General features: G+C 40.7%; 6 protein-coding genes across 15 annotated transcripts; 4 read left to right on the top strand and 2 right to left on the bottom strand.

Annotated features, from left to right (window-relative positions):
- The first annotated feature begins 18,412 nt into the window (after window positions 1-18,412).
- On the top strand, window positions 18,413-36,528 carry samsn1 (SAM domain, SH3 domain and nuclear localization signals 1). Of its 2 annotated transcripts, XM_011482940.3 has the most exons (15): window positions 18,413-18,555; window positions 20,735-20,902; window positions 21,227-21,273; window positions 21,820-21,860; window positions 22,069-22,152; window positions 22,892-22,986; window positions 26,254-26,377; window positions 28,754-29,184; window positions 31,479-31,559; window positions 31,704-31,832; window positions 32,266-32,383; window positions 32,472-32,623; window positions 32,702-32,914; window positions 33,064-33,211; window positions 35,754-36,528. In XM_011482940.3, exons 1-15 carry the CDS (start codon window positions 18,532-18,534, stop codon window positions 35,906-35,908), a joined length of 2,010 nt encoding a protein of 669 aa, XP_011481242.1. In that variant the 5' UTR covers window positions 18,413-18,531; the 3' UTR covers window positions 35,909-36,528. The 2 variants fall into 2 exon arrangements, with proteins under 2 accessions (XP_011481242.1, XP_020564134.1); XM_020708475.2 differs by lacking the exons at window positions 18,413-18,555; window positions 20,735-20,902; window positions 21,227-21,273; ... (3 more) ...; window positions 26,254-26,377; window positions 28,754-29,184 and adding an exon at window positions 30,381-30,922.
- Window positions 36,529-38,368: 1,840 nt separating this feature from the next.
- On the top strand, window positions 38,369-43,759 carry hspa13 (heat shock protein family A (Hsp70) member 13). Its single transcript, XM_004075871.4, has 5 exons — window positions 38,369-38,666; window positions 38,764-39,104; window positions 39,172-39,385; window positions 41,340-41,507; window positions 41,649-43,759. Exons 1-5 carry the CDS (start codon window positions 38,642-38,644, stop codon window positions 42,218-42,220), a joined length of 1,320 nt encoding a protein of 439 aa, XP_004075919.1. The 5' UTR covers window positions 38,369-38,641; the 3' UTR covers window positions 42,221-43,759.
- On the bottom strand, window positions 43,578-93,481 carry LOC101156185 (glycerophosphodiester phosphodiesterase domain-containing protein 5). Of its 5 annotated transcripts, XR_909905.3 has the most exons (18): window positions 92,759-93,481; window positions 75,369-75,545; window positions 64,106-64,209; window positions 61,176-61,269; window positions 61,000-61,059; window positions 60,693-60,791; window positions 60,100-60,193; window positions 58,443-58,588; window positions 57,246-57,328; window positions 53,181-53,331; window positions 50,219-50,440; window positions 49,948-50,105; window positions 48,403-48,550; window positions 47,244-47,326; window positions 46,470-46,484; window positions 45,051-45,163; window positions 44,602-44,890; window positions 43,578-44,497 (listed from the first exon to the last, which is right to left on the bottom strand). XR_909905.3 is itself a non-coding variant. In XM_004075928.4 (17 exons), the coding sequence occupies exons 2-17, from the start codon at window positions 75,483-75,485 to the stop codon at window positions 44,409-44,411; spliced, it is 1,776 nt and encodes a 591-aa protein (XP_004075976.2). In that variant the 5' UTR covers window positions 75,486-75,545; window positions 92,759-93,474; the 3' UTR covers window positions 43,578-44,408. The 5 variants fall into 5 exon arrangements, 2 of the variants coding, with proteins under 2 accessions (XP_004075976.2, XP_011481240.1); XR_002291580.2 differs by lacking the exon at window positions 47,244-47,326 and having other exon boundaries at window positions 92,759-93,478; XM_004075928.4 differs by lacking the exon at window positions 44,602-44,890 and having other exon boundaries at window positions 92,759-93,474.
- A 6,877-nt stretch (window positions 93,482-100,358) lies between these two features.
- Window positions 100,359-103,847, top strand: serpinh1 (serpin family H member 1). Of its 3 annotated transcripts, XM_011482941.3 has the most exons (8): window positions 100,359-100,695; window positions 101,086-101,117; window positions 101,578-101,724; window positions 101,825-102,017; window positions 102,115-102,385; window positions 102,464-102,562; window positions 102,698-102,930; window positions 103,030-103,847. In XM_011482941.3, the coding sequence occupies exons 1-8, from the start codon at window positions 100,636-100,638 to the stop codon at window positions 103,330-103,332; spliced, it is 1,338 nt and encodes a 445-aa protein (XP_011481243.1). In that variant the 5' UTR covers window positions 100,359-100,635; the 3' UTR covers window positions 103,333-103,847. The 3 variants fall into 3 exon arrangements, with proteins under 3 accessions (XP_011481243.1, XP_011481245.1, XP_011481244.1); XM_011482943.3 differs by lacking the exon at window positions 101,086-101,117 and having other exon boundaries at window positions 100,592-100,695; XM_011482942.3 differs by lacking the exon at window positions 100,359-100,695 and having other exon boundaries at window positions 100,710-101,508.
- Window positions 103,848-108,808: 4,961 nt separating this feature from the next.
- olgc-r1 (guanylate cyclase OlGC-R1) lies at window positions 108,809-123,002 on the bottom strand. 2 transcript variants are annotated; one of them, XM_023961207.1, is made up of 19 exons: window positions 122,097-122,656; window positions 121,195-121,998; window positions 120,558-120,859; window positions 119,893-120,247; window positions 119,704-119,788; window positions 119,302-119,398; window positions 119,086-119,211; window positions 118,125-118,205; window positions 117,839-118,015; window positions 117,077-117,233; window positions 116,688-116,837; window positions 112,844-112,992; window positions 112,604-112,767; window positions 112,324-112,516; window positions 111,665-111,839; window positions 110,896-110,994; window positions 110,695-110,789; window positions 110,514-110,599; window positions 109,102-109,928 (listed from the first exon to the last, which is right to left on the bottom strand). In XM_023961207.1, exons 2-19 carry the CDS (start codon window positions 121,922-121,924, stop codon window positions 109,847-109,849), a joined length of 3,303 nt encoding a protein of 1,100 aa, XP_023816975.1. In that variant the 5' UTR covers window positions 121,925-121,998; window positions 122,097-122,656; the 3' UTR covers window positions 109,102-109,846.
- A 3,077-nt stretch (window positions 123,003-126,079) lies between these two features.
- tsku (tsukushi, small leucine rich proteoglycan) lies at window positions 126,080-137,219 on the top strand. 2 transcript variants are annotated; one of them, XM_004075872.4, is made up of 3 exons: window positions 126,080-126,294; window positions 134,644-134,955; window positions 135,375-137,219. In XM_004075872.4, exons 1-3 carry the CDS (start codon window positions 126,289-126,291, stop codon window positions 136,113-136,115), a joined length of 1,059 nt encoding a protein of 352 aa, XP_004075920.1. In that variant the 5' UTR covers window positions 126,080-126,288; the 3' UTR covers window positions 136,116-137,219. The 2 variants fall into 2 exon arrangements, with proteins under 2 accessions (XP_004075920.1, XP_004075921.1); XM_004075873.4 differs by lacking the exon at window positions 126,080-126,294 and adding an exon at window positions 133,077-133,436.
- Window positions 137,220-143,472: the final 6,253 nt, after the last annotated feature.

Raw genomic sequence — 143,472 nt, forward strand, 5'->3', positions numbered from 1 at the left:
GCTCATTCTCCAAATAAATAAAAAATAAAAAGGAAAATGCACCGAACATGTGTGGCGTGTTCAAGAACAAGCTGTACGTGGGTGTTTGAACACAATTTTACTATATTGATAATGGACAGTCTCTAGCCAATACTGAATGCCAATACTAAATGTAAAGAAACGTCAAAGTGGAAACGTCACAGCTCTATTCTAAAATATCAAAGACTTGGTGTCATCATTCTGACCAGGTACAAACCAAAATTATTATTTCTACTTCATGATCAATTTTCAAATGGTTGGCATTTTTGTGTTTTGAACAATATGCTACCCACATGTCACAGCCAAATGCAAGTCACTGATTGGGTCAAAGTTCAACTGGATTAACCTTTGATGCACACACAACAGCCGTGCGTTTTGCACGTGGAGCTCGAAAACAGATTTAAAAACGTAAGTATCGATGTGTCAGTTTTGAATGCAAAAGCCCAACCAACGCATTGAAAGCGGTTGCTTGAACGCGTGTGAACGTAGAATGAGAGTTGTTTCACCTGACATTAGCACTGAATTCCAGGCAAATCTGAAAATTTTCTCAGAGATGTCTTATGCTTTAGTCACAACTTATGGATGGATACGGGCCGTCTGGGGACAAAAATTTGGCAAACCTGTACAGTTGGCTCGCACAAAATTTTAAGATCGTCGATCACTTAGTGAGCCCGTAGAGAGACAAGTTAAATAAATGCACATTTTTCTACAATCATGGTGCAGGTGATGGGTCTTGGCGAACACTTAAACATCACGTAAGTGTGAAATATGTAAGATTCAGGTGTGTTCTATGGAATTTTTCCTTTTTTAACCCCCTTAAATCCTGTGCACTATGTAAGATCAGATCAGATTAGATTAGATTAGATTACTTTATTTTTCCCACGATGGGGACATTCCTTTATCTGCAGCAGCAAAAACCACATTCAGAAATAACAGCAAAAAAGGACATCGAAAATTACATTTACATTAAATAAATACAGCTGCGAAAGTGACGTGTGATCCACTGCAAACGTGATCAAATGTAAAACATGCGATCCACTTTTTTTAAAAATATATATACAAAAATAAAAAAGTAATAAAGTACACATCGAACAAACAACCGTGTAGGAACAAAAACAATTGAAAACAACAACAGCTGCAGTATTATGAGTCATGAAAGACCACAGTGGTTGGACTGAGCACTTCGCTTAATGCGGGGGGCAATGTTGCTATCCAAGGTTTCTTAACACGCTATGGCAATACATGTTGCTTCATACAACTGCCGTGGCCTGCGCTTTGGTCAGAGCGCAGCGGAAAAAGCTCGCCGCAGAGTTGTAGACAAACTTATGGAAACTTGTGACATTTTGTGTCTTCAAGAGACATTTGTTTCTAAACAGGACCTGGAAAAATTGAACACCTTGAACTCTGACTCCTATGGCGCTGGGGAATCTACCACCGACCTCAGCACATCAATAGTTAGGCGGAGGAAACCAGGGGGTGTGGCTATTCTGTGGAGGAAACAGCACTTGACCCACTGATTAAAGTTATCAGACTTTGTGAAGATTGGTGGATTGCAATACACTTCACTCACAACAAAGAATTCATCCTAATGAACATATACATACACACCTTATGTGCTCAGAATGAGTTTGAGTTTTTAAGTAAGCTTGGTTTTATTGATTCATTTATACAAGACAGTCCCACTAGTATATATGTTGTTGGGAATATGAATGCTAATATTACAGACCGTGGGTCTATTTTTGCCAACTATTTGTGTGAGCTTTGTTTTAATAATAATCTTATTTTTTCAAGTAAGATGCTTTTACCTCCTGATAGTTTTACTTAACCATTGTGTTATCCTAGGCACTTTAACATTGGGGGTTGGGTCATCTAGACCCACTAGACAGTGCTCTGAACCTTTTTTCTTCAATGATTTGTGATCTTCACTGGTGTCCATGGATTACATGAAATCTTTCCACCTTTATCCACCTTTGTCATGGTAAGGAGAACACGTCAATGTGAGGGTGGGGTCATCTAAGATAGCACAAGGGTTACATAAGTGAAGCCTGGCACACCACTTCATGGTTGGATCACTGTGTTAGCACTGCCGATGCACATAACTCATTGAGTACGATGCGCATTTTATACGGGGAATGCATGTCTGATCATATTCCTTTTACAATGTCAAATAATTTTGAGCACTTACCTGCTCTGACAAGAAACAGTATTGTAAAAATGAATACATTAGATTTGGCCTCTGCTACAGGAAGGGAAATATTAAGCTATTATGCCCAAACAGATAAATCCTTGAGCAGCATACATCTTCCTAAAGTTGCTATTTAGGGTAATAAGGCAAATTGTAGTGATGTTACACACAGCAAGGAGCTCTGTGTCATGTACAACGACATAATTAACTCCTTGTTTGAGGCCAGTAAGCTTCTCTTCATTCCCAAACAGAGGGGAAGAAAAATAAAACCAGGATGGAATGATCATGTTGCTGAATATCATGCTGTAGCCAGAGATGCTTTTTATTCATGGGAAGAAGCGGGAAAACCTAGACAAGGGCCAGTTTTTGAAAACAAAAAAATGACAAATGCACGTTTATAAATATGCTCTACGCTTTATATGCAATAATGAGCAGAACATAAGGGTAGACTCAATGACTAAAAAACTCTTAAATAACAACTTAACTGACGTCTGTAAAGAGGTAAAAACTTTCAACACTTGTAAGACGTCTCTACCAGGGACGGTTGAAGGCGTCTCAGGTGCAGGTAATATAGCAGAGCTCTGGAGACAGCATTACTACACCTTATTCAATTGTGTTAAAGGTGAAGCATTTGAAATGGGAGAAGGAGGGAGTGATGTTAACATTGGAGTAACCTCCCACCAAATGTCTGCAGCCATAAAGGTGCTCAAGGACAACAAATCATGTGGCCGAGATCACGTCACCAGTGAGCATCTTAAATATGCCAGCCCTAGGATTTTCCCGCTTCTTTCCATTTTTTTTACTGGATTTCTAACTCATGGTGTATTACCTGACTCAATGATGTCTGTATTGTGGGTGCCTGTAATTAAAAACAAGACAGGCAAGCTTGACTGCATCGACAACAATAGACCAATAGCATTAGCCAGTGTCCTCTCAATGGTTTTAGAAAGAATTTTATCTCATACAATTAATGATTTTATATTATCTGCTGATAATCAGTTTGGTTTTAAACCACAACATGGGACAGACGTTTGCATTTTTGCGTTAAAAGAAATTATTACTAAGTACAGACAAGAGAATTCATCTGTACTTACGTGTTTTATTGACGCATCTAAGCCTTCCACAGGGTAAATCACACCAAACTTTTGATCAAAATGAAAAATCGGGGTGTTCCATGGTATATTTTAGGACTACTAGCCTTCTGGTATGCCCATCAGAAAATGGTGGTTAGGTGGGGATCAGGTGTCTCTTTCCGTTTGGTATGACTAACGGGCTAAGACAGGGGGTAACTTGTACATTGATGACCTGTCGAAGGACCTGAACGCATGTAATACCGGTTGCATGGTCGGTGGTTTTAAGGTAAATAATCTGATGTATGCAGATGATTTAGTTGTCTTCAGCCCCAGCAGCTCCGGATTACAACAACTTTTAAATGTCTGTTCTGAATTTGGTTTTAAGAATGATATTTTATATAATTCCAGTAAAAGTGCTGTCATGATTTGTCGTACAAAGTATGATGTTGCATTGAATGTTCCTGCTTTTAACCTGTCTGATTCTGAGTTTGCTGTCTGTCACAAAGTCAAATATCTTGGTCATATCATCAACGATAAGCTTACAGATGACGATGATATCCACAGACAACGGTGTATTTTATATGCTCAGGCAAACACGCTTGAATGCAGGTTTTATTCATGCTCGTACAATTTTAAAATTCTATTATTCAAAACTTACTGCACACCTTTGTATACTGACAAATTATAGGGCATCCAGCATGAGGAAGCTACAGATTGCCTATAATGATGCCCTAAGGATTTTATTTAAACAGCCTTGGTGGTGCAGTGGAAGCAGTTTGTTTGTTGGTGCTAGAGTAAATACTCTCCAAGCTTTATTAAGACAATTTATCTATGGTTTTATTTATCTTCTTAATGCTTCAAATAATTAAATCATTTTAACTCTCACCAATGTAAAGCACAGCACTTTTAGATACCAATCCCCTATTTGGAGGTTTTGGTACAGTTGCCTTTTTTAAACTTTTAAGTTTTCTTTTTTTGTTGTTTTTTGTTTTATGTCAGCAGTTTTAGTCTTTTTATTAAGTTCATAATAGGGTTGCGTCAGGAAGGGCATCCGGCGTAAAACATTGCCAAGGTATCCATGCGAATCGTCCGCACAAACTGGATGTTTCGCTGTGGCGACCCCTGATGGGAAAAGCCGAAAGAGAAAGAAGAAGAAGATTAAGTTCATAATACTTAATTTATAATACTGTTCTTATACTTTTTTGTCATTGTTTTTTATTATATACTTTTTATGTCATTGTTCTTATACTTGTTTGAGTGTTTTATTTTTATCCTTAAGTCTTTTATATGTTTTGTGGCAAATGGACCTTGAGTCTGTAATAAAGCTTTTTATTATTACATATTATTACAACAAAAGTAAATAAATAAATAAATGAAAGAAATAAAAACACTTGTGGCACCGTAGTGTGTCACTGAAACACAATGTTGTACAGTCTAATGGCTGTGGGGAGGAATAACCTGCAGTAGCTCCTTCTTGCACTCTGGGTGCTACAGTCTGGTGCTGAAGGAGCTGGTCAGCGCCTCTACAGTTTTGTGCAGGGGGTGGGAGGGGTTATCCATGATGGATGTTAGCTTAGCCAACATCCTCCTGTCCACCACCTCCTCGATGGACTCAAGTGTGCAGCCCAGGACAGAGCCGGCCTTCCTAACCAGTTTGTTAAGCCTCCTCATACCTGCACTGCCCCCCGCCCAGCACACAACCATTAAGGACCACTGAGGCCACCACAGTGTCGCAAAAAGTCCTGAGCAGCTGTCTGCACACGCCGAACGACCTCAGTCTCCTCAGCAGGTGGAGGTGACTCTGACCCCTCCTGTACAGAGCATCCGTGTTGTTGGACCAGTCCAGTCTGTTGTTCAGGTGAAAACCCAGATATTTAAATGTGTCCACGACCTCAATGTCTGAACCCTGGATGTTCACCGTTGAGTGTGGTGGCGAGGAACTCCCGAAATCCAGGACCAGCTCCTTTGTCTTGCCGGTGTTAAGCAGCAGGTGGTTAATTTTACACCAGCCAACAGAGTCAGAGATGACCCCCCTGTTCCTGCTCGCCCCCCTGATACTCAGCCCGCAATGGCACTGTCATCTGAGAACTTTTGCAGGTGACAGTGGTGGAGGTCATAGGTGTGGTCCGATGTGTACAGGGAACAGGAGTGGGGAGAGCACAGTCCCTTGAGGTGCCCCCGTACTGCAGACCACCACATCAAACACACAGTCACGCAGCCTCACAAACTGTGGCCTGTCTGTGAGGTAGCTGATGGTATTGTCCATGCGACCCAGACAGAAATAGTTGAATCCGGAGGTTAGTGTTCAGTGATGGGAAGTGATAGAAAGTCCTTGTGTCTCTGGGTTGTAAGACGAATGCAGGTGCATTGATTAAATGAGTCATTAGGCTACAGGAGCCTCCTACCAGCCTGGGCTGAACGACAGGGAGGAGGTAACTCCTTCACAGAGGGCTCCAGCGCTTGGTTTCTGGTTCAGGTTTAGCTCGCCATCAATCCCTATGGCCGATTGCAACTAAGTGCACCAAATATGCTGCTTATTCGCGGCGTGTTATACTGGCAGTTGGCTCCCGTAGCGTCTTAATCCGGCTCTCCTGTCATGGAATGCAATAGCTTCCGGAGTAGTGGCTTATAAAGCTTAGTGATTGGTTGGTCGCGGTCACATGACCCAAGGCACGCAAGGCACGTCGTACGCACGCAACAGGTGAGGAAGGAAAGGAAAAAAAAAGAAAAACAATGGCCTGAGTTGGCAACCGTGTTACACAAGCAGTGAGATGTTGGTCCACACCTGCAACCTCCAGCTTCCTCCTCAGCAGTTAAGGCTGGATGGTGTTGAAAGCAATGGAGAAATCAAAAAACATGACTCTCACAGTGCTCCCAGGGGCCTCCAGGTGAGACAGGGCCCGATGCTGCAGGTAGATGATGGCGTCATCCACTCCGATGCCTGGTTGATATGCAAACTGCAGCGGGACCAGTGCTGAGCTCACCTGGGTGCGGAGATGTCTGAGGATGATCCTCTCCATAGCCTTCATCAGGTGGGAGGTTAAGGCGACAGGTCTGAAGGGGTTCGGTTCCGTGGGACGAGGTACTGTTGGAACCGGAATCAGGCAGGAAGTCCTCCAGAGGACTGGTACCTTCTCCAGTGTGAGGCTCATATTAAATATGAACAGCATCACCTCACAGAGCTGGTCTGCACACTAGGGGTGTTAGAGAAAATCGATTCGGCAAAATATCGCAATAGCTCATTTGGCGATTCTTGTATCGATTCAAAATGCTGCCAGGATGATATTTATTAAACGATTTCTGAGCCTCCTTTAGTGTCTGACTCTTGGTTTCCAATTCACCCTCCGACCGCTGGTTGGCAGCAGAGAACACGGAGCCTGTTAGAGCAGCACCACTCCACACAGAACAAAAGGAAGACTGCAGCCATAGGCAGCTTGTTTTGTTGTTTTGAGACATGAACTACTTCGTTTTTACTTGGGATGGATACCAAACAGAAACTCTGTACAATGTTGCTGCCAGTAACATGTAAAATCGCTGATTGTGGTGCTTTTTAGCGGCTCACATAAAAACGAGTGAAGCACTGCAGCAGCACAGCGGCTAACGCACTTAGCATCTGCTAAAATGCTATCGGCAAAGCGAGCCAATATTCTGCAGAACCTCCCAGCAACAGATTCTAGTTTGGCGACCTGATGGATAAGAAGGATGTGTACAACGCTCTGAAAAAAGGCCGACATCGTGGTGATCAGCGTTACTGGTTTACTTCCACGTGTGAGAAAGCGTGGCTGCAATGGTGCAGAGCAGATTGATATGTAAACAAAGCCTCAACAAAGCCTTAACAGTCCCTTTGCTTCAGTTGGAGGAAGGGCAGAGTGGACTGCTTGGTCCTGAGGTGTTAACAGCTGCAGCTGGGAAGAGACGCCTGAGCTGGAAAGGTGTGAAGAGGGGGCCATGTGGATGGAGACTGGGGGCTGGGCAGGATCAACTCTGTTAAAGAACAGATTCAGTTAATTTACCCAGGCTTGGTCACCTGTGACCTGGCGAACATTTACAGCCTCAGCGTGGCCCGAGATGTGTTTCAGACCCCTCCACACATCACAGATGTTGCTCTGTTCCAGGCGCTGCTCCAGCTTCTTCCTGTAGCAGTCGTTGCACTTCCTGATGTTGTATTTCAGGTCCCTCTGTATTCTGCGCAGCTCCTCCTCCTTGTCCGCAGAGAGAAGCCCTTTTCTTCTCACTTAAGAGGGTCTTCAACTCAGGAGTGACCCAGGGCTTGTTGTTAGAAAAACACTGCACTGTTTTTGTTGGCACTGTGTTTTCCATGCCGAAATTAACATAGTCCGTGTTGCAGTTGGGAGACTCACCGGGGTTACATGGGCAAAATATCTTGATCGGATCAATGGTCGGATTAAAATCCAACTGTGTACATGTAATCAGAAAACCTTTTTCCGATTAGAACAAACGTTCACATGGTCACACTTTCGGTCAGAATAAATCATTTGGGAATGCGCAGTAGTGTTGAAAATACCGGAAACGGAAATGAGTCCCGATGTAAACAAGCCGAGCGGCTACATACATATAGTTAGCAGCTCCGTAATATACGAAATGATCTTCTAAACATGCTTTTATTATTGTTATAGTTATTATGAAGCACCTGTTCGCTCATGATTTTATTTTTAATCCGAGTGGTCAGTGCTTTTTTTGTGGCAGAACAAAGCCGGAAGAACTGTTAGGTGAAGGCTAACTTGCGCTAACAACAACATTTAGCCTGGATGAACATAAAATCGATGCGGGAAATGCTGCATTCTTCATTTTGGCTTCACGTAAATACGTGGGAATAACATTAGCCTTTATTTTGTCGTGACACAACTAGAAACACAAATCCACGTGATTGTTTGAACAGATTCTAAGGACTGAGCGTCATTTCTGCTTTGAAAAGCTCACACCGCCCCAAACAAAGCCGCTGTGTGAGATGGAGACATGGTTCTCCTGAATTCAGCTGAAGTCCGGCTGCTGAGCTCAGAGACATGGTTTTCTCCGTCCACCGGCAGTCGCGTCCAGACCGTGCAGGGTCCAGACATCAAGGGGCACGAAGCGCTCCTTCCTCCCTGGCGCCCCCCCTTGCGAGGGGTGTCGGAGAAGATAGGAAGGGAGATCAAGGAGCCCGCGGGGCAAGGGCGGAGTGCAGAGGTGTCCGCGATTTGCACCGGGCGTCCACGGAGCAGCGGGTCGGTCCTGTTTGAGCTCCAAAGCCTTTTCTGGAGCGAAACATCCATCTATGCATGACGTAAACCAGAGCCGTAGTGACACATGATCGGAATGAACCGTTAAATGCAACACGATTGGATGAAAAAATCGGCATAACCCACCTATCTCGATCGGAAAGAAATTTTGATCCGAACGAGTCTGATCGGGGCAGAGTATTCCGAACAGCGTGTTTACATGACGCATTTATCTTCCGATCAGGCGTTCTTTCCGATTACTTTTGCCCATGTTAACACAGCTAGTGTCAATGTCCTCCCCGTGTGGACTGCAGACAACGTCCTAGTCTGTGGTGCTAAAACAGTCCCTTAGTCGCTCTGTTATCTCCTCAGTCCAGATCTTCACCGTTTTAATCTGTGGTTTCTGCTGTTTCACCACTGGAGTGTAAGCAGAGGAGAGATGAACCAGGTTGTGATCAGAGCGTCCTAAAGGGGGGAGGAGGGCAGAAATATATGCATTTTTCACATTAACATATAAAAGGTCAAGGGTTTTACTGTCCCTTGTATGACATTTTACATACTGGGTGAAGTTGGACAGGGTGGCGTAGAGGGGGCTGCATATATGGTTAAAGTCCCCAGAGATCAGAATCAGGGCCTGCGGGTGTTGTGTCTGCAGCTGGGACACGGTGCTGTGCACGCGCTCACAAGCAACAGCAGCGTCGGCCGATGGGGGGATGTAAACAGTCACCACCAGCACATGGGAGAACTACCGTGGAAACAGTATGGCTGAACGCTGACTGCCACCAGTTCAATGTCCTTGCTGCAGTGCTGTTCTTTAACAGTGATATGGTTTGGATTACACCACCTGTCATTCACAAACACCGCCAGACCACCGCCTTTCTTCTTTGTGCTCTGCGACGCGCTCCGGTCCTCTCGGTGTGTGTAACTTTCATTTACTTTATGAATACTTCAGGATTCGCTTATCACACGCACATCAATTGTACGTCCCGTTTTCAAGATGTCGTTCATCAACCACATTTCACGTCTGTCAAAAGAAATGTATTTGAAATCTTGTTTCTTTCTTAATTCTTCAGTTCCTTGTCGCACAAGCCAAGCAAGGTACACTGATGCTCTCCCTAAGATGTGGCGGATACTTTCTACGACCCTCCATGGGCCCGGAAAACCCCAAACTCCACAGTACCCGTAATGGTCAATCCTCGTACGGGAGCATGTGACTGAGGCATTAAATGATGGCTTAACAAAGACTATGAAATGTCTTAGTTCACCACAGTCAGGGATGCTCGGCTCTACTGATTGGAATCAGCTGTGGACACTCACCTCATCTACCACCAGCCTTCATAAGGAGATTCAGTCCCAGCATTTATCGCCAGTTCGTTGCCCCTAATCGTGCTGATGTCTGTTTTTTTTCCAAGAGCTGTCAACGTCCTGAACAAAATGTGAACCTCAAAATAAAAAATCATGGTAACACCTGTATACCAATCATGTGCAATATCGAACAGTCTAGAAGTGCAATAAAAGTTACGTTCAATTCATGTATGTAAGCTGAAAAAATGTACATATCCATAGTTCCACATATTTTCTATTACAGTGGTGGACAAAATTGTTGGTACCCCTCAGTTAAAGAAAGAAATTCCACAATCCTCACTAAAATGACTTGAAACGTTCAAAAGTAACAATAAATTAAAATTTAGTGAAAATTAAATAATAAAAATCAGCCATTACTTTTGAGCTGTTGATTAACAGAATTATTTAAAAAAAACAACTAATGAAATAAGGCTGGACAAAAATGATGGTACCTCCATAAAAGACTGAGAACTAATTGGGGTCATGATGAACTCAGGTATGTCCTTTAAATCAGTGTTTTTCAACCAGGGTGCCGCGGCACACTAGTGTGCCGTAGGAGATGGTCAAGAGTGCTGTGGGAAATTGCCCTCATTAATCATTCACTGATCTAAAAATTTCCCATCTCCAGGATTGAGCTCTGTGTTCATCCAAACAGGCCCTGATAAAACACTGAGGAGTTAGGAATATAAAAGATCGTAAAATACTTTTTCTTTGCGTTTATTTTATTTTATTAAAGACATTTTAATAAGAATGACGCGATTCAGCGAGTAAGCCCTGGCTGCAGCCTGCAGAATGGGTCATCATAGTGGAATGCTTTGATTGCAGAGGAATGTGAACACGCTGTGGAATGTTAACCCCGCCCACGCTGAGCCCGTGCATTTGATTCACCTTTGTCACAGCAGTTGTGATTGCAGGAAAGGGGAAGAATCAGTGGAGCACATTTTGTGTCATTGTGAATTGTATGAGGAAGAAAGAGAACAGAAGGAGGAAAATTTGAATGGTGCAATTTTTTTTATGTATCACTCAAAAAAATGATTCAAGCCCCTCTTTCATGTAACACAATAAAATTCTGTATGTTTTATTAAAAAATATTTATTTTAAAAGATTGTATCTACATTTAATTGACCTAACACAAAATGTATAAATAGTTTCCCCTATAACTCCAGTAATCCAAAATAATTGAGTTCAAGTAAGGGGCATGCTGTTGAATGCTGTTTTCCTGTTTCTCTTTATTCTTTTTGCCGTCTCACGGCTACAATTTTTCACCTATTTTAACCATTGAACTTTTAAAATGTTCAACTCCTTCATCTAATGTAATGCCTGGTATGACTATTAGTCCTTCAAATCCTTCGACTTTTCAAAAGTGAAAACTTTAGTTCGCTTTTTCCACGTAAAAAACGAAACTGTGGCATGAAATCGCTTCAACTCGGCTTCTCCCAATAAGACGAAAGACGATCATGATCACGTGCGTGATCACCGGTGTGATAGCTCAGTGGCTTAGATAGCGGGTTAACAACTCAGAGGTTCTGAGTTCGAATCTAGCATTAGACCGTTGTTGCTTATTTTTTTTTCCTTTGCCTTTCTTGATAAAATTTAGTTCGACTAACTCGATTATATTTCATTACATGGAAGAATTTACTTTGAGGTGGGGTTACTCATATTTATTGGATGTAAATCCTGACAAAACAATTAAATTGAGTTCATCCAATGAGTTATTTTTTGAGTCTGTGAGGCCAGACAGAATTTATTAATTCCCTAATGCATGCACATGGAAACTTGTAAAAGGCATAAGAAGGCAGGAATCATGGTAGAAATTCCCTAATTCAATTAAATATTTTTATTTTATTTTAGCACATACAATGAAAAAGGGATCATGAATACAAAGAATGCATTAGGATAATACTAAACTTTAACAAAAAAGACTAAGCTAAACTGATATCCCTGCCCTTAGACCCCCCCCCTTCACAGTAAGGAAAAACTCCTTAAAAACCCGTAGGTGGCAATATTGCACATGGAAACTTGTAAAACCACCAAAGAAGAAGACGGGCTCAGCATGGGCGGGGCTAACATTCCACAGCGTGTTCACATTCCTCTGCAATCAAAGCATTCCACTATGATGACCCATTCTGCAGGCTGCAGCCAGGGGTAGTTGGATTCAGCTGCACCTTCGGCTGTACTTGGGAAAAGTCCCGTCCCTTTGACTGTCTCCACCAATCATTCTTGAGGGGCTTAATCACATGTCATCGGTCTGACCAATCAGAAGTGCTTAAAGTCTTCACTTCCTTGTCCCGATTTAGCTCGTAAAGTCGCTCAGTTCTAACAAAAATACCAGCTAAAGCTCGTCTTTAGCGATGTAGCTTTCCACAGAATCCGGTGTCAAACCGTGGAACAAGTGAACAAAACAATGAAGCTCCGAAAAGCGATCTTCGGCCGTTTCATGCACTACATCTCCCATGATGCATTGGGTTGTGAGAGTGACAGCGCATAAGGAGATCTGTTGTTAAACGTCTTGAAACCAACGAACACACATCAAACTGTTTTTAAATCTTCTAACTTAACTTTTATTGCATCTTTTAGAAAAAAACAGCTGCAGTTTCCAGCTTTTTCTGCAACAATTATCTCAAAAATGCATGTGAGATTGTGGAGGGGCTGTAGATCAATACAGACTCTGAGTTTCTCCTTTTTTTTAAATTTTTGGATGCTGGTGTGCCGCGGGATTTTTTTTAAGGTTAAAGTGTGCCGTGGCTCAGAAAAGGTTGAAAAACGCTGCTTTAAATGACATCACAGCTGTTTTCAAGCCCATAATCAGTCAGTCTGCATATTTAAAGGGAGACAAATAGTCACGTTGCTGTGTGGAGAAAAGGTGTGTACCACACTGAACATGGACAACAGAAAGGGAAGGAGAGAATTGTCCCAGGACATTAGAAACACAATTATAGACAAACATCGTAAAGGCTGTAAAACCATCTTTAAGCAGCTTGAAGTTCCTGTAACGACAGTGGCACATATTATTCAGAAGTTTAAGACCCACGGGACAGTAGCCAACCTCCCTGGATGTGGCCGGAAGAGGAAAATTGATGACAAATTGAGGAGACAGATAGTTGAACTGTATCCAAAGAGCCCAGATCAACCTCCAAAGACATTATAGGTGAACTCCTAGATGAAGGTACATCAGTGTCAGATCGCACCATTCATCGTTGTTTGAGCCAGAGTGGACTTCATGGGAGACGACCAAGGAGGACACCACCGTTGAAAGGAAATCATAAAAAAGCCAGACTGGAATTTGCAAAAATGCATGTTGACAAGCCACAAAGCTTCTGGGAAAATGTCCTGGACAGATGAGACAAAACTAGAGCTTTTTGGTAAGGCACATCAGCTCTATGTCCGTAGACTCAAAAATGAAGCATACAACCAAAAGAACACTGTCCCTACTGTGAAACATGGAGGAGGCTCAGTTCTGTTTTGGGGCTGCTTTGCTGCATCTGCCACAGGGTGTCTTGAAGTTGAACAAGGTAAAATGAAATCTCAAGATTACCAAGCCTTTTGGGATAGAAATATGCTGCCTAGTGTAAGATAGCGTGGTCTCAGTGGGCCAAAATACCTGTGGACAGGTGCAGAAGGCTCATTGACAAACACAGAAACCGTTTGATTGCAGTGATTGCCTCAAAAGGTTGTGCAACAAAATCTTAAGACATGGGTACCATCATTTTTGTCCGGCCCTATTTCATGAGTTTGTTTTTTAAATTAATTCTGTTAATCAACAACTCAAAAGTAATGGCTGATTTTGATGATTTTATTTTATTTTTCAATAAATTTTAATTTATTGTTACTTTTGAACGTTTCAAGTCATTTCAGTGAACATTGTGGACTTTCTTTCTTTAACTGAGGGGTACCAACAATTTTGTCCACCACTGTATCTCTTTTATTCTAATATGTTGGTAACTTATTTTATTTTTGCTTGAGCAGTTGGAGAGCACCAGTATTTCGTTATTTCAAGCCTCTTGCGTACAATGATATTAAAGGATTCTGATTCTGGCCGCCAAGTTAAGTCTTGTAGTCAAAGATACCTAGTTACTTTCCTCGTCTTGTCGCTCTTCTCTCAGGTTCTTCACCACGAGTGTCCACCTGGTATCCTCTTCTCCACGAGCTGCTCGATCCGTCTTGCTCCAGCTACGCTACTTAAGTCACGCCACGTTCCTGCCTCGCTCGCTCCTGCCACGACTCCAGCCAAGAATCATGTCAGCCACGAAATCCTCCCGCCACGCTTCGAATCCAGCTCCGACATCATTGAAGCATCGGCAAGACTGCCTACTTCTGAAATTCATTCTACGAACTCTTACTACGCCTTCACCTTTATGTCCTGGAAAAATAAATCTGTTAACCAACTACTTCGCCTGAGTTTTCCTCCGGGTTCCAGCATCTGGGTCTGCCACGTCATACACATCATGACAAACAAAACAGTAAACAAATCTCGTTTTGAAACCACAGCCATTAAAAATAACAACATGCATTTAGATTATTTATGATATTGATCATTTCACTCATCAAAAAATCGTATTATTTGAAGGCATTCCTCTCCTTCCTCAAAAACAGTTCCATCCCCCTGTCATGTAGATCATAGTCTTCAGTTCCATCATGAAGTCCTTTTCTATTCCATCAAGGCCAGTGCTGAGAGCCCAGTTTGTCCAGTTGTGTTTCTGGGTAGGTTTTAATTCGCTTTAGTGCCGAAAATGTCCGCTCTTCAGACACAGTGAACACGGGGACGGTCAGCGGCAAACACACAAATCTGTTCAGCTGCTCATTATTTCACTCAGATTTTTCTGATGAAGGCAGTCAAGGAGATCAGTGGGAGATTTCCCTGCTAAATCTTCCAAGGAGTACATTACAGTCAGCTCAGTTTTCATCTGAGACGGAAAAAAGTGCTCCGTGGCTCTGTGTCAAACTGGACAAGGCTGTATGTGACTTCCTGAAACTTCTGTCCAATCAGAAGGTCTGAATACTGTGACGTAAGCCTGCTAGAAGGCCCTGCTGACACCAACTCAAAACCTGATTGGTTGAGGAAATGAATGACCGACATTGATTTTGCATTACGGGACCTTCAGAACCGATAGTGAAGGACTCTTTAGCTCTGACCCAGCCTGGCAACAAGAAACAGCTGAAATGCGATTGGTTCAATGCTCCACTATGAAAACATGTCTGTCTGGAAGCAGCAAAACCATCATAAACACAATAAAATGAAATGGACAGATCATTTAGAATTATTGAAGGAATATGCATGGATAATAATAATATAAGTAACAAATGATTCAGAAATTCTTTAGGCCTTTAGAGAGGGCCTTGAAGGCCCTGACGGCCCACCACTGGGTTTGGTGACGTAAAGTGACTCAGATGTTGAGTAAAATCTGTCGGAAATATCAATGTAACATTTTTCAATCTGATCTGAAAGGCAGAATGGTAACTGGCTGCTGACAGGAGGAGGTTGTTTATTGGCTGATTGGTTGAAATGGAATATTTATGTCCAATGTCAACGATTGTAAATTGAGTTTGTGCCCATAGATGTGAATCGGTGTGTGTTTGGATTGGTAGAAAGAACACTTGAGCTTGAACTTTGGAAATGTGAAAAAAGCTATAATCTTTTTTTGTTTTCATATTTGCTCAAATACTTTCTTTGGAAAACAACACGGACAAACTGCTATTTTAAAAGCACAAAACAGTTCTGCTGTAGCAACTTCTTTTTTTCAGATGCGCACATTAAACTAAACTTATTTGCATCTGTGGACATCCTATTACAACTGTGAAATACATTTGAAAGAACCATGTCTCCGTAGAGCACATGTTTTCATATGGACATCTGAATGTGTAGTGATGTGTGGTTGTGCACAAAAATGCAACAGTAATTTTTTGGCATTGATCATGTTGAGCCTTCAGCATCTTTGATCATCCATTTCGATGTTAATCTCCTTACATCCTCTGTTCTCGTTTCTCTGTTTTCTGCACATCTACCCTTTCCCCTCTTTACCTTTGTTTTTCTCTCCCGCCCACATTTTTTCATTTCCACTCCACATATCTACCTCTCTTGTTTTCCCTTCTTCTGTGAAGATTTTCCAAAACAAAACCAATGATTGAATATTTCATAAAAAGTTGAAAATAACAAAGGAGCATTTACAAATCTGTCTATCTTTTTCATCTGGATATGACAAACAGGAGAAAAATTCAAATGTATTATATTCTACTCCACAAACGTATTCATATTCCAGGGGTGTGAGTAGTAGCAATGTCAGTATGCATTTTTCTTTGACTTTTTCCTTTTTAAACTAAAAGAGTTCATTCAAACAACCTATTGGACTCTAAAACTCAGATGATCAGACTACTTGGTACCATTTTCTCTGATGTCAAGTTGTTTAGATCAAACAACATTTGGAAGGGATAAAAGAATTTGTGAAAAAAAGTCCCAGAAACAAAAAGTCATCCTGTTGGAAACTCTTTTTCGTTGTTTGACTGAGTCAAACAAGTTTTTCTGCCTTTCTTTGGTCAAAAATGGCAAAGCTCTCCCACAAAAATTCCACTTTGTGGTGAGTAATATATTTTATGTGTTCATCTCACAGAAGAATATGGGCTATTTATACAGTATACCACAATGTACTAGAAAATTTCTAGCCAAAATCTTATCTAGGATGCATTTTGACAACAATTCACTTCATGTAATTATTTGTGGTTGCTGATATGATTCATTGTCAATATTTGTTTATTTTCAAGGATCTGATTCATTGACCTAAAATGGATCCAGAACATTCATTCATTTTCTATACCGTTTTATCCCTTTCGGGGTCATGGGGCTGCCGGAGCCTATCCCGGCCACTTGTGGGCGAAGGCAGGGGGGACACCCTGAACAAGTCGCCAGTTTGTTGAAGGGTAGAATGTCCTCACTCACACACCCATTCACTCCCGCACTCACACCTATGGTCAATTTAGAGTTGCCAATTAACCTATGAAGCATGTTTTTGGATGGTGGGAGGAAGCCGGAGACCCCAGAGAGAACCCACGCATGCACGGGGAGAACATGCAAACTCCACGCAGAAAGGTCCCCCATTGATGTTCTATTTTTCATGTCCCCCAGCCGGGACTTGAACCGGGGGCCTTCTTGCTGTGAGGCAAGAGCGCTAACCACTGCGCCACCGTGCAGCCCAGATCCAGAACATCTTTATCTAAAACTCACCAGTGTGACTCAGAGAGAAATTCCTGCTGCTGAACAGTGAAGTTTTCCAGATTTCTTGGATTTCTTCAAGATCATCAAGTGTAAATTAAATATGTGTACAAACAAACAAGTAAACAAGAAAGAATGTCAAATCCATTTACATTGTAGTTTCCTAAAGTTGAGCCCACTGTTGTTTTTCCAAATAATCCAAAGAGAACATTATTAAAACATTCTAGCACACTGTTTGGTCACATGACTTTGCTAAATTCAAGGTGTTTCAAAACATTGGACTGGAATGATGGACTCATCAGTTTTTGATGACATCATGTGTGTGTTGTCTGCTGTGATGCACTTAGTTGTTTTTACCGTATAGTAAAATAAATCTACTGTGTCTAAATCCAAATGGTATTATAATCAATTTATTTTGAAATGATTTCATAGCGATTTAGGTCGACTTATTTGATTAACAATTTGCCTCCATCAGATAGATCTGGTTGGATCGAAGGCATAGAAAACTATTCATCAATGAAGTCCAACAAAATAAATTGTATTTTTAAAACAGTGAAACGTAACTTTAGAAAAATAGAGAGACCATTTGTTGATATCAGCTTGTTGACGGCTAAAAGGTGTAATGCACAAGCTTGGGAAAATACGAATAGCCCTCGCATAAACCAGTGGCTAAAACAAATGTTGTATTGCTTTCCTTAAAAAACAATAAGGTATAGTCATAAAATATTAACAACACCTATTTGAGGAAATTAGGAGAGCCTTTATCTTTATCAATTATATTCATAATTTTGACCTAACAGATGATTCAATAGATTTTTGATTTCAACTGCATGGAATTTTGCAACCTCAGCTTAAAAACTTTATGACAATATCTGTGACAATATCAGATAAGAGAAGCAATGTTCAATAAGTTTTGTTTTATGTAATTATTATTTGTTTGTTTGTGTGTAGATACTTGTTTTGAGTAAAATGTCGTACAATCCAGCTCTTTTCTTTTCTTTTTTTCTCTTTTTCGTTATAAGGAAAATGTAACAAGTATTATCGAAGTTGCGGTTTTGTCATGACTCATTCTTTAATAAAACGTTGTGGGGAAAAAAATTGGTATTTTTAAAACTGTAACACAACATGTAGACCCATTGTGATATTTCTTTGTTTTTGCATGATCCCTGCACATGGGCATAGAGTCAACTAAAAATAAACAAGCTAAAAATGGAAACTAGAGAAAAGATATTGCGTTGAACCCCCATCCTTTCCCCATTGGTGGGCTTGTCGTTAACAAATGAGTCTTGCCGGGGCTGATAGAGTAATGGTGGTCCATCTATTGGATTAGTGCAGGGATTTCACTGTCGTATTAATCTGTGAAGACAGCAGGCGACCTGAGCTGCGCTCTCTCTGAGCTGTTGTGTCGCTCAGCCTCTGGCTGTCTGTCAGCGACTCTTTCTGCTCCATCTGACGTTCCACGACGCACAGGAGAGCCTCTCTGCCAGCATGAACCTCTTCTGCTTCTCACTGGTAAGACTTTCACTTAACTTTCTCGGTTTCTAGCTGTGAGAGTTGAGGGGAACAAACCCCATCTTGCGCCTCATTGTGAAGGCAAAGTGAGAGATGTTTTCTTGTGTGGTGTTTTTTCCAGAGGTGTGAGCGAATCCCTGCTTTTACCTTCCAACAAAATCAAATGACCAGAGGCTGGTTTGGCGCCCTGGACGGTGCCCCCCCACCCTCACCTCTCCTATTGCCATTATAGCAGCAAGTTGACACACTAATAGTGGGAGCGTCCCAGCGCAAATTTCATTAACTTTCCATGGAAGTGGGCGGTTTAAAACTTGCAGGGGGAAAAAAACTGTCAATTGTTGTTTTTGTTTTTTGGGCGCTTTTGCGTCCCGAACAAGATTACGCCCTGGGCCACCACCCACATTAACCATTGGAACAACCGCCACTGCAAATGACTCAAAGACAGGGAGTCACTTAAAATGAATAAAAAGCAGAAGATAGGAGCAAAAGTGGAAAATCAAATATAGAAAAAAATAATTATTAACAGTAAATATTACAAAAGAATATGTCAACTTTAAATTGTAACTGAAGAATTTAATCTAATTTATTTATTTTCAGTTTGTCCTAACTGTTTAATCCATCGCTGATTGATGAGGTCTGTTTAATAGAAGCAAAACATTTGAAGAAGAAGCACGTTTGCTGCTAAGTCATTCCAGAAGCAACACACTTTCCTGTCAAGCTGTCTCTCGCTGACACAAGATGCAGATTATAGAGGAGCACACTGACCTTCACACAAGAGACTGGTTCAGACAGTCCAAGTACAGAAACCAGGTTTTTTTTTTTTTGTGACTGTCGGGATGTTCCATCATCTAATAGGGAAAACTGACCCCAGACCACAGAATGCATTTCTGATATAATTTTAGTACACTGACGTCAGCATGGGTTCTTATGGGCCAAAACTGGGGTTTGGTATTATTTCCCATGTTCTTGTGGCATTTTTCTCATGATGGAGGACATGTATGAATAAAATGAAAGTACTTCCTACTTCAAATTGTTGCGAATCAGGACCAGACCAAAAAATACTTTTCAAAAAATCTTGCAGTTGTGAAGTAGAATCTACAATTGACATAATCTCCCTGTTTCACACCATTCTGATTCACACTCGTCTTTATTTTAGGTGAGATAAAATCTAAGTAAATGTCTTTGCGAAGCGTTATAAACAGAAATTTGATTTTTTTTTAAAACCTGTTTTTGTGAATATATAATTTTTGTGTAATAAATAAAACATCAGAAACTAAATTTAATATAACCTGAGATGACTCTAAAAGATACTTTTTAGCTTGGGGTGTGAGGCCGCAGGAGCAAGCGTAAACAGCTGGGTGACGGGAAATGGAGGTGGGGTTACTACGCAACAGTCCACAACTCAGAGGGGAACTTCTAATGAAATCCTGCTGTTGTGCAGAAACTATTTCCTAGAAAATGACACAGGTTTTTTTGATTTTTGCTAAAAAAAACAGCATAATGTAGCCACACTTTAAAAACAGATCAAAAGATGACTGGAGTGGGTCTTTAAAGAGTCTTATGCACATTGAACACATCTAAAAAGGGCCACAGTGGATGTATAACAACAACACATCACTGAGATGCTGACTGTTTGTTCCTCGAAGGAACTCAAACAAGCCAAACAAAATTAATCCACGAGGAAATCTTCTCTGAGGAATTCTTTGCTCAATCCATGGCTGAGAAGCAAATTTAAAGAGCTTTGAGGCGGCATGACAGTCGCGACCGTCAAATCCTCATGGCTCTGACTTTTTACTATGAGAGAAAGATTAATGTGCCATTTTATGGATTTTTGTGGATTAAATAAAATGAAAACTGGCATATGTGTGTGTATGTGTGTGTGTGTGTGTGTGTGTGTGTGTTGTCATCACATTCAGATTTAATCTGCCATCAGGGGCGTAACAACATCAATGGATTACTGTGGTCCATTTACTACTCATTGTGAAATTTGGAATTCATTTTTGAACTGCGTTACTTGTTTTAAGTTCACACTGGAATTTTTACGTCATTCCAGATGTTTTTTGTGTGTCTTCCCCAGTACAGTCGTGCTGCTTTTGTCGTGTTTAATCGCCAAATGGGTCCACACATCCTTCCCTCTGACAGGATCTCCCTTCCTTTGTCTCCTTCCATCTGCCATCAGGAGGGCTCTATGGACAGCCTGTATGAGGCGGTGCAGAGCTCCGGCGATGGACCACCTCCACCCATCCCCAGCCGCTCATCCAGCCGTTCCTGCAGCCGCTCTTGCAGCCCCGCCGTTCTGCTGGAAGACAACGCTAAGTGGAGAGGCTCGGGACGCAGCGTCTCCATAGTGAGTGTGTTTGCACAGACAGTAAATTGGTAAAGTCACGCCAACAGTTGTGGCAGGGTTGCATGGGGGTCACTGCTCGCATTTGTACTCTCATCATGCAGATTGTTCCTGGAAAACAAAGCTGATTATGAAATGATGAACAAATCTGCGTGACAGCTGCTCCTTTGGTCAAACTTGTTCACACGTGTCATTCTAGCTTGAAATATAAATTAAATGTCCTTCATGTCCCCAAAGTGAACTCTGTCAACAACATTTTATTTGACATCGCAGTTTCAACTGCACAAAGCTGATAGTTTCGTGCTAAGGAGCTTTGTCTTCCTCCAGGACCAGCCTCCAACACACGGAACCAACTCCAACAAGAAGAAGAGAAGGTAAACTTAATAAACTTACATTCATGCTGGTTTGGTGCAGATGCACTTTATGCTATTAAAGCTCCACAGGGCCGCAACATAAATCTGGACGATGATTAAGGTCATTCCAATTTATACTGACAATGAAATGATTTCAAAAACAACATTATCTTGTCAAGGATTTAGGATGTAAACATCTTTGGCTCTCTTGTTGCATGCAAAGTAGAAATGATTCCATTCTGGCTTTTCTTTTATGTTTTCAAACTCTGTAAATGTTTCCTGCAACATAATAGACCGAATTATGGCTCCTCACCATATTACATCCATTAACCTGAAAATAAATGAATGATTGAAAGAGTTTTTTTTTCCTTTGTTGAGAAGAATAGCCATGCAGACTGACGGGCCAGCAGGAGGCAGATTATGGGGCTTTGGGCCTGTTGAACTAAGCGGATTCAAGTTCCCAGTTGCTCTAACACCTTTACTTCCCTGGCTTTACTCCAGAAGATGCCCAATTCTGATTTTTATCTATAGACACGTGTCCTAATGATGACTTATTTTTGCTTTCAGAACACACATTTCCAAATCTGCATCAGATAATGAAACACTGGGTAAGAAATTCAATGTCATTCCAGTTTTAAGTCAAAATCTTTTTTCAGTCATTTTTACTAAATATTTGTGTTTTTGATTTAAATGTAGAATCCTACTAGTAGCCTTTGCTGCGTTGGCTCATAAAGAAATCAGGCTGGTTTGACAGTGGCCTCTGTTAACCCTGACTTATCACATAAAACCCCCCGTGTCTGTCTCCATCCACCGCAGATAACCCTGTCTGTAATACTGCAGCGTGGCAGCCGGCCAAAAGCCAAGAAGATTTAGCTCACGTCACCAACAAACACAATGAAGGTAAAAAGGAAATAAGTAGGTTAAGCTCATCAGGAGCGGATGCCACTCTTCATTTCTGCTCACTGCAGAGTCTGACAACGCAAGTTTGATTGTTTGAAGCTGAACAAAAACCGTCTAACCCAACTTTGACTTTATATCAGCTTTAATTAAAAGAGAGACCTTTAAGAAACAATTATGTAAAGTGGTTTGTTTTGGGAAGCCAGAAGAAAAGTCAGACAGGTATTAATGCATCTCTGTTCTGGAATGTTTTACCACTATGAATTATTTACAACATCAACTACACATCCATATTCTCTAAAACAGAATAGAATCAATTGTTTTGGAAAACAAAACAAAGAAAATGACACATATTCTAATCATTCAAATTTGTGAAACTGAAGGCTGTGAAATCCCTGACATGTGAGTGACATCTGAGCTCTGCTCTGCAAAAAATAACATGATACTAAAAAAGACTTTAAGAAGTAAAAAAAAACAAAATGAAAAAAGCAGATCTCAGTGCTGTCTGGCAGGATCATGAAAAAAATGCAGGTGAAAAACTTATTTTGCCTCTAAAGTTTTGTGTTATGTTGAATTTTGGAGGATTTTCTTCTCCTTAGAGATTATCTGTGAGGAATATTACATGTATAAACGAAGTTTTAAAAAAATGTTTTTAAAAAATTGTATTTTAATGGTTTTTATTTTTATTTTTTAATCATTCCAGGGAATAACTACAATTGTAAAAATACAAATGTCCTTTCAGAGGTGCGGAGGACAAAGCACAGAACGGAAACAAGAGGAGGAAAAGGAGCGACTCACTCAGGGACAAAGAAGAAGGAGAAGCCGCTTTTGAATCCGGTAACAAAAACAGGGATCCTGTCATTGACCTCAATGTTTCCCAATAAAAAAACATCTTCGATAGAAACCTCACAAACAGGTTCTGGTTACGCAAACACACACGTTGATGCCATGTGCCTGAGTGCAAAAATATCACAGATGACAACAGCCTTGATAGGTTTAATAAATTATGCAACTAGAAAGGACTGGAAGTATATTTAGATGACTTGCCGCATCGGCTTAACGGTCATCACTGATGCAGCACTCGATGATTTCAGTTTTCATCACAGGTCCATTTAATTAGTGAAAATGTTTCGTTTTCAGCGGCTTGCTTTGGTAGGTTCAGGCTTAGCTTTTTGTGTTGTAATGAGTTAACATTCTCCCATATGCAACATGATAAATGTTGTTTGTTAGTGGAGGGGAAAAGTCTAACACTTGTTACAAATGTGGTACAACATGCTGGAGTGCTGTATAGCAACTTTGTGGATGTCCTGAGATTGCACCCTTAGGTTAAAATGTTTAAAAATGCCAACATTTAACTGTGAATTTCTGGTTGCTGAAGCTTCAAGTCAAATCAGGGTGTTTTTTTTTAGAAAGTTCTTCAAAGAAGAATATCGAGATAGAAACATAGAATGAATTTGTGGCAATTTCTTCAAAGTTTTTGCAAAACTTAGGGGATGGTCTAAAAAAATTCAACACAATTTAGGGGTTGACTTGTTAACTTTTTCTTAATTAATAAATGTAAAAAATCTTTCTTGGAGGAAAATGACTGTAACAGTGGAATTATTTTTCCATTTGTAAGCTTGCTAATTTTGAATGAAATAATGTTCCTGCCAGCACTAAACAGCTTAATCTTAAATAATAATTTGTTCATTTAACTAAAAATAGTTTCAGATCCAGGAAGAACCAAACACATTCACAGCTGTCCGGCTCCTCCTCATGCTGGTCGCCGGTCTGGTCGCACTGCTGTGGGGTGGCATCTTATTCTACAGCCAGGATTTGTCACACCACGTATTGGTCATTCAGACAGAAAGAGTGTGCTCAGGATTTCTTCCCCCCATTTCTAGAGAATGTCTCCTGTAGACCTCGCTCTGAGTTCACAGACTGTAAAGACAGGATTTGGCATTTGTGGCCGGAGACTCAAAGCAAGCATGTACTGAGCACTGCAGGAGGTCCAATCCTCAAGTGCCAAAAAAGCCTCTCACGATACTTAGAGGCACCAAAAGCCCACAAGGGCAATGGCATTATTAGCTGTTTGAAAGGATTTGGCACATTGACTGTACAAGAGAAATGGAGCCACCATGTTGGAGCCTGACAACGTCAGCAAGCATTTATCGGTCCGAGGCTGTCTGAGTCGTCGTTTCCATGGCAACCACAATCAGAAGCGAGCTTGATAGATTTTCACACTCCTGTTACTTGAAAGAGGGCTCAGGAGGATCTGTCAATCAAACGTTTAACATGTTTGACGTGAGACCACCTACTTCTATTCAGGCATCTGATCGGTCAGTTTAAACTTGAATAACCTTTCTTGTCTTATAGAAAATAAAAAACATGAGAAAAATTAGGATTATCAAAAACATTTTTTTTTTTAAAAAAGGTTGCAGAGCAAGAATGGTTATTCTGACAAATCTGAATGAGTAACAGCTGTTTATTTCTCTATAGAGGTCTACGGGATTTTGGCTTCTTGGAGCCAGCAGGTTTGGGATGCGGGGGGGGGGGGGGGGGGGGGCACTCTGTCCAGTTCTCAAATACAGTCAATAATTTGGCTACACTCCCATACTCAGCTGTGCTGCTTAATGCATGTTCTTTACAGACATGGCACCAATATTAATGGATACAAAGAAGCTTTTCAAGGACATTCAACGTGTTGTAGAGAGTAATCCTACAAATACAGTTTGTTTATTCCTTGTGCTACTTTCACTGTTTTCTCTTGTAATGTTGCATATGTACACTTGTTTTGTTTTAATATTGTTTTCAGAGATTTTAGTTAAATACATTCATTGAAAGTCCCAAAATCCAAGTTCAATGATCGGAGTTTGGGCCCCCAAGGCACCTGCCTTCGACTGCCACCCAAACCACATTGCAGCGGTTCCTTTTAAGCTCCCCTAAAGGTGGTGGGCCCATGGTAGAGGGATCCCACATCATCCCTTTAGGCTGAGTCCTGGTCACCGGGTGCTCGTCTGCGAGCCCCAACCCCAGGCCTGGCTCCAGAGTGGGGCCCCGGTGAGGCCAGGCGACGAAACGGGATCATTGTTCCTTTTCTTTTCACAAAGGAGGTTCTGAAACGCTCTTATTCTGACTCGTCACCCAGGAACTGTCTTCCAGGGGACCCTACCAGGGGCAAAAGCCCCAGACAGCTTAGCTCCTGGGATCACTCGAACTCTCAAACCCCGTCTTGTTTAGAAAATTGGAGCATGAGATTGACAGGCTGATTGGCGCAGCCTCCACTGTTATGCGGTCGCTGTACGTTGTGGTGAAAAGAGAGCTGAGCCAGGAAGCAAAGCTCCGGTCGATCCTCATTCCAATACTTACTATGGTCATGAGTTCAGGATCATGACTAAAACAACGAGGTCCCAAATACAAGCGGCTGAAATGAGCTTCCCCCGTGGGATGGCTGGGGGCTCCCCTACAAATAGGAGGAGGAGCAAGGTCACCCGGAGAGAGCTTGGAGTAGAGCCGCTGCTCCTCCACATCGAGAGGAGCCAGTTGAGGTGGCTTGAGCATCTGGTCCGGATGTCTCCTGGACGCCTCCCTGGGGAGGAGATCCGGGTATATCCCCGAAGCCCCGGGGAAGACCCAGGACACGCTGGAGAGAGTAAACTTGGCTGGCCTGGGAATGTCTCTGGGTCCCCCCAGAAGAGCTGGGGAAGGTAGCCGGGGGGAGAGGAAAGCCTCGACTTTGCTTAGACTGCTGCCCCCGTGACCCGGCCCTGGATGAGTGGAAGAGGATGGATGGATGGAAAGAAATTTATTTAAAGTATTTTCTAGTATACATCTGGTAAAAGAAGCCGGCGCAGTGATACAAAACATTTAAGCCAGGTGACCGGTACCGCTAAAGTATTGAGCATGGTATGCCAGATGGTAATGTATATTTCAAATTATCAGTGCTTATTTTCTCCCAGTTGTCTTTCCACAGCATTCAGACAAAGACACACTATTATAATTTGTTTGGAGTTGTCGATCCACATTTCATATTCAGTCATTTATGGGTCAGTCAGGGAGGAGCTGGATGACTCACTATTCCCGCATGGTCACTAAGGGGGATACATGTTTTTCTTAATTTCTCAGAGCGTCCCGACAAACGGAGTAACAACAGAGTCCAAAGCTACCGTGAAAAGACACCATAAGACTGGGAAAAAGGCAGGTGGAAGGAGCGGCAAAGACGTCTCAAAGAAAAGTCATAACCCAAGAGGTAAAACCTTCTACAACTTACAACATATTAGGTCTTTTCAATTCATGACTCAGACTAAAGGAGTTCTCTAAAGAAGAGAAGCATTTCCTGTTCTCCTTTTTCCATTACAGCTTAGGGTGTAAAACTATCCTAAGCTCCTTTCACATTCTCTGTGCTACATTGTTCTGCATCAAAAGAGCCCTCCTGCGAGGCTTTCTGGGTTCTTTGCAGGTGGGTGTTTGCAAACTGAGGCAAATGTGTAACATTCTGAGCACGCTGGCTCAGGATTCCCACCGCCAAGCTTCCATACTTTTGGCCTTTTCGGGGTCACGGGGCTGCCTGGTTTAAGGACTTTAGAGTTTTCTTCTTGCAATGAGTTTTTGTTCTCAATTTTTTTTTTCAAACCATCTCCGTCAGTCCTGCATGTAACATCCCAGAATGGATCTAACACCAGAAGTACAACAGATGGACATTCATTGTGTGGATTTAAGCCTCCTCATTTGTGCAGAGATGATGATTTTGCTGATCCCAGGAACAAGTGCTGCAAGTTAAACACAAATGTGTGCGTTGCACCACTGACGTCAACAGGTGCACGCTGCAGCCAGCTTGAGATCATGCTATGATCGGTCACCTTTTTATCTACACCCCTCTTATGACTAAAGGATGCGACCGAGTTGTGTCAGAGAACACATTTAGTCAAACAGACATATGTGTCATGAATGTACAGGACACAGATGCATCACAAAAACTCAATGGAGCACTTAGTATCAGATGAAAACCGCAGATATGAAGAAGACCACACTGGTAAAAAAAAGTCTAAAATTGATGGAGAAGTAAATAACTGGCTTCTGGCTTACTGTCAGTTTCTCTTCCTGTTGTGCTCCCTACTGTCTTTAGTTTTTTGTGTACGTGTGATGCAAGCAAAACAACGTCCAATCACACACTTGCTTCTAGGAAATTCGGGTCAATTACAACTGACGGCTGGTTAACCATAGTAAGGAATATGTTTGTTGTGTGCACTAAACATACGATAACCCCTTTTTTCTCACAGCACTTCAAACAATACCTGAATAAATCAATAACACACATGTTTTTAAGTGCAAAGAACAAAACGGTCTAGAAGACCCAAAATGCAGGTTTTTATGTTTGAAGCTTTTATGTCAAAAACCCTTCCATCCATTTTCTTAACCTGCTATTTCCCTTTCGGGGTCATTGGGTTGCTGGAGCCTGTCCTGACAGGCGGACACACCCTGCAGGTCACCAGTCTGTCGCAGGGCACACAACCACTCCCACATGCACCTACAAAGCACGGTTTTGGACTGTGGAAGGAAGTCAGAGTGCCAGGACAAAATCCATGCATGCACAGGGAGGACACGGAAACTCCTGACAGAAAGAAGCCAGCCAGGATTTGAACCAGGTTGTTCCTGTCTCCATTGGTTGGATTACTGTAACAGCCTGCTCACTGGCCTGCCCACACGAGCTGTAAAACAGCTTCAGTACATCCAGAAGGCTCCTGCTCGACTAGAACCAGGAAGTACCATCACATCTGTCCTGTGCTCAGATCTCTGCACTGACTTCCTGTAGCTCAAAGAATAGACTTCAAAGCAGATCTGCTTGTTTACAAGTCTCTCCATGGCTTTGCACCAAAGTACATCTCTGACATGTTAGCGCCATATGGACCATTTTAGACTCTGAGGACCTCAGGGACCATGCCCAGAGTTAGGACTAAACAAGGGGATTCGGGGTTTCAGTCTTATGCATCTAAAAGCTGGAACAGTCTCCCTGAGGTTGTGAGACAGGCCTCCACTGTGTTAATGTTCAGTCTAGAATCAAAGCATTCCTGTTTAGCCGTGTGTGTACCTGAAGGATCATTATCGACACCTCTTTTCAATTTCTTCTCTCTCTCCTTTCTTTTAAAGTACATTTTAAAGTAAATAATAATGTATGTCTTTAATCTTTGCACTGTTATGTTTTGGAATTTTAATGCATTTTCCTGTTTTGTGAAGCACTTTGAATTACTTTGTGTACGACTTGAGTTTCTCTGTAGAAATGCATTTTTATTTAAAGTTTTGAATGCCAAATGAATAATAAATATCTAGATTGTATAAGTTTGACTGTGTCATGTTGCCATATAGTTAATTGAATCTTTAATGAATGGATTTTGGACCAAGTCTTGAGAATTGTTTCAGATCACGTGTGACAAAAAGGAGCACATCAAAAGTCCTGGGTCCTTGATGTTCTCCATCACAGATACCTGTGTAACAATGTCTTCATGGAGCTTTTTCTCAGGGAAAATGTTTGTTTTTCTGTCATAAATAAGTACTACTGCTTGAGAATAGGTCTTATTTGGTTTACCATCTGCAACATTTGTCTTTTCTGTCCTGATTCCTGCATCAGTTCACTCTCCATCGGGCACAATGAGCCCACCTTTGGGACCCCAGTTTCTGGATGTGCCATACGCTTCCAGGCCTGACAAGCGGCTCTACCTCGGCAAATGCTCCACCCTTCCCTCTCAAGAAAACACGACCCCAGGCCGCTACGCCGACAAGGTCAGTCTGCCTGGTGGAGCCACGCCCACCCATCACCAACGCTGGAGCAACCCAGGCGACAGCAGCCCTGCGTGGAGCACCATCCAGCACACCTGCCGCCGGCCGCTCACAGAGTACCGCGCCTACTCCCATGACTTCAGCACATTACAGGCCAGAGAGTGGAAAGGGAGCCAGCAGCCTGCGATGAGCCAGGACGGCAGCTTGAAGCGGGACCGGGAACCCCAGTTACCCCCTAAGGTGCAACGATCAGCCACCCAAGTGGATTTGTTGGAGCCAAACGTAAGTGTGTTTAGGTTTTACCACCTTAACTGTTATGTTCTTGTAGACACTGACATGTTTTTGAAGGTCTTTGTAGACACAGTCTAATCCAGACAGAGTTTACTTCAAGAATTTAGCCCGGACAGTAGATCCTCTGGGTCTTTATTTAATCTCACACCAAACAGATGATTTCAAGGTCAGGGGTCAGTGGGGACGACATGATCTGATAAAAGCCTCCGTCGTTGTGTTTCTGTCTGAAGTAGCACTCTGTGTGTGTTGGGAACATTTGAATCTTAAGACAGAGGCTGGGAATTGTCTTTGCGAGCCCCAGACACTTGACTGATGGCGAGCACAGCCGGCAGACGCCATGTGCCACACAGAGCAGTTGTCAAAGCTTAAAGCAGAAAAGAAGGTGAAAAGAAGGATCCAGCTGAAGATTACAAAGTCACCGAGTTCTAGGTCACTGGATCTTAAAGAAGGTGAACGTCTATTGTTGCTTCATGTACTGTTCCCTTCTTGATGACTAAAGCTGTTACGGGGCTAAGGTTGGGGTTAGCTGAACTTTTCTAACCCCAACAACCACAGGACCTGGATTTAACTCTTTTTTCTAAAAGATAACCAGTGGATTCTCTTCAATGTGAAAGTTTTGTAGATTAAAAGATAGAAAAACTAGTTTGTTTTACTGAAAATATATGTTCGTATCAACAAAGACTAAGTGACTCTGTTAAAGAGCAGAATTCTTATTGTTTCCATTTCCCCCTTGAGATGAACAACTGCCTCCACAGGGAGCCAAGAGTCTCTCATGTCGTAGATTAGAAACCTTAATCTGGATTGACACGAGTTTGTGGATGATTGGAGACAGTGGGATTAGGCAGAGATTTTTTTTTTCTCTTGAACTTCTTTTGTACAAGTGACCAAATGAAACCAGCTGTAATGTAAACACAGCAGCAAATCCCCACGTGACTGACTCCAGGAGATTAAAAAACAGCGGCGTGGGAATGAGTTGAGGAAATCTGCCTGTCAGATGGACCAGTGAGAATCTGAGACGGGCGGCTTGAGTTAGGACTTTGAATGGAGGCTGCCGGATGGTTTGCCAGTGAAATATTGAGAGTAGGGGGTCGAATGGAAAGTGTTTCGACACAACTAAGTTCTGTTCCTCTGTCGCACTTCAGCACTTCCTCAAAAGAAGCCTCCCCACATTAAGAAATAAATAATTACTCCAGCATCATTTACCAAAACCTAGTTCCTTTTTGTTCCATGACGGGAAGTTTTGTTTCATTTTATACTTCTTCATGTCATATGAGTCAAACAGCCACGTGCAGAGGAAGCGCTTTGGAACAGACACAAGTAGGACACAGGAGCCTCTGAGACCAGCAGATTCAAAATTAAAAAAAAAGAAGCTGCAGGTTCAGTTTTTCAACATCTGATTCCCTCCATGAAAGGAGAGCGTATCTAGAAACAGCAGCTGCTGCTTGTGGTTTTCATTGTGTTTCGATGAGGAGAGCAAAAAAATGCCTATTCAAGCATTTGTACTTTTCCCTTTTTGATGCGATACTGCAAGCAGACACACAAAGTCACTTGCCTCACATCCTGTGTTTTGTAAGGAAGTGGGCCAGCCAGCCCATCAGACAGACAGCCTTCAAGTTAGTTAACACCTCAGTGTCAGAAGAGAAGGGAGAGGACGGAGAGAATAGATCGGAAAATGTTACAAAGAACAGCATCCAACGTGTCAGACAAGACAAAGAGCAACAAACCGAAGGTAGGCATCAATGGCGAGTTCTCTGTCAGAGATGGTCACATTTCTGAATCGGATATTTTGTTTCAGAGTTTTTCCTTTAGTAAAAATGACCTTTAAGAATTTTTTTATTAAAAAGACATTGGGAAATGTTTCCTAAAATGAGATTAAAGAGTTGACGTAAAAAGTTTTAAAAACAGACTCCTCTGTGTTCTTCATTAGTGGCCTTAAAATGAGAATGTCACTGCTGCATCAGCTCAGTCTGTGTGGGGTTGCTTCAGAGTCTGCAGCTCATATTTAATCAGGTTTTCCAAGGATTAGTTATGTCTATAATTATTTCTGTGCTTTGTTGAGGGATCATTGGGGTTTGGGGGACTATGATGACTTTTAGTTTATGAGAACTTGGACAGCCTGCTCATACTTAAAAACACAAAAAATATCATTTACAAGGTTGTGTCTGAAGGTGTTATTTGTCTGAGTAGAGACTCAGACAGACAGCTTTTTACCTGCGAAGTCATTCGGGTCAGACTTTAGCTACAGATATGGTCTTCCCGTATAAACCCCATCCTTTGTGTTGCAGCGCTCGACGAGCTTCGGTCGCTTCGAGGGCCTCAGGCATCACTCCTCACACGCAAAACCAGAGGACAATGGAACAACAGTGGTTGGTTGATGTGTTTCTTTCAATAAGATCGATTCTAATAAATGAAATGATACGAAATCAACAGTTGATCTTCCTTTTTGAAAAATATGCAGGAAAGTGTCCAGGTTTGTGACGTTCCTGTTTTTTTGGCTGTTGTGTCCTCAGCTCAGAGAGGACTGCGAAAGTCCAGACCCTCACAGATCTACTGGACTTGGAAAGAAGATGAAGGAGATTTCGTTAACCATGCGAAGGAAAATGGGAAAAAAGCACGTCAAGTCCTTGTCGGAGGAGACAGTGAGTCCCTTTCATTGAGCCTTCCACCAGAGCTTAGAGGAAAAGTTTGCTTTTTTCTGCTCATGGTGTAAGTTTGAACATCAAAAACCCCTACAAACCTGTAGCACTTATCGGCCTGGCTTACCAAAAGCTGCCTTTTTCTTATCAATCTCATACCTTACAAAACCACATCCGCAATTATGACAGTCACAGGCATAATTTAGATTAATATCTTTGCTCTGAAATGGAAAAAAAATCTGTGGTGTTGCAGATGTTCTACTGAAACAGATCAGAAGATATGATGTTTTTTTTTTTTTTTATGATCTCTGTTTCTTCCTGGAGATCTTATTTTAAATCTGCTTTTTGATTCGGGTTTTCATGAGAACATAATCTGATCTGAGCTGTTTCCTCAGTTCTTCTAAAGGACGGTCGCCCATTTCTGTTTTTCCTTCAGGGGGATGACACTGACAAAGGCCCAGAGGCAGAGCAGGAAGCGGGCCGGGCAGCTGAGAAGAACTCTGCAAAGACCAGCATCTCCCTGGAGAGTCTTTACAGCGGCCAGAGCTCGTCCAGTGAGTGTCTGCACCCAATGTCCTCAGCATGGCGCAAATATTCAGAGAAAACTAGACCATAGCCTGTTTGATGCCGTTGTGGATTCAGGTGGTGTGACCAGTGAATCCAATGGTTCTGGTCAGAGGGACAGTCTGAAGCTGGAGGAGGACGGCTCCTACCACGGACAGTTCTGCGGCAGGGCTCGCGTCCACACAGATTTTGTTCCCAGTCCGTATGACACAGACTCTCTCAAGCTGAAGGTACGTTTCCACACTGTGAGCAGGTATTTGGTTTAGTTTTTTAGAGCATAATCATCATGCTCCTTAACCTTTTCTCAGGTGGGGGACATCATCAACATCATCAGCAAGCCTCCAATGGGAATCTGGACGGGCATGCTGAACAACAAAGTCGGGAACTTCAAGTTCATCTACGTGGATGTCTTGGAGGACGAGGAGGAGAAGGAGGAAGCGCCCAAAATCAGACCCCAGACGCTGTGCAGAAGACCTCGGCCCACAACGTTGCTGGAGCTGCTGGAGCGCTTAAACCTGGAGGTGGGAGGATGCATGTGTGGGATTTCACTTCCTGTGCGTTTGAAAATGACTCAAACCGAAAAGTGCTCATCGATATGTTTTCACCAGGTGTGGACTGTTAATCAAAGGGAACATGCAAGGAAAAAGAAAATCATGTTTTGTTGTTTCAGGAGTACGCCTCTGCCCTGCTGCTGAACGGCTACCAGACGGTGGAGGATCTGCTCCACCTGCAGGAGAAGCACCTGATCGAGCTGAACGTCAAAGACGCCGAGCACAGACACAAGCTTCTGACTGTCGCTGATTACCACTACACAGAAGGTTAGGAGAGTCCGGAGCTACAACTTTCTCTCTGATTACAAAGAACCAGCTGAACTTTTCAAAGCCTCCCAGTAAACGATCAATTATTCCCAGATTAGGTAGAAGCAGTCACTCTTTGCTCCTCTTTTATTTTTTTAAGGGAAGATAACAGTCACAGGGTCATGAGGTCAATTTATGTCCAATTTAGACTGAAATCCTCCTCCTGACCCATTACCTTTTGAAATACTTGACATAGTCCATAAAACCTTTCAGAAAACAAAAATATTTATTTTAGAGAATGGTGGATTGAAGCATTAGTCTCTGAACTCTGAATTGTGGTCATCCCACTCCGTTTGGGTAACTAAGGAAGAGTTTATTAATCCTTGTGCTATCCTAGGCACTTTAACATTGGGAGTTGGGTCATCTAGACCCACTAGACAGTGCACTGAACCTTTTTTCTTCAATGATTTGTGATCTTCACTGGTGTCCATGGATTACATGAAATCTTTCCACCTTTATCCACTTTTGTCATGGTAGGGAGAACACGTCAATGTAAGGGTGAGGTCATCTGGACCCCACAGGATAGCACAGGGGTTAAACAGAGAGCCCTCATTCAAAGTGGAAATGTCTTTTTGAAACAGTACATTTACACAACAAATCAGTATTTGTTCTTTGTTTCCTATGTGTCACGTTTTTTATCAGTTTCTTGCTCTTCGATTACGTCTTCTTGGTAGCAGGACATCCGCGTTGTGTCATTATTCATTCCACACGTACAACAACTTATGCTGCAATGTTGCAAAAGTACCAGTCTGATGCAATAGCAATGCTTTGGGAAAACCCTTAATATAGCAGTGTGAACTTGAAATTCAGTGGAGGTGGAAACTGTTTTTCTCTGGTATTGAGATTGATATTCCACACATACAGAAATTGCAAACATATTGGGGGGAAAGTTCAGAGCGAGGATTAATTCCTGTAGATGACTTGACAGTTTTTTTATTTATTTTTTTGGAGTTGGTCTCATCGGAGAATTCGAAAGTATGCGAGTTCACAACAATGACGTGCTTTCTCTTCTAGTGTAAAGAATTCTCACTGAGCTTCCAGGCAGCAGCTTCGCGTTTAGTCATCATCTGTGTGTAAACAGGACGGCTCCCGCTGCAAAAAACACTGAGACAGTCGTGGAAAGTCTGCCACCATGTGGAGCACTCGGGTTTGATCAGGAATAAGTGTGAAGCGCCTTCATCAGAAGAGTGGATTACATAAAAAACAACATCCAGAAGCAACAAAAACACACGTTTTTAATGTAACAACTGTTTTTACAGAAGAATAATCAACTGAGAGATTTCTATGAAATTCCATTTAGTTCTAAAAATGAACAGTGCGTATGAGGGTACTTTTCATTTATGGAAAGTTTAATGTTTGAAGCGTCACAGAGCAAGTAAAAGCTGACACCTTGTTGCAACACAACATCCTGTGAGAGGCTTACCGCTGGTTTCCTGTTAGTTAGATAGAAAGCAGATCAGGAGGTGTTCCTGTAATCTGATGTCTGAAATTGTGGGGCCAGATGACTGCGCCGCTCTGAAAAGGAAAATAAGCTCTGTATGGAAGGTAAAGGTTAAAGTTTTTTTCCCCCCTGAATGAATCTGGGAGATGTCGACGAGCCAAGCGTAGCTTTATTTATTTTATTTTTTGTCAGTTCAACAGATGGCCACAGCCTGACACGAGCGCGCTCGCTGACACACAAACACCAGTAATTTAATCAAGCTGCACCCAATTAGGTTAGTGGTTAGGAGGATTAGTGGCCTGTGAAAAACAAACCAACAGTGAGACCGTTTTTATGTCGGCAGCGGGGGGGGGGGGGGGGGGGGGGGAGCACCTTCAGAAGGTTTTGCAGATTCTGCAAGATGGCATGTGGCAAAAAGGTAATATTTAAATAATCGTGTCCCTCTGTGCACGTCTGCATCCACGTTATCCTGTCGAGGGACATGAGGGGGGCTGGATTCTGGCCCAGCTGTCACTCGGTGGGGGCAGGGCCAGTGTGGAGGGGCTATAAGTCAATGTCATTGAGAATACACAGATAAACAGCCATGTCCATTTGCTACTGGATACAGGCATGACCAAATGTGATGGGCCCCAAAAATTCACAATTATCAAAGGAGCTAAAGAAATAAAAATGACAAAAAACAACAACAACAAAAAAACGTGAGGCTGGACAGACACAGATGGACAACTGGAAAGACAAACAAGGACAGAAAAAAGAAAAAGAAAACGCCTCTTTTGCTGAGACCTTTCTGTTTACAGGCTCTCCTGCTAGCCAAAGGGGGAAAAAAAGCCTATGATATATTTTTTAAAAGCCTTAAAAGGGGTCGTGTCAGGAAGCGCTTGCTGCATAAAACCTATAAGACAGATCCATGGATGAAGTGATATGATTGTAGTTGGGTTCTCCATGTATTTGGGGGCTTCATCTCAGACGTACTCATGCTGAAGGAGTCCACCGAGAAAACAAACGAGCTGCTAATGCTTAACCATGTGACTCACAGAGTTTGTGTTGGTTTTGTGGCTGCAGGTGAAGATGTCAGGGACACAGAGGAAAACAGATCCTCCAACAGTCTACAGGAAGAAGACAGCGACTGTCCCAGAGACTCGGGCTGCTTCATCCCATCCGAGTGTTCAGAAACCAAGGACGATGCAGAGCAGGTCGCAGATGCAACAAGTTCCTAAAAGTGCTCCTTGCTTGTCCGGACATTTGGAATTCACAGCTACAAATTTTACCTGCAAATTTAGAGAAAATGGTATAAAAAGTCATTCTTTAATCGTTTAATGATGTCATGTTTCTTTATCTTATTCCAACTGCAAACTTTTCCAGTTTGGGGGTTTCCCAGATGTAAAAGATGACCAGAAAGCTACTTTTCTAAATGCCATCTTATCCTTTTGTTGTTTTATCAAAGTAAAACGTTTCATTCCTAGAGCCATTGCTGCGTATCAATTCACAGATATATCTGATTTATTTATTGTTTCAAATATATTCAATATTTTCTTAAAATCGTACAAGCCTTTATTTAAAACAGCTGCATTACTTGTATTTTTCCTATCATGTTCAGTCTTCTTCCTGCGTTTGGATTTTTCAGTCGTCTGAATTAGGCAAATCGAAAGATTGGATGTTTTTAAATGCAAGCGTCAGGATTTCTAACCTGTCTACTGAACAGAATGAGTGTATTATTTTATGATCAAGAATTTGAATAGATGTGTGTGTGTGTGTGTAAGAGTGAGTCTGTGCATTTTGTGAACATTTGTATTCATATGCTATAAACCATTTGTAAATAAAATTTAACTTTACAGTGGCCTATTTTCTCTCATTCCCCTTAGCAAAAAGTCTATTTAAGTGTACTAAAAGTAAAGCTAAGGTAGTAGACTTGACGTTTTTTTCCTTTATATTATCTGTATATTGTAAACTTAAAATATTCCAATTTAGTCAGATGAAATATTTAGTTAGTATGTTTCCTACACTACACATAGCCTATAGGACGGATCTGCAACCTTCAACACTGTAACCCTTGTGCTATCCTAGGCAATTTAACGTTGGGAGTTGGGTCATCTAGACCCACTAGACAGTGCTCTGAACCTTTTTTCTTCAATGATTTGTGATCTTCACTGGTGTCTATGGATTACATGAAATCTTTCCACCTTTATCCACCTTTGTCATGGTAGGGAGAACACGTCAAAGTAAGGGTGGGGTCATCTAAGATAGCACAAGGGTTCAGAGCCATTCAGGTCGATTTCTCACTGACCACAACCCAGTAGGAGCCACAGAGTCCCCCACCCGTTAGAAAAACGAGACACTGATTTCTATTTATGTCATTGTTGCTGTTATGATACATATAAATTAACTGTTTTTTGTGTGTGACAAAAATAAAACCTAAACCTAAGAAGAAAATAGCCTTTGTTCAAAATATGGAATATTTTTCAGGGCGGCAGTGGCTCAGGTGGTTGAGCGGGTCGTCCAATGAGCGAAGGGTCGGCGGTTCGACTGTCGCTGTGTCCTTGGGCAAGACACTTCACCCTCCTTGCCTCCAGTGTGGCTCCACTGGTGTGTGAATGTGTATGAATGATCCCGATGGTGGTCAGACGGGCCGTAGGCGCGAACTGGCAGCCACGCCTCTGTCAGTCTGCCCCAGGGCAGCTGTGGCAACAACCATAGCTTACCATCACCAAGTATGAATGAGGAGTGAATGAATTATGGACACAATGTAAGCGCTTTGAGTGACTCTAAAAGCATAGATAAATCCATTATTATTAATAACTTTTGACTGAGATGCACGTAACCTTTCAAAATAAAAGACACCCTATGTCGCATAGGATCATTTCAACGCAGCAAATGTAGTAGTAGTAAAATGTTAGCCGTTATAGGAACGGTAGTTGTAGGCCGAAAGGTTATTGTACCTATGCCGTGACTAAAAAAAGTTAATTTTACCATTTGTGGTCCATCTCAGGCAGACATTTGTACATCTAACAAAAACTTTTTTTAATCAGATCAAATTGACTGACTCTTACCGTATTTTACAATTCATACGTATTTTACAATTTATACGGCGCACTTAAAATCCTTAAATGTGTTCAATAGAAAAGTGTGTTCAAAATTGAAAAATACTTCACTACTCACTGACTTTTAAAATTGTATTTTTTTTAACTAGAGAGCCACAATAGACGGGCTAAAGGAGCCACATGTGGCTCTGCAGACTCCTAGTTTACAGAGTACACTTGCTATACTCAACGATACTTTAAAAAAATAACTTACTACTTTTGCCAATGGTGAATGTGACTTTATTTGTTTTTTCTAATTAAAGAAAGGTAAACTCCTGAACAGAAATATCAGTTTTATTGTTTTTTATCTTTATTTTAAACCGCGACAAACACCTTCAACTTTTAAGATTGCTATATTATCAATCCTATCGAGGAAAAACAACTAATAAGCAAAACAGCTTAAAATGCTAAGCAAAAAATGCTAGTATTTTAATTTAGCTGATAAAAGTTACACAATAGACATAGAAAAAATATCACTTTTTGAAAGTTGCTTTTATTTTTACATGAATGCCGAAACATGTAACATTACAAGTAGTCAATGTTCCGTAGTGTCATGAATGCAGCACAACAGTCCCATTGGCTGTCAACGAGACTTACGTCATCACGTTTTGGGACAACTGTTAACGTCGTGCCTTTCTGGGTCTTGCAGTGAAAGACTGAGATCCAACGTTGAAAGGCCAGCACGAGTGAGCTTTACACAAACTACATCACCCAGAATCCACAAAGCTCGACGCAAAGTTGACGTGTGTTTAGTTGACGGACCACAAAATTCTCACCATCGTCACAGTTACCGGGCATAGCTGTGTTTTTATGAAGAATATTTTTGGTTGATACTTTGATACGTTTAGTGAATTTTGTTGTTAGCGTGCAACGATGTCCGGAGAGCTGTCTATGATCGGTAAGTTAAATCTAATCGTGTTTAAAAGCTAACATAGAAATGTATATCCGGCTTCCCACCTCTGTATGTGATGATGCGTGTGTTTTCGGCTCCTCAGGCTCGGTCATCCTGGCTCTGTTTCTGGCTGGTTACCTCGGCCAGCAGTACTTGCCGCCTCCTAAGCCTAAAGTGATCGGCCTGGATTTGGGCACCACGTTCTGCTCCGTGGGGGTCTTCCACCCGGGAACCGGGGAGGTGGAAGTGATAGCGGACGAGCAGGGGAGAAAGAGCATCCCCAGCGCCGTGTCCTTCACCGCCACAGAGGTGCTGGCTGGACACGAAGCCCTGGAGCTGGCGGACAGCAACGCCCACAACACCTTCTACGATGCGAAGAGGTTCATCGGAAAGCTCTTCGAGCCGGGACTGCTGGAACAGGAGAGCGCCCGGTACCCGTTCAAGGTGAGCTCGGAAAAAACAAACCTCATGTCTGTCTCCCCATCTAAAATGATCTACCCCCCTCTTATAGGTCATCAACAACAATGGAAGCGCTGAGTTTGTGGTCTTCACCAATCGCTCCTTCACCGTGACCCCAGAGTTCATCGGCTCCAGGCTGCTGCTGAAGATGAAGAAGATGGCCGAGCTCCAGCTGGGGGTTCCCATCCAGAAAGCTGTCATCTCAGTCCCTGCAGAGTTTGACGAGAGGCAGAGGAACTACACCCAGAGGGCCGCTAACCTTGCAGGTCAGCATTGCCGCGCTTTCAATGGTTTTGATCATTTGTTTTCTTTATTTGTCCTGTTCATCAGCTGATCACACAGATGAGAGCTGAAGGCCTCCGATGTTGGACATATTTGGGGCTTATGAATCTTTTGACACACATGACAGGGGTTGACATAGCCCAGAAATTGTCCCTGGCCCACAGGGCCAGTAGTTTTTGAAAGTTACTGGCCCGACACAGCGCGACCTGCTGCCGCAGGCGGCACCCAAGCAACAGACGCCGCAGGCGGACGCAGCAAGCACCGCTTGCAACTTTAGGGGGGTCCGGGGGCATGCCCCCCTGGAAAATTTTAATTTGGTGCATTCTGGTGACATCTAGCACTTATTTATACACTTTTCAATGACTGAAAATAGAGCATATCAAACCTAAATCTGCTCTAGTCTGTTTCAGATGTTTTGAAGAGAGCACTGCAGTGTAGTAGGAAACACTAGTTAAGAAGTTTTCATGCTGCTTCTAATCACTGCTATTTCACATTTGTTCCTAATCAATAGTTAAGAAGTTTTATTGACTTTTTTGCTCTGACTGCCTTAAGGTTCTGCTTTTTGTTACTGTTGCAAAGTTACATTTACTTTTTAGATCCTTAATTACTGTTATGTTGTTCAAATTTGCAGAGTTACTTGTTTAAAGTTGCAAAGTTACATTTACTTTTTAGTTACTTTAGTTACTTAATTAAATGAAATAATTGAAAAATTAAATTCCTGAGATCATTCAGCTTTTGACTAGAAATACTTACTGCTTACAGTGTTGTAAAGAAAAACAAAATGAAGTTCTTTGACATTATATTGCATTTGAGTCTGACATTCAGGTATTTGGAGTTGCCGTTGATTCTTTGAAATTCAGCTTAAAGCTTAGACGTTTCCGCAAAATATACTTTATTGAAAAAGGTGAAAAATATATTAACGGTTATATTTTAGTGGCCCGAGCGGAGAAGTGAAAAATAAAGTCTTGTGGCCCGTGCTGCTCCAGCGAGCTGGACCGGGCCAGCGGACAAATGGCTATGTCGAGCCCTGCATGGGTTGTGTCTGAATTCCCACCCTAACTACTAAAAAACTGTATAGTGCAGCACTATGTAGTGCCCTCAGTTTTAAAAGTAATTCCGACACCGTGCTCACTACTTTTTTTTTTTTAAATGGTGGAAATGACATCATCGATGTCACAAAGTGAAAATCTAATTGCTATGAGCGTTTTGCGATGATTATTTATGAGTCCACTGTCTTCTGAAGATAAAAACGGCAGTTTGTTAAAAAACTACATTTAAAGACATTTTTTGGCAAAAATTGTTCTGACGCAATGCATTGTGGTCTATATTCTCTGATCTAGTGAGCATCGATGCACACTGGTTTTTCCACAGAGACTTCTGGGAAATTTCCAGGACACTGGATTTTGGAATTGTAGATTCAGACAGCCCTGCGAAATGGCACTGGCACTATATAGTGCACTATGTAGGGGTTAGGGGGGGAATTCTGACACAGTCATGGTGTATATTTGAATAAACCCCTTTTGTAGTTTAGAAAACTTTATTTATAGTAAATATATTTGTATCAGTTTTTTGTTGGACTGGACTGAAAAGAAGAAGAGAGAGGGATGTTAGAGTGGAGGGGGGTAAGGGCACAAAAGAAGGGGGAGAAGGGGCTGTTTAACCCTTGTGCTATCCTAAGCACTTTAACATTGGGAGTTGGGTCATCTAGACCCACTAGACAGAGCTCTGAACCTTTTTTCTTCAATGATTTGTGATCTTCACTGGTGTCCATGGATTACATGAAATCTTTCCACCTTAATCCACCTTTGTCATGGTAGGGAGAACACCTCAATGTAAGGGTGGGGTCGTCTAAGATAGAACAAGGGTTAAGGAAATAGAGGAAAACTGCCCGGCAGGTAATACTTTTTTTATTTTTAAACCCTTCATTCGACCTTCCAGGTTTGGAAATCCTGCGCGTCATCAATGAGCCCACAGCTGCAGCCATGGCCTACGGCCTGCACAAAGTGGATGTGTTCAATGTCCTGGTGGTCGACCTCGGGGGCGGGACCTTGGATGTGTCTCTGCTCAACAAACAGGGCGGCATGTTCCTCACCCGGGCGATGGCAGGTACGACTTTCCAACTTCATCTGAAAGTCATAGAAAACATTGGAATTCTATGGAGGCTATTGCTTTGAATGATGTAGGAATATTTTACACCGATAACCTGAAATTTAAGTCTATGAAGTTAAAAATGACATGTTTTTAAAGGAAATAACAAGCTGGGGGGTCAAGACTTCAGCCAGAAGCTGCTCCAGTACACCACAGAGAGAGTGCGTCAGGAGTTCGGTGTGGTCCCTACCCTCAAAGAGGACATCCATCACCTCCGGCAAGCAGTGGAAGCCGCCAAGCTCAACCTCACCCTCCACGCCACGGCTACAGTCAGCGTGCCGCTGCACCTTCACAGCCACCAGGCCTCCGGGGGCCCCAGGACCTCTGCGGTTCTCTTTCGGACGGTGATCACCCGCGCGCTCTTCGAGGAGCTCAACGAGGAGCTCTTCCAGAAGATCCTGGCGCCAATCAAGACCGTGTTGGCGGAAGGCCACCTCGGGAAGGAGGACGTGGATGAAATAGTGTTGGTTGGAGGCTCCACCCGGATACCACGGATCCGGGAGATCATCAGGCAGTTCTTTGGGAAGGAGCCCAACACGTCGGTGGACCCGGACCTGGCCGTGGTCACGGGCGTGGCCATTCAGGCCGGCATCATGGGCGGCTCCTGGCCGCTGCAAGTGAGCGCGGTGGAGATCCCCAACAGACACCTGCGCAAAACGAACTTCAGCTAATCCTAGGACGCCGTCAGAGACCTGCCGCTGCAGCCAACGGTGCCAAACCTCAAACATGCACTTTACAGATCCACACAGCCGTCTGAGAAACGCCCCCTGCTGGGCAGTGGGAGCGAGGCATCGGCGTGCCAGTGACTGCTAAAGCTTGCAGCGGTTTGGCATTGAGCGCCACAGCATGGCGTGCGAGCACGTTTGAGGTCACAGATAATAATCTGCTGCTCATTCAGGGAACAGATGCTCGTGTTGAAGGCGTTTTGAGAAGAGCCGTTGCACCTTCATCTTTATTTATGTCTGCTTTCTTTTTGTCAAAGTGTTTCTGCCTTTTCAGAAAGCTGCTATTCGTTTGAGAGGAGCTCACAGTGCAGCTTCACATCTGCACGCTTTCATCAGCAAACGTAGATTTGAGCTCCGCTATGAAGCATCAGGTCGTCTACAGTTTTGTCTTCTGCTGAGCTTCAGGTAAAAGTCCCCTGATCCTCAAAAGAAGAAACAGAGGAGCCTTAATGTTTACAACATGTAGAAGCCTAAAAGGAAAAGGGTCAACTGGAGCAAATCTCTTGTGCATTTGTGGCTCTACAGAAGGACCAAAGTGATGCTCAGTGGTGCCTTGTGTGCTCTGAGAAAGGTGTCTCTTGTATTTTTTGTTGTTTCTGAAAAAAAGACGTAAAGTAGAACCTCAATGTGAACTTTTTTTTTTCTGTCCTGCTTTGATTTGAGCAGGAAGGTCATCTTCCATTTCCCTCTGAGGCTCAGCAGCCCAGGCTGACCAGTTTACACACATATTAAAATGGTGTTCTATTGAAACATTGTATTTATTTTAAATACTTTCAAATGATGAAAAGCAAACATTTGGGATCTGATTTTTCCTCCTCTGAACTAACAGAAACAAGGAGTTCCACCGTCTCTATTAGAAGGAAAGACGAATCGGACTTTTGTAGTTCTGCACTCCAGATTCGGTCAATTCTGAGGTTTGAAAGGAGTCCAGGGATTTTTACCATCTATTCATGTGGTTTTCCTCCTTTCAGAACCTTTGGATTACAGGTAAAGGAAGGTGCTTCTCCTCCATTCCCTCTCTAAAGCAGCCCATGTGGTTTGAAAAGGGGGATTTTTGAGCAATCGTATTCTGTAAATCCAGAGAACGTTTGTCTTCCTGTGTCCCTCTGTCTGGTCTGGAGTTTAAGTCTTTTTCTAAAGCAGGGGGGGGCCCAAACGTTTTTGCTCAAAAGGCCAAAATCTAAATGTGATCCCGCTCCGTGGGCCAAATACGACACGTTTTTTTGTGCACGTCATGAAATAAAAGCAGAAGAAAATGGTTCTACAGGAAACTCAGAGGTAAAAACCAATAAAAAAACCGGTGCAAGTTAAAATATCACAAGCTTTAATCTAGACTTTGGAGGCACAGTAAAACTCAAACACAATCCAAATGTGAGAAAACTTCAGCATTCCCCCTTCAAAGCTCGATTTTGCACTTTTATTCCTCACTTTCAGAAAAACCATGTTTCCTAAAATCAAAATAAAAGCGATTAGTGAAAAGCTGAACTGTTGCTTGGGGTTTTTATTTGTCCAACGGCCGTCTTGTTCATTTGGCTGGCTAGAGCATCTCAAATAATTAGACACAGCACCACATGCAATATACAAAAAAGAAACAAAACAAATGCAAGACTTTGTGATTTAAACACATCTTTACAACAATGGAAAGAGTTAAAACAGACTCGCACACAGCAGCAATGCTAAAACCAGAAGATATCTTACAACGAGTCAATACTTCGCCCATCTGTAAACATGGCTTTTCTCTCTAAATCTAGTTTTGGAATGGTTGAACAACGGCAAACTAAAGTCCTAACGGCGAGCAGGAGCAAAATGAAAAGCTCTTTGCTTCATGCTACGATAAAGTCGGACAAAAAGCCTCTTCATCTGCGAGTGGAACGTCGACAGCGTTTAAAATATTGTACCTGAAAGGCAGAAATCTCTAAAAGGAGCAGGAGTTTTCTCACTCCAAGGGCCCACTTTTAGATGGCAAAGAAAGAAATCACAGAATTCCATCAACAAGTGCTTACAGTCCTGTGTGACAAACAACATGTCAAACAAGAGAAATGCTATATTTACACTATTTACAGTGTGCAGAAAGCTGTTCAGAGTTTGGACTGAAGCAGGAATGGTGGGAACGTTTCCTCTTCAAGCAGCTGCATCAAACACCTCGAATCACTGACTGGTTGGTGTAGTAGTTGTAGCCATCCATGTACGGCTCCTCGTCAGCTCCAATGTCGTTCCTCACCTCTAGAGGGCGACAAACAGAAAAGAAGTAGGTGCTTTGCCGCTCTGACCTGGCAAATCTGCCCTTTTGGTGGAGGCGCGAGCCTTTGCTCAGTTCATGAACTCACCTTTCATCTCCCACACAACGGGCTGTCTAAACCCTGACTGGAGGATTAAATGTTCGCCCAAACAACTCGTCTCCATGGGGGAGGATTGTGTGGGAGGACAGGGATGATGGGATGAACGGATGGATGGAAAGGAAAATGCAAGGTAGGTAGAAGGGGTTGAAGGCAATGAGGGAGGCGCTTGATGCATGGAGGAAAAGCAGGAGTCGCTGCCTGCGAGGAGGACGGGGATGGTAGAGCGATGAGGAGCATGTCACACAAACGATGGGGCAGGGAGGTTACTGGGGTTGATCTTTGCCATGAAAGAGAGGAAGAGGAGGAGAACTGAAAACGTTTGCGTTTAGATGCATGCAGTGACATGCTAGCAACACGTTTGTCTGCCTCAGTAACGATGAACAACACCACACGTCAAAACGGAGGCTGCTCAACGCAAAAACCCGCGAGGTCCTCACCAGAAAAGATGAGTTTCTCCTTCATGACGTTGACATCTCGACTGGACGTCCTGACCGAGGCGCTCAGCATGATCTGCTCAGGGTTGTAGCTGCGCATGCCGCTCATCCGATACCTGTGGAGGTCAGGCGGAGTCAGATTTCCCAGCGCATTACAATCTGCTCACACAAATGTGTGTGGGTGGAGATCATCGCTGAAGGGACTGCTATAGGGTCTGTATCATTGACTGTATATGAGAACTGGACAGAGTGACCCCTGCCCCCTAGCGTTCCAAACAGGAAGTACCCGCTGGTTCCGAGCCAAAATCCCATAGACGTCTATAGAGCAATAAACACCGTTTTGTTTTATATTCTAACTATATTTATGTGATGTGTGCTGTTGACCTTTGACCAGGTCACCCTAGCAAGAGAGATCTTGATCTCCGTGGGTTAAACAAAGATGAAATAAAAAAATAGCTCTTTATTTCTCTATCCAAGTCTATGGAAGTTTGGTTTCTTGGAGCCGTCAATTCCTTCATATCTGGAACGCCAAGGGGGGGAGGGGTCACTCAGTCCAGTTCTCATATACAGTCACCGGGAAGATTAAGGTCATGTTGAGCTTTTCTAGGTCAAATACACACTTCATACTAATTTAGAGAAGTTGAGTCGATGCCATTTTGTCCCGAATGTTCCTCAAATGGTCCGTGGTCAGAAAGTTGAAGGGGACTTTCGTTAGCCAAAACACTTCATACTTTGGTGCCTCCAAACCAATTAGACAAACAATGACTTCCTGTGAGGGCCTGTAAATCCACTAAGCCATTTTTACGTTCATCAGCAGAACTAAAGACTTTGTTCTGTCCTCTGGACTCCAAGCGCAGCTCCGTTGAGCTGCGGAGCGTCCCTGTAGCCAGAGTTCGACTGATTTGGTTTCCTGTGTGGAAAGTCTTAATGAAATGAAGTCTACTGCTTTCAGAACAGCTGTAACTAAAACACTGAGGCTGTTAGGAGCAGAAAGGATTTAATGAGTCCACTTCCATGGGAGCTAATCTTATGGCGACTTTCCCCATGAGTGCAGACTCACGATTCACTTTGCTCTTTCAGTCATTCCCCTTAATGATACAGATGATTAATTTGAAGCCCCCTCGTCCCTCTGTGCACTGTGCGTCACTACATTTTGTGTATTTATTTCATTTTGGGTAAAAAGTGATACAAAAAGACTTTTTTTCTCTCAAGAGAAGACGAGGAGAAACACCACCGAAGAAACACAGATGAGGAAAACAAAAATAGATGTTTTGAACATTGGAGAGAAAGGATTATGAATCTTAATTGACCGGAGCAAAGAAAAAGAAAAAAAGGGGGAGTGGGGAGGCTAAAAAGGTGAGAGAACACAAACGCATGGAGAGAAATAGAGGATTTTGGGTTCAGCAGGGGTGACCCAGTTACCTGATTATGTGATAGCTGAGAGAAGATGCCAGAATGCAGCAGAGGAGGAGGAGGAGGAGGAGGAGGAGGAGAGCATGCACACCGGGCAGAGGAGAAGGGTGGAAAAGATAGAAAAGGACAAAAGGAGGAGGGAGAAAGAAAAAGAGGTCAGTTTGGAAGCCAGCAGGAGTCACAAAGAAGAGGACAGAAAGATCTCTCCAGCCCAGGGAAGACGGGAGGACAGGCCGTCTGTCTGCCGGGTCGCCAAACGGAAACACTGGAAGAGTGCAAAGTGTTCGACTAGGAAGAAACATAAACGTCTTCACTAGGACGAGGAGAAATCTAAAACACACACAAATCTACTTCAGTTTCTGTAATCTGTCAAATATTTGCTTTATGGGTCACCAGAAAAGAACACGTCAGCTGCAACCCTGTTGTTAGTCGAGACGCTGGAGGACAAAAGTCTGATGAGAACATTGAATCAGATTCAGTCGTGAAGGGGCCTTCTGGGTAAGAGACGTTTCTGTTTCCATCACATGCCTAAAAAGTAACGGGCAGATTTTTTATAGATGAAGATCTGTGCCAGACACTCCTGTTTTCACTGCGTCTGGTTTCAGATCAGCATTTGTACAAAAATAAAGGCTGGTTTTGTTTGCTGCAGCGCCCAACAGTCTAAACTCATACAAGCCTTCATTTGCGATAAGCGGCCAGGGCCCCGACACCCTCGAGCTGTTGCCGTTACGGAGCTGGCATTTACCCCTTAGGGTGGGGGAACTGTAAAGGATTTGCACTTACTTCTGTAAAATAAATATTCCTACAATAACAGCAAAGGAGATGAGGTCTGCAGACACCCACATCAGGCAGTATTCATTTGGTCTCTGAAAATACAAAAACATACAAGTCAGCAGAGGGGAAAGTAGCAGAGATCCTCCACTGGGGGGAGCTGGTGCACCCCTACATCACTGTCACAGGCCCCAACTGAGGAAAACCAGAACCACATTATTTTTGATGATACTATTCTGTCTCCTAAGGGTCTCGACATGAAGCATCAGCTCTAAAGTCATAGTGACAGTCTAATAAACTCTGTCTGAACTGTACAGCCGGAGACCAAGAGTCCAGTTTTCCTGCAGAGGCCCCGTATGGAGGGACATATGGGGACACTGGGCGCCATCCTGCTTAGTCTGAGGCCGGGAAACAGCCAACAATCTCCTCTGAGGAACAACAAAAGCAGCAGGTAGGAAGGAGCTGAGGTGTCATCTTTGCAGAATCACTTTAAATGTAGGATTTTAGAATCCAGAACAATATTGGACAGAAAAAAAATAAAAACGACAAATATTGATATCAGATACGACTGGATTACATCTGTTTAAATTGAACAATTAATGAATGTAAAGCCATCTGTTGCTGAGCAGAAATGCTCCGGGGTGTTTGAGAAAATGTATTTATTTAAAGTCTCACTGCGATCCTCTTTAGTTAGCGTTTCCTGTGGTCTTTTAATTATGATTAAGCCATGTGTAGCCAAAATAAATTAAAAAAACAGTCGTTTTCTAGAACATAGTTTCTGCAGAGCGGCAGGAGTTCATCAGAAATTCCCCTTACTCCACACTGTTGGTGAGGAGTAAGCCCGCCCCCATTTCCCATCATCCCTTTGTTTACGCTCTCTCCTGCTCGCTCTTTACAACCCCAAGCTAACATTGGTCGGGCTACAAAAATGGCGACCAGTATTTATGCTCTTCGTCCGTCCAGTTTTGATGCCCATTCCAGGTCAGACGAGGTCAACAAAGACGAACACGGATCCGTTCGTCTATAAGGAAATGCTGGGATGAATGGTCTTCTATGGGTCAGCTTCATGTCAGACTTTATAAACGCTGAGAAACCGTACAGTGTTAGTCGTCTGAATCAGTTAGAAATAAAACAAATAAGATTGGTTTCCATGAAAGGTAGTCCTCCTCACCATGAGCCAACTTGGGTAAGGCACCTTTTTGAGGACATGCGGGGCCTCAGAGGAGACTGCGGACACTCCGCTGCACCACAGCACCGAGTACAGCCATGGATCATTGACAGTGTAGAGGGTGAGGTCAATGTGAGATTGTGAGAAGTTCCTGAAGATAGACACACAAACAAATAAAGATCAGAGCATCAGCCTGCATCTACAAGGACGCGGTCATAACTGAGCTGGCTTCTAACCAACTAAAAAACATCAGACACGTTTAACGTTGACATTTCTATGTCAGAACGAAAACAGTCACATTCTTGATTCTACCTTATTTCTGACTAAATCTGCATCTACAACATGTGAGGCTGAACCCTTCATGGAGGCTGTGGACTGGTGCAGAGCAGGAACGATGCTAGGAGTCGCATAAACGATGAAAGAACATGTTCTTGAGGCTGCGGGGTGAGGGTTCAAATCTGACAATGCAGTTGGAGATGGAAAGAACCCAATCTGACACACTTAGATTAAATGCCATCTTTTAAAGAATGTTCCAATCGTAGTGTGCAAGAAATCCCCACGGCAAATCTCACTAGTGTCTTTGTAGGCGGGACACCTGACCTCCTGCTGCCTCCAGCGTTGCATTCGTCTCTTTTGGAGCTCCATAAAAATGCTGCATGAACTTCAAATGCAATCATGCTTAAAATCTAATACCTCAACTAACTAACTTAAACATGAGGCTTGACTAAATGTATTTAATTCGATAAAGAAGGAAATGTGATTGTTGAAGTAGGTTTTGCTAAATAAACAGAATCTAAAATATAAACTCACTATATTACCAGAAGTGTTGGCTCACCCATCACTAAGATCAGAATCAGGTCTCCTGATCTCTTGACCCGGCCAAACGTGTATAAAATCAAGCACCAACATAAATATCATGTCCTTATTAATAACAAATGGAAATAACTGTATAAATTTTCTTTTTTTTTACTTGGCATCCAAATCCCTTGCATTCATGCATGTATAATAACATACTGTATTCAAGCCAGTTTAGTAAAAAGTACTTTTAGATAAAAGGGATCAAACGAGCTTAAATTTCATCTGCCGGTAAATGGCTTTATTGTTTGAAATAATAAAACATGGAAAGTTATTTGAAAGATAAAAAAGTCTGAATTATTTTTTTTTTCTTGCAGCAAAGGCCGATGCTTTGCAGATTTGGAAACTGTCCTAACAGATGAACCGCTTCACTGCTAAGCTCTACACACGACTTCAAAGCGACACAGATTAAAGTTGTCCTCATCGAAAAGAGAAACCTCATCATTTTCATCCTGTGACCAGAACTCCACATAAGGGAAATGTACACATGATTAACTAGTAACTATTAGGAAAATGTCTCAGTTCTCTGCATTCTGAAGACACAAAAAAGCAAATAAACAATTTTTTATCAACTAAAACTGGGTTCCAAATGTAAATACACAATCAGAAATGAAAGCGCCTTCCCGCTGAAGGCTCAGCAGCACAAGCGCACATGTACGGCTGATACGGCATGACATTGTAATGAGGCCACACCTGACTTCGTTTGTGCTGACTCTGTTGTATCTCAGCAGCATCCTGCTGACGTCAGACTGCTGCAGACTTTGAAGACTGCATTTCACCAGTGATGTCTGGATCAGGCCAGGCGCTTGCTGCCTCACTTCAGCCCTTTGCTCATCAGTAGTCCACATCACCTGATTGCAGCAAAAACAGACACATTTTATATTTGTCTACTTTTCATTAAAAAAAACAACAACAACATAAAGGAACACAATGCAGAGGATTTCCCTCATTGTAGCACATTTACCAGGCGTTGAGGTATCCCAGACTGCTGCACTACTTTCAGCGTATCATTGATCCAGCTGTGGTGGTGGGGGTGATCCGGGGGGGGTCTCTGCAGTCGGAAAACCACAGAGCTGTTGGTAATGGAGGCCAGCTTTAGAAGTTCCTCCAGGCTGCACACACTCTGGTTGGCGATCTTTGTCTTCTCGGATGAGGACAGGCTGGGAACCGTCCAGAAGGGGTCGTCCTGAAACCAGCCGGCAGGGAAAATAGGTCACGGTTGTTTTTAACTGCCGTGTAATTACTGGCTGTTCTGAGATGGCTTTGAATTAGTCAGAACAGAGGATAACATTTTGGTTGGAACACACAGGGATTTCAGGAACTGCCAAAAACGACAAACAAACAACTTCAGCAGAGGAGAAATAAACAACAAACACTTCATCAGGACTACTTAGAACAGAACATTGAGGTTTTGTTTTTTTTTTGTTTTTTTTGGGGGGGGGGGTCATCTTAAAATGAATGAAAAACCATACTATGAATTTGAAAAACAAAATTGAAAAAAGGTTTAAACTCAAAAAGTACACATTGTAAACCAGAAGGAACTATTGAAAAGTTGAACATAATATTGAAAATTAAAAAAAAAAGGGCTTGAAAGAACTATTAAAAAATTGAAAAATAATAATTAAGACGGTCACCAAATACTTTTTTGTCCTGGTGCTCCCTCTTTGCTTTCAGTTCTCTATTTCGGTTCAATTCAGTTTTCCTGCTGAGCTGATCCCGTTTTTACGTGGGGGCAGGGTTTTAAGCTGATTGGCTACCAGGTCATGATTTCCCATGTACTGACGAGGATTCCTCACTACCATTTTCTCAGACAGACATGAACATTTGTACAATTGTCTTTCTTGTTTAAATTCTCAAGAATGAAAACAAGAATCTAACCACGATGAAGATTTCTGTAACATTGGCTAGCTGAATGTGCCGGCGTAGGTACCATAACCATTTGGCCTGCAATAACCGTTCGGGGTCCTTTCGACTGAGGGTAACGTCACACTACGGCAGTGCTTCTCAGGGGAGCGCGCCCCCCGGGGTACCGCAATGCAATGCCAGGGGGGGCGCGCAGTAGTGGCGGTTTTAGGTAATACTGGCAAATGTCCGGGGTGCAAATTTACGGGTGGTGGTGGTGACAGCAGCTCAGTGCTTGGAAAAAAATCTGTGCCACTATAGGTTTACTATCATCTGTTATATCACAGAGTTAGTATCAGCCTGAAACTGAACTGCCATTCCTGCAGTTGGTTCATGTGTGTGAGAAGGAGAGGGGAGGGGTAGTGGGTCAGGCTGCGAGGTGGAACGCGCACGCGGAGAGCTGCCTCTGTTGCGCAACACCTGGATCATGGCATGCCTTTAGGTGACTCAGCTCATGCGAATAATGTCATTCTTTATTAACTATTGTAGACATTTTGATGACGCGTCTTTATTTTCCATCAATTTATTCTTTGTCTTTCTGTCGTTTAGTTGGTGTCAGACAGAAATACAGCAGGTAATGCAGGAAAACAGCTGCACTTTGAGATCATAAATAAACAATCCATCATGTAGAAAAAAATCAGCACAGTGTTTTTATCTATTTCTTCAGACTATACCGGTAAATATATTGATGCTGCTGTGTCAATGTTTCAGATCAATTTACATTTAATATTATTTATTGATTGACTTATTTTTTGCAGCATCAAATGGTTCAGTTGGTCAAAATGTTTCTAGTTTAAATAAGGACTGACAGATTTTTTTTTATTTCAGGCACTTTTAGGTTCTTTTCTGTTTTAGACTAGAACAGAGTTTCTGTGTGGCTAAATAAAGTTAGTATTTATTGAAAGTGGATTTTTATTGCTTTTTTCTTATGTTAATGTTAAAAGATACAACTTTAGGTATACTTACACAATTTTTATAGATACTAACCTAATATATTGTCACCGCGTGACTGTGTGTGTGTGTAGGGGGGGGGAAACCTTTTCTTTTTCCTAGGAGGGGCCTGGCAAAATATAATTGAGAAGCACTACACTACAGTAGCCCCACTAGGACAAACTACGTAGCGTGGAGATCTGCTCGGGCTCTATATATTTTCATTTCACGTTTCCTTTTCTAACCCAAAGTTCTTTTCCCTTAGAATTACGTCTGACATTCTTCTTTGTAGTGTTTATAGAGAGATTTTGCCACAACCCACTTAGTAAAAACATATGTGGCTGTTAGAATGAACCTGCTGCTCCACAGAGTGAACCGTATCTCTGATCAGAGCAGCTGGAGTCTCGTAGCTTTGTGTTTGTAGGGAAGGTGCTTTGTTATAGTGTTCGGTCCGGAGAAGCGTTTGGACCGCAGTCCGTTCAGCTGCAATGCACTTAATAATAATCACAATAATAAAAGCATGTTTAGAAGAAAATCTCACTCTATGTCGGAGCTGTTTGTTTACAACAGACTTCATAATATCTTCGTTTATGGTAGTATAGCAAATTGTCCAGACCAATCACTGTCTGACCTGCATCGGACCAACGGACAGCTAATCACATAATGTGACGTCAGCACTAGTCCAAGGACCCAGAACGGTTGTTGCAGCCAAATGGTTAATCATCTTTTTTTCATGTTTTTTAACGAGTTATTCAGTGTATAAACTGACTAGTCAAAGCACGTGTAAACAAAAGCACGTGGTGCCCGCTGGCCCCCACCTCAAACTTTTGACAGATTCTCCTGAACCCGCCTTCAGTGGTAGGGGTGTGGTCTTTGAACATGCTCACTCCTGATTGGCAACAGTAGTTGCCATAGAGACTTATCACTGTCATAAGTTTGTCTGTCACTGTCGCATTTTCAACATCACAACTAAAATCTGTTTTCAACAGTATTTTTTTTCTGCTCCTGATTTACAATGATTTGAATGAAGAAATACTCAGAAATGCAATTTTATTACATATGTAAAGTCCCAGAGGTACTTTAAATGGAAGTACCTTTAGGAACCACTCCCCAGCATTGAGCTGCTGCAGATCGGTCCAGTTGAAAGATGATGCGTTGAGTGTTTGCCTCTCTGGAAAAACCTTTTCCACATCTGTGGTCCTCCGGAGATCGAGATCGTGCATTAGGAAGGGCACGCCATCAACACTAGTGATTGATAGGGAAAGAAATGAATTACGCTGAGGAGTTACAGTAGTTAACCCTTCAAAAGAAGAAGAATTTTGATTCTTTTATTCTTAAAAAGGACTTAAAAAAAGCTCAAATTATGTTCTGAAAGTGAAAGAAAGTGCAGCCATTGGATTCTTTGAAAATTTGGGTTTTCTTAAGGTTCACACCAACACGCCATCCGGCAAGCAGCTACAAGTAAACCTGTTCATTTGATTTGACTTTCAAATGTTCAACCACAAAATGAAACTAAACATTTGAATGATAAATACTCTCAGAATGCCTTCGTTAACACAAGAATGAATACCTTTTGATTGGATGCTCTCCTCAGGCACTAAACACCATTCGATCCGTTTTTCGTTTCTTTTTTCCTGATGAATTTACTCAGCCCTACCAGGAGCTCGTCGTCTCAGCTACACACTATAGTCTGGCTTCAGGTTCACTGCTGTATGAAAAATGAACAAAACCTGTCGTACTTGTCAATACGCAGCACTAATCAATGTCACACAAATGCCGGATCATTTCCCTTCAGCATAAAGCTGCACTGTTCCTCCACCCATCTGGTGCTGCAGACGCCAAACATTAAATATCTGCAGCGAAAGCTGAAAGAAATAAACCGTCTGCACTTTTTTCTGCTGGATGGAGAAGTTTTGGTTACATCAAGTTGATAGATAAAGAGAGATAGAGAGATGGATAAATAAATCCCAGAAATACAGCTTAGAGGAGAAATGTTTAAAAAGTAGCAGCAGCTGGACAAGGGAAAAAACTAGTATGATTTCATCAACATTTTCAACAATGTGATATAAATGACAGGGATCTATACAAGTTATTGTATTTAGCTGTGGTGAAATAAATGCCAAAATCATTCAGTCGCTTGTGTCATCAAGCAGAAAAAAGACGTGTTAGTTATGTTTTCTACTCTGCTGTCCGTACAATACCATTAAGCCACCATGAGCTTAAGGTCCCACTTCAAACTTTTGATCCATTATGAAAGGGTTTCCGCTGGTCTTTCATTAGGCTGTTTTTATCCAAAATTAAAAGAAAACAAAACTGTATCGTTTATTAGAGCAGTTTCTGCATAGCTGCAATCATTTGTTTACACTTCTCGCACTAGCTTACAGCCCCTCGCACCCCAAACAGAACATTAGCAGTGCAACAAAAACGGCAAGCAATATTTGAGGTATCCATTGGTACAGTTCAGATCCAGATTCCAGCTGAGACGAGGAAAACAAAGACGTACATAGATCTATTTTTCTTCAAGTGGATTCATCAGAATGCAGCGGAGCAGGGAGCTTGTGGCCCACCCACCGCATTTTCTACCTCACAACTACAGCAGTTTGTCATCTGCTCTGAGTCACAACTATTTGAAGAAGAAAAAGAAACTCAATACAATTTATAAAAAAATGTATACATGTTAGAAACACCAAAACAACTTTCTATCAGAGTGGGTCCTTAAGAGCTTTACCTTTCCAAAGTCCTATTGTTCTTTACACACCAGTAAAGGGATAAACAGACTTTGAATTGGTGATTAGCTTACCGACAGGAGGCATTGTTTGAATAAAGAAATGACACGATGAATGGAATGTCACGACTTTGGTAAAAGTTGGATTAAAGTAAACCAGCTGTACTGATTTGGTATCATTCATTCACTCATCTTCTTCCATTTGTCCCTTTTGGGGTCACGGGGCTGCTGGAGCCTATCCCAGACACTTATGGGCGAAGGCGGGGGACACTCTGGACAGGTCGCCAGTCTGTCGCAGGTGATTTGGTATAATTTGCAAAAATAAATGTAGATCCAAATCTCAAGACTTATTTCAAACTGAAACTTTTGAGAATGCCATAAACAAGCTGAACCGTGTCACCTTTACCCGCACTTTGAAATGCGTTTCCTCTGTTGCTGGTGGAAAGCTACCCTGACGGTTTCTGTGCAAATCAGATTCCAGATTTTTCCACACTTCTTTCTGGTAGAGGTTGCAACGTTATGTTGGAATGTGGCTGAACTCCAGGTTTGATTGGTTTGTTGTTCACCTGTCCGCACATACCGTCAGGGCTCGCCGCAGTGAATCAGCTTTTACTGATTCACACGTGGTTTGGCAATATTTTTTACACCTGATGCCCTTCCTCAATCAGTCAATACTTTATTGTCCCGTGAGGGAAATTTGTCTGGGGCTGAGGTTTCCACAGCTACAACATAAATAACACAACAGAATAAACATACACAACGAGACAACACCCACAAAAATAACAACCAGAGACACTTGCTCTAGACTTGACCGTTTACCGTTTGTTCAGCAGTCTTATGAACGATGGAACGAACAAGTTCTTATATCTGTTGGTTTTATATTTGGCTGCTCTGAAGCGTCGTCCGGATGGTAAGATTCAAAGTCAGAAAACAGAATATGAGATGGATCACTGATGATTTTATGAGATAGACATGTCAAAGAACACTCAACAATTTGCTGCAAAGCTGGAAGTAGGCGTGTACCTATGACCTTCATAGCTGTTTCTACCCTGTGTTCCAACCAATCTCATTTTGTTTTGAACAGACAAACTGCCAAACCCGACACACAGAGAGCAGCGGATGATACTTTCAAGTACAAATGTGAAAAACGTCCACATGATTTTGCTACGGACACCAAAGAGCCTCAGATGTCGTAAAGAGTGCGTCCTTTGTGCCAGACAGGCACAGAGAGAGTCAGTGTCAGCGTTCCACATGTACACCCAGGTATGTAAAGGATGTGACCGTTTCTATGGTATTGTTGTTAATGGTGTCAGGGCTGTGTGCTCTCCCCTCCCTGTATTTTATCCGGGCTGGGGACGGCACAGGGGGACCCTGTGGATACATAGTCCGGCAGTACTATGAAGGGTCTTAAGGGACCCACACTGGATGAAACTCATTGCACTCTCTCAGGTTTCCAGCCCTACACCCAACCAACAGAGCCATCCTGCTGATATTCCAGGTTTGATTGGATTCATTTAAGCAATTTTCAGCAATACAACAGAGGAAAAGACAACAAAAAATATTAAGGACGTTAATTCCAAAATTGCTTAAAAAAATAGTAAAAAATAATACAATCCATTTTTGAAATATTTGTCCTTATACATACAGTACAAGGCATTTCCATTTTTGGCAAACCATGCATCTATTTACAGTCCAATCTTAGAACAGGCACATTCATAGACACAAATGACTTAATATTTAGAATTTGTTCATTTAAAAATCAATTTATCTTGCTATAAAACAGTTGGGGTGATGTTGTTTGGAAATGAAATGTGGGCTGTCATCACAACTGTCCCATGCAACCACCCAAAACACTCAGTAAATGTGTAAACCTGTTTACGCATAAAACACAATCCTGCACTACCAAGAAATGGAAATCCATGACGCTATAAACATGCAACTCTGAAACGCAAACTTGCACGCAGCAGCAATAAGCAACACTCCCTACCAGTACACTGTAACTCATCTCACCCCTACACATGCATGAGTACACATTTATGGCCACTGCCCATCACAGTCATTTACGTTTCCATGCGTGCCGCTTTCTCCTCCTCTTTAACTTCAACCTTTCAGCTCCAGTTATGTTAGCAACCATCTACAGACTGCTGGGAGACTGGTCCATTCCTGCATCACGTAGGTCTATTCAAGCAGTGGTTTAATGGAAATGATATACAACCGTTAACTAATGACCTTTAACCAACAGAGCCATTAGAGCGCAGTTTAAACAGACAATTTTGAACAGTTTTGTAATGTAGTCTTGCATGACATCTATGCTGCAGACTTCAGTTGTTTCATGAAACCAAAGGGAGTGCATAACTCGGGTTTCACTGTCCTGCATTGATCCTGTGTGTGTGTGTGTGTGTGTGTGTGTGTGTGCGTGTGTGTGTGTGTGTACCTAATTGTAACATCTGTTTCAAATCCTGTGACGTTCATCTGTAGAGATCGATGGAAAGACCAGAATGTGTTTTCTGGAGCAATCTGTCAAAAGAGGAAAAAAACACAACACAATGACGACATTTTAATAAACGTATTAAGGTTTATGTAGCTAAAAGCAGTGTTTATCTACACACAAAGGAATGTACTAACTGAGAAAGGCCAGTGCCATGGATTTCCCTTTAACCCAAGTGAACACCAGGATCAATACTAAAACATCATGTACTAGAATAGAATCTTTCTCTGAGAGCCTGTGAGTCAAGCCTCTGGCAGGGGAGGGGGGGGGCATTGTGGGATATGAATGCCAAAAAAAAAATCAATACATAGAGGTTGTGGGAAACTTATTCCTGAAATGTGACACTCTTTTTTCCCAGGGTTCTTTTTTATTTATTTATTTTTTTTGCACAGCCCCTGCTAATTTTGGATTCCAGTGAGAGGATCGATTTTTGGCAGAGTTACAACAAACTGGAGGGGTGGGCTCTTAGTCATCTGGGTAACTGCTTTGAAGTGTTGCATAACTCCTAACAAAATGTTGTAACAAGCACCTATATGTTTCTGCAGCTACCTAATCTGCTTGGAGAATATCTACTGCCACGTAAAATGTAATTATGCCTTTTTAATAATACGTAATCAAGACGCTACATTTTAAAAATGAAAGATTATAGATTATTGTATTTGTAACATGTTTTTGTGGTATTTATGTATTAAGAAAATTAGGCTTAGAATTGTATTTCTGAGTATTGCTGTGTTCAAGTGACTGTGAATCAGGAGCTAATAAAAAAAATGCATCGATGAAGAGTTTGTTAGTGACTCTGTGTAAGCTTGCAGGGGCGCGCGTAAACAGAGAGCTCTCAGAAACAGGGGCGGTGGTGTGTGTGTATGTGTGGGGGGGCAGGGTATCTGTAGGCCCTTTGTTATAAACAGTCTTAATTAAAAGACCACTGGGAATGCTTGTAAAATAGATCAAAAGATGATTGGAGTGGGTCTCTGATAGGTTCTAGTAAAATTTATGGCTTTAAACAAACACTAACTGTGGGTGGATCTCTTAAAAGCCAGAATTAGACAAATAAAAAAAGATTGGTTTGAAAAAAACAAGAAATATAAAATGATGGCATCAATTTGCATTTTCATATCTTGTAAGTTCCATACAATGACTCACCATGGGTGCTCCCCGCTGGCCGATAACATCAGGGCGGGGCCTCAGGGTGCTAGGATCCATGATACATGGGGAGGTAATGTACAAAGGCACCACATAGAGCCCTAGTAACACACTGAGGTATAGTAGCATGACCACCACCTGGAACACTGGGAGAGGACATAGAGCAACAACAGTAATAAAGTTTTTATCTTCTGAAAAGGTTGGCTTGTTTCTGTAAGGCAGAGAGCTTTGATAATCTATGTGATAAAATTGGTCAAAGGTTCCATAACATATATGATCAAGGTGAAAGACACTACAATTCACAGGCAGAAAACAATTAATAGATTTGATCTTTTGCAAATAAAGGTTTGGAACAAGTCCTCAAATAGTTTCAGATGCTTTTTGAATGATGTTTAAGCTTTATCAACAAGCCATGTGGGTTTGTTTTTTTTACAGTATTTTCCTAAAAGCTATTGCCTATTTTCTTTTTTCTTCCTTTTTTTGCTTTAGCAAACCCGAATGCTCCAAAGCAGAAACTGACGGACCCCCTGCAGTCACAGACACGCCGACACCTGCTGATGTTTAGGTACTTTAGGCTCATCGGGTTGGCAGCACCAGGAGGATTCTTACTCTTTCAAACACTGAAGAAGGTCAAAGCCTTTTTTCTACAACTTCTGCATTGCTATTTTAATCCACCCTCATTGACAGGCACATTGTTAATAGGTCATCTAATAAATGTGCAAACATTATCAAGCTTCAATGTGTGTTAGAGATGTGTCCAATACTACGGTGGCCCTGAAATGCAAATCATATCAACAAATTCCCTAACGCAAAAGAAGAAATTAAAGATCCCTAGAAGGAAATAACAAGGAAACAATGTTACATTTTAGAAGTCGAAACTAAATGCACGTCTCTCTTTCTAATAATAATGCAGATACACAACACTTTTCTACAAAAATGGCTTTGTTAGGCGTACACATAGCCAGTCATTGGGTGGAACCACCGTGAACGCAACACCACTGCTGTCAGAGGCCAAGAACTCCCTTGATTCACCCCTGAGTAAATGAAGGTTACTGCCTGTGAGTGTGGACACCCACACATGCACACACCTACACTCAAACCACACAAAGAATGTGCTGTTTTTCCCCCTAAAGGTCAGCTCCCGGGTGGGGCTGAGAAGACCTCATCCATCCACACACTTGCTCTTATGTCTGATATTCTCATGCAGCTCTGCATTACAGCAACATCAAAAGGGTGTTTTTTCCACACACATCCCACAGTATTAGATTGATCCCATACCATTCGAGAACAGATGGGTGTTCCTCTTCTTTAGGGTAACTTACAGTTGTGAAAAAAAAAGACAAAACCTTCTGCTGTCTAGATAAAAGCTAAAGGATGCTACAATCTCAGAGCTACTCCAGCACACAGGGAAAGATGAGTTTAGAGTTAAACTCTACACTCTCAGAGCTAAAATAAGTCCTTGACTGAAAGAAAGATTGAGTACAACCTTACACTAGGCTAGAGGAATGTTTGTTATCTCTGACATCCATGGTGGAAATCTTGACCTCCATCTACAGCCTGTTAATCATTCACAGTTTCTGCATGGTGTGTACATGTCCTGTGGCGGACACCTACTTGATGTAAACAAAGGTTGTTCGTGTAGCAGAAACCGCCATACCTGGTTTTTCGGCTCGGGCCACTTGTCCCGCCACGATCCACGAGAGAGCTGTGACTGCCGCAAGAGCCCCCATGTGCAAAAATGGACCTGTGGCCTGGAGGGGAACACGAGGTTGACAGACACCAGGAAAAATGGGAAGTTGGTGAATGGAAGATAACAAAAAGAGGAGCTGACAGAAGGTTATCCAACTTCCATCCCATTCAGAAATTATAGCTCTATAACTATTCAACTGTAATAGCCTCACTATTAACAAACTCTTAAATATTGTTGACATTTGAGACAAAAGGGTTGTCGTTAAATCACTAAATATGTAAAAGTCAACAGCAATTCTGCACATAATATTCTGTGTTTTTTGGGGGGGATTTTACTGTAAAACTACTCACAAAAAAGTTATTTTGATATGATCTTTGTGCAAAAATCTTTGTATGTAAAATAAAGTATGTACAGGCTTACTATGTGTAAAGAAAAACTACAGATTGCCTCCATCTTGAGCACAAAAAAACATTTAAATGTCATTTACTTAAACAAAGCAAAGATCAGCCATAAAGTTGACACGTCCAGGACCGTTGGGGAGATTTTTCAAGGTTTCTGACCTGCAGGGAGATGGGGACGATATCCCACTCTTGCTCCCAGGTTTGGTTTACAGAAATCACCCCGACAACGGTGGTGAGCAGAGCAGCAGCTACTCCTATCTGTGTACACAGAGAGGGAAAAAAAAGAATAAGTACATCAACTTAATAGAGAGAGAGAGAGACTGTAAACTGCTTAAGAACCGTAGAAAAGTTCCCATTCTCTACACTATTTTGCTTGTAACCGAATGAAAGAGGTCTTTCTTCTGAAAATGTTTAAAACCTTTAGCAAAGATACAGCTTTTCCTGAGTCCTCTAAGTGGAGTGTTACCTTGTGGAGCCAGTGCAAATTCAGCTGCTGACCAAGTGCTATGTGGCAAAGTGCTAAAATCTGCAAAGAACACAAAACACAACACCCGATTAAAGGACAAGACTACCTGGCATTTATGCTCCTGAGGAATTTTCATGACCAACGTGTGCAACCCTTTGGTGTGTTGTGAGACTGACCATTAAAAACGCAACGTAGGTGAAGCCTGCAGCAGTGGTGGCCAGAATGGGAACAGTGCCATCGCTCCACTCCCCAGAGCGGTTGTATAACAGCCTGAAGAAAGATTTACAGGTTTACTCCAGGTCTGACAAAAGCCATTTCCTTCACATCAATCAATCTACCCTGAACGTCTTCAATAAGCAGTTTTTAAACAGTCTAAAAAAATATATATATATTCTATTCCGTTTTCTAGCACACAGTCTCTGCAGAGCAGCGGTAGTTGGTTAGAAAATCCCTTCTGAGCAGTGGGCAGGACTGTTGGAGCAGAGCAACCGCGCTCTCCCTTCCCCTCCCCATTGCTGAGAGCTCTCTGTTTGCAAACGCTCCCGCTTACTTACAGCCCTTCACAACCCCAACCCAACATTAACAGTGCAACAAGATTGGCGAGCAATATCAGGGCCAACCAGTCATAAAGTTTAGATCCAGATTCCAGCTCAGGCGAGGAAAACAAAGTCGTCCATGGATCCATTTGTCTGACAGTGGATGCATCAGAATGGAGCGGAGCAGGGAGCTTGTGTGTTTTCTAAATCACAAATGAAGACCATCGTTTTATCTACTCCAGATTCACAACAGTTTAAATAAAAAAATACTCAGAAATGCAATCTTCAGCTAATTTTTTTAAAATCCCAGGAGAACATGTTAATAAAACAACACAATTTTCATCAGAGTGGGTCTTTGAGACACATTGTGATTTTAGTACAATTTATTTTTCAGAGTGACTGAAAACTACAAAGTACTGGTATTCTTGCAGTAAAGGAGCAAGTAAAAAATCAAGTACCTGCAGGTTCAAAAGCGTCAGATTAGTTGGTTCAGTTCAATTCAATTCAGTTTTATTTGTATAGCCCAAATTTACAACAACAGTCGTCTCGATGGGCTTCGTATCGGCAATTAAAAAAGTAAAACACAAAATCAAAAGGATCATGAATACATAGACTTCAATAGGAAAATACTAAATTGAACTCACAAACCGACTAAGCTAAACTGGCATCCCTGTCCTTAGACTCTCCTTCGCGGTGAGGAAAAACTCCTAAAAAAAACAGATTCCAGAAAAAAAACGAAGAAACCTTGGTTGTTGGAGAATGCAGAGGACACGTGCCCTAAACAGATTCATGATATTCATGTCTACATGGCAAACCACAGAGCACAGACCTCTATCCTGGTGAATGTGTCTGTATGGAAATAGGAGCTATAGATGTATATCAAAAATAAAACATTAAAAACATCGGCCTGGATTTAAGAGCCATTTTAATTTTCCCCAACCCCCCTACACAAATACATTTACAATACCCTGAGCTATAATGTTCAAACGTGTAGCACTGCATGTATAAATAGCTCCCCAGCAAGAGACCGTACTATTAATCACATGTGAAGCTTAATCAGTAGTTCCAGTGGCGCAGAGCCACTGGGGGGTTCACTTAGTGCTTTTGATCTGCAGAGGGGTGGGGGCACTTTACAAATACACAACAAGAACATGCAACATTAGGAGATCTGATGTTATTTCTGTGGTTATCTGATGGATGCCTGGAGCACAAAACAGGAACACAACGTTCTTACTATTTCAAAAAATAAGAAGTGACACGTCATCTAGCAGCTAAACGAAACAAAAACGATTTCTCTGCACAAAAAAATATACACAAACATAAGAAACCTTCCAGAATAAAAGCATCAGTGGTAATGTGGGGAACAGAGAAGTATGTAAGAAAGAGGGAAAATACCACAAGGAGAGAGTAACATTCGATTCATTTAAGCAGGAAGGGAAAAAACGTGCAAGTGTGTTACATTAAATAATTAAAACGATAAAATTAAAATAAAATAAACCTCTACAACACCAAACTGTCTTCACTCTGGTTCTGTACATTGAAAAAATACTATTAGAAAAGCCTTACTGTGGCTTATCATGTGAACCATGACCACATCAGTCATAAAAGCACATTTTTATTAAACAATATATTTCAGTGTCTAAAAACATTAACGGTTAAAAAAGGGACATTTTTAGGTAGAAATATTGACGTTTATCATAACTATCAACGGAGTTTGAATCACATCTAAGATTAACATTAACACACATTGCTGTTGTCTTGATAACAAAATAACAATTCAAAAAAAAAGAACCTGTGAATGTGGTTTAATTTTTTTTAGGCGTCTGTCACTCAAGTATAAATTTCCTCTCTTTGATAGTACAGTTTGGATTTTTAGAGAAATAAACGCCGCTGTATTTACATCGGTTTACCAAATTTCTGTTTTACTTGTGCTTGTTTTGTGTATTTTGTTATGAGGGGCTTATTTATTTACTTTTTGCATCCTTGTTTGCTATCACGTACAACACCTTGAGCCGTTTCTTCACATGAAAGGTGCTATAGAACTAAAATTAATTTGAATTTGAATCTGCAGAACCTCCTTTAAACCAGAGAACACGACCAAAAGACTGAAAATGTACAATTGAGGGATGGAAAACTGACATTTTTGTCTTTAAACAAACATATTTACTTTATTTTTTTAATTTTTAATTTATTATTGAATAATAAGAGATGTTGCATAAACACCTTAGACACACATTTGATGACGTCTTTGCAAAGTTCAATGGCGATTTCATCATGGTTGATGTTGCAGTTATTAAATGAGGCAAAAAGCATAAGCTTGTATTTGTGCTCCAGTAACTGTCAGGCTGGAGAAGTGCAGGACAGGAAATGTTGGATAAGTTATGTAACGTAATCTGTAAAGGGGTGGGTGGTCTCTGCTTAGATTAGGCCGGAGAGCAGATTAAACTTGCAATTTACAAATCAACAAGCAGCCAAGTGCAGTAGGTTTAGAATGTACACAGTCACAGTGAGACTCTACGCGTCTTTTCATTTAATCTCAGAAGAAGGAGAAAGAGTGACTGAATACTCACCAGTTAAACTCATTGTAGTCATTATGCGCCTCCCACCAAAAGTAGAACCAGACCAGCAGCAGACAGAAGGTGAAGAGGAGGATGAAAGACCACAGCAGCTCCCACTGTTGAGAGAGCACACAAATACAATGAGGTTATCCCTGCAATGATACAGTCAAAACCAAAAACATGGCAGGTGCATTGAACTCCTCCTTCCAAAAAACCTCAGTGAATCTGACTGGACTTTAGAGAGCAGCTGAAACTTTTCAAAATCCTCTCAGGGACCAAGAAAAGTTTTGAGCGAACCTTACATAAACTAACTTTCAGCAGGAGTCAATATGAAAACTGACCTCTGCACAAAAGTATTCCCTTATCCACTTTGCTCATTATTAAGGAATAGCTTAATGACGTCACAGGCACACAGACTCGTTACCCTTTTCATCTCTCGTGCACTTTTGCACCACCATAAAAGTTAAGTAGACTACATCTTCAAACCCCAGACAGCAGACATACTTGGAATGAAATAAGTATGCTGACATGCTTACCGTCATTTTTCTGTGCACTTAAACAACTCTGTTAAATTCTAGACGGGAGCTGTTCTGACATTAGAAAAAAAAAATTAGATACATTTGTTGTTACTACGAGATATGCATTTATAAGTACCATGTTGACGGTTGTGTCAAGATAAAGCCTGTGTGTATTCACAACAAAACAGGGTGAATGCCCCGTTGCTAGGCGCCATGGGACAGATCATTATCACCATGAACAGCTAACACGTCGTCCACATTTTAGCTGTCAGTTACCAATTCTGCAGGTTGTCCCACTAAAAAAGACTAGAGGTCTGTAATGTTCAACACAGGATCACTTCAACTTTGAGAAATTGGATGTAAAAAAAGAAAAATCCAGGAAATCACACTCTATGATATATTAAGAATTTAGTTGCTTAATGGTGGAGAAAATATTTACCTCATACAAAAATGCAAAAATTCTCTCCCCCTCAGACCAGCCACTTCCTCTTAGGAGGCCTCACCTGGTGAGGTACAAATGACATGAGAACAGGGAAGGAAAAGCCCAGAACTACATGGGGGAACAGATTAATGACCCCAAGAAAGCTGGGCCCACAGAACCAAAGGTTACTATTGTTTGCACTTTCCACCTTTGTGGATCTAAATCCATGAGGAATGGTCTCCCTGCTTAAGCCAGCACATGTCCAGGCCCATAGAAAGTTCTCCAGAGACAATCTGGATGATCCAGAGGAGGATTGGGAGAATGTCATGTGATCACATGAGACCAAAATGGAATTCTGTGGGTATAAATGCCACTTGCTGTGTTTGGAGGAAGAATTCAGAGTTGCATCCTAGGGATGCCATGACATTTGTGAAGCATGGGGGTGGAAACATCATGCTTTGGGGCTACCAATCTGCAGAGGGACCAGGAGAATGGATATGTTTTAGGGAAAGGATGAATGGGGCCATGTATGGTGAGATTTTGAGCAAAGACCTCCTACCAGAAAGAGCATTGAAGATTAAACATGGCTGGAGCTTCTAGCCTGACACTGAGGGCATACACATCGACCAGGCAACTAAGGAGTGGCAACGTAAAAAAATAAAGCCTTTCAAGGTTCTGATGTGGCCTCGCCAGTCTCTGGACATCAATACAACAGAGGGAGTTGAAAGTCTGTGTTGCTCAGCAACAGCCCTAAAACACCATAGCTCTTGAGGAGATCGCATGGAAGAATGACCAAAACACCAGTCGTACAGGAAACACTTGACCTTTGTCATTGCTAACCAGGGTCACCGTACACAGTAGGTGTATAACCAAATAGTTATTTTCTACCCCATTAGAAAAATATATTCTTAAAAAATCAAAACAATGTGATTCTATTTTTCCTTTCCGTCTCTCACAGTAAAAGTGCGTCTATGATGAACATTACAGACCTCGTCAGTTTTGTGGTACAAAATGCAGTGAAATACTTTTTTGCGCTTCAGCAAAGTGACAGAGTGTCCAACTCAGTCACCAAGTGAACAAAACACCTTTTTAATATAATTTTGAAAGAGAAAAAGTCCATTTTTTTAAAGAGGCATACCAAACACAAACTGACAAAAAGTCCTGTCAATAAAGGTATTTGTGGACATTTTTGGTATGTCAACAACTTAGACTGGAAAAACTGAAAAACTCAGTGGAATGATGTTGTTCACCTTCCAGCGTATCCCTTCAGGTGGTTTGGCAGAGATGTTTGTGCCGGATGCCCTTCCGGACACAACTCTGTATTTTATCCAGGCTGGGGACCGACACAGGGGGAACCCGGACTAGAGGCTCCCTTGTGGCTACATAGTTAGGCGGTTAATTGAAAGGTCTTGCCTAGGGACCCACAATGGATAAAGTCACAAATAGCTGTCCTGTACCGGCAGCATTTAATTTTCTGACAAGGCGACCATCATTGGCTCCGATGGGGTGTGTGTGGGGCACATGAACAGTATTGGCATGACTGATGCGGGAGCTCTAAGCTTGGTTCCCATGGCCTGCAATGGTTACCTGGAAACACCTGGGACACCTGACCTTGCTGCTCAGAGGAAACATTGTTCTGTCCCTTCTCTCAATCCCCCTCCCCCCTCCCTTCTTTCCTCTGGATAATGGTGGATGGAACTGGAGAGCTATGACATTGCAGGTAATCGGGTCAATATTGTATCTTTTTACCACCAACAGTAACATTGCTAACATGATAGCCAAGTGTTAGAATAAAACTCCATTTACGTCTAAGAAAATTCATTTCCTGTAGCTGCTGGTTTAGCAGCGCAGCTCTTGACGTGGCTTGGCTTGTTCTGATGGCGTCACATTATCTTTCTGCACGGCTGGCAGTTCATTTGGTATTTTATCTATTAATATTTGGACTCGAGACCAAATGGCATGGACTGACGGAGCAACAAGAGGAATCGATCCGAAGGCCAGGACCTTTGGGCGTTAATCCGGAGATCACGCTTTCGTCTGACCCTGCACACTTCAATCCCTGAGAAAATGACAGAACCTCAAGTCTTCAAAGCTATTGAATTATATTTAATTTGATAACAAGTCACATAATGGTGTTAAACTGCACATAATTGAAAAATATTGCAACCATTATAATATAACAACCACTGTTTTTTCCCCTCATTTACTCTAAATCATGTACAGTTGCAATAAAAAACGATTAAATGTGTTTCAAAATGACTGCAAGGATTATGCTCAGCATAATGAAAACGAAAACAAAAAGGAGATCAGAAGACAAATAAATGCTAATGTAATATTGATAGCAAATATCATTGTGGCAGGGGATCAATAAGGGCTCATTATCACTGCTGCATTTTCAGGAATTGGACATTTGACTTTAGGATTTAATTTGATTTAGTAACATTTTTCCCCAAAAATGTTTCAAAGGTTGTTTCTTACTTAAAAAAAAACATTTAAAAATGGATATACAAGGGGAATTTTGATCCCTGGGTTTTTATACCCGGTAGGTTAAGATGAATTTAAATCAAATCATCGGCTTTTAAACTTAGCACTACAGGAAAAGGTATTCTGTCCTAGAAAAGGAAAATATTATAATCAAGAACCCCCATTCTGTTGTGACAAAACTGCACTATTATGAGAGATAAAAGTAATAAATGATAATGCAGTTAATACACTTGCATATTAATAATTAACAATAATTAAATAGATCAAAAAGAAGTTCAAAGAAGAACATTTTGTTAAAAGTGAGCCTCGTTTTAGAAGAGCTGTTGTATGTTCATCAATACTCATAATTCAGATGTATTTGTAGAAACAAACTGCAATAATAATAAGAGGCTACATTTCCTGTTATTTATTTCCCTACATGTACTAAAAAATGTTAGAAATAAAGACTGTGACCTTCAAATGAAAACACTAAGCAGAAATACTTCTACTCTGCACCTCTGCACCGCAAACATGCAAACACTTCCACCGTATTTAGAGTTATCGGTCAAGTCTTAATACCATTGACGTCTAATTTAAACCTTTTTGTTACTTCGACATTTTTAATGAGTTTTTCCTCTTTTACCTGTGAGAGTTTTACCTTCTGGATCTAATAGTAAGTTTGGATTGATTGAATGCAGGGCAGCACATGTTTGATTTGATTAAATCATTTCTGTTTGAATCAGATTAGATTAGGTCACTTTAAAAGGACTTCTTCACATCTCAGTTTTTTTACTCTTTAACACCACAAATACGATTGCTTTGGCATGAAAAGGTAGCAGAAAGTCTGTAGTTATTCTTTAAATGATTGCTTCATCTGAAGAAAAATTATATTTTATTACATCTTCATGCAGCAGCTGTGCAACAGACACAGACGGAATTCCATTCAGTGGACGGTTATTTACACGATATTAGAAAATATATTAAAGCTGAGCAGAGGAGCTGTGAACCCCAACAATACAGGAGACAATAAAAGCATCAATTTAATAACACGATAATAACTTTACCTTTCCTTTGTGACTGAACTTGGATTCAGCGGCTCAGCAGAACAGTGCAGCGGGTTTTTATTGAGGCAGCAAACATTGCAGTTATTAGAGAAGCTACATTGAACTGCATCTGTCTGCAGCAACATCCTTGTGAGTGTGAAGGCTTAAGAATTCCTGAAAACTCTGCCTGAAGGAACAAGACTTCTCCGTTTAACAGTAGGTTTAGATAGTTTTAATTAAATATAGGAATCTCAAAGTTCAGGCACAGTGAGAACTAATGCATTCTAAATGTCTGCCTTCTGTTTTTGTCTTTTGATATTTTTCTATAAGATTTAATTCTCACATGTCTCTTTGGCTCCAACTTCACTGAGCTTAGGAAGTTGGTCACTTGACGTTATGAAGCATGTCCAGGTAAGTCGCACAGCGAGAAGGCCCTGGTTCAAATCTTGGCTGGGAGCTTTCTGTGTGGGTTTTGCATGTTTTCCCCATGCATGTGTGGGTTTTGCTCCAGTTTGCTTCCACAGTCCAAATACATCCTTTAAATCGTTCCCTAGGGTTAGGCCTGCACAATAAATCACTACTTTATTGTTATTGCCCAAGTCCGTTATTGCAAGCTGTGCAATACACATATCGCAAAACTCAGCGAACGTTGCAATAAATTGTTGCCCTAAATGTGCTAAAACATTCTTATGGCAGCTTGAAGTATTTAATGAATCAATTAAATCCATTCATGCATTTGACGAATCGGATAGAGCTCTTTCTATTAGATGTTCGCCTCCTATGTAGACGAGGGTCATTTGGAGTGTAATTTAAGTTATGCTGACTTGTATTTAAAATAAACTGTTATGTTTTTTTTTATTGTTTTAATATTTATTCATGTATCGCAACTTATATCGTCATCGCAATATTGATCACTAATATCATATCGTGCAACCCTTTTTAGTGTGAATTGTAGAACGAATAAGAGCGTGTGGCCCTGTGACAGACGGGTAACCTGTCCAGGGTATACCCTGCTTTTGCCTAACACTAGCTGGGATAGGCTCCAGCAACCTCGTGACCACAAAAGGGATTAAGCTGGTTTTGAAAAGAGATAAATGGAAAAAGTCAGAGTTGAGACATGTAGAAGTGGGGAGTGAGGGTAACCTGATTCTCTATACACAAACTGTAAACACACCATTATAAATCAAAGCTTTTTAACAAGCATCCCAAAATGCAAGCAGGAATCTCAACCAACAGTCTAAGGGAACCATTGCCACCAAAATAAGATATTAAATAAAGAAAACCTGAAAGACAAAACATCATGTTAACATATAGATAATCGCACAGCTGTAATGCTATGGCTGGGACAGCTATGAGCCAGCAGCTGACAAACATCACAACAGTTAACCACACAATGTTATCTTTGACGTTTTCTTGAGAAAAATATTTCTTCCAGTCAAAACAGCTGAATGGTCCAAAGGGATCAGTCTTTGGTAATCTATGCCATCAAACTGCAGCTACCATACTCTCTGCTGAGTGCAGCAGCAGTTAAAGAGACGTTCAGAGCGCTGTTCAGCATAAAAACGCAACAAATGAGTCTGAGTGATGCGGCCCAGAAGCCAGTTTGATCCCAATGCGCCTCTCCTCCTCCCAATGCGCCTCTCAGACGTCTCCTGACGTCTGATGAGTTGACAGACCTGTCATCCCTCACAATGGAGCTCATTTTATACTACGAAATGGGGAAAATTAGTTAGTTTCTATGGATTTGATGAGACTTGCTAACAAATTAGTCCAAAAGGGATGAATGAATTGGATATTTTCAGAATAAAACCTTCGTAAAACTGAAAGTGGAATTTAAAAATCTACTTTTGCTTTTCACAACCTACTTCTATAATGGTATTATCCCAATTTATTAAAAATAAGGATTTCTTTCTTCAGGTAAGGACAATTTTTTCTATTTTCAGAGGGACATTTAGTAAGACAGAAGAACATCTGTCCCCTGATACTTGCAGTGATGTCTTTTCTTACTCAATGTTATTCCTGGAAGACATGTCAGTTAAGTTTCTTTTTGTGTTTTTAGGCTTTCCAAACCAGAGAGGCTTAAAAAAACCCATTATCACATGTATGCTTCTCTTCCAAAATGATGTATTTTGTGACGACAAAGCGAGTTATCATTAAAAAAAAAGTCTATTTTGGGCCTGAGCCTTTGAGAAATATACTCCCTAAAGTTGGTTACTCTGGTTACCATCACTTTGTCAACCAACAATTTAATGAGGAGTGATAAAGTGCTATGATCTGGTCACAAAGCCTCATGGTTCATCATTGTAGTATTGGACGGCAAAGTATTCCTTTTTTGTTGGTTGGCAGTTGAAACTAGAGCATATTTTATACTGAACACTCTCCACACAAATCCTTTGTACCATCCAGTATATGCCTCGTGGTTTCATAGTTTCTAGTGGGGCACTTTGTTCTTGAACTGGCGGCTTAAGATAGAAAAGGGAAAGCCTTTAGCTGTCAGGCTGTATATTCACTCAACCTTAAAGACTATTCTTCAACTTTTTAAAAAAAGAAAAAAAACAATTAATGGTAAGGTCTGGTTGAGCAACTCTTTCCTGTAACTCCACTTATCTTGCTAATGGACTAAGCTGCCAAGGTCCCATGATGCATTGGGAAGCTTTGTTCACTCTGCTCTTTTCACTTTCCCTGTATGTATAACTCATTTTAATGTCATTTACTTGTAGTCTCCCCCTTAAGAACCCAGGGCCTTTTATTTTAATGTTTCAGTTTCTCCATCTCCTCATGGACAGTATTAATTAATTCTTTTCAATTTTTGGTTTTTACCTTAACAATTTCCCTCATAAAATATGAAAAATAGTAATGAATTGAATGTTGAATAATTTCAAGGAAATTGAATGTGCATTCTTCAGTATTGTCTTTTTAACAGTGAGATTTTTAAGAAGATGCAACTGGATTCTGCAAATCAAAATGTTTAAGGCCAACTACACACTGTTGCACACGTATTAGTTTGCATGCAAAAGCACACGTAGAATGCCAAGATTACCCCCTTTGTTGGTTTCTGAAGGCGACACAAGAGTGTAGAGTCTGCAGGAAAATAATTCCATATAAAATCAACTCCACTACCCTCCACACGTCTTTAGTATAAAATTCAATTTAAAAAAAATTCCACAAAGCCTCGTCTACGTTTTTATTAACAGTCTCAAATGCATTTATATACATATTCATTCAGATAATAATTCACATTTTAGTTTCCTAAAGTTCAGCCCACTGTTGTTTTTCCAAATCCAAATAATCCAAAGGGAACATTATTAGAACATAGTAGCTCACTGGATGGTCACATGACTTTGCTAAATTCAAAGTGTTTCCACACATTGGACTGGAAGGATGGTTGATCAGTTTTTGATGACATCATGTGTGTGTTGTCTGCTGTGATGTCACCTGGTTGTTTTTATTTTTTAATTTTACAACTATTGTCTGTTTCAAAGGTTTCTGCTGCTGTACAGTATGGTATAACCTACTGTCTCAATCCAAACGGTATTTACCAAAATAAATAATAATTTATTTCCATTTGAAATGATTTATATTGGTAGAGTTCGATTTGATTAAATATCAACTTGAATCAGACAGATCAATTTGATCGGGTAAATCAATTCATGAATTAATCATTATACCCCCAATCTGCATTTACTGCTATTAAAATATTATGTTGATGTAACTTGATAGATTATAAGCATAAACAAAAATCTCCTTTGATATTTGACTGCCCAGTTAAACTGTTCCTCTAAACAAAAACCAAATACAGGCCATCTTATGGAGTAAACATCTCTATTACTATTGCGTCTAATATCCTACAGGGTAGAGTAATGAAGACGTGCGGTCTTCATTACTCTCAGCAACTCAGCAACTTTTTTTCTATTTTTGAAGCCTTTGTGTGACTGAATGGTAAAGACAGGCTAAATGGAAATACTCTTAATTATTACTGAGAGGCCAGATCGGCTTGCGCTGCATGACGTGTGCAGTCGTATAAAGCAGCCGGAACGCAGAATGAGGCAGCTTCAACAGAACAACAAGTGACTCACAACAAAAAAGCAACAAAAAACCAGAAGAAAAACAGTGCCATGCAATAACTGATGAGTGATGAGCTCTGTAGTCCTTTCAACATGACATTCATTCTTTTCATGCTCCTGTGATTTCTGTCAGGTCTAGTTACGTTGACCCGATACCTCTCCTTGATTGGTCACAGCTTTGTTTACTGGGATCTTTAAAGATGCAGTGTTATATGACATCACCCAAGTCTAAGCAAAGAGACATTCCCAATGGAAAGACTATGCTAGTGTCACAAGCATAGTCCTGTAGAAATACAAGATGAAGAACAAATTAAGGTAGTGAGCTGTAGACCCGTTATGATGGACTCCAGCACCTTCCCAACCCACTTAAGAGGAAAATGTCACTATAGAAATTACGGGATGCATAGATGGAGCAAATGAGCTGCAAGCTTGAGTCGAGGGTACTGGTCAAGCAGAGGATAAGCACCGGGAACAAAGAATGCTGACTCAGCTCTTCCCGATTAGTTAGCCTAAGCAAACACTTGCAAGAGGAAACAAAGCTACTCGGTGTCCCGTTTCCTGCAAACGGGAGAGGGCAACAGCAAAATAATCTGACTGACTTCAACAGCAACTCAGAAAATTAAATATCTTTCCACTCCGGTCTCGTTTGTGTCCACTAACACACCTCACGCAGGTTAAATGCAGTTTAACCTGCGTGTACTTTGTGTACTTATCTCAGCAGAGTAGCGTGTGTGCAAATTGACACAACTGTTGTCTGTTTCCGAGGTTTCTGCTGCTGGACACTATGGTATGTGGGTATAAATAAATCACTGAGTCAAGTGTTTGAGTGTGTGTTGGAGCACTCTGGGGTTTGAATGTATTGCAGCAACATTAGACGTGTGTCCTTCCCAAATGGTGGGAGGAAAAGGGCAGCACAAACCAATCATCTTTTGGATGCCTATATGTGTCAGGAGATCACAGCAAAACAGCTTTAAATTTGCTATAAAATCAGTATTTTCCTCACCACAAGGCGCACTTAAAGGCCTTAATTCTTTCAAAAAAACAACAGCGTCCCTTATAATCCGGAGCATCCTATATATGGATTAATTCTAGTTGTGTTTGCTGATGTGGAAGTGATTTAGGTACACTCCGTCATAATTGTCAGTCTGTTTTTTGTAGGAGTTGGAAACAAGGTTGGGTAAATATGCTTACATGTAGCCGTGTATTGTTTTTCTTTATGTGCTACCAACGAGGTTAAGAGTCAGTGTAGTCACAATCACATGTAATTTAAAAGGTATCAGTCTGTTTTATTTACGTGTTGCAAACAAGGTTGGGAGTTACAGGTTGCTAAGTGTGATACAAACAAGTCCCAGAGTTATTGTGAACACAGTTAATAAAGACAGACTAACTGACGGACCTATTTCGCTTCATGTGCCTAATAGTTCGGTGTTCCATATAGATGTCACAAGTTCAAAAATAGACACCCCCTTATCGTGCAGAAAATATAGTAAATCTTTTTTTTCTTTACATGTATTAAAGTTTATCTATAGTAGGGGTGGGATTATATAAGCTTGCTTCTTCCCACTCCTTTTCAAGCAATAAATCAAACTCTACTTATACCTCAGTTAATGATCACTGTATTTAATTAAGCACATATGATTTAAGTGACATTTTTGTTTTGTCTTCTGTCTTTTTAATCCATGCATTTCATCATTTCTGTAATGAGTTTGATAAATATGCGTAAATTCTTTATTGCTTTGACTACAATGCTTGAAATATATCTATGGATCTCTATCGATCTATGTAAATAGATAGATATCTATACATAGATATATAGATATCAATGTATTTAGATATGTATAGATGTATCTCTCTCTCTCTCTCTCTATATCTATATATATATATATATATATATATATATATATATATATATATATATATATATATATATATATATATATATATATATATATATATATATATATCATCTATCTAAATATCACACACATCTATATATTTTTTTAATTTACAAAATTTCCTCATAAGAAAAGACAACAGCTCCATGTCAACTCTACATGAAAAAAACCCTTCACCACTCAAAAGATCCTCAACAGATGAGCAGCACTTGTCAAAGAAGAAAGCAAATTAAAATAGTGCAGCATGTGGGCGATGAAAGACCAGTGGAAACAAAGAAGTGTTTGAAAGTTCAAGGTGCCTGAATAAGGGATGAGCATGGAATGAGGGGTCCAAGACCCCTCATTCTTTGAATCAGACTAGCATAAATCTGAGGTAAACATAGTGGATAAAAGCAGACCTATGCCAGCGAATGGCTGCAGACACTGCCATAGATCTAAAACAGCATCTTGGATTTTTTTCACTTACAGTTATGAAACGTTCAGATTTATCCTGTAATCATTGCTTTTGCATTCCAGCAGGCCAGAATTTAGTATTTTCTTTGAAAGATCTTAAATGTAGGTGGTAGGTCACGGACTGTGGGATGTGGAGAAAAAAATAGAAAGCGTATTTCCTAAGAGGATTACTACTAAAATAATACCATCAAAAGGGTTTCTTGCACAGAGAAAAGGCAAGCATACTCATAAAATAAATCAGTCTCGTGTGACAGAATCAGATATATAATTCTGCAGGAACTGTCTGTTTTCATTAAAAATGTATAGCACTAAAAATACCAGAATGTACTTCTTCTGACAAGAAGAACAGATCTAATACAATATATATATCTTTCAGCGAGGGTTTGGCCCCACAAAACCAGCTTCAATCTGCTCCCACCTTGGTGGTGTCATCATGGGAACGCTGATAGCGTTTCCATCGGCAACCGTAGATCCCGGTGATGCATGACAAACACAGCTGGCGTTCGTAGACCTGGAGAGGTTGGTGTTTCACCATGCTCCTTCACGCAGTCCTCCTCCCAGGGCCAGAGCTAACATCCCACTGGCTGGAAGTGTCCTGGAAGAAAAGAAGAAGATTCATATCGTTTGGCCAGCGGCAATGCTGCAAATGTTTGCCACCACAGTAACAAGTCAGGCAGCTTGATGCAAAACATACGCTCGTCCTCAAAAAGCACCATGCTTCTGACAAAAAAAAACAACAGCATCAAATCAGAACCGCGTTTCCAATGACGACTGCAAGCGGCTTTTATCAATGTAATTAAGGATGGAGAAAAAAATGAAATTGAAATGAGTTTGACATTAATAGCTTACCCAGCGAGCACCCATACTGGTCAAAATAAAGTATTTTAGTCCTAATATTTCTTTTTTTAGGTCCAAACAAAGCTATATAATGACAAGGAAGCCTTTTTTTCATTTTCTTATTTTTAAAAAAAAGCTGACTTGCAGTCGGATCAACAGCTGCAGCTTTGGCAAACTAATATGTGTAAAACAGCAACAACAACTGGGAACATTTTCTTTAAAGAGGTCCTGTTCTATGCAGTTCTAGCTCTTGAAAAAGGGAGGGCTGTTTTTACCTCATTTAACACTTTTTTTTTTAAAGGAGATATTCAGCCCAGGCAGCTGAACAGCAGAGCACCAAGCACACTGGAAAATAAACTCAGCAGGCCTTCTTGCCCTTTCATGCTGCATTATTGAAACCGGTAGGAAGAGCCAGAATGGTTTGTGTGAATAATCCGAGTTACAACTTACTTCTTTCCCACTGACTGGTTGTTGATCCAGCACAGAAACTCTCTAATCAGCTATAATAATAGTGCAGCAGTCCGAACGCGGCTTTACTTCACTTTTCAAAGACATGACACGGCTTGTTGAGAAGCCACTAAACAAAAAAACAAAAAAAAGAAAAAGAGCAAAAGCATAGACACTTGCTGCAATAATCAAGCTGTTATAGGTTGTGAACAACTACTATTTAGCATCTGCAGCAGCTGCTACGTTTCCTGTTATTACTAAAACAGCTCAGAGTAGGGTGGGCCTGACCCCCAGGGTATAATGAATCTGGATCAACCCCAGCAAGACCTCAAAGTCTTCTATATCCACTGTGTGTGAATACTCAGTGGGTTCATAAATATTTACTGGATGCAATGCAGATCAAAAACACAAAAACAGCCCATGCAAAAAAAAAATAAAAAAAATAGAATACAACATATATTTAACAAAATCTAATGAAAGAAATTCATGCACAGAAATGCTACGTCTGGACCTAGAAGTTTTGGTTGAAAACAATATATAAACTTTTGTTTTTCCAAGACTTTCGAGTCAGAGAGTTGAATTTAAAAGGGGATAGGAAGAGTCACTATTGTGTTCTAATAAAAGTCAAACAGATACATACAGTGGTTTATAACATGGTTTAGCAAATCCCAGATAAGAGACACAAAAAAGGAAAGAAGCATGTAACAAAAAAAAAGAGATTGAACAAACCACTGGCAATTTACAAAGACACACATTTTGTCAACAATAAGATATAGTGTATAAGATCCAACACATGTATAAACCCAAACGTCAAGCTATGCATGCAGCTCATAGGGCTGATTACTCCAACCAACTTTAAATGATTCATACCTGTAGATGTTGCAACAGTTTGACTGTTGGAATATTGATGGCAGTGGTTCCAGAGTTGACTAAAGGATTTTCATCCTTTTTAAGACTGAATCAAACAAGTTGTAGGAAGGTAAACACAACTAAAGCCTTTATTTGTAGATGCGTGTTCCCTTCCCTTCAGAAACCATTTATTCTACAATTCTCTTTAATGTAGTGACACTCAATCTAGTACATGCAGTACATAGATCCCCAGGATCACTGCTGTTCTAAGATTTGCTCCAACTGTCATTTTTTACATAGGACAAATATATATATATAGATATAATTAATGTTAGGTTAAACAGAACATCAAATGGAAAGATGAGCATTTACAATAAGGCAGTGTCCCTGAGGCTGTAAATCAGTTCTCGGAAACTGAAGGTTTCTATAGTGTCCACTTGTTATTTATCGGTCTGAATCCTCTGCTAGAATTTACAAAAATTTAAGATTGAATGTGGCAAGCCGATACCCCAATTATCCTAATGACTTTCTACAAATACGCCAGCAGAAATAAAATGTAGAGACTATCAAGGAACATCAGGAATTTCCACGCCTCTCATTTACCCAAGAATTTGAAGCTCTACTTGCATTTTTTTGTGAACATGCCATCAATGCATGTAGTGGAAGTTAATTAACATCTAGAATTCTGGTAAATAATGCATAATGAATGTATGCAATGTTTCAACCTTTTATTCATAGTGTTTGCCGCCCCATTGCATCACCATCCATTTTCATGACCAAGACATAGGAGACAAGAGAAACCCACAAATGATCAAAGTTCCTCCAGAAGAAAAAAAGCAGAGACTTCCTGTCATTTGTCCCGAGGGGTCTGAACTGAACAACATGAGAAGATAAAGGCTCCAAAAACACCTAAAAAGCTTCTGTCATTTTCTTTTCTGCTGCCTCATTTCCTCCAATCAAAAGCCTGGTGAGAAAAAAACTAAAACTGACATTGGAGAAGGAAATGCTTCAGCAGTTTCCAATCAAAGTTCTTCAGCACAGAGAACGGAGGTAGACCGAGCAGCAGTGAACCCACAACAAAGGCCAGGTTAAGAATGGGAAATGAGAACATTTTTTTCAGCTAAATATGAGCAGCTAATCACGTGACAAAAAATAAAACTCCCTTTAGTACACAGCGTACAAATGAAATGGAAGTATTAGTTATTCTGTGTGACGTATGCAAGGGCTCGACAAAATGACCAAGTGTTCGCAGCACAGAACAGATCCAACATTAAATGATTCAGCAAAAAGACACCATAACTTTTGAAATTTCCTCAGTGTATAGAAGCAGAGTGTGAAATTAAGTTCTTCATCTTGTTTGATGGATATTAAAATAATGGAATGAATATTGGAAAACTGATAAACAACAGTGAACACATGGGTTCACTCAGGACCATTGAAATCACTTTCCCCTCACAATCCTCTTCACAGTTATAGGTTCTGATTTAGAAGTCAATAACATTTGCAGCACAGTAGGGATGGAATTGAACATGGCTGTGACAGTTGTGATTTGTGACACAAGAATAATAAAGCGCATTATTAAAGGCAGGACGTACGTCTGCTTGTATGTGTTTAGCATAAACAAGATTTTGTCGATGCTACTTGTTTAGTCTGACCTGCCGTACCAGAAGAACAAGATCTATTTCAAAGCAGCGAAAGCATTTTTCAACCAAGTTATAACATGATGGAAGCACATAATAAGCAGCACAGCAAAAACATGTCAAACAAAAGTTATTGGTGAGATTGTACACCAACTCAAAAATGTGACCATTCTCTGATGTGAGGAGCAAACCAAAGCTTCTGGAGTGACTGAAAGCAAAGATGAAGAATAAAAGGACACCACAGAAGGAAAACCATAAGACCCATAAATGTGGATCATTGTAACTCCACATGGGGCTGGGCGATAAAAGGTTTATAAAATGTACCGTGATATAACTTTTTCTCGAAAGAAGAATGAGTCTATTGGGATAGACTTTATACTATAAAAAACAATTTTGATAAATGTTTTTTGAATTAATTGTGTTGCATTTATCCGCCACGTCTTAAAGTGAAAATATAGTCTGACTTTAAACCGGTCCGTGATTAAATGTAGGTGAGACACGGAACAGCTCATTAGCAGGATAGCGTCTTAGTATGATAGAATTGTAGCATTTAGCATCGTAGTATCAGTGTGTAATGACACCGCCGTCTCCAAATCAACACTTTTTTACTAAACCTTTTAGGTGCTGCTGAAGTCCAAGAGGTTTATCCTACAGTTCTTTCTGGGTCCTGTTAAAAATCTTCCCATGTTCTGCTGATTCATCTGATAAAAACTAAGTTAGACGGAGGCGACTAGCAGAAGTTACGTCACAAGGAAAAGCAGCAGAAGACAATCACTACTAACAAAATCTGTGTGGCAGAAAATGTTTAAAACATATAGACTTGTACATCTGAACCTCACTGTAATGATAATAACCATCCAGCAACTTGTTGCTTTATGCTGCTTAATGGTTTTACCCCCCCCCCTCTCTAACATACCTCTCTCTTCTTCCCTCATTTCCTTTTCCGGCCGGTCCAAGACAAAAAAAATTCAAATATGATTAAAATGAATAAAGTTTGGCCTCGATTACAAAAGGGGTTAATTCAGACATACCTCTGGTATGTCAGAAGATTAATAACCCCTGTTGTTAAAGTAAAATATGTCCAACACAAGAGGCCTTCAGCTCTCATCTGTTTGCCCAGCTGTTGGACAGGACAAGTTAAAAAATAAAAAATAAAAAGACTGTTTAAAACCCAACATGGAGCACGTCTGATTCATAAGTCACTTCCCAGAAACACCTCTTATCATTCTGTGCAACAAAGTAGCAGCTAGCACACTTGTCATGAGAACATGAGCTAAACCCATGCAGGATATGATGATAAAGTTCCTGGTTTAAGAATCTATATTCAGAAATCATATGATATTTACCAAAAATGCAAAGTCAGTGCAACTCAGAATTCAGATACAAATATTTTCTAAATTTCGTCTATAAAAAGTTAATTAACCAGTTATATACAAACTCAAAACATGACATTTTTGCCAAATGAAGAACTTGTGAGGACAGTAACCAAGTAACAAAAAGGTGTATGAATGTTTAAAAGTAAAAATCTGTCAGGAACCATTACAGTTAACACAAGAAAATTAAAGTGAGAAAGAAGTTGTCTTTTGTTTGATTTTAATTGTTTTTTAATACAAATAAAACTTCTGTAACTTTGTTATTTCAATACATACTTCCTTTAAAAAAATTAATTAAGTTAACTTACACTCAAAAAACTTTCACATTGAATGAACATAACAAAATATATGGAAAGTATTTCCACCTGATTAGATGGCTTTACTTGAACAAAAATGAATCATATTGGTCCTACTTAATGTACCTAGGTTGGGTCAACGTCATGTATTTAGGTCCAACCTAATAAATATAAGTTGATTCAATTTAAATACTACAATGGGACCCAACTCAACCTAATAGTTTTGCTCACTCTAAAAAGAAAAAAAGCTGATCCAACTTAAATGAATAACTTAAATTAGTAGCACGTTATTGAATGAAGTTTTTTCAACTTAATTTGTTATGTCTATCCAACTCAATTTGATGTGTTGATCTAACTTAAATTTCTTGTTATTTTTCTTTAATTTTGTTCATTTTTCTAAACTTTCAAGCACTGGGCCTTTTAATCTCCATATTAAAGACATGATTGGGCCAACAATGTCTCGCATTACAAGGCAGGAACTCACGTGTGGTAAACTCTGTCTTTAGTATTGGGACATTATTGGGTACAGTATTGGGTGCTTTTTTTCGCACAAGGGGGTTGGTCATCATGATCTCCCAAACTCTAACTCATGGCGCAGAAAAAAATAAACAAAACAGTTTAAATTACTAGTTAAAACAGAGTAAAAACAGATAAACAGAACACAAGGACAAAAACTCACTCTTAAACCCCAATCTGCCAGATAGGCAAAGAAAATGGTATCCCACAATTCCTTGCGCAGCCTTACGTTATGACGTCATGACGCATTGACAGCTTCACACCAAAGGTACACCAACTCAATTGAATTAAGTTGATTTAAAGTAAAATAACTATATCAGACAACTACATGTTATTCTTAAGTTGAATGTTCTGGTTGAAATGACAAGTTACAGTCAGGACCATAAATATTTGGACAGAGACACATTCTTTCCAATTTAATTTCTGTACATTACCACAGTGAATTTTAAATAAAACAACTCAGATGCCATTGAAGTGCAGACTTCCATCTTTTATTCCATGCGTTGAACAAAAAGATTGCATAAAAATGTGAAAAACTAAAGCATTTTTTAAACAATCCCTTCATTTCATGGACTCGTAAGTAATTGGACAAATGAAATAACTGAAAACAAAATGGTCATTACTAATATTTGGTTGAAAAGCCTTTGTTGGCAATGACAGCCTGAAGTCTTGAACTCATGGACATCACCAGATGCTGGGTTTTCTCCTTCTGAATGCTCTGCCAGGCCTTTACTGTTTACTGCAGCAGCTTTCAGTTGCTGTTTGTTTGTGGGCCTTTCTGTCTGAAGTTTAGTCTTCAACAAGTGAAATGCTGCTCAATTGGGTTAAGATCAGGTTACTAACTTGGCCATTCAAGAATATTCAACTTCTTTGCTTTAATAAACTCCTGAGTTGCTTTAGCTGTATGTTTTGGGTCGTTGTCCATCTGTATTATGAAACGCCGCACAATCAGTTTGGCTGCATTCACCTGGATCTGTGCAGACAGGATGTCTCTGAACACCTCAGAATTCATTGGGCTGCTTCTGTCCTGTGTCACGTCATCAATAAACACTAGTGTCCCAGTGCCAGTAGCAGTCATGCATGCCCAGACCATCACACTGCCTCCACCGTGTTTTACTGATGATGTAGTGAGCTTTGGATCATGAGCTTCTCCACGCCTTCTCCATACTTTTCTCTTGCCATCATTCTGGTAGAGGATGATTTTGGTTTCATCTGTCCAAAGAATGTTTTTCCAGAACTGTGCTGTTTTTTTCAGATGCTTTTTAGCAAAGTCCAATCTAGCCTTCCTATTCTTGAGGCTTATGAGTGGCTTGCATCTTGCAGTGTACCCTCTGGATCTACTTTAATGCAGTCTTCTTTTTATGGTAGACTTGGATATTGATACGCCTACCTGGCATCTGAGTTGTTTTATTTAAAATTCACTGTGATAATATAAAGAAACAAAATTAGAAAGAATGTGTCTGTCCGAATATTTATGGTCCTGACTGTACATTTTCGTAAAGTTTATCGGCTGGTAACTTCCTTTTTTTTTTAAATGTATGTGCAAACATGACTTAAAGGCCAAAGATAAACCAAAAAATATATGATCCTATAGAAATATACTGCAATAAGTTTCATTGGTTTTGGTTTTAAGCAGGTTAAAATAAATCCCATTCACATTTGTTTAAGCAACGCAAAAATAGATTTCATAAGTCTGGCTTGGACTCAGATCATATTAAAATCACAAAACATACTGTAACATACACACCAGAATGTCTTTTTACAATTCCCATTTAAATCAATAAATAATCATAAAATCCTATCTGCTGAAGCACATTTAAAGTTAAGTCCCCCTTTTAATTTTGAAAATCTGGGAAATCTTTTTTTTTGAGACAATCCACATAATGCCACGGACGTTTTAGGCACAACACAGAATAAAAGAAGACTACAGTGAAAGACACTTTGGGCATTGCAATCACTTAAGGAGTAAATCATGTCTTGCAGCTTCAGTTAAGCAATAATACATTTTTGTGTTGTGTGATGTCAAGAAATAGCTATAAAACTTTAAAAAAAAAAAATTGGGGTAAAAAAAAAACAACTTCCTGACTGCTTTCTTAAACATAAAAAAGGTTGATTATAATCTGTGAAACAAATAAAACCTAATTAGATTAATTTCAAATTACGACACTGAAAACAGGGATAAAAGCAGCATTACCGTAAGTCATTTCTATTATTGAGGCTAAATAATGGAAAACACAAGTGGTGAAAATCCATTAATGCACTTTAATGTGGGCAAAACAAGAGTCGTAGGCCTATATATCACTTAAAAGTTATTTGTTAAAAACGACTTTTGGGCCTGATGCATAAAGCATGACACTGTTTTAAAGTTAAAGTAGCATTTGCTGTCACACACCTAGGTGTGTGACATTTGTTGTCGACATTTGACCCATCCCCTGGGGAGCAGTGAGCTGCAGATACGGCCGCGCTCGGGAACCACTTGGAGGTTTAACCCCCCAATCAAACTCCTTAGTGCCGAGTGTCAAGCAGGGAGGCGTTAGGTCCCATTTTTAGAGTCTTCGGTATGACTCAGCCTGGATTTGGACTCACGACCTTCCAGTCAAAGGGCAGACACTCCTCTACAAGGCCACTGAGCTGGTTTTATGCTATATTTCTATAGACAGTTCATCATGATTCGACTTAGGGGTGTTGATCCTGAAGCATCACCTGGACCAGAAATATTAAAGTCTCAACAGCAGCTTTTAATGTATATTCTCCAACAGGCAACAGAGAAAAAGAAGGGGTTTTGTGTTCGTCATGAATACATCTATGGGTACGCAGTAAACAAATGCCTCTAAGACAGCAGTGATTAATGAAATACTGTATGTTCAAGCTCCACCAAGAACACTCCAGTCAATTGTATAGAATTTAAAACAACTTCTAGTTGTCAGCACCAAGTGTTCATCTGACATGCTGCTGTGTGTGGGCTTGACTATTTATCACCCTAATGACTGGTTCACGTTGACTATTGTCTGTTAAAGCTATATTTGTGAGCATTTCTCTTCAGCTGCGTGAGAACATATGATTTAGCTTTCCTCTTTTTTCGATAAATGAAGGGAGAAAATATACTTAAAAACACAGAGCTACGAGGACAAGCCTTTGTAAAAAGACTCAAATGTTGGTGTCCATGGTGATGACTCAAATTCAAGCCGGCCATGGTCCAGATATGACTTTACATTAGTTCAGATAAATATGCTTGGAATAGAAATTCATCCTCATACCGGAATTTCCGGATTATAAAACGCTACTTTTGTCACACGCTTTCAATCCTGCGGCTTATTCAGTGATGCGGCTAATTTATGCATTTTTTTCCCTTTTTTTTAATGCATTTTTTCTAACGGCCGCTAGGGGCGCTCCAGCAGAAAGGGTAAGAGTGAGACAGGGGGAATACGGTATATATGTAGAGGAAGACGCACGTTTAATGTAAATTCCTGCTTTGTGAATGAATGGCACCAACAGACCCTCAACATGGAAAATGCAAGAAGAAATGCATATGATGCGTCTTTCAAGTTAAAAGCAATCGTTAAAAGCAGTGTGAAAAAATCCACTGTCACCAACGGGTTTGGAAAAGCCGGTCTGCTGTGTGACGGAGAGAACAGCGCAAGCTCAGGAGTGGATTTGCCTCAGAGTGACACTGACAGCTACAACGAAGGAGACACTGAGAGTGTGGCCAAGAATACCTGACGCTATTCCAATCCGACACTGAGGAGGAAGACTTCCATGGTTTCAGTGCAGAGGAGGAAGATGAAGAAAGCTGTCAGTGACTTTTACGTTTGTTTTTTAAAACAGCCATGTTAGTGCTGTGTTACGGTGTGTCACTGTTGTGGAGAAAGCCACAGCCCTGTTAGTGTTTTTTCTACCATATTGCTGCCGTGTTACTGCCGTTTGGACTAGGGTTGGGCGATGTATATAACTGCTATTCGTTTTTTTGCTTTTTTCATTTTATTTCCCAACTAATGACTAATCCGCGATGATCCAGTATAAACTGAGGGAAGCGACTTTAACAAAAAAAGTAACAAACAAAATAGAAAAGAAGTAGTCCGCTCCCGCACTTCACTAGTGAAGTGGACCGGCGGAGCGCGGACTTAAAGCTTTGTGTTTTATGGGAAGGGGGGGGGGGGGGGGGGTACATGAGCGGTATGTGTGGGAGATTTAAGACTGCGATCCGTCCCGCAGCTCTAGGGGTAAAAGCAACCGAACTCATGAGTGAGAAGTGTGTGTCTGAGCACAGCTCGGATCGTCAGCACATACAGTGGTTTGAGCTTCAAAGCAGAAATGTCACTCAGTCCTTAGAAAACATTCAAACAATCACGCGGATTTGTGTTTCCAGTCGTGTCCCGACTAAATAAAGGCTGATGTTATTCTTACATGTTTACGTGCAGCCAGCAAGCAGCACCACCCAAAGCTAATGTTGTTAGCCCGTGTTAGCATACTGCTAATCCTGGCTTCGTTCAGAAAAAGCACTGACCACACGGATTAAAATTCAAATGATGAGCGAACAGGTGTTTCATAATAACTGTAACATTATTAAAAGCACGTTTAGAAGATCATGTCGTATTTTACAGAGCTGACATGTCAATGTATAGCCGCTCGGCGCTGTTTAACATTGTTTTGTATTGAATTGTTACATTCAATAAAGTTTGAAAAAAAAAGCCGCTCGGCGGAATTTATATCCTTCCGGTTTTCAAACCCTACTGCGCATGTGTGCATTTATTCCGACGGAAAGTGTGACCTTAGTGAACGTTTTTATATTCTGAAAACATTTTTCTGGGCCCATCTACACGGTTGGATTCTAATCCGACCATTGATCCCATCAAGATATTTTGTACATGTAACCGCGGCTTACGGTGTCGACGCGCAACGTGGCGGGGGCGTGGCATCACGATGGTGGTCTCTCCATCGGGATGTCAGTCACCCATCACGATGGACGATGATATCGTCCATCGGCAAAACCCTAGTTCGGACCCTCAGAGCCTCCAGAGCGGGTAAATAAAGAATCCTTCATCGTTCTTCTGGGGGAAACCTTCTTTTATTACAGTTCTCCTTCACTCTGTATATCAAACATGAACGAGCACCCCCAACACACTTCTGCTGCATGCTCTAGCTCCCTCTTGCGCTGCACGCACTCTTCCCTCCTTCCACTGCAACAACCCCTCCTTCTTACACACGCGGCGCGGTTTCAGCACATACTCATCCTCATTCTACAACACGTTTCAATGTGGGCACATGCGGCTTCTAGACAGGTGCGGCTTATGTATGTGCAAATTGGTTCATTCTTTAAAACTGTAATGGGTGTGGCTTATAATCAGGTGCGCTCTATGGTCCAGAAATTACGGTACTTACTTTTGTATTGTATTTTGGCATTCCTTGAAGACCTTTGGAGGAAAGACAGTGTTTCCAATAGAAGTTATTGTTCTTAATGTTTTTAGGTAACACTGCAATTAAATATCAAAACGTAGGGTGTATTCAGACTAGAAAAACCGTTTGGTCCAAACCCATGCTGCTTAATTTGTTTCAGAGAAAGTTCTGAACCTTGGGTTTGATCTGTATTCAGACTGCCGTCATGCGGCCTTTCCTGATTCGAACCAAAGCTAGTCAACAAGCTAGTAAACAAAACCAAATTACAAAATCTCTTCACTTTTCAATTGTTGCTTTATTATTTGTCCACAGCTCATCTGTTGTTACATTCCTACTCTGTTTAAATCACATGATGACGGGCTAGGATGGTCGTTTTGGTTCACTCCGAGAACAGATTGTTATCAGAGTGAGGAATCTCAGAGCGAGCCAAAGATCAGTACGGATGGACATAAACCAAAATTATCTTAAAAGATGGGTCTGAGAGCGGGTCCTGGTCCCACACCAGGGTTCGCTTGGGTGTATTCAGACTGAATATTTGCTCCGGATTATCCAGGGAAACAAACTCTGGTTCACTTTAAGAGGAAAAAATGTGTCCAGTCTGAATACACCCTTAAATAACAAACGCACAGTTCAGAACTCCATCCAGACCAAATTAAGTGTAATGGGACCAGAACAAAGGGTTTTCCAAGTCTTAATACACCCTTACTTTCAAAGCACTTCAGTCTATTGGAACCCCATTATTTTCCTATAGTTTGCCCTGGGAAAAGTCATCCTATATCCATGTTATGAAGAACTGAAAGAATCTACCCTGTGGCATCAGAATAAAAACACAAGATATGTGAAGGTAAATTAAACATCTGATGTTCTCCTGGTATTGATGCCTTATGACTAAAATGATCATATTATGGTCTACACACAAACAGATGACAAAGAAATCCATGGCTTTTAGAAACCCATTACAGACTCATGGGTAAAAAGTCAACTTTATTGGCTTGTTTTTATTCTTTAGGCTAAAGATGAAATGGTGAAATGGTTTGGACAAGCGAGCTTTAAAAAAGGTACCATCTGTATGTCAGCATGAGGGCCGTCAACCACCATCTGTGTGTTGATATCACACCCAAATCTGTCCTCCGTCTACTGTGACTGCAGGCTACACTGAAAGAGCAAGGCCAGACAAGTCTGCCACCATAAAGAGCTCTGCTTTCTGAGTATGTGGTCTTGGTTCAGTTAAACTAACTTAAAGATAAAAATTAAACCAAACATTGGTGCACAATTGCCAACAAAAGAAAATTTTACTACATTTCAGTTCTTTAAAAAGGATAGTTGACTTTTTAAGATAATAAAATCTTTTTAAATGTGAGTATTTCAAAAATAAAAAAAAGACAAGTAAATACTGAGATGTTTTTCTGGGGGAAAACTCAACTTTTTCTAAAGTAACTGCACCACCCAGTTTGTCTAAGCACTGGCTTTAGAACAAGGCTCAGATTACAAACTAACAAGGACAGATAACCAAAGTCTCATGTGTTCTGCAGAGTGAACAAAGAAGGAAACAAAAAAAAAATCAGCAATTACCTTTGGAATGTAAATCTGTATACACCGGACAAGGCATAGAAACAGTGCCTCGTACAGCATAATCTCGTACAGCATCCTGCTGCATTTTAACAGGAATGATACCTATGAGAGGTTTTTTGTGGGGTGGACAAAGAACATGTCCATGCAGCAACATGATCCGTTATGTGTTGGACATTTCAAAAGGTTTGGTACAGAAGAGAGTTGAGGAGTATGCACTGTACTGGACTGCAGAGCCGCAACCTCCTGTGTAATGGGGGACTGACATGTTGCCAACGGAATATTGACTAAATGAACCGGGAACAACCGGATGTTTCTGTTAGTGAGGAGAGGGCCTTGTTTGTTAAACAATTCCACAGTAAAGTACATGAAATACTTCTAAGAATTACTTTTAGCATGGAAAGTGCAAGTGGCTTATCTGTGACAGACTTGCATGATTTATGCAACTGAAGGCAAAATAGTCCTGAAAGCCATGCACGCTTAAATGATGAACAATTCTTTATGTTCCATGATGGGATAAAACCAGTACACTAGTAATCTAAAGTATAATGCATAAAAACTTCAAATAAATCACATTGTGATCTAGAGAGAGATCTATATAGAGAAGTGCATTTGTAGGGTCAGACCACAGACCAATATACAAACTCTAACCCTCATATAAGAGTGAAACCTAAAGTGGGATGGACAAATCTACCAGAGTTTACTACATCCAACTCTGCAACGTTCTAAAAATTGAAGCTTTGTTGGAACAAAACAAAAAAAAGTGAAGGGTTGTTTTTTTAATGCTTTTTAGTCCGCCATCTCACATCAAAATAAGGAAAGCCCCAGCTGTACAGAAACTCACTTTTGAAACCAGCCCCAATGTTCAATTGAAGTACTACAGCATATATTCAACTGGGATTGTTCCAAAATGAGTTAAAGAAGGTGGGTGTTTGATGTTGGGTGGGAAAGCACACACAGTCTCCTATCAAACGTTCCACCATGATCAGAGCGAGTCGGTGCAAACCAGTCCACTTCTTCCACACCAATACTCTCTTTTGGACCTTGTTGTGTGCAGTCATGTCAGAAAGGGAGGTCCGCCTCCACTTTTGCTGAAACTGAGGACCCAAGCCCAGTTACTGTAAAACAACCGCATACCATAATCCTCCCTCTGCCAAACCTCAAAAATGGCTAAATGCAGTCATTCAAAAAGCATTTCACTATGTGGAGCATGGTTTTAATGCTGTTCCTCGTCGTTATGTATAATGCTGGAATTTACTGATCGCTAAAGAACAGCCCATTGTTTCAAAAATGTTTCAAGAGTCTGTGGGTTTATGTGCATTAATTCCAATCACCTGTGGTCATCTCAATGATTAGATGATCAGTAATTCTAACTCAATTATTTGGATGAGTGAGTGGATTCTTTTGGGAATAAAGAGAAGATCTTACAACTAATACAAAACTTAAATTCACACACAAATTTTAATATAACCCAATATAACTATAACTTATCAATTCACTGAAGCACAAGTTCTTGAATTAAAAAAGAAAATACAGGCCTATATATCAATTATTGGATGTAAAATGATGGAAGAACACAACTATCCTTCAGCAAAAGAAAGCAAGCAAAGGTTAGGACTCAGAATCACTAATTAACTCCTGCAATGTGATGAATGTGCACATAGTTGAAAGGACCGAAAGTCTAAAATCATTTGTCGAAAATGCCAAGGACATGCATACTTTTTCATGTGTGTGAAACATCCTTACAAGTACTGGACTATCTAATGTTTGGAACATGCATGAAGGAATAATTTAAAGATTCTTTTAAATCAGAGAATGCAGAAGGTCTCAAGTATGAATCATCAATTCACTGTGCAGTCTAAACGCAGGAACGCAGGTGTGTCTTGCAGCTCTATTGATGCTCGTATGGCCACTTTAATGCTGTCATATGGCGTTTGTGTCTAACTCTAGTCTCTAGTAAAGTGCGTGTTCTGCCCCATGCTGATTTGTGCGCAAATGCTGTACGGTGGAGCCATGCTGCACTGTGGTTACTGGCAAGGAGACGTGCCGTGTGTGCTTTAACTTTAACAGAGGATGCTAGCAGCTGCAGTGCTGGGGAGACGTCAGGTATAAAGTTGTTTTGATGAGTCTGAATTAATCCAACCAAATTTCAATGAGCTGCTCTGTCTCATCATTGTGGTGTTATTGCATTGGTTTAAGCAGAATTCTGTTAGGATCTACAAGAAAGCCTTTAGGATGATGTCACAGAAGCGCCCGTCAGGCGGATGCCGCGTAGACACAGAAAAGTATGCAAGAAGCGTTTTCAGCTTAAAGGCCTCAGTGTTGTTTCATACTTTCTCCGTTTACGTCGGCTATGGTAATCGTTATGGTTCAGCTGACTGAGGCTCAGTCTGATTGGAAACGAACTAGGACCACCTTGAAAGACGGGTCAGAGAGTGGTTCCTGGTCCCGAACCTGGGTCCACTTGACTGTATTCAGACTGAAAATTTGTTCCGGATTATAGGGAGAAAATGACGTTAAGCGGCCCAAATGTGTCCAGTCTGAATACACCCCAAGTGTCCATAGGATGCCCACACACAGACCATTTACTCTCCGTCTAATTTCCTAAATTCTAACATTCAGGATTGGCGTAAGGAGCACACACTTATAAGAAAAGAAATAACAGGCTCCCTGCACAGTGTGCAGGATCTGGGGTGGTTGAAGGGAAAAAAAGAAACATTTGTACAACGTGCCTGCTTCACCTTTACTCACACTTAAGGCCCGTACACACCGGGACGAATATTCGCCAGGCGTTATTCGCCAGCGTTTTTCGCCACGTTTTTTGTGTTCACACCCAGGCGATTTTCGCTGACGATGAGTGGAGTGAACATGCAATTTCATTCCCTGACATTAGATGGCGCTTAATGTAAAACAGAAATACTCCTGTACACAAGGTGGCGCTGCGCAACTTTACGCTTCTTAAAGTCGCTTTTCACTCAGAAGAAGAGAGCAAGTATTTACACGCTTGTCAGAATCAAACAAAGAAAACATGAATATTTCAAGCACCAGTAGCTCCAACTGGTGCTTGGTTCGGGGATATTTTAGAATGTCCGTCATTATTGCTTCGCGGCTGTGTAGACGCTACTTGGCGTCTATCTTCTTCGCTGGTATGTGTGCTCAGCAAGGCAGTTTTGTGTTTGAGCGCCCCCAAGTTGTGTTTTACTGTAACTTCAGAAGCTCCAGACACGTGAGCAAAAGCGCCATTCTCATTGGTCGAATAGATTTCGACGCCTCAAAAAAACGAACTCGAGGCGTTTTTTTTTTTGACGCTTTAACGCGTGGCGTTTTTTCGCGTCGGTGTGCACACTCTCGTTGGTGCCCTTTGTTTAGTCACGAGGCGTTAAACGTCGGCGAAAATCGCCGGCGAAATTCGTCCCGGTGTGAACAGGCCTTTAGGTGTTGTTAAAGTGTTCACTATGACCTGTTGTCCACAGCATACTTGGGAGAGAGAAAAAAGCATGGACATTTTCTCTCTGACTTTCTCACTGAATGGTCTATAACTTGGCATTTCCTGCAGGTCATTGGTGTGCCCCATACAGGTTTGCCCATTTTTTGTGACTAATGCTTTAATGTCCCCTTAAAAAATTGTCTCGAATCAAGACGGAACAAGTAAAATGTTTGGTTTCTCAACAAAATAGTTTTGTGAACAAGTGAATAAGTCTTTATAAGCCACTTTTGAGAAAAGCCTGGTGAAGACATTTGTGCCATTGATGCCGATACCGATGCTTTATGTCACTCTTGAGGACTATGAGCTGAAAAGACTTGAATTTGGGGAAAAACCTGCTGGTCTGGTGTGCTGCCACAACGCAACTGTGTTTTCTGTACAAATAAACAATAACACAGTAGAACAAATGCTCAAACAATTCTGGGTTTTCTATCACTTCATTTATTTGAATCAAAGTCTAGTTCAGTCACTCATCACTAAATAAATAAACCCGGTAAAAACCAGTCTAGTCTTGTTGTGCTTTTCTGTTTAACAACTCATTTTCCTATGGGATAATTCCCCGTATGATTCCCTCAAAGACACTCGGGCTTGAGCTATGGGAAAAAATAAACACCCATCTTAATGCTACGATGTGGGAATATTTCTACAATGGCCTCAAGAATACAAATACTTTGAAATGTCAGTAAAGAGTTTCTGTTGTAAATCCTATTTTCGTTCGACTTCTATAACCTTTTGTCATAAAAGTAATAATTGACACTGAAAAAACTAGAGCTCTTATATATAAAATTATGAATTTTGTATCAAAAGCAAATGTTTTCCTTGACAAGGACAAGAAATTACATTAAAAGAAAACCCAACTGATAGCTTTGATTAATGAATATTTCATTTTCTAATTAATATTGATTCCATTTTCTTTAACAGGCTGCATAAACCTTCTGACATTTTATAGTAAAATACAGTGACTTTTGAATAATATTAGAAGCATTTTCCTTGTTTTATTTGTTTGAAAGTCAAAATAAAACCAAGCACGATTTTGGGGGAAATCTCCTGTGGATTGTTACACCTCCAGCAACTAATTGCTAATGCCTAAAACGATAGCTGGTTCCAGGAATGTTGTCGGAAAAGCACTCAGCAGTATTAATCAATCCCGATACTGGTTCTTAAAGGAAAATTACAGCAAATTTACAGCTGCACGAAAGAAGACGGATGTTTTAAAAACTCTAGTAAAGTGAAACCACAAAATGTTTGACTTAAAACCTTGAATTAATAGTTTTCTGTCCTCGTACCAATGAATAGGAAGACTCTTAATGTGAAATAGCTTATTGGCTGGCTAACGTCGTTACCATGGTAATTGGGCACAGAAATGGTCAAACTGTTGAAAAACCAAAGTGTTCCACACTTACCGGTCAGAAGGCTGCTACCACTTTAACTGTTTTTCGGTTCGCCGTGAGGTTAACAGAGTTGGAGCTCCCAATGCCCAAACCGGGACCGGCGAGGAAAGTTCAGAACCGGCAAAAATGCTTTCAGAACCGAAGTTCAAAACCGGGGGGGGGGGGAGAAAAGGGAGCCAGTTGTCTATCCGAGAATGTCGCAAATGTCTCCTGCCTCCTGTTTTCACTCCGTCCTGTGCCTTTTGTGGAGGTGAAGCGCGTGCCGTCGCCTCCGCGTGAGTGAGCAGATATGTACACTGAGTGTTTGGATGGGCTCCTCGGCGGCGGGGGGGAGGAGTGTCCTTTTATCTCCAGCCCTCCCCGTACATCAGGGGAGCGTCGGCGGCCGGGAGCTGACTTTGCTCTGCGGGTTCAGGTCAAGCGGAGGAGCGTAAAGGTGAGGGGTATGCTTGCTGGGGCGCGTTCACTGCTCAACAACAACGTCGAAAATACTAGTGAAAAAAAATTAACACGTGTTTTTGTTTACATGTCGAGATGAATAAAGTTGTGTCAAGTCGTACGTCTCCATATTTGTGTGTGTCACAACAAATATGACTGTGTAAACAAAAAAATCCGACGTGACTTGAATGCGGCGCCGGCCATGTTTCCTACACCTTTTATCAATTTGTTCTCAGCATTGAACGTCTCACAGATACAGAACACGATAAACAAGAAGTGTCATGTGCGGCCACGTTTTTCTTAAATTGTGTATTTTTTGTTGTTTTCTGGCGGTTTAGCTGTTGAAACGTGTGTATTTTTTGTCTGTTCTGTATTTGCAGAATAAAAGTAGCTGTTAAGCAGTAAAAGTTTTCTATCAGATTTAAAGATGTTTGTTTTTTGATTATCATTATTTTTTTCTCAAAGGAAGAAGAATCATTTGTTGCTTGTGTTGACCTCATTTTCAGAGAGCTAACTGAATGAGGAGAAAAGGAAAGTAAGCTTCATCTAGTGACCCACAAACACAACAGAAAATTGCACAATGTTGAACATAATGCAGAAAACTGAACAAAGGAAGAAAACACTGAATAAGAAAAAAAATGACAGCGCATATATCTAGAAAAAGGTAAGGGGCATCACCACTTATTAAAATTGTACTTTTCAAAGCAGTGTAACAATAATAAGCTTAATTGATCGTTCAATTTACATTAATACGATCCAACCAGATTGATCTGGTAGAAGCAAGTTGTATAAAATAGTTTTTAAAGAATATAAATCAATTATAATCAACCTTGGAAGATACCATTTGGATTTAGACACAGAACCGGTAGATTTATTTTACTATAAGGTAAAAACGACCAAGTGACATCACAGCAGACAACACACACGTGATGTCAGCAAAAACTGATCAACCATCCTTCCAGTCCAATGTGTGGAAACACTTTGAATTTAGTAAAGTCATGTGACCATCCAGTGTGCTAGAATGTTCTAAGAATGTTCCCTTTGGATCATTTGGATGTGGAAAAACAACAGTGAGCTGAACTTTAAGAAACTAAAATGTGAATGGATTTGACATTCATTCTAGTTTACTTGTTTGTTTGAACACATATTTAATTTACAATTGATGATCTTGAAAAATCCAATGAATGTAGAAAACTGCACTGTTCAGTAGCAGGTATTTCTATCTGAGTCACAGTGGTTGAAGATTTGGCTAACAATATTTTGGATCCATTTTATGTCCGAAAACCAGATCAATAAACCAATATTGGCTATGAATCACATTGGTAACCACATATTATGATATGAATCGAATCGTGAAACTGAATCGTTTCACTATATTTTTGAATAGGTTTCATGTTTTAAAGCCTGTAAACTCTGAGTTTAAATTAGATTCAGCATATGTTTTCATTTCACAAATAAAAGTGGGCACAAAAAGGTTCATCATGAATATATTTACACATACTTAGCTGAGATGAACATTAAAGTAAGTAGATCCTGTTGTCTTCCTTGTATTGAGAAAACAGCTAAAACAGGATGTTTAGAAAGAAACAACATTTACTAACTAATGCACTCCACCTCCTCGCATGACAATTTAAAATTCTTTATATTCCCATCAGCCCCAGAGGTGAACTAACGACATGCTCCATTCATCCTTCAGTCCTTAGTTTGTAACGAACCACGCTGTCTCTCTGCCACTCCGACAGATCTCAGTATTTGTTGTGCCCGTGAAAACCTCACAAACAATGACGCTGCCCTAAACGTGTGAAATAACAGGCTGCCGACACAGGCTTACTGCGCAAAGTCCCCAATCCTTCTCCCATCAATTGTATTTATTTGTCTGAAGGTTTGTTTGTCAAGCTGTAGGACATTGTGATGTGAAAATGAGGACAACTTCACCGTCATCGTCAAGGAAACAACCAGCGCAGGGATGGATCCAGACCCTTGAGCCTGCTTGTCAAGCTTTGTCTCCTAATTTAGTGTTGTTGGGCGATTTTTATAGGACAGACTAATCCAAATTCATGATTTCAGAAGATCAAACGCCTTTTGTCGCCTCCACTAATGAAAATCCCAGTGTTGTTGGAGCGCTACTCACCTTGCATTACCCTCATAACCTACCACGTCTCTGATGGGGAAACAAACATGGAAGCTGACCTTACAGGCTTGGCGTGCTTTCCGGCACACACCTTGACATTGTCTCTGCAGGTGCATCTGCATGAAGGGGAGCAGGGATGATGCTCCACTCGGGATGATTTCCGGTGACAAACTGTGTGATCAGTCTTTGATACGGCTGACCCGGACTTCCCTGCTCCTCACTCTGCAGGCTGCCATTAGTCAGCAGCTCCAGCGGCTTAGCTTCGTTTTGAACTCCACCCGTTATAAAATGCCAGCCAGCATCCACAAGCAGGAAGTGCAGCAAGGGCCATGGGGGTCCTCCCCGCAGGTGACTTTGCTTAACAGCTGGATCGGGCAAAGTGTGGGACTCCTAAGCTGTCTCAAAGGGTGTTTGTTTGAGGGTGGGTGGGTGGGTGACAGCCTGTTCTGACTATGAAGGTCCACTGAAATTTCGCATGAAGACGTGATCTTTTCTGAGGTCTGAAATGTCTCTAAACACATCTGAAGCTCTTTTTTTGTTTTGTTTTTAAGGTCTTGTGAGTTCCAGTTAACCTAACTAGGACTCATTTTCTAATTATGTTTTATACTTTGTGCTTTTTTTTAAATTTAAACAACCCAAAAAAAGGTTATTGACATTTTTAAATGTTTGTTTTTGTTTGACATACATAAAACAAACCTATTTCATAAAAATGTGCAAAGGTTTTCTTTTTTTTTAATCAAGGATCTGGATAAAAGTTGGTTTTATTAATATTATGTATCTCATCCCGAAGGTCAAGTGCTCCACCTAGTTGTTGTGAGCCTGAAACACAACGCATTAAGGGAAGTGGGATGCGGTCAAACGTTGTGTTCCAGATATTGGATACACACAAAAAAAAACACGCACACACAGATACACACAAAAATAATAATTCTACTTAAAATATTTACGTAGGAATTTGCTTTTTCAGAGGTATTATTTTTATTTCCTGAGGAAATTCCTGGGGGAAAAAATAATCAATATTTTAACATTTTGGCCAAACATTTAGATTTCTTATTTTTTAAATCCTTTTTACTGCTCAAACGTAGAACACGATCAGAAATCATCTGAAGTGAAAACATTTATTTCACGTCTTTCCACTAGGGGACGCTCTCACGCAAGTCTTGACGTGGCAACAGAGCATGCAGCTGTGTTTTATGTTTGCAAAATTATTGTTAGCAACCGCGTTTCAGTAACACAATTATTGTATTGTAATGATTACTTGATATTATATCAGGCCTATATTTAGAGCTAAGAACCAAAAGCAGCAGCATAAAACAGTTGTTTAGGCTTCATAGCTTTGCAGAAGTAAGTCTGCACACCAGTACCTTAAACTCTTTGTGAGCCTTTTGTAGAAGGACAATTTTGTATTAAATAAATGAAATGATGAGCAGTAGTTATGATAACCTGTAGGCATCTGATCTTCAAGTTATAAAGTAGAGGCTATTTTGTAACATGTTTCTACTACTTGACTATGACACAGATGGTAGAAAAATAACATATGCGATCTGCTTTTAGACACAATATAGTTTTAGTGGAAACTATGTTGTTAAGTTTTTCATCAAATCAGAAGGAAAACAATAAAACACTCAATTGCTTGCAATAAAATGTTGTATTCTCTCTATTTTGGTTTGAAAGACATTTAATTGTTATAATACGTATACAAATACTTCATTTTTATGCACAAATACAAAGCAGTGAAGTGGCGCAGTGGTTAGCGCTCTTGCCTCACAGCAAGAAGGCCCCTGGTTCAAGTCCCGGCTGGGGGACATGAAAAATACATCAATTGGGGACCTTTCTGTGTGGAGTTTGCATGTTCTCCCCGTGCATGCGTGGGTTCTCTCCGGGATCTCTGGCTTCCTCCCACTGTCCAAAAACATGCTTCATAGGTGAATTGGCAACTCTAAATTGTCCATAGGTGTGAGTGTGAGAGTGCATGGGTGTGTGATTGTGGATGTTCTACCCTGCGACAGACTGGCGACCTGTCCAGGGCATCCCCTGCCTACGCCCAAGTAGCCGGGATAGGCTCCGGCAACCCCGTGACCCCGAAAGGGACAAAGCGGTACAGAAAATGGATGGATGGATGAATCTTGTTATAGCTTGGCTCCACAAGAAAGTTCTTAAAAGTTCAAAGATAATTCATATTTAAACCATATATAGAAGATGTCCATGATAGAGTGAGATGGAAAACGATGATTCGCTGTGGCGACCCCTGATGGGAAAAGCCGAAAGAGAAAGAAGATATATCTACAATATTTACATGTATCTTTATTTACATCCATCTTCAAATATGTTCATATCAGAGCTTGGTAGTGAGCAGTCTGAAGGTAATCGTCTCTGAATGTGGTTGTTCTGCAGCACATTGAGTTGAAGCGTCCGTGTTTGTGGGGGATGCAGGGATCAGATAGAATTCAGTTTGCCATAAATAATGCTCTTCAGTCTCAGATGTAGGAATCAGTGTGTTTTCAGTAAAAGCTACCGTTTTGGATCTGGGACTCTGCTTCTCTTTAGAAAGCAGTGAAATCATTTAGCAGAGCTGAAACATTCCCCGGCTCTTACATCATGCTCACTCTACAAAAGTCTTCATGGCTCCTGCATGCAGTGGCAGAGCACCCAAATGCTTTTTTCCATAGACATTTTTTGCCCCGTTTTTGTCATAAATCATCGAATGGTCCATGATTTGCCCTTTGCAAAGCCTTAAGTGGGACACTGTCAGGGTCCTTTAGGAGACATTCTTGCTTGTGGGGGATTCCACCGGGAAGGAAGTAACTCGGTAATCCTCCTAGCAGCTGCTGTTTGTTGTTCCAGGACAGCGGCTGACATCTTGTTTGTTCACAGCCACCCCAGACGTCTACATCCTCTCCTGCGTGTTTGAACCCTGCAAATGCAAAATGCTTAGACTTTTTTAATGTTTTGAAGGAATCTCAGATCAATTTTCCAAAAATGTAAATAGTTTATGATTTAATGGGGGGCAGTTGTTCCCTGCCTGCTGCCGTGTGGCGTTGGGGGGTTCCGGCTGAGCTGCTGCTGCGGCGGGGGTCTGGGTGTGGGGATGGCTGGGCGCTCCTCCTCCTTCTTTTCACATTCCTCCATCCATTTTAGAAGAACATAAACACTCACCTGAGCACAGGTGTTAGCTCACCTTTGCACTAATAGTTTGCATGATTGGATGAATGAAATATTTCACACTAGTTGGTTTGAAGGCATAAGTGTGTGAACACTATCTGTTTTGTGTACATGTTGACAGGTGGACATTTTTACAGCTAGAAGGTGTGTTGATAACATTTCAGTGTGTGTGAACAGGCCCCGCCCTTTTTGTACTACATTTGAACCGTACCGTGGTGATAAACAACCAGTAAACCTGTCTGCTCTATGCTGCTTCATGGTCTTACCCCCCCCCCCTCCTATGACCACCCTTCTACCCCCCCTCTCTCTAACATCCCTCTCTCTTCTTCCCTTCTTTCCTTTTCCGTCCGGACCAACACCAAAGATTTTCAAATACGATTCAAATGAATAAAATTTGGCCTCAATTACAAAAGGGGTTTATTCAGACATACCTCTGGTTTGTCTGAAGATTCATAACCCCTGTTGTTCAAGTAAAATATGTCCAACACAAGAGGCCTTCAGCTCTCAGCTGTTTGCCCAGCTGTTGGACAGGACAAGTTAAAAAAAAAAAAAAATAATAAATAAATAAATAAAATAACAGTTTCTGACTAAATAATTGCAGAAAAGTGACACTGCTCTGAGGTTAGAGTACAGACGTCCAGATGTTGCCCGGGCTTCGTTCCTCCAATAGCATTTCTTTGTCGCAGTTATGTAACAGTTGCTCCACCCTCCCCATGAAAACGTGCCTCAGGCTTTATGTCCAAAAGGAGGTTTTCCCTTCTGAAACGTTGCATCATGTACTGTAATAGGAGGCTCGGCCCTCTTCCACTCGTTTCTGGCCTCTGTCAGAGGTTGTCTTCCTCCCGCTCGTGTTGGAAGAAGAACCAGAGAAGGTCTGGAAGTTTCAGTCTGCCCTCACAGACAAGCACACACACGTGATGTATAATTAGTTGGACCCGAGAAGGTTCTGTGGGTGGAAAAGCTTGTGACCACACATCCATAGCTCTTCATCGTGATCAAGACCTTTGGGTGCAAAAAGAATGGTTCTTCATATGCAATCCTGCCCCAGAACGGTACAAAAAAGCATCCTTTTTCCAAAAAAGCACAATTATTCACATCTAAATTTGGATTTCTCTCTTGTGTAATTACTCCTACAACAGTACAGCTGCTCTTTGAAGCTTCTTTGCTTTTCACATCCTGCAATAGCTTTATTGACCCAGGACTTCCCCCCACTCGGCAAATGCTGAGGAATTTCAGGATAAACGGAAGTTACTTTCTGAAAAGAAGCTGCCAATTTATGCAGAATATTTTAGAAGGACAGGCTACAGGGATCGGTGGAAAAAGCAGAGGGCAAAATGAGTGTAATGGAATGTCCTTCGTTAGTAAAGATCAAATCAATGTCCATCAATGAATAGGTCACGTTGCTAACTAAACTAAACTGTAATCCAAACATAATTCTTATATATTAAAGGAAAATTTCTTCTTTTATTTTTTTATTCAAGAACTGTAAACGTTGTATTTGGGTGCTCAGAAACGTCTAGAACAGAGGTTTTGGTTTGGACACGCCAGGTTTTTTTTTTTTTTTTAACCACATCTCCCTTTCACCCCCATCTTCTAGCAGGCCTGCAGCTGAGTTGGAGACGTGGCACTGTGGGGGTGGGGGCCAAACTCAGGCCTGAAAGCTACTGTGGAGACTTTTAACAGAGCGCTTGAAAGGAAAACTGCAAAAAAAAAAAAAAAACACAGTTTTTTCTTCTGGGAGTATTAGAAAACAATGCATCTATTCATGGATATCCTGTTTGGTGCAAATGAAAAAGGACGCTCAGATTTCCAACAGTTTCACACAGACTGATGGATGAAGTCTATTTCATCCAGGAAATAAATCAGTTGATTTCTTTTAATATGGTTAGAATCAAAGTAAAAGATTGAGTCGGCACAGATGGAGGGAAGCAGCACAGACGGAGCAAAAACCAGATTCCTCAGGCTTCTGTGGGAAACTTTTCCTGCAGATCCCAGATCGGTACGGACAAGTCGACTCCTCTTTGAGTCCGCCCTGCAATTCCAAAGGGGGACGTCCCAGTTCTCGACTTTCGGAGCAGACCCGGCCGCCCTCATTTGAATACCCCATTCCCATCTTCTAGAAATTTCTCTGTAAGGATATATAGAGCTGGAGCGCCCCATGCAGCCATGCCACCCCACGGACTCAACACAGGAGGGACGCCCTGCGAATCTGTGCCAGGTGAGCACTGCATTTTCAGTCCTTGTGTGTTTAGGGAAGAATGCAAACTGGGAATGAAGAAGTTAGTGCTGGCGGTTTAAAGTTCCAGCCCTGCCTTTGCAGCCTGCCGCTCTTTGTTTCCAAGAAAGCAAACTCAGTTCCAGAGCTGTGACAGGAAAAGATGAAGCTTCATGCATGCTTCACATCCTGATATGGCATTCTCTGGAATCATTCGTCTTCTTCCAGTAGATGTTTGGCTTTGTCAAAAAAAAAAACGCCTGGTTTGGTAGATTATAGCCAGTAAATAAAGGAGACGTTGATGTAAAACATAAACTTCTTGTCTGTCAGCGCCAGACAATATCCTCGCTGCCTGCTCTGTAGAGGTTACTACATGTACTTCTTGTCTTTCAGAAAGAAAATCGCAGAAATGAAAACATCCACAGGTATCCAAGCATGAAAATCCCGTGTCATTAAAGTGCAATTACAGGGCTACAACCCTCTGTCTGCAAAAAGAGAGTGAATTCCACAGCCTGAGCCTGTGCATTTAGACCTTTGTTTGAACTGTGTGAAGAGGAGAAGAGTCCTCTGCAGCGACACTCCCTTTTCCAGCAGGGAGCGTGTCAGAGGCTCCCAGACAAAACGTTTTAAACTTTGGATGAGCATTTATCTGCTGAGCGGGAGGCGTCACATTACAGCCAGAAGCTCTTCTTCAGGGAGCAGCAGTTTTCAGCTGTAGATGACGTGGCGACATCACGTTTGCCTCTGAAAGGCTTCACCAGCTTCCCTGTGGGGGTGGGCCACTCCGGCTCCAGGACCGATTTAAACAGATAAAAAGTAGACATGGATTCTTTTCTTCCTTTAATTGGTTGTCTAATGTTAACTTTTTCTCTTCTTGCCCCTCAGGCTGCTGCTGCATTTGGAGACAGACAGGATGTGGACGACAACCATTGTTGCTCTTTGCCTGCTGGCCTTGGGAGCCTCTGCAGAGGACAAGAAGCTAAGCGTTCACGCCACGACTCTGGCTGATAACAGTGCCAATCTGGCCTTTAGGTTAGTAATCATTACAAAACACTACAAGGTCATGGTCTGACCTAAATGTGCTGTTTCATCGTTGTAGATGAGTAAATTACTGTGATTCTCTTTTCTCCAGCCTTTACCACAGCATGGCAAAGGACAAGAGCACCGACAACATCGCCATCTCTCCTGTGGTGGTGGCCTCCTCTCTTGGGATGGTGGCTCTTGGTGGGAAGGCGTCCACCGCCTCCCAGGTGAAAACCGTCCTCAGCGCTGATAAACTGAAGGACGAGCATCTGCATTCAGGCCTGTCGGAGCTCCTCTCTGAAGTAAGGAGCTAAAACATCTGGGCTTCTTCAAACAACACTCTGAGTTTATTGGAAAATGTTCACACTTCATCTGTTGTCCCCTCCCCTCCCCCCCTAGGTGAGTGACACCAAGGCTCGCAACACTACCTGGAAGATCAACAACCGCCTTTACGGGCCCAGCACCGTCAGCTTTGCCGACGACTTCGTGAAGAACAGCAAGAAGCACTACAACTACGATCACTCCAAAATCAATTTGAGGGACAAGAGGAGCGCGGTGAACTCCATCAACGAGTGGGCGGCCAAGTCGACGGACGGCAAGCTCCCCGAGGTCACCAAGGAGGTGCAGAACCCAGATGGAGCCATGATCGTCAACGCCATGTTTTTCAAGCGTGAGTATGGAGCTCATCCGAGCGGAGCCGGTCATCCTGCAGACGTGTGACCGGATGTTTTGTCTTCTCCCCCCACAGCTCACTGGGAGGAGAGATTCCATGAGAAAATGGTCGACACTCGCGGTTTCCTAGTAACCCGCTCATTCACAGTGGGGGTTTCTATGATGCATCGCACTGGTGAGGATCCCCCCCCCCCCCCCCCCCTTCACCTCCACCTCAGTTCTATCTTTGATTTTATTATGTCTTCCAAACTGAATGCATCTGCACACAAAAATGCAAGCACGATCAGCCAGATTGTCTCGCTTTCCGCAGGTCTGTACGACTTCTTTGAAGACACAGAGAACAAAATCTTTGTGCTGAACATGCCTCTGGGCCAGAAGCAGGCCTCCATGATCCTAATCATGCCGTATCACCTGGAGCCCCTGGAACGTTTGGAGAAACTGCTGACAAGGAAGCAGGTGGACACCTGGCTCAGCAAGATGGAGAACAGAGCCGTAGCCATCTCCCTCCCCAAAGTCTCTGTGGAAGTCAGTCACAACCTGCAGGTAAACGGTCGCACAAAACTGTGAGATTATGGCTAAAACGGCTGAGATTGCATTGCACGTGTTGAGCGGTTCTGTTCTTTTTTACCCCTTTTTCTTCAGAAATACCTGGCAGAACTTGGCTTAACCGAGGCTGTGGACAAATCCAAAGCAGATCTGTCGAATATCTCAGGGAAGAAAGACCTTTATCTTTCGAATCTCTTCCACGCTTCAGCTTTGGAGCTGGACGTGGACGGAAACCCGTACGACACTAGCATTTTTGGCACAGACAAGCTGAGGAACCCCAAGCTTTTCTACGTCGATCACCCGTTCATCTTCCTGGTGAAAGACAACAAGACCAACTCCATCTTGTACATTGGTAGAGTGGTTAGACCTAAAGGAGAAAAGATGCGTGATGAGCTATAATATTCTTTATTTGTTTTGTAAGGTAATTTTATTTTATGTGTACATCTGGGAGGAAACTGTTTGCAACTGTGTGTTTTTGTGGTGCGATTGTTACTTTCACAACACATTCCTTTAGACAATTTAATTTTATTGGTCACATCAAAATTTAGGGGGATTATCATTTACATTTTTTTTAAAGTTAATCTCTTGGGAATTTTTTGTATGAACAACAGTTGGCATGAAAGACATACTTATATTAAGTATGGTCTATTTTTGAACATCCTGTTTTTGTCACTGTTACTCCAAACCAACACATGTGCGTTTTCTTGCATTATCTTTAATGTTTAAAGAAGAGATCTTTGCACAAGCTTGTTTTACAGCTCCTTAGGGACGCCTCCAACCATTGTTCGTTGTACTGTTTGTCAGCTTGAGCTGAACTTGCAGTGGAAGGTGCTCCAGTTAATGCTCAGCTGTTGGACTTATGTGATAATGTAAGAACGCGTTCATTTTCTTTTTCAATAAAAGTGGGAAAAATATATTCGTTGTGGCTTTTGTGGCTGGAAAATCTGCCTGAACGTCATTCAAACACTAGCGTTTGTAGAAAGCTGTAAGGATTCAATGGTTTGGTTTTCTTTGTCATGTTTTTGGTTTCCTTGTCAGTCACACCAGTTTCTGGTTCATGATCCACAGCTGTCTTCAGTTCAGTTAATTGCCCTCAGCCTATTTAAGTGTCTTGGTTTCTGTTCATCCTTGTCAGGTCATCTGCTCTGTTTTGTCACAGGTTTTTTTCCCCTCATAGTTTTGTCATGTTTCAGTTTGCTAATTAAATGTTTTAGTTCCTGTCATCAAGCTTGGTCTCCTGCATTTGGGTCCTCCACCACCAGTTCGTGACAGAATGACCTGACCACCTTGGACCCAGCAGGGGAGTTTTTCATCTTACCATCCCATGCCACGTCAGATGAGTTCCTGCAGCATTGTTCATGCTATGCCCTACCACATCCAGCCAATCTGTTCCTGAGGGGGATTGCCGGGACCATCCTTCAAATCTCAAGTTTCCTGAGGAGGGTCGCCGGGCCCACACTTCATGTCCCCTGTCCCTAGGATGGTCACCATTCATTCCCCCTTGGCTGTGTCTCCTGGTCCAGAGGAGGGTCACCAGTGCTGCTCCCCTTCATGGTTCCTGTCCCTGGGGAGAGTAATTGGGACCGCTCCTCTTCATGCCTGTTCCTGAGGAGGGGTTTGCCATGTCACCCCTCATTTCTGCTAGGCTGCAGGAACCCAAACTGTTCTGGACTTTTTATTTTCTGTTTATCCACGTCCCCTCTTCCTAGGGGTGTTTGGGCATCTGGGATCTGCCCTTTTCGGGAGGGGTACTGTAAGGATTCAATGGTTTGGTTTTCTTTGTCATGTTTTTGGTTTCCTTGTCAGTCACACCAGTTTCTGGTTCATGATCCACAGCTGTCTTCAGTTCAGTTAATTGCCCTCAGCCTATTTAAGTGTCTTGGTTTCTGTTCATCCTTGTCAGGTCATCTGCTCTGTTTTGTCACAGGTTTTTTTCCCCTCATAGTTTTGTCATGTTTCAGTTTGCTAATTAAATGTTTTAGTTCCTGTCATCAAGCTTGGTCTCCTGCATTTGGGTCCTCCACCACCAGTTCGTGACAAAAGCAGTCAAAGCTCACCACGAAAAGATAACAGTTTTCCAGCTGGCTGGAGATTTAACCGTAAACACAGATCTGGAATGCAGCTTCTATCCTTAGATCACTGAGCTGCCATGGATGCGTGTGCAGAACATTCTAGCCACCTCCTCTGTGAAGACAACGGTCATCGTTGTCTCAGACAAAGGAGGCCCCCGGCCTGCTTTGACAACCTGGAGTGCGGGGTTCTCATGGTGACCGGGAAAGTCAGCCAGAGGCTGTTTGAATGAAGCTATAAGAGGACATTTAGCACTTTTGCTTGTAGCAAATTCTAACATAAAAGTAATAAAAATATAGCAAATGTTTAAAAATCAACAAAACTGTTACCTAGTTTTACTTTGCCGAACTTTTACATCCGGCGTCCCAAACATAGGGACCTCTTGTGCAGTTAAATTGTTATTTTTAGACATTTTGTTGATAAAATAGCCTTTTTTTTAAATACAAAATGACTCATATAATAGTAAAATGGCAGTGTGAGGACAGGAAGCCTTCCTGCAAAAAGAAAGACAGCACCACCTTGTGGTTGTAAAAACCACACATGACATACAAATAAATTATTTATTTATGGTGTGGCATTTACATTGACATACAGTTAAAATGTGGAAGGGAATAATGTAAAAAAAAAAAAAAACAGCATTTAACAGATATTTGAATATTTAGCTTTTGAAAAGTCGAACTAAAACTGCTTTGTGAATGTAAAATCACAGAGACTAGTTGGTAACGTGAAATATTTACATGTTCCTAAAGCTAGGGAGGCTTTTTAAAAGCAGTCTAGGATCGTATATCATTAGGCATTACCAGTCAGTCAACTTAGAATTTGTAAAAGTGGCTAATGTATATATATAGATATAGATATAGATATAGATATAAATATAGATATAGATATAGATATATAGATATATATATATATAGATATATATAGATATAAAAGTAAATGGCAAGGGACCAAAAATATTGTCTCTCCGATTACTGAATAAAATACAATCCTGATTGTTCAGTTAAATCGTGGGGAAATTAAAGTGCTTACATTAGTACTTGTATGACATCAACAACGTTTCTGTGCACAGAATATAACATTTTCACTGAAAGACTTCCGTATTCCAAAGACTACAAAATGGAAAAACAGTCCTAGTTTTGAGATCTTCTTTCATCCTGGCTGCCACGCCTTTATGATGGTAGTTTATGGATTAATATTAATTCAACCATAGTAGTTCATGAGTATGGTTCACAGCAGAAAAACACTTTTGGGCCTGGCTCCACTGAAATTCTCTTTCTATGCTAAGACAGTGGAAATAAAACAACAAATAAAATATTTTAATGTTTTACTATTAAAAAAATAGCATCTCTTACTGACAGTTTAGGTCTGATACCAACATTTAACCTATGTAGGTAGAAATCCATGTATACATTTGTATGTCTGTATGTGTTCAGGAGCTTCATTCAGATGTTTTATTTTGTAAACAAAAGAAGCAAAAGAAAAAAAACGTATATATAACACAAACCTATTAAAAAATGTTTGGATTGGTTAAATTTACCCAAAGAAATTGTAGGTACATGCATCTTTTTGATAAAAATGATGAATGGCCACCTTTGCTGCGGGACAGATTAGTGTCATCATCCATTTCTAAGAATAGTTTTTTCACAACTGGAGACCATCGGCAACAAATTGATTTTGATTGATGGAAAGATAATAAATATTTAAAAAAAATGATTTCATGATAGGATATTTAAAATTGAGATCTGTGATCTTCAGATATTGTAATTGTGTGTCTGATTTTAGAGCTTTGTGACTACTCGACCTGACTTCTACTCCCCAATGTGTAAACTCATACTTCCTGCTCATGTGCACTAATGAAGACGATGTTTTCTTGTTTGGTTTTCTCACATTTCCTTCTGTCAAGAACTCCTTTTGGTATATAATTTATTTAAATTTATTGTCCGTACTTTAAAAAGTCCATTTGGACTCTTTAAAAAAAAAAAAACGAAAAAAAAGAAACTTGGTTGAGATTTCCACTTCACTGCAAATACAGTCACCTGGAAATTAAGTCGAAAATTCGGAAAAATTTGAAAATCTTTGTTCAAATAAGCAAAAAAAGAAACATTTCAAGAATGGGATAAAAAAAAGGGGATAAGAAAAATGTTCTTACCAAGAATTCTTATGAAAAGAACTTTTATTCACTAAGACATGTTTTCTTAATTTAAGATATTTTTCAATGACAGAATTTTCTTTTTTCTTGAAATAAGTTTATTTATTTATTTATTTTTACTTTTTTAAAAGGTCTATATCATGCTTTTTTTCAGTCTTTCAGAAGAAGAAAAAGCTCCATCCATATATATGATCATATACTACCTTTGGCACACTAAAGAACTTTTTTTTTTAATTTTGTGAACTCCTTTTCTACCCTGGAGTAAGACGGCTCGATCTCTGAGGCTCCGCCTTTCGCTCCTTGTGGGTGCCGCCCATTTCATGATGTCACCCTAGAGTCGGCCTCAGCAGTGTGTCTGCGTTTCGCCCACAAAAACAAACAACATCCAAAGATAGATGTTCATATTGTGCATGTAAAACAATAGCGTGTTGGCTGATCACTGCTAGCTCCATGGAGAAAGTGGGTGTTGGTCATACGTCACAACATGAGTTCCTGCTCATTTTCAAGGGTTGGGAGGGCCTGCCGCTCAGAATACAGATGTTTAGAGGAAACTCAGAAATACATGAGTGGATCAAAATACCACTTTGGGGTTGTTTATAGTGAGGAATTAACATTATAATACACTTAAAAGCTCAAAAATTCCATTTAGCATGATATTGGCCCTTTAAGATTCAGTGTTTGCAGCATTAGAGTTAGATTTTAGGCGCAGAGTTACATCTTTGGTTGATTTTTTAATAAAAAATAAATACTTACTTTCAGGTATTTGTTTTGGAGAATCGTAGCCAGACTGGCAAAGCAGACTTTAAAAGTCAATACAACCTTTTTAAATAAGAAAAACAGGAAAAACTAAATTTTCAAGTATTAAGCTATGATCACACCGCCCTCAGCAACGTGCGTTCAAGTGACCACTTCCAATGAAAAGTCTATGCAAACGTGTGTAGACCTGAATTTCAGTCCGGAACGCTCGTTAAAGTTCGGTGGCGGGCTCTACGCACATGTCAGCCGTTCATTGAGAGCGCGCTGACAGTTCAATCGCTTGAGCCTTTTGATGCTTAACACAGCACTGTGACCAAACAGGGACGTGTATGTGGCGTCCTTTTCAAAGCACGGAAGTACCAAAGCATGATCACAGAGGAGAAATTCATAATTGCATTTTCTGTCCGGCCGGATTACAACGACACGAAGACAAACATTTATAGGAACAGAGCTATGAAACAAAAAGCCCAGAGCAAGATTTGCTGGATTTTCACTGCTTTGACATTTCACATCAAGTTTCATCCCACTAGGTGGCAGACAAGCGCTAGTAAACAGTAAAAAAGGCAAAAGAAGAAGAATGCCCCTCCTTGCACTTCTTGCGCTTTTTTAAAACGCTGTAGAGCGATCTTAAACGAACTACACTGTGTGTACTGTGTGTGAATGCAGCTTTCCCCGTTTAAAACTCACGACTCGTATGTAGTTTTTACGACCGTTTTCGGGTTCTATGATAAAACGTGCAGCCATTGAACGCGTGTTGAAGGGTAAACCAGGTCGAAATTTGGACCAATCAGGGAGTCAGATTGGGTAGTGATGTATGGATGGCATCCGTTTTAATGCCAACTGTTTGAGAACTGATCCATTGAAGAATGTATTAAGTTTGAATTGTACCCAGCCGGAGTTATACGACACCAAGTATTTCATTTATTGGAATAGAGCTGGGGGGAAAAAGCCCGGAGCAAGATTCCTGACATTTGCACCGCTTTGACATTTCACAACAAGCCTCTTTCAACTGTAAGTGGCAGACATGAGCCAGTTCAAGAAGGCCGTTTAGCGCGTTCAAGAATGCATGTCACAACCTTGGTATGAACGTAGCATTACTCGGATCTCACAATTTAAAGCTAGTTTATGGTTTTGTCATGCCTGATTGGTTCCATCAAAATTGAACTTACTGCTAAAAACATTTTTTTAGACACGTTTTATACAATCAGAATGTCCTCCATCCTTCCAGTTTGGGGTTTTAGAAAAAACCAACCGCTGTACCAACTTTCCTTTCCTCAAATAAGAAGCAGCTCACACAAACAAATAGGTGACCTTGTCTGAAGGGAAGACTCAGACATATTGGGGGAAAGTAATGTGCTTTCATATCTGTGACTTTAAAAAACAAAACAAAAAAAAACACCTGAATGAAACCTGCTGCAGACAGACGATTGACAGGACGTGTGGGCCATTCAACCACAGCTACATAACAGCTTCCGCTCTGCATTTCTATGAGGAGCTCACTACAGACCACTGCTAGAAAATAACATTTCATTTTGAAATAGGTGTTCAAACTTGCAATGGGTGAACTTCTGGTTGCCCTGAAGTAGATGGCCACGCAGTGGCTAATGAGTGCAGAGAGGAGTGGATGAGTCCTTCCTTCATTAAGCTTTGCTGCAACCCCTTGCAGCAGTTAGGTAGGCAGATAACGTGACAACTTTCATTACATTAGCACCGTTGTGTTCTGCTGTGCTGGCTGCAGGCAGATTAGCCAGTCGATGAACAATCCTCTTAAACAAGTCTGCGTTAAGCCACACTGAGAGACGGACGGGGTGGCGCTCTCTGTCCTCTGCCTGCTTCTTCAGCTTTTCGAACGTTTTGTCTCCAGATCCATCCTCATCCTGATACTTCTTTGTCTCCTCAATAGTTCCATCTTTGGTATGTTGTCTTCTCTCCCTGTTTTCAGAACATTTTGTGCACTGGTCTGTTGGCCTGGCGGAAAAGAGTCTTGATTTCCTCCGTCACCATTTCTTGCCAGTTGTCCCTAATTGAAAAAAATAAAAAAATAAAAAATCAAGGTACTTCCATTGCGGTATTTATGACATAAATGTTAAAAAGCACCTTACTAAGAACACAAAAAACATCAGAAGCCACACAGTGAATGCTTTAATTATGAAAGTGGATAAGGAAGCCACAACAAAAACAAGCAAAGAAGAAGGCTTTCCCCAATTAAGATGAGATCAAGAGAATAAGGAGACGGATAGATCCAAACAGTCAGGAAATCAAAGCGACTAAAAAGGTGTGATATCTCAGGGAAGGTCACATGAACACCAGTTGACACAGTAACAATTCGGCGACACAACACAAGCTGGCGTGCAGGCCTATACCTCTAATGATCGGACCGACAAAGTCAGGCCTTTTTCTCAGCTTTCTTTCTCTTGTACGCTGCTACGTCTTCAGGCTTGAGCCCGTGATTGTCTTCCCTAAAGTAATATGTGAACAGTTGCAATTTGCATGAAGGTACAAGCTCATATGCTCACGGTAAAGGTGATTATTGCTCCTTTGCAGATTTTGCACCACATTCTGTATGTTTCATTGTATTTTTGTCAAATCCAGGATTGAAACTTACCCTGGTTTGATTTCTGGTGGTTTTGGCAAAGGTTTTGAAAAGTTGGTTTTACCCACCAGCCAGTAAGTTTCTTCAATACCTTTACCCTGAAAAAAATAAAAAAATAAATATAAAAATCTACAGTCTAAAGTCAATATATACCATTGCTCTGTGGATCAACAAAATGCTACATTTAAGGTACCTTCAATTCTGTCTTGCCTCGGACGTCAATTTTATAGCCATCATTAAGAGAACGGAGGATCTTCACAGTGCTCATATTTACGTGAATTCTATAAGCTGAGACAGGAAGAAATATCAAGTTTCATAGCACAGAGGAAATCTGTCCCTCTGTATGCATATTACGAATAAAACAGAGCTTTTAGATAAACCAACGGTGACTCACGCAGCCCAGTAGATTCCATACGAGAGGCAGTGTTGACGGTGTCTCCAAAAAGGCAGTACCGAGGCATGGTCAGACCTACAACCCCTGCAACACAGGGGCCTGCCAAGAATGCACAAGAAAGAACAGTTCAATTCCTCATTTGAACAATTAGTCATTTAAAAAGTGATTGTAAATTATTTTTTTTATAAAACAGTCAAGTTTTCATCTTTAAAACACAGTGGATTCCTAGACTTGTAAAAGTTTTATATTTATTGACTTTTTCTCTGAAACTAGTGGGTGATGTCATTTTAGTCGTTTACTTTTTTTTTTTTTAAAGTAGTGAACACATGTCGGAATTGCACTAAAATCCAGGGTACTGGATAGACCCTCACTATGGTCATTTTGGGGGTCAGGGAGTAGTCAATTCAAACACACCCCATATGCTAAATTAGTCAAGCTACCACAATGCTACAGGGATAAATATGAAATTTTCTTAACAACTTTTAGAAAAGCCATGATTGAGCATAATTTTTGCTTTATGTGTTTTGTTATCTTAATTCCAATGTATGATTATTAGCCTTTATTTTAGTTTATTTTTTCTTTGAAGGAAATCCCCTCTTTTTTTCCTTCCTTCCTTCCTTCCTCAGTGTAGTTGTGTGACTGCCACTTCTATGACTGACAGTTGAATTTCAGAATTCTCCTCTCTGTTGACTTTTTATTCAAAACTCTGCTTAAGTTTGGCAATCAAGAGGGAAATAAAAGATCTTACACCTGCTTTTCTTTTTCTCACCTGAGTGAATTCCTATCCGTATCCTGACCGGTACATCCGGCATGTGACGCATATGGAAGGAACCCACTGAGCTGAGGATGTTAAGTGACATGTTGGCGATCTCAGCAGCGTGCTTGTTTCCATTTCGCTTTGGCAGGCCTGATGCTACCATGTAGGCATCACCAATGGTCTCCACCTGCACCAAGTCAATATGGAAACTCAGGTGTCACAATAATATCTCTATGTTCATTTAAAATAGTGTAACAGTTGGTCACATTGGTTGCTCAGTGCAAAAAAACTATTTTTAAAAGCAATAAATCATATTGTTTGACCCACATCTTGTCTGAATCTACTTAGAAATTCCTGTTTCCACAGAAATACAAAATGTCAACATCTTCAAAAAATGCTTTTTTTCTTTCAAAAATCCTTATTGACAACATTGGAAAGTACAGTGTTCAATTTCCATTTTAGCAATTTCCCATAAAGTCAATCTCTCTCTCTCTCTCTCTCTCTCTCTCTCTCTCTCTCTCTCTCTCTCTCTCTCTCTCTATCTATCTATCTATCTATCTATCTATCTATCTATCTATCTATCTATCTATCTATCTATCTGTCTCGCTGTCTGTCTGTCTTTCAACACAATAAAAGTTCTGTTTACTGTGTACTGTCGGAAACTTGCTGACCTTGTAGACGTCATGGTTAGAGAGCACGGCGTCAAACAGTGTGTACAGGTCATTGAGAAGGTCGACCACCTCGATGGGATCGCTGAGAGAGGAGATGGTGGTGAAGCCCACGATGTCACTGAAGTAGATGGTCACCTGATCAAAGTACTCTGGTTCTACTGTGGCGCCCGTCTTCAGTGTGTCAGCTACAGAACTGAGCAGGGAGACCACAGTTGTGAGACATTTATGTGATAATCAATCACTATCCTTTTGGGTGTTTTTTGGGTGTTGATGGACTCACGGTGGAAGCATTTCAGACAAGAGCTTCTCTGTTCTTTGCTTCTCTACCTCCAGCTCCTCTGTTCGCTCTCTGATGAGATCTTCCAGATTAGAGCTGTACTGCTCCAGCATCCTCAGCATTGAGTCAATAATATTGGTCTTCTTACCCTTGTTGATTATCTTGAACTATTGGAGAAATGCTCACTTTAATAATTAAGATTTGGAGGCATGTGGCAACTTTGTGGAACTACAGGAATTATACCCTGTCAAAGATCTCCTCAAAGGTGGGTCTGCGGTCAGGCTGTTCACTCCAGCACTGCTTCATGAGCTGGATGCATTCGAGTGGAGCCTGGTCTGGGGCCACCGTAGGGCGGCACATCGGAGGAGGCTTTTTTACCTTACGGATTATCTCTGGGGAAAAAAATATGGAGAAACAGGACATCATTTAAAAAAATACAGCTTTTCAGAAAATTTTTAGGAAGCTTTAAAAAAACATGAATTGAAACAGAGATGAATTGCAATTATTTAAACCTCCTTAGATAAGATCATGAAAAGGAACAACATTCCCATTAAATGGGGGTACTCTGAAGAGATAAACAATTGATTTGGATGTTGGTCTAACTGGTTCTCCTGAACCCAAACATCTTACCGCATGTCTACACAGCTCTGTAATCAGAAGCTTGATGAAACAATGCTGAATATCTTGGTTAAATCAAGACAGGTAATGTTATATAGTGATTTCCAGACCACAGATGGGCTGTTCATTGTTTTATGACCATGTGAAGTAAATCTCTCTAGTTTCTGGTTTCGTATTTCATTACATTAAGGCTGTTACTGACAATTGGAGAAGTGGATAAACGCATTCTTTAGATTCTGTACCTACATAGCATTGTGCTGAAAAAAATTATGGTTATAGCAATTTTATTTTACATTGAATTGTAACCAAAGTGGATATTACAGAAATATTGATACAAAAATCTTCAGAGTCTTAGACATCACAACCTCATTGCACCTAGAACCTAAGGTACACAGACACTATGAAGTGGGACTATGCACTTCAAACTCCACATGACTTAAAAGATCAATACAACCCATTGCATTGTTTTTATATCTACATGTAGGCAGGTATGCAACATTATTTGGTCTACAAAGAGTGTCCAAAAGAGGTTAAGCGTTGGGTACAAGTTAAGTGCTTTACCCCTTCTCAAAGCATTGCCTGGATTGGTTTCTAAAGCACAACAAATTGGAACTCAGGGAAAAATTGGCAAGAATTTAATAGTTTCAAAGCTCAGTGTCCCTCAATCAGAATTGTTTTTGCTCTGCCACATTATAATCTTGGGACACAATGTCATGTATGGGAAGAATTAAAAATGTACAATTTACACCAGCAGTTTTCTTGATTCAGGACTGTTTCTACGGTTTCCTTTTTTTTTGTTTTGGTGATACACTCTTTTCGTTGTTCACCTTTCTGCATGTCACATCAAGGTTCGCCACAGCAAATTCGCAAATTCGTTTGGCAGAGATTTTTACGTAAGCTGGATGCCCTTCCTGATACAACCAACAAGGGGGCCCAGTGGCTATGTAGCCACTATGCTACATACAGTCAGGACCATCAATATTTGGACAGAGACACATTCTTTCTAATTTAGTTTCTGAACATTACCACAGTGAATTTTAAATAAAACAACTCAGATGCCTTTGAAGTGAGCCAGTTTAGCTCGTGCTGGTTTGCGGCGCCTTCCGTCCGTGAAACCCGGGTTCGACTCCAGGCTCCTCCCTGTTCCCTTCTCTACCTCTGCCGGTTCCAAGCCCGGTTTGAGAAGGTTGCGTCAGGAAGGGCATCTGGCGTAAAACATTGCCAAATTTACCATGCGACTCGTTCGCTGTGGCGACCCCTGATGGGAGAAGCCGAAAGAAGAAGAAGAAGAGGAGATGCCTTTGAAGTGCAGACTTTCGGCTTTTATTCCATGGGTTGAACAAAAAGATTGCACAAAAATGTGAAAAACTAAAGCATTTTTTAAACACAATCCCTTCATTTCATGGGCTCGTAAGTAATTGGACAATTGACTTCCATGCTATTGCATGGGCAGGTGGGGCAATTCCCTTGTTATTTCATTATGAGTGAAGCAGATAAAAGGCCTGGAGTTGATTAGAGGACTCGTGCTATGAACAGACAACATGCGGTCAAAGGAGCCATCATTAAGCTGAGAAAACAGAAAAAAACCATGCAAGAAATTGCTACAGTATTAGGAGTGGCAAAATCAACAGTGTGGTACATTCTGAGAAAGAAAGAAAGCACTGGTGAACTCAGCAACGCAAAAAGACCTGGACGTCCACGGAAGACAACAGTGGTGGATGATGGCAGAATCATTTCTATGGTGAAGAGGAACCCGTTCACAACAGCCAACCAAGTGAACAACACTCTCCAGGAGGAAGGTGTATCAATATCCAAGTCTACCATAAAAAAAAGACTGCATGAAAGTAGATCCAGAGATGCAAGCCACTCATAAGCCTCAAGAATAGGAAGGCTAGATTGGACTTTGCTAAAAAGCATCTAAAAAAACCAGCACAGTTCTGGAAAAACATTCTTTGGACAGATGAAACCAAAATCATCCTCTACCAGAATGATGGCAAGAGAAAAGTATGGAGAAGGCTTGGAGAAGCTCATGATCCAAAGCTCACTACATCATCAGTAAAACACTGTGGAGGCAGTGTGATGGTCTGGGCATGCATGGCTGCTACTGGCACTGGGACACTAGTGTTTATTGATGACATGACACAGGACAGAAGCAGCCCAATGAATTCTGAGGTGTTCAGAGACATCCTGTCTGCGCAGATCCAGGTGAATCCAGCCAAACTGATTGGGCGGCGTTTGGATAATGACCCAAAACTTATAGCTAAAGCAACTCAGGAGTTTATTAAAGCAAAGAATTGGATCATTCTTGAATGGCCAAGTCAGTCACCTGATCTTAACCCAATTGAGCAGCATTTCACTTGTTGAAGACTAAACTTCAGACAGAAAGGCCCACAAACAAACAGCAACTGAAAGCCGCTGCAGTAAAGGCCTGGCAGAGCATTCAGAAGGAGAAAACCCAGCATCTGGTGATGTCCATGAGTTCAAGACTTCAGGCTGTCATTGCCAACAAAGGGTTTTCAACCAAATATTAGTAATGACCATTTTGTTTTCAGTTATTTCACTTGTCCAATTACTTACGAGCCCATGAAATTAAGGAATTGTGTTTAAAAAATGCTTTAGTTTTGTCACATTTTTATGCAATCTTTTTGTTCAACCCCTGGAATAAAAGATGGAAGTCTGCACTTCAATGGCATCTGAGTTGTTTTATTTAAAATTCACTGTGGTAATGTACAGAAACAAAATTAGAAAGAATGTGTCTCTGTCCAGATATTTATGGTCCTGACTCTAGCTCGTAGCCGAGGATCTTGTCCAAGGACCAACACTGGATGAAGCTCATCACGTACCTGGGAATCAAATCCTGAATTCCCATGTGCCACTACTGCACCCATGCAACCAATTGAGCCACCCCTGTAAATGTCTTTATTTAAAAAGACCTGTTTTCTTTCTTTCTTTTTGTTTGTCTGTCTTTTGTCATGTTTGGAGAAACTTTCTTAAACTACACAATGACTGAGTCGCAGCTTGACTGTGCCCCCCCCCCCCCCCCCCCAACACACACACACACACACACACTCACTTTGACTGGACTTCCCAGAAGCCTACAAAAATGTGCTAAAATAATGAACGCGTCAAGCACCAATGATAAGATGTCTCCATTGGTGAGTTTTGATTTAGATCATATTTATGATAGAAGGGGATGATATGGAAACATTTCCTGCAAGTTACTGAACCAGACTGGGTTGGACTTTTTGGATATCATTGACGCAATGCAGAAATTTGCCGAAAACTGCATCCAGTTTTGTTCAAATTCGCTTTTCATCATATTTGTTTGTGTCTCAGGTAAAAGGGTTACGAGAGATCTGTCTTAGTTGCTTGGTGAAAATGTATTGCCAGTCATCCAAACACTCTTATTCCAGCTGTTTGACTCATTTCAGCCCATGTATTTCTGCCCCTGTCTGTGGTGAAAGCATACCTTCAGGAGGTAGACCCAGCATGCAGTATGGTGGGCCCCTCACCACCACTTCTTGAAGGATAATAGAAAAACTATACACATCTCCTTTGTAAGTCCCTTTGTGAAAATGAGTTAAATCCCGCAGGAGCTCAGGAGCTGTCCAGTACAATTCTGAGAGAAAAAGAAGAAAAAAATGCTTAAAGGAATGTTTATTTAGTCTGTCCAAAAAAACTACAACCCAAAATTGGATTGGTTAAATCTTAAACTTAAATTAATACCTTCAAATGTGAACAGTTCAACGTTTTGAAATAAGAGATAAATCGTTTTTTCTACAAAGTTAAAATCATGAAAAAAATTCAACGTTTTTGACCATAAAACCATTTTACAAGTTAAACAAGAGAGGGAAGTACCTTCAGGTGGGGGTTCTTCCACAGGAGCTTTTTGAGATTCAAGGAGTTCATTGAATCCATAATCTGTAATCTTCAGGACGAATCGTCCATCCACTACACAATTTCTAGATTTTAATCTACCATGGGGGAATTCTCTGTGGTGAAGATATTTCATGCCCTGCAAAAAGAACACCGAGTTTTATTGATTTGCTTGTCTTTTTAACCCTAGAGCACTTTCGCTGGATGATGAGAGAAACTATTTGCAGTCTCACACATCCCAGGAATGGGTGAAACAAAGACCACGATTCCAGCATCATTTTGTCATTTTTAGGAAAATATTTGTTCTCAAATTCCTACTTTTTCAGTAATTTTTCAGTTTAGGGAACTTCCTATGTTTTACTTTTTCATTTTGTCACACATCCCACAGTTGAAAATAAAAGAAAACCACTGTAATTTATCACGTGTTGTCTGTTTTGATCTATTTTTTATGACAAGTACTATATGTTGGTTATATTATATTGGGTAAAAATTACCCTGCAAAAGTGATGGTATAATGAGAAAAGACACACACAGGGCTTATTACTATTATTTTTGTTTGGTCTTACATATGTGTTTGATATTAACTAATGTGTCTTTATTGTGCAACTGAATGTGAATTTCTGTAAATCAAAAAATGTGTAATAAAGTTTATTGGGAAAATAAAAAGTGATGGTGTAACTTTTTATAGCGAAGGGTTAAAACCGAGGGTTAAAACCTCACAGACAAGGGTTGGTGTGTCCTTACCTTGATGAGATCAAGCAGAAGAGAGGATTTGAACATCCAGTCTAATTTCACGTCCTCATTCCTCAGCAGGTCCTGCAAACTGCCCCTGGAGCAGTGCTCTGTCACCACCGCAAACATGGAGCAGTCCAAGAAGAAGCCCAGGAATGGGTTTACGTTCTCATTCCTCAAGTCTTTCATCTACGAGACAAAAGAAAATTCCACATTTGAGCTTTTATTACACCCTGACTGCAATGATTACAGGCTAAATGGTCATACTTTGATAAATTCCACAGAACAGGTGCTCTACCTTTGTAAAGATCTTTGTGGTGCTTTGCTTCACCTCCTTGAATTGACCTTCTTCAAACTTCTTCAGCCAAACCCAGTCACCCTAAAGTGTCCGTTGTGCAAAAAAATGGACATAATGAAAGTAAAAATGGATTTAACTTCACATAAAACTGCATTTTCTTCTAAACTCATTTTGTCCCTTGGCTGCTGGAGCCTATTCCTCCTGCTTGTGAGCAAAGGCAGGGGACATCCTGGACAGGTCGCCAGTCTGTCGCAGGGCCACAATCCATGCACTCTCACATTCACACCTAGGGACAATTTAGAGTAACTAATCAACCTATGAAGTGTGTTTTTGGACGGTGGGAGGAAGCCAGATTCCCCGGTAAAAACCCACGCATGCAAGGGGAAGAACACGCACACTCCACAAAGAAAGGTCCCCCATTGGTGTTCTGTTCCAGGTCCCCCAGCTGGGACTTGAACCAGGCCCCTTCTTGCTATGAGGCAAGAGTGCTAACCACTGCTCCACCGTGCAGCCCCAATTACATTTCATTGAGCAATTCAAAAGGTCAAAGGTTGAACTATTATGGTTTCCTTTAAAAAGAAAAAAGACAATCATTTAACCTTTGACCTTTTGAATTGCTCGTTTTGATTTGATTTCAATTCCCTATGCATTTGTAAACAACAGCAATGTGTGATCATTGATAATGTGACTACTTATTGCAATATTTTAATTTATTGAATTAGTGGAGGAGAGGATCATTTAACCTCTTAAGACCTGAGCTCTTGTTAATCTGCCTTTTTAGTTTCTTATCAGTCAAACAGAATTACCCACTGCGGTAATATGACCCCAAATGTGATGTCCACGCATGTGGTTAAAGACCACATTCACACTTCGCTTGCAAATTATAATTGAAAACTGCTCTCTCTTAGTCTAACTGTGTTTCTACGGGAAGACCAGTGCTGGGACTTAAAGCAGCACACACCTCATACACAGCAACGCTGGAGTTCTCGTGAGTCGCGGTCTGCATGCTGTTCATGGAGTGGGAGGGGTCTGCAGACTTGTCATCCAGGGCGCTCTTGGATTCACTCAGGTCATCCAGTGTGATTTTCTGCATCACAGTAAACAACATCGCTTACTAAGAATGAATGAGATGAGTGAAAAAGGGGACAAATAGGGATAAAGTGATGATGTTTCTTGCCTTTTTGCTCAACTGGGGGTTGATGAAAGTCAAATCCTCTAAGGTCAAAAGGATCCTGTTGGGACCCTTGACTAGCTGGATTTGCTGAAGTCTCCTCCTGTAAAGGAAACACGCAAGAAGGAAGCAAATCACTTCATCTGAAAAGAATTTAGAAACTGCCAGTAATCATTCAAGAATATTTTACTTTATAAGAGTCAACATTTGGGTGAAATTCTATTTAAAAAATTGAATAACAAGTAAATATTGAAACGATTAATTTCAATAGTAGCTAAATGAATGCAAAAATCAACATTAAATGAATTAAATGAAACCAGAATAATTTTCAGTATAGTTTAAAATATTAAGATGACAAAAATGAAAATATTTTTTGGAAAAAAACGTTTTTTTTTACGGGGGCCTTACCTGATATAAAGACCAATGAAAAACCCTCCTACAGTCATACTGAGGATGACAGCCAGCACAATTATGATGTAAGTCACCTCCACTCCTACGGAGAACAAATCACTTGAACATATCTGTCCTTTGGTTGACAAATGTTACACAGAGGAAACCCAGTAGAACACTGGCCAACCCACATGGCCACGCTCGTACCTCCGGTGCAGACGGCGTTCTCCTCAAACCAGCAGCTAGAATCTGCCACAGGAGGAGATCCTCCTGGAAAATGAATGGACCTCCCCGTAAAACGAAGCACTCCAGACCTGAGGTCCACCACGTAGGCTTGATAGAGCTCAGCCCCTTTGCTGTCCGAATCCAGGACGACATAGCTGGTCTTCACCTGACCCCTGCTGTCCACCTCAAACCTCTGGTTGAAGCCATCGAAGTTTGTGTTCTTCGTATAGTAGGCCACGTTGGAGCCTGACAGAGTCATGCCAGCTTTCCTTGCGTTGTGGATGGACCTGGCCATCAGGTATATGCTGTTGTAGATGGTTCCAAAGAGCGGGTTCACCTGATGGTTACAGTGAACTGTTTCAATAAAGGTGCATTTTGTGCTCAGAATTAGTACAATATGTATGCATTTTGGAACAAATGCATTAAAAAGAGTTTGCTCCATTTTTTATTACCAATTTCCCATCTTACACAGAGGATACCACTATTTCACACCCTCCAAAATAAAACCTCAGACTCACATTGGAACAAAGATTTATTCATAGAAAAAAGAAAAACAGATTTTTGTAGATATCTAAATGTTTAACAGTGGAATTAAATAATCAAGAGACTGTGGTGTCAGTCATAGGTGAGCCTGTCTCAGCACATACCTGCTCCGGCTGCACTGGCAGCGTAATCTCGCCGCTCTTTCTTGCTGCTTCGAAGGCTTCGTTAAAGGATAAAGGCTCAGAAGCCATGGTGATGGTTAGTACGGCATCATAGGCCTCCTTCAGGCTGCTGTTGTTTTTCAGGGCAAAGTGGGAGACGTTGGTGTAGGGCACGCTGTAGTGGAGCGTGTCGTAGGGCACAAAGACGTACTTCCCCGAAGTCAACCCCAGCTGCTTTGCCTTGAGAAGAAACACGGCCTGCTGCTCTCCTCCAACCAAAACGGAGTGCATGCACATGATGATGACTGATGAAGACAACAGCAGAGCTCTCAGTGTACTTATAAAAACGATGGAGAAAATACACCATGTCAGGTGAAAGTTTTGGTCTTTTATCTGATTTGTTGTTAAGGGGATGGGTTTCCCTTTTTTGACCTTGTTTCCTCCGTATCTGTAAACAGCACAATCCTAAACCCTCTAATCAAGAAACCTAAGCAGTAGAGAAGTCTGTGAAACATTCAACTGTAACAAGATGATGGGATCAAAACACCTCTGCAACGTGTTCATCAAGTTTTTGCATTCAAGATACAGACTCTTTAGACATGTTTAACTTATAGATTAACAATTTTCCCACTAGACTCACCCCTCACTCCTCCCGTGCTTTGGATTTTCTTCAGCGTGCTTTCCAGCTCTGTGTCGTTCATCCCCATGGCTGCAACAAAACCCACAGGAAGCCCCTTCATCCTCAGCGCAGAAGCCACTCTCCCAGCTGTTTCGATCCAGATCTCCTCGTTGGAGGAGATTACCACAGAGGTGGCCCATCGGTAGTGTTTGAACACAGTAAACAGCACGTCGGCAGGGAACGGCGCGGCCCTCGCAAACGTTGGGTAGGCCGTGAGACGGTCCAGCTCGTAGGAAATACAGCTGAAGGAAAACAGCGCCTTGTCCCAACTCTTTGCCAGAAGAGAAGCCGCGATGCAGTATCCAGGGTTGGTGGGGCCCACAAGGGCATTCGCCGATTTGTCAGAGTAAATAAAAGTCGTGAGTGCCTTGGAGGTTTCGCAAGGTTCCTGGAGGATGATGAAGTCCATGGTCAGACCTAGATCCAGATTTGGGTCTCTGTTGATCCTGCTTATGGCGAGCCTGGCTGCAACTGTAGGAAGGGCCCTGTAGTAAACAGGGTCGCAGTTCCAAGGCCCCAAGACCCCCACCTTGAATATTAAGCAGTGGACGCAACAAGGGAACGTCAACACTCCCAAGAGAAGCCATAACATAATATTATAGAAGGGCAGTGACTGCAAGGTCCTTCTATTTCTCTCTATGGACACACATGGATGGTTGGACTCCCAACCATTTGGAGAAATATGTTGCATTGTCCTTCCAGGGTGTCCAAGGTAGTGAATATTTATATTCACTATAAATGACTTTTCAATCACACCAATGATGCCTGTCAAACAAAAACAAACAAAAAAAAAAGCCTCTAAGGAATATTATTTTCCTTTTGGTTCCATCCACAGTGACAGCAGGCAGAGAGCGAAGACTTACCATTTCTCTGATGCCCCCCGCACAGATCCAAGGTGCTGTAAGGCAATCTTACAGCTGCCAGCCTCCGGTGTGTTTGTTGATCTTTGCAAGAATTTCAACTAACCATCTCCAAGCCTTACCTATTCCTCCCGACGTCGCTCAGGCAAACACAAAGCGCCTTCATCGTTTTTGGTGCGGCAGGCAGAGCTCTGGCACTGCGTCTGTTTGGTTTGGAGACAGCTTCAGCACCCCAGAGAGCTACTTAAGTCCTGCCATCCGTGTCTCCGAAGGCTCCTTTGCGTTTCTACGAACAGGTATATTTGCAGATGGCATGTTTTGAAATGAAACAAAAAATCCAAAATTTCTTGTTTCTTAGGTACAGGAGAGAACCACAGAAGTCTGCATGTCTAGATCTTTTAGAGCAAATTTATGATGACCTATGGACCTGAAAAATCATTCCTACGAATAAAAACAAAAACATGTAACATATGTATTATCCGACGTCAGTGTCAGCTTCAGGCCCATTCAATCCAATCCCTCCAAAGTGACCCGGGGTCCAAACGTAGGTGTTACTCACTAATCCATCTTCAGTGAGACACAGTATAAGAGGATTGGGAGCATAGGCCTTAGTCTCATTTAAAAGCCCTGGTTATGTGTAGCCTTGGACTTACAAATATTTCAGAAAATTTTTATTTAACATTTTTTACATTTGAAATGACGCTTTATTTGTGATTTATTCCAAAACAAATCTTAAGATCCCACATCTAGATTCTTTCTCTTGAGGTTTTGTCCCCAAACTGGACCTTCAAGTAATTCTTTGTTTTCTTCTGTTAAATGAGCAGAATTGGGTCTTTTTTCTTTTCTCCATGGAGACATACCAAAGCCATTGCACACCAAGACTTGTGTGTCATGGTTTAATTGGCCTAATATCCCCACAGAATAAATAAATGTGAAGCCTGGTGGAGGGGGAATAATTACAGAAAGCAAAGGGCTTTCCCTGTGGGTCTCATGAGCTCGACAGCACCTTGCTCACGTCAGTCTTTTCAGACCTGGTTCAAAAGGTGAAACAGCCTGCCTGGCAGTCTAGAACGTCAACACAAAACGTTAGGCTCAAATGAGTGACTCTGAAAAAATATTGACAAATAAAAGTGTGTCAAAAATGAACAAGTTTCAAGGATTAATCGTTCACAAACTCTCCCATGTAGCCATTAAAAAAAAAACACAGCAGAAATATTTCATCAAAATACCAGGATTCCACCTTTGTTGACCTACATCCCCTGTAAGCTGAAGAGCCTCTTAAACATAACACCTTGACAACGCTGTCCTGTATCCAGGAATAGGGGAGAGAAATGATGACACAGCATATTGTGTGCAGACTAAGCGGAGAGCACAACCCAGCACAATGCTGCGCTGGAGACCGCCCCACTGTTCTACTGCCGTGCATTCATAAAAAATGGAAAGCTTCAAGGTAAATGCAGAAAAAGGCACTCCACTGGTTTAAAGCACACCACTAACCACAGCCAAAATAAATCAAATGATTGAAAAAGTCAGCAGATAAAACACAGCGATGAGTGGATAAAAGTTACACGGGACGCCCAGGAAGACGGTTAAAAGAAATTGTTCAATTTTTAATGTGGATGGTTATCCTTGAATCCAGCTTATGCCACACGTTTGAAGGTTAATTAGGTTGTTATGGGTTTTATCCTTTCAGCAAAAAAAATGAATTACAAAAAAAGTACAGAAACATAACCAGGAGCATTGGGGGAAAAAATCAAACAAAAACTAGTAAATATTATTACTTATTTATTCATTTACCCCCTTCCCAACAAAAAAACGTTGCACACCTGTACCATGACTGTACTACACATTTAGTAACCTTAAAGTTGTAGTGCATGTTTTTTTAAGCTCAGTAAAGGATTTTTTGAAATATACTGTGTCCACGTCCTCCTTACGGCTCTGCTGCCATCTAGCGGGCAAGTCAAGTAGGTAACTGAATGAATATTAGGAATAAAACAATGAGCCTGTCAGTTAAATTATGAAATTATTTTCAATTTGCCTTCCACAAAATTCACAAAAAAAGAAATGAATCTGTTGTTTTTATTAAATTACTCCCTGAAGCTGGTTAATGGGTTATAATCTAGTTTGATTTCTTTCTTTCACAATCACACTTGTGTTCCAGAGGATTGAAAACACGACTGCAATCTGTAAACACAAAGTGGTCATTTCAGTTCAAATTGTTGTCAAGTTGTATTGTGTTCTGCTTTTCTGCCACAACTTACTTTTTTGCACTTTCAGCACAAAGCTGACATTTTTAACCACAAAGGTTCTTGGTGAGGTTTGCTTCTGGTAAACTTTAGCCTTTTACTGGGTCACATGTGGTTGTTTTGATGTTTCACTAGCTGACGCGAAAAAAAATAAAAACAATTAGAAAGTTCCACAATTTTATCATAAGCAACAGCATATTGAAAGGAAGAGCTCTTTTTTTTGGGGTCTATTTTCTGTAACAGGAAAGGTCTGGTTTCTCACTGTCAGTTTCATCAAAAAGGAAACTGTGGGCCAAGTAAGACAACCAGGCTTGTTGCTTAACATTGTTTCTGCATCTCTGTCAAGCCTTCAGAGGTGAAAATGGAGCACACGAAAATTTCACGCCTTGTTAAAATAAAAGTTTGGGCTAAGGTTTCTGTTAAATTAGGTTTTGGTGAGTTATAAAATGCTGTTGATGAAATGCATGAGGTTATCTGTGGTGGAAGGCTCAGTTCAGCTTCTCCTTGTACAAAAACAATGGACAAAGCAGCTCTGTACTCATTAACAGCTGGTATCAATGATAACACTGAAGAACCTGGATCAACAACCTTCCCACTGCTGCCATCAGATGGCACTGCAATACAGTTGTGTCTCATCTGGCATGACTATAATATAAAACATCATATAAATGTCATGTGACAAAGTCAGACCTCATACGGCCAACGTGAGGGCTATAATCAGACATGTTTTAGTGTGCAACACTGTGTCAAGAATGAGAGAATCACAATTCATTTTAAACTGTTTTACAACATTTCAATGTGTTTGCTATTATGTATGAGTTAACGCCTGTGCAGACCTGCAAGCTCCATCCAATTTAAAATCAGTCTGTTAAAATGTGTGAAATGACTACGCTGTTGTCAAAGTTTGCATAATATGGTTTCTTCTTAACTTAATGACTTGTGTGTCATTTATAGCAAGCTCTCACCTTTAAATCCCAAATTTGGAACATAGTTAGAAGGTTGTCGCAGTTCCACAAACGGCCACTGGAGGCTGGATTTGAAATGAAGGACTTTCAGATTAAAACGAATACTAAAAAGTCCAATTTAACACAAAAGCTGGACAAAATGTTTATTTATTTATCTATTAATGTTGATTTTAATTTATTTAAAAAATCTTGTTTGGGCTTATATTTTCACATTATTAAGGGACTATTTTCACTTTGCCATGTCTTCTTGTTGAGTCATGCAAAGCAAATTTTAGTTTATACCCTGTTTCCACGTCAACTTTCAGGTTTTCCCCTGAGAATAATATCAGAGATTATTGCCTTGGTGTTGCTAATTAATGTACCTATAAGAAGCTTACAAAGACATTTCTAGTGCTTGTTAATGTCTTATAAATAGTCTATTAAGGACTCTTATTATAAAGCGTTACCTATATTTGTGATAATTCTTATATCATTGTCAGCCTTTAGAATGAGTGACACATTGTTAAAGCTGGGCTGTCTGCAATAATCGACATATTTATTTTCAGCTGTATTCATTTGGAAGAAGAGGTGTATTTTAGCATATATTAATTAACTTACTCAATTTTTATTTCTTATTTAAATCCAGTAAAACGTGTTACTATTAAAAAAAAATTGGGGTGAACAAAGGTTCTTATGTTCCCCTTGGAGACGCCCCTGTAGTGACCCCAACATTTGGCCTTCCAGCCCTTATTTTGAAAACCTCGACAGGAAGTGGGTTTCATTCGGCCGTTTGACTAAAAAGGAAGGCAGAACTCTCGTGGAATGGGAGCAGGCGGGGCGCGTCCCCGCGTGGATATATCTTGCGAGGGGTTCTAGCGGCAGAAGAGTCACACAAAGCTCATGAAGACCCGCAAACGAGCCGAGCCGCCGGGACACAGCAGCGGTGCGGGGCACGGCGGGAAATGGGAGCGGTGAAGTGAAAAAAGTGTCGGAGAAGAAGCCCGGATGAAAGTAAGTTTTTCCAAGCCTCCTCGAACTGCGTGAAAGTGCCAAATAATTAGTTTCGGAGGGGGGAAAAAGTATTAAATTGGATTTTATTGAAATGTGAAAACCTAGTGGGACCTGTAGTTAGACCGACTTAGACGGTCGTCACGCCTGATACCATCTCTTCTATAGTGATGGTATCGCCGAGGAGGGCAAAGTGGTCAGAACGCGCGAGACGAAGTGCGCGTGGCTGTGTTGACAGCCGGTAAGGGGGGGTGGGGGGAGGAGGAGGATGGAGGAGGAGGATAATAAAGGTGACACAAAGCTGGAGGTGACATTTCTGTGCATTTTTCTGCCGGCTGTTTGCCACGTACGGCCGCGCGAGAAATCTGATCTGCCGGGGTGTCCGCGCACCAGAGCACGCGCGCCTTTCCTGTTCGCTCCCCGGGGCAGTGCGGGGATGTTGGTGGACCACAGAATTAGTCACAGTTAACCTTGGTTTCCTTTCTTGACTTTTGATGAATTAAATTTGTTGTTTTTATGCTGTATTTTCTGTTCCTGCTATTAAAAACACAACAGTGTGGAGAAAGAAAAAGTAAGTGCGACTTTGTTGTTTAAAATGTGTTTAAAAAATAAATGATATAGACTTTTTTTTTAAATTGATATTTCATAATAATTTGTGTCAGATACTATATTCCTGTTGGTTGATGGTTGTTTTCAAATAATCTTTGTGTAAAATAGTTAGGGTTCATTCAATTAAACCTTTTTTTTTTGGTGATTTTAGTCTTTTTTACTTTACGTATACTTTTGGACGAATTTTTTAATTTTATTTTCTTGTTTTATGAGTAAACATCACATTTTAACCAAAGGTATGAAATCTTAATTTAAAAAAAATTATTGAAAACTTTTATTTTTCTAGATTTGCTGGCACTCCCATAAAAACTATGTTTGGTTTTTCGAACATGTTCTTTTTGCATTTTTTCTCATGATGGAGGACAAATCTACTAGAATTTAAGATTAAAACTGCATTTCTGAGTATTTCCTTATTAAAAGTCAGGATGAATCAAACAAAAAAATAGTAATTTGAAAAAGCTCTCTCTTTGATAAATATGTATACCAATAAACTGTAAAATAATTACAGCCAAAAATGGCAAATTGTACTTTTCAAAGCTAAATTGAACTTCCTATTTATAAAAACGCTTTCACATTTGAATAAAAATGTAAATCTTGTCTGATGGAGATGAAACATGTCTGACCCCAACACCATGGTTCTTTCTTTTTCCTTTTTGCTTCAGGACTTAACATTGAGCTTTTATTTAATACATTTCGAAAGACGGATTGCATCACATTGTGTTGCAATGCAATACCAAATATTGTTATGAGTCGACACAAACCTGTTTCCACACGTTAGTGCAGAAGCGTAGGGAAAAACAATCACATTTTATTGTATTTATTAACATAAACGGATTTTGATCATGCACCATTAAAAACCAGATTCAATGCAAACGACACATGTAGAATAAATAAAAAAAACCTTGTTTTTGTTTGTTTACATGGAGATTAGCAGAGTTAATGATCTTTTGAATGATCAAAGGGGTTATGGCGACTCCTGAAGGGACCTGCCCGGTTATCACGATGGGACAGAGGCAAACGCACACAAACAGGAACAACGTTCTAAAAAAGACAAAGGGATTTTGTTTTAATTTCATTTTATTGCGGTCTGCATAGTTTTACAAAATCAAAATGTGAGTCTTTGCAGAAAAAAAACGGAAAAAAATGTCTGAAAAAGAAACAAAAACAGTCATGTTTACCCCATTCACAAGACAAAAGAGCATGACAGGATTAAAAGAAGATAGATAAATTTCAGTGTGTAAACAGTGACTAGTAGAGGCCCAACATCAGCTATGATTAGATCAGACAGCCCTGTTTAAGCCAACGTATTTGGATCTACGTTGTTTGGGTTTAAAACAATCAAAAATAAAATTTGCAGCCATTCGTAGTACTGTCCTGAGGGACGACTGAGCGCTTTCTCGTGCTGGACAGACGTTATTTTTGCTACGTTTTTGAGGCTTCAACATAAATATTCATTATTCTGCAGCTGCAAGCACAGAGATTCTTCCCGACAACAACTTTTCCACCTAACATTAAGCATTTAAGCCTCCACAGATCTAAAAATGGTCCTTTACATCACAGTCATGGCTGCTCCTGCTTTTTCTGAAGCTGTTCATCATCATAATCATAATCATCATCATTTATTTATTTATTTATAAAGCACCTTCCACCACCAGACAAGGAGGCCCAAAGTGCTGTACACATGGACAACAAAACATTGCACAATCATTAAACATAAAAGAATTAAAATCATAAAACCAAATTAAAACCAGCAAAACCGATGAGGATCTTTGCAGACACTACAACAGTTTGCCCAAAAAAAAGCCTTATGATTCCCATAGTTATGCAGTCCAATAACAATTTCTTTCTTCTGTGGTGAGAAAGTTGCTAGTATACGCTCTCTAAATGTGGTCAGTCAATTTCACTTTTACAGTCATTGTTTTTTTTTTTTGTTGGTTTCAGGTGAAAAAGTGAAACTTTATAGCAAATCTCACTAAAGTTCCCCTCCGATCATCTTTTGATCTATTTTCAAAGTGTGCCCATTGGCCTTTTATTAATGGTTTTGTCGTTTTTAGCTCAAATCAATAAACCTGCGTCATGTTCTAGGACATAGTTTCTGCAGAGCAGCAGTAGTTTATTAGAAACTCACCTTGGAGTTGTGGGACGGGATTGTTGGCTCAGAGCAATCCCCCCCCCCCCCCCCCCCCCCCCTCCCTTCCCCGTTACTGAGAGGTCAGAGCAGGGAGCTTGTGGCCACCCCAGTGTACTTTCTACGTCAAAAATGAGCTCCTCTTCAAACAGGTTGTGGCTGCTCCTGATTCAAAAATAAATGAATGAAGAAATACGCTAAAATGCAATTTTAGGCTTAAATTTCTTTATATTTGTCCTCTAGGCCTGAACCATATACCGCAAATTTATCGTTATGGCAATATCCAGCTCTGCAATATGTATATCACAAAAGACGGCAAAATAAAAAACTAAATCGTAAACATTAACTGGGTTAAAACAATCTTCATCAAATAAATCCCTTTATGCATTTGATCAATTGGATGGACGCCTTCATGTTGTTGACCAATCAGGTGGAGGCCTATTATGTTAGATGTTTGTCACCTATGTCGATGAGGGTCATTTGGAGTATAATTTTTAAACTGTTGCAATGAAATGGGAAGGATGTTTTTGGTTATTTTGCTATTTGTTTATATACCGCAAATGTTATCGTTGTCGCAAGATTAATCTCTAATATCGCGAGTTTTCCTCATATCGTGCAGCCATCTTCAGAAAAAAACTACATGAACATGTTAAAAACACCATTTCCATTGGTGTGGGTCTTTAATGTTGATGTTATAGAAGATTACTTTCTTCATACTTTAACAGTAAGGTGTGGTTTTTCTATACGAATGATTTTTTTGTGGATCACTCAAAACAGAAATAAAGCTGTTGTTTTATGAGCTTGTGGGCTCTTTTAGTTGTTTGTTTTTTAAAAGTTAGGGGGAGTAGAAATGTCTTTGTGGTTTGGTTTCCTTTTTGTTTGATTGTGTTGCATCCAGATTTGAGAGCTTTATTTTATAAAGCCTGGTGGGAGGCTTTGACTGTTGGGAGCTGCAGCTCAGATCTTCTGTGTCTTTCTGGAGCAGGAATGGAGAACTTGACGAACAGCAAAGCCAGTTCTCCACCCTCCTATTAAAGTTTAGGTAACCTTTTCCCTCTAAATATCAGTTATTTTTAACAGGAATAGTTATATTTCAACAACTCACCTTTGACGGAGGTCATGTCAAGTTACTTGAGGGCCAGAACTGCCTTCCGGACATGGGTCTTGTGTCTTGTCAAGGCAAAGCACAGCTTTCTTTCTGTAGCCCGACTCCACAGTGAAGAACTCTCGCCTGACAGCGAGAAAGTTCAAATCCTGGCTGGGATTTTTCTGTGTGGAGTTTTTGGACAGTGGGCTTCCTCCCACAGTCCAAAAACACGTCTCAGGTTAATAGGGGTCTCTAAATAGTCTGTAGGTGTGAGTGTTTGTGTGACTTTGCAAACAGTATGGCGTCCTGTCCTGGGCATAGCCCGCCTTCACCCAACTTTAGCTGGCATAGGCTCCAGCAACCCCTGACCTCAAAAGGGATTTGTTGGGTTTAGAAAATAGATGAATTGATTTCCTAGTGAGAGGATGCTAGGCCTTGCTTTGACTGTTGTTGTTGATGAACGTTAACCCTGTTAGTACAGTTATCAGAGCATGACAAGAAGTGGTTCAGGATGTCGGATGAGTGTGTTTCATGGGCTTGAAGGTTCTTGTGATCGGTTATCTTCAACGGCTCGTGCCTTAAAACAGAAGGTCACTGACAAGTGCACATTCCTAAATTCTTTGCTATGGTTTGTGACGCTCTTAAGGCCTAATTTGTTAGTAACTTTTTATATTATTTAGGTGGACCATTTAGAAACCTCTTTAATCTATGCTATTGTTTCAAACCACTCTCCCAGCTTTGCAAAAAGGCACTTGAATAGGACTTTCAATGAGAGTTTTTAAATGCAAAAGTACAACCAGGATAATTTAAAGTCCCCGCGTCATCAGTCCCTGAGTCCTTATATAAATAATGTAGCTTTCAGCTTTTAATGCAACACCTTTCAACCACACACTCCAATGATAAATCAGGGAAGAGTGGCATCTGATGGACGCTGACACACAATAGCTGTTGGATGAAAGTTTGACATGAATGCAAATGCTTCAGATTTCAGTCACAGACTCTTCTGCTGGATGACTGCGAGGGTAAACGAGAAGCGACTGAAAGGAAATATTTCATTTGACCTCAAATAAACTGCTTGCTCGTGGGAAATAAGTCTCGTACATGTAATCTGATTATTGATAACACCCTTCTTTAATTGCTGCACCATGCATTTCATCACAAGGTGAAAGGTAGATGAACTCAACAAACACCAAAATGAATACCTAACAACTTGCTGATAGTTTTGTTATACTAGGGGAAAAAAAGGTTTTGTTGGGACCTTTGGGGAAAAAAGCTTGAACAGAGGCATTTGCCAAAAACTCACTCAGGGAATTGCTCCAGGCTAATTGCAGTGATTGGAAAGCGTTTGATCTGACGGTTGCGCTGGAAGGAGTTTCCTGTCAAGATTTATTGTCCTGAAAGTGAGGGCAACAGGTGGTGCAGAAAATTCACAGTTTTAAATGGCAGCAAAAAAACAAAATCAGAGAAATGCAGTCGGGTAAAGCGGGTCATCAGGAATACAGAGATGTGACTTTTAACCCACACAACAATCTGATGAGTGTGCAACTGGAGAGAATGTTTGCTTTGAAAGACAATTTGTTCGGCATGTTGGATCTAATTTAACCTTGCTGTTAGTCTGTGAAGGCTGGGAGAATGCAAAGTGTTTTAAAGCTGCACTCCAATCAGCTTTTGATCTATTGTCAGTGGTAACTATGCCGTTTATAGACAAAATTAGGTAAAAACTCATGTTTTCTAGGACATAGTTTCTGCAGGAGTTCATTACAAACCGGCTTCTGGGTGGTGGGCGGGACTGTTGGCGCTTCTAACGGCATTTTTTGGTCTGCTCCTGAGTCACAGAACTTTGAGTTAAGAAACACTCAGAAATAAGCCACCTTGGGAGCATTCCGGGGCAGGCAACTCTGGCAGGCTTTACTTCAGTTACTCCGCTAGGACGGTTCAGTTAATCAACTCACCTGTGCAACGTCCTATTTAAGTCCAGGTGTGTAAGCTGTTCATCCTTCTTTACTGAAGTACTGCGTTTGTCGTCCCACCCGGCTTCCACCTGTGAGCTCCGTTAGGGTAGTTATTACCCAAAGTTTATGGAAATTTGTCTCATGGAATTGCAATAGCATGGAATTGAGTCTTATGCCAAACTAAAGGAATGTGAAATACAGACTAGAGGAATGTGAAATGCAAAGTTAAAGGAATGTGAAATGCAAAACAAAGTATGTGAAAGCAAAACTAAAAGATGTGAAAATAAATATCATTACTACTGCATGAGTTGTCTGACTGAAATAGAATTTAGCGCTTAATTTTCCTAATATATGTCACTCCATTAGAAAAATGCCATGAGAACATGTTAAAAACATCCAAAACATGGTTTTCCATGGAGTGGGTCTTTAAAGACGCTAAATCTAAGACTTTTTGGTCCTGTAGTCTCATTTTAAATTTCATTTCTGATTCTCCAGTTTGTCCATTTAACTCGTGTCGGTCATTCTGGGTTTAAAATCTGTACTTTTTAATCTCATTTGATACATTACTATCAAAATGTGTCTAGCAAGTGCAATATTGGTGTTGCTATCTTAATTAAAAGCCTTTAGGTTTATCTGTGCACGATAAAGTAATCCTGTTTCGGCAGAATCTTAAACTTTCACCTACATATGACAAACATTTTAGATACTGACTGACTTGTGCACGAACCAAACAAATTGCCAGTATTTTTTTTAAGTATTGTATTTTTTCTAAAGCAAGGTATTTTTTAACAAATGTTAATAGGTTTAGACATGGAAAGCAACTCTGTGCAGAGGTGATCTGCTGTAGACTTTGAACTGTGTTTTGTTGACCCACAAGTACAGTGAATTCCAAATGACGCTGTTACACAACTTTAGATAACACCACAATAACCCCTGCTCTACATTGCAGTTGATACTTTAAACAGAAGTATTCAAACCAATTTCCTTTTTTTTTTATTGTCGTTTGGCAGCCCTCCGTCAGAATGGCTCGTGTCCCTCCCTTAGTGGGTTTCAAGCAGCGACCCTTAGTGGTAATTACACTCTAGTGTCTAGAACAAAGTGGCAGACGACAGCCAATGCAGTAATTAAAATTCTCACTCAGCTGTAATGCAATAAAACTTTGGCTTGTCTTCCAACCTGCACTCTGCTGTGTTCTGACTAATCGGGCTTACAGTGACTGCACATTTCTAGCGGTTACACAACTGCTGACCCCTGTCCACTTTTCGTACTTATCTTTGTGTGAGCGCGTGTATTTGTGTGCACACATGGCTTAAAAAGAGCTGCAGGAGGGACAGGTGCGCAGAGGGACAAAGCAAGAGCCGAATGAAAGGTTTGTTAGCTTTTCGGTTTTATTTATTCCTTATAAGTATTATCAGTTTTTTTGTTTCTTTTTTATTCCTCTTTTATTCTCAAACATTTAAGGCGGTGTATCAGATGGACAACAATTTGTCTGAGTGCACACAGAGTTTTAAAAAAATATATATATCTTGAACAAAAGCCTTGTGTACGGTGTTTGATTTCCGACTTTGAATTTCTAAAACCACAAAATGTTTGCACGATGAGAAAGACGATATCCATAAATCTAGAATGTCAAATAATGGCTGTTCTAACATTCACTGGACTAATCTGGTTGCAGGTTTGAATAGAAATCTGTTTGCATGTTAATCTCCACAGCATGAATAAGGTTTCCACATCTTCGCTACCTCAACTCTTTCAAAGTCAGCTGCTCGATGTGTGCAAATGCGATTTGTCGTGCAAATGCATTCTGGTACAGGATGTTTCCATATAGTATGTTTACATTCTGTACCAAAATCTGGTTTGGTAATCCTTTACCTTGGTTAAGGAAACCACAAATTCTGTTCCCGTGACTTTTAAGAAACCAACTTACTTGAGAAAGAAGACCAGATTTGTAGTACAAAAAAAACAAGCAAATGCAACCAGAGGGAGTTTGTCAGAGACCAGGTGTCCCTGGTAGAAACCAGGGCTGGATTTACCTGCTTTGGATTACCCAGATACCATGAGTTCTTCTCGCACACCGGTTTGCATCCCGCTGACTTACAGACTTTTTTTTCCTTTTGGTTTTTTCTTGGCTAAGAGTTCACCAAATCCTCTAAGCGTGTGATTTCCTGTCTAATCTATAGCTCTGAGGATTTGATGGTTTCCTGTCAGTCAAAAAGCCTAAATCACATCAATATTTAAAGATTTAAAAGCTAACCACAAAAGTGAAAAAGCTTGTATATTTGTACAGTACACTTGGGTATTCTTGCAAAAAAGTTGACAAATGCTTACATGCTAGTGTCATAAGCCACCCAGTGGCTGTTTGGTGAATTGACCTGGCACCAGTTACCTCTTTTTTTTCACATCTATCATGAGTCAACAGATTTTTCTTTTCTGTGACCAAATTTCTCCAACATTTTGTAATTATGATCTTAAACAGAGGCTATTACAAAAGGAAATGTAAACCTAGTTTACTTTATAAATTCACCCAGTTGTGTTGTCAAGCATGTTTCTGATCGCTTGTCCTCTCTTTTTTTTAGAGGAAAATGGGGCCCTTCCTGTGGCTCTGCTTGTCTCTCCTGCTGGCGGTCCAGTGCAGTGCAGTCAAGAACTGCCATCCTGGTTGTCACTGTGAGGTGGAGAGCTATGGGCTATTTGATAGTTTCAGTCTTACCAGGGTGGACTGCAGAAGCCTGGCCTGGAGACCCTCCATGCCCATTCCCATCCCACTGGACACGACCCATTTAGACCTGTCTTCCAACACCTTGGGCCCACTCAGTGACACCATGCTATCTGGTCCAGGCTACACCACACTTATAAGTTTGGACCTCAGTAGCAACCATATTACAAAGGTGATTTTTATTTTTATTTTTATCAAGTGTTTAACCCTTTAACACCGGATATGTTGTAGTCGACAGCTAAATTACACATGCTCTGTGATAAACCGTAAACTTTGACTGTTTTCAGAGAGAATCAGATGATTGAACTGATCAGTAAACGACTTTGCACAAATTTGATGGTGCAAAGCCATTTTACTCCGCGACAAAAATAGCTGATTTATGAAGATTACATAAGATTTTCAATAAAAAGTGTTGCATTTTGAGGCTGCTTTTCTCCACTTTAGAGTCCGCTTGAATCATGCTAATTGTGTAAACAGTTAAAAGCCTTCCGCTAGTTGAAAGAATTCACCGGTTCCGATGTTAAAGGGTAAATATCAGAGCCAATTATAGAGAACTTTTTTCTTTATCAACTTCTTCCGTCTCGTTCTCAGCTCAGCCCCAATGCTTTGTCCAAGCTGCGGTACCTTGAGAGTCTGGATCTAAGCCTCAATGACCTGGATAGCCTTTCAGTGGGTTCCTTTTCAGGGCTTCCTCTGGTTGACGTTGACCTGAGCCACAACCACTTTCATGAGTTCAACATGGATATATTTTCTGCTAAAGTGAATGGTGAACCTGTCACCTTGGACCTTTCCCATAACAAGCTTGTGTCAGTGTCCACTGCATCACATGGAAGAGCACCACACATTCAGAGCTTAAATCTGTCATCCAATTGGCTTGTGAGTGTTCCAAACCTGGAAGGACTTCCACTAAGGTATCTGAACCTGGATGCTAACCCTATCTCAGAAATTAAAGAGGGATCCTTTGCTCAACTGAAGGATTTATCTTATTTATCCATCAGTGGCCTCAGTGAACTGCAGACAATTGAGCCTTACAGCTTCAAGGGTCTCCAAAGTTTGCAAGTTCTGGATCTCTCAGGCAACCCTAAGTTGCAGAGTCTGAGTCCTACAGTGTTAAGTGGACTGGATGCCCTACAAGAACTCAACCTGTCTGGCTCTGGTGTAGAGTCTCTGCCAGCCAACGTCCTGATACACCTCCCGAGCATCAAGAGTATCAAACTGGGACAGAGCGTCCATTGCTGGACCAGTCAAAAACAGGGCCAGTTCCACCGACAGTTGGGGCAGGTCCAACACAATGAAGTGTTGAACTGTAACACAGAGGGCATCGTGCTGTGATAAACTTACTTCCCTTCTTGTGCCTTATCTACTTTTTTATGCAATCAGTCTACATTTATCGGTTGCTTGGATTCTGTTTCACCACTACGCCATTCACACCAGTGTTCACATGACAAACCAGCACAAAATGTTTATTATTCCAGCTTTAGCAACCATTGCCTAAACATGGACTCATGTAGTTCAATATTTCCAGCATTCTAGCTCTATTTCCATGTATACCATATTTTTATGCCTTCTGTCAAACACATTGCAGTCTAGTTCATAACTTTATGCCTTCTTCACTCTTATGGGATTGTTGTGGACCACTAAAAAGTTCTCGTTTGAGTTTTTATGTCTTATTTCAAAGAGACAACTTCTTACCAGTACTGCTATCTGTTATAGTCTTAGAGCTACTGTGAAAAGCTGCTAAACCTTTCCTTTTCCTTACCTTAAGAGGAAAACATTCACTTGACTTTGTAACTATTGTAATGTACACTGTTTATGAAAAGTACACAGACATTGGTCAAACTTGGGTTTTTCTGCCTCTAAATTGGAAAGAAAACTTTTTTTCTATTAATCTGGTTACTTTTTTTTCCAAGTTCAGGCAGAAACAGACCTTCTGTATCTTTGCAGCGGTATTACAGCATCAGCGTGTAAACATTTTTGAGATTTAACAGCAACATGCAAAAAATTATCTATAAGTGATGCAGCAATAAAGCTTTCTTACCAAGTTTTTTGTTGGAGACGAATCAATTAACTTTTGTTCCAACTTCGCCTGTTCACTTTGGTTCCAATTTGGCAGTATTTCACTGAAGCTTACCGTTTTTTTTCCTGTTTTTTTTAATTTAAACTTGACGCTAGCTGCATCAGAAACATTTGAAGAAAGTTCAGATGTACAATCCAAAGACCAGCGTGCCCTTTTTCTTTGTAGTTGTTTTTCCCGACAGCCAAAGTATTGTTTCTAACTTTTTGGATACTCTTTTTTTCTTCTTCTTTTTTTTCCTACCAGACTCCCCATTTAAACAACTCTTTCATAACAACATAAAAACAGTTCACCGAGACTAAAACCCCCTAAAACCTTTAATGTTGTACCTTATCTCAAAAATGTTACAGCAGGAGAACAAACGGATCCAAACATTGAACAACAGTGGAGCTTCTTTAGTCAAACATTTACTTTGGAGAAGAATTGGACCAATAATGTATGACCACACATCAATGCAGTGGTGTCTATGTGGGTAGAAGTTTGAGGTTTTGTATCTACCTGTGTAAAGTTTTTCTTTGCATTCCTGTGGTATTTAGAGGGGGGGGATCAACCTCAAATCTGCCTTTTGGGGGCTGGTATTGGTGTCCAGAGTCCAAGTTTTGGTTTGGATTGAACTTCCACAGTAAATGTTTTTATTTTGTGACTTGAAAATTCAAAGTGCATTAGCTGTTGTCCAAATGTTTATATTTGTATGTATGTAACTACTGTACATCATTTTATATTTGTGTAATTTTTTTTTTAAAATAAATTTCTAATACTGAATCCTATGATTGCGCTTTCCTTTTGAATTCAGAGTTGAGGGAAAAAAAGTGCAAATTAAATGCAAAACCACAATTGCTAAAATATTGTGCAAGCGTCTGCACTTCAGCATTTGCGTACATTGTCAGCAGAGGCCTTAATCATAGCAGGGTGTGGCACCTAGAGTGACACAAAGCCTAGATCTCAGCAGTTTTTTTCCTTAAAGTTTCTGCAACTTTAAGGAGAGAGGAAAAAAAGGTAAATGTCTCTACTTTGGTTTTATATGGAAATGTCTGGAGACAGAAACACTGTTGTGGTTTGGACCTGTGTACTGGGCTTTAGAGACACAGCAGGTTTTGGCAGCTGAGTGCTGGGAAGCAGCCAGGGTGGTGACCACGGAAAAGAAGAAATTGGGGATCTGACGAAGCAGCAACTTCATCCTGTGTGTGTGTGTATGACTATGTGTCTGGCAATTTGTGCGTCTGCTGTGTGGGTCAGAGGAAAGATTCACAAAAAGCCTCGTTTTGTGTGACTGATCTGTTATAGTCCACCCATCTGGCAGACATCCAAACCAAACAAAGGGGGTTTCAACTCTTGTGTCAGAAACAGATTCATCGGTGAGAAGTCTCAACGAAATAGGAGGAAACACGTCACAAAACGGTTTCATTTTGAGAAGAAATATAAAAAGTTTAATAAGTTTTTTTTGGGGTTTTCCTGCCTTTTTACTGTTCTCTGCACTCCAGACATCATTTAAAGTCTGACTTTTATACACGAAGCTCAACCCTAAAAAATAAACTCAAAGCATCTGGGGAAACACTGTCCCCCTCTGTAACAATTCCTACTGTTTACCTCTGAATCCAAGGAAATTCTGAGGATTGAACCAGCAGGAAAGCCCAGGATTTACTGAAATTAAAGGACTAATTATCCGTTCTTTTTTTGTAAGTGAAATGTGAACAAAGTAAATTTGGAAAATTCATCACCAGTTAAGTACTGGTTTGATTTGCCAAGTCTCCTTTTAGGCTAAGTACTATGTGCTTTCTCAGATATTTGCTAAATATGATCCATTTGATGTTGAGTTCAAAGACGTATTAAAAAAACATCCAGTAGAGAACAGGGTGGGGTGATTTATCCAGTTTAAAACTAGCGGAGATAAACAGAACTTTAAAGAGATCTTTGAAGACAAATCATCTTTGGTCCTTTTTTAAAGAAATATATATCTTTTTCTGATTACACAAAAAGGGTATAATACATTAAAAGCATTATTTGTAAAAGACTGAGTTGAGCTTGTTGGAGATAACCTTCTCTTTGATTATACCAGATTGATGCAGCAGACCTGAGTCTCAGTGGGAAATATTTATGTCTCCCGGTTAAAAAGCAGTTTTTGGAAAGAAGCCACTTATGCACCAAAACTGCTAAAAATATTCAGAGAAAGATCAGGCATGATCTTTTCGGATCGGTGCTTTGGAACGGATGATCCAAAGCACCAAAGTTTCAAGTATAGACAGGTCAAGCTCTTTAAGTTTGAGCTCAAACTAGTGTTTTGTTTTTTCATGTAGTATGATACCACAGTATGCTACAGCCTTTTCTATTCCAAATTGTTGAACACTTGTGGTTTTTAATTGAACTTTTTAGGTAGCTATCACTCCACCTAAAACTAATTAGAACCGGAACAAATTCAGCAGAGGGGGGCAAAAAAGTATTTGCCAGTCCCTTATTCTCAAGTTGTCCCATAGGATTTTCAAAGAATTTATTTGCATACAAGTGCAGAAAATAAATATTTGGTCAACAAAAGTTCACTTCAATACTTTGCATTGAAACTCTGGCTTCCTCAGGTTTGAACACACTGTTGCTGCTTTTTTGGTCCATTCTTCCATGCAGATCTTCTCAAGAGCTGTGATGGTCTGGGGCGGACTTTCTATCTATTGGATTAAGATCCAGGTGAGTCCACTCCAGAACCTTGAAATGCTTTTTAACGTAGCCACTCGTTCGTTGCCTGGTTAGTGTGTTTGGGGTCATTGACATCTTGGAAGATCCAGACACTTTTGACACTCAATGCTCTCACTGATGGAAGGAGGTTTTTGTCCAGATCTCACCATACACAGCACCATTCAGCCTCTCCTCAATACAGATCAGTTGTCCTGGTCCCTTTTGCAGAAAAGCAGCCTCAAAAGCATGATGCTTCCACCCCCATGCTTCACAGTGACTATTGTATTCTTGAGATGAAAATCTGTATTCTTCCTCCTGCAAATATGCCGAGTGAAGTTCATACCAAAGTGTTCCATTTTGGTCTCATCTGATCTTCTCCCAATCCTCCTCCGGATCATCGTCCAGATGGTCTCTAGAAAAGGCCTTTGGAGCTCTGCAGGATTTGAAAACACGATGACATAATTTGTTACCTTTAGTAACCTTCTTTGTTACTGTGAGTCCAGATCTCTTCAGGTCATTGACCAGTTCTCCCGTGTAGTCCGGAGTTTTTCCTAAATGTTCTCAAAATCATTTGTTCCCCACCAGGTGAGATCTTGCATGGAGCCCCAGGTGGAGGGAGATTGTCAGTGGTCTTGTATTTTCTTCCATTTTCTAATAGTTGCTCCAACAGTTGATCTCTTCTGTCTGAGCTGCTTGGTTTTGTACATTGGTTCATCCCAGTCTTCTTCAGATGTACAAGCTTGTCCCTGGTGTTCTTAGACAGCTCTTTGTTCTTGACAATGGTGGAGAAGTCTATTTAAGACTGTGGGCAGCTGTTATTTATACAGATGGCCAGTTCAAACAGGAGCCAGTAATACAGGTAATGAGTGGAGGATAGAATCACTTCTTAAATAAGTAACAGATCTGTTCTGTAATTCTTATTTTCTGCTTCAAAGTACAGATAAACTCACAGTTGATGTGAGCCTGTAATGAACATTAAAGACCTCTCTCCTGTTTTTGTTGGTAATGATAATAATACATTTTATTTGAAGACGCCTTTTTTGGCACTTGTACACCATTTAAAAACATTCATCCAACACCTCACCTCATCACCTTCTACAAGGGCACCATTGAAAACATCCTGACACAGAGCTTTACATCCTGGTTTGGCAGCTGCCAACTTCAGGACAAACAACGGCTCAGCAAGATTGTTAAGTCTGCGAGCAGGATTCTAGGTGCACCTCTCCCGGTCCTGCAGGAGTTATACGAGCAGCGCTGCCTACGCAGAGCAACCTCCATCATTAAGGCCCCCCAGCATCCCTCCCGTGGACTGTTCCCCCCTCATGCCATCTGGAAAGAGGTTCAGGAGCATCAGCTGCAGATCGAGCAGGATGCTAAAAAAGCTTTTTTCCACAAGCTAAATGGACTGTCCTCCACATGCATGCATGCTGGCACAAGTAGTACTCCATACAGACAAGTGAACAGAGGAGTAGGACTGAAGAGGTCAGGAGAGTGCAGAGAAGATCCAAGAGATATGGAGGAACAAGGTTGTTAATGGCTGTTTATTTTTTAACTGGAACAACTTCCAGAATCGGTGACTGATTGCTCCACCGTGTATTCAGAATAAGTTTAGAACATGTATATAAAGAATAGATTTCTAGGAAAATTAATACACAACTGCTAATAGGAGAGACATAAAGGTAACCTTGCCATCTAAGATTATTTTAACCATTGTGTTATCCTAGGCACTTTAACATTGGGAGTTGGGTCATCTAGACCCACTAGACAGTGCTCTGAACCTTTTTTCTTCAATGATTTGTGATCTTCACTGGTGTCCATGGATTACATGAAATCTTTCCACCTTTATCCACCTTTGTCATGGTAGGAATAACATGTCAATGTAAGGGTGGGGTCATCTGGACCCCATAAGATAGCACAATGGTTAATAAGTCAATGGGTCAACTGCAAAACTGAAACTTACTGACTTAGATGACCTATGTATTGTAGGTCCAGTGTCTTTTTTTCCATAACATGATATTAAAAAAAGAAAAGCTATACTGAAAAACCTTAACATTTGTGTTTGTACTTTCAGATTCGTTCAGTGCAATCCAAATTGTTCCTCAGTCTGGGACAACCTGTGTAAAAACTGAGAAGGGTATATGCTCCTAAGCTGTTTGCATGATCCAGCATGACATCTTTTGCTTTTATTTTGAAAAGCTTTATTTATATAAGCGGCTTTTATAACTCGAAGACTATCTAAAGGAACAACAGAAGAATCATAACAATATAGATGGGGATTGTCAAAAGCATCGCAATCTATGTTGGAATTTGGTACTGCAGGGATGAAATGTTTAAAAAGGTAAGCATGTCTTTCTTTTGTTATCTCCCAAAAAAATTTGTTATCTCCCAAAAAAAAAAGGCCATCATTTCATGCTTGCAAAAATGTGAAAAAGCCTCACATTTCTCAGAACGCTTTTAAAAAGACAAGCCTGAGGGGATGAATGCCACTGAAACGTTATCTGATCTGACAGGACAACATGGCAGAGGGGAAGCTTTCTGCATGCTGGTGTAGATAATTCTGGGAGTTTTTAAAGACCCACACTGATAATAATTGGTTTTCTGAATATGTTCTTGTGGCATTTTTCTGATGATGGAGGACATATATCAAGAAAGTTAAGCTTAGAATTCCAGAGCATTTCTTTGTTGAATTCGGGGGTTTCAGGAGCAGATGAAAAAAGGCCGTTGGAAAAAGTTTATAGCTGTGACGAAGAAGCTACAACAGCAAGCTACAAGCTCCCTGCCCTGCTCCATTGTGATGCATCCACTTGTAGACGAATAGATCCGTGTACTTCTTCATTTTCTTAGTCTGAACTGGAATCTGGATCTAAACTGCATGCCTGGATAGCAAAAAATAGCATAATTATAATCAAGAGACCATTGGGAACACTTTTACAATAAATAACAAAATCTGACGGCAGTGGGTGTTTAATGTGCTGATAGTCAAAGATACACAGAAAAAAATGTACTTCTCAAAAGAAGTACAAAAAATGTAATATTAGATGTTTTTTGTTAATAGAGGTGAAAAAAAGCTTTTTTTTTGCCTCAATTATTACAAAAATTGCATGTGAGATGGTGGAGAAACTGGAGATCAATACAGACTACAGAGTTTGTTTTTTGTTTGTTGCTGGTCTGCTGCCGGATTTATGTCAAGGAAAAGGTTTATCTTAGCTAAAAAAAGGTTGAAAAACACTGTTATTACTAGACTAATAAAAATAAGACTAGAATTACACATTTTAAGTTGTAGTTGTCAAAAGTTTATGTAAATTTGAAGTCCAAAAATAAGTTTAATTAGAGACCAAATAACTCAACAAGAAATTCAAGAGGTTGAAACAGTAGATAATCTTCCTAAAAAGTTACTAGTAAGTTAGTATTGTCTTATATCAAGTGCTATAAAATAAAGTAGAAACTAAAATACATAGTATTTGGTGCTATTTTGTTTTGCAGTGTAAAACATGCGTTTTCTTTCGTTCTTCAAACCACCCAACGGCTTGATGAAAGGCTAAACAACACGAACTGTCAAAGTTGAGATCAACGTCTTCAAGCATGCTATTTTGTGTTGCTGTGCTGTGGGATATTCAGCTGTGAGATGTAATTGCTTTGATGCAAAGGGACAATCTGAGCTACACAAAATGTGTTCAGGCAACCAGAATATCTTAAGTAAATGCTCTGCTTTTAATTAAAGAACTATCAGACGTCAGTAATACAACACCCCTGGAAAAATCCTCTTGAGAATCAAGCTATTTAAGGAGCTTAATGTACTTCCCCCAATATGACCTCATTGTGTTGAACCTTTAAGGTGTCCTTCATGTGCATTGCAAAAAAGCATTTTAGAGCTTCTAAACTTCTAGTGTTTGCAGACTTAAAGGGGATTTAGAAGCTTTTCTGCCCCAAGTGCCCTTTGGTTTGTTGCAG

The sequence above is a fragment of the Oryzias latipes genome, chromosome 13 (genome assembly GCF_002234675.1).
Source record: "Oryzias latipes chromosome 13, ASM223467v1".
Classification (NCBI taxonomy): Eukaryota; Metazoa; Chordata; class Actinopteri; order Beloniformes; family Adrianichthyidae; genus Oryzias; species Oryzias latipes.

Bases quoted from the DNA above. Each gene is read 5' to 3' on its own strand.
- samsn1 (XM_011482940.3), top strand. From the start codon at position 18,532: ATGAACCTCTTCTGCTTCTCACTG. The intron at 22,153-22,891 runs GTAAAAAGGAAA...ATGTCCTTTCAG, and splicing joins CACCAACAAACACAATGAAG to AGGTGCGGAGGACAAAGCAC. The intron at 32,915-33,063 runs GTGGGAGGATGC...TTGTTGTTTCAG, and splicing joins TGGAGCGCTTAAACCTGGAG to GAGTACGCCTCTGCCCTGCT.
- hspa13 (XM_004075871.4), top strand. From the start codon at position 38,642: ATGTCCGGAGAGCTGTCTATGATCG. The intron at 38,667-38,763 runs GTAAGTTAAATC...TCGGCTCCTCAG, and splicing joins CGGAGAGCTGTCTATGATCG to GCTCGGTCATCCTGGCTCTG. The intron at 41,508-41,648 runs GTACGACTTTCC...ATGTTTTTAAAG, and splicing joins CCTCACCCGGGCGATGGCAG to GAAATAACAAGCTGGGGGGT.
- LOC101156185 (XM_004075928.4), bottom strand. From the start codon at position 75,485: ATGGTGAAACACCAACCTCTCCAGGTCTACGAACGCCAGCTGTGTTTG. The intron at 61,060-61,175 runs GTCAGTCTCACA...TGTTCTTTGCAG, and splicing joins CCTACGTTGCGTTTTTAATG to ATTTTAGCACTTTGCCACAT. The intron at 60,792-60,999 runs GTAACACTCCAC...CTGTGTACACAG, and splicing joins ATTTGCACTGGCTCCACAAG to ATAGGAGTAGCTGCTGCTCT.
- serpinh1 (XM_011482941.3), top strand. From the start codon at position 100,636: ATGCAGCCATGCCACCCCACGGACTCAACACAGGAGGGACGCCCTGCG. The intron at 100,696-101,085 runs GTGAGCACTGCA...CTTGTCTTTCAG, and splicing joins GCCCTGCGAATCTGTGCCAG to AAAGAAAATCGCAGAAATGA. The intron at 102,018-102,114 runs GTAAGGAGCTAA...CTCCCCCCCTAG, and splicing joins TGTCGGAGCTCCTCTCTGAA to GTGAGTGACACCAAGGCTCG.
- olgc-r1 (XM_023961207.1), bottom strand. From the start codon at position 121,924: ATGCAACATATTTCTCCAAATGGTTGGGAGTCCAACCATCCATGTGTG. The intron at 119,399-119,703 runs GTAAGGCCCCCG...TTTCCTTTACAG, and splicing joins TTCATTGGTCTTTATATCAG to GAGGAGACTTCAGCAAATCC. The intron at 119,212-119,301 runs GCAAGAAACATC...ACTGTGATGCAG, and splicing joins ACCCCCAGTTGAGCAAAAAG to AAAATCACACTGGATGACCT.
- tsku (XM_004075872.4), top strand. The intron at 134,956-135,374 runs GTGATTTTTATT...TCTCGTTCTCAG, and splicing joins GTAGCAACCATATTACAAAG to CTCAGCCCCAATGCTTTGTC.